Consider the following 144,179-nt stretch of genomic DNA (forward strand, 5'->3'; position numbering starts at 1 on the left):
AAAACCCACCAACCTTCCACACTCCAACCTGTGCCACACTCCAAATGTGGAATCCACTGTTTAAAACAAAACTGAGTATCTCCTTTGCTTAAATTACTGTACCAGTTTTGGTAAAAGGACCTGAAGTTTATGGCTGTGGTTTAGCAGAGTCCAGGAGTACATTTAGCTGCAAAACTTAAGTTACGTACATCATGCTTAAGTGCTCTGCAGAATTAGTTTCTTGTAATACTTTCCTCCTCCACAGCAGAGTTCATGCAATAACTTTGCTGGTTATTGACAAAACAGCATTTGGACATAAGAGACAATTCTTAAACAGCTTTTCCTCCTACAGGCTTTTGAAATTAGTACTTTATTACTTCATACAAGACAGTAAAAATAATAAAAATAATCTGACAACTTTTCATAAAAATTAAAAGGATTTTAAAACAAATCTTATTAAAAAGCCAAAACAAATTTTGCACTTAAAATGAAACTAAAGAAATACTATATATACACACAATTTTTTAATTATAGGTTCTCTATTTGATATCAACAGGCACTCTTCATTCATCATCTGCAAGAAACTAGGTTAGGTCTCCACAGGCCACAGTCAGAGTTATTAAGTAAGTAAATATGCCACTGCTCCTGTGCCCCCCTTTTATTTTCTTGCTTCTTCAGTCTCATCTGGCTCTCTCTCTTGATGCTCTCTTTCCCACCTCATTTCTTTCAACTCTTGTCTGTACTTCCGTTCAATGAACCGTTTCTGATGGGCCATCTGGGGAAAGTTATCTGACACGAGGAGAAATATTTTACATTAATAAACAAACCGGTAACACAGAAAGCCTCCGTTCTTGTTTTTTTGTTTTCTTTTCTTCTTTTAAACTTTGATGAGATTAGCGGTAGGGGGAATATTGTTATTACCATTTTTACTAATTTATTTCTAATAATCCATAGTAAACCAGGGCTGTGTGTCATAAGAGTTTGGTTTCTTTATGATTTCCACATCTGTTTCCCCTGCTACAAAGTAGTGCCAAATCTAATATACTCACAAAAATAAAATATAAAATCCTGGTATAGCATCATGGCTAGGTATTACCTGGATTTTACGTTCTGTTCCCTTAGCAACAGGTGGTCGATATTGAAAAACAAATGCGAGACTACTGTCAATGCTGTCAGGGGTTTTTGTCTTGTTCTCACTCCAACAAGTATGAGCCACTGGTTCCAAGCACTGTACAGACATTTCCATTATTATTTTTAGACCACACAGAAGCCACTACCTGCCCCACATTATGGCAGGGTTCCTAATGGGAAAGTAATAGTTTAGCAAAATGGAACGCAGTAAAATCTGTTCCGAAAAAGTTAATACTTGGCTATGTACCAGAATACAGCCTTAGCATAGACTAAGAGCATGGATGAGTGAAGGGTAAAACAGACTAGACGAGGCTCAGGTGATGGAGAAATAGCTAGGGAGATGGATGCTTCTGGTTTCAGACATTTGTCCGTTGGCTGATAGACATGTACCCGAGTTAGAACTCAGGCTGTAAAACCAGCTTATATAACTGATCAGCACTGCTCTCAATTCAGCACACAGCTGACAGAATGTGATGTTTTCTGTACGACCAAGGTGCTGACATTCATCTGTGTGTCTGTGCTGCACAGACCTGCGCTCTCCAGCTGGTCAGGAAATGAAGAGGTGGTAGAATACGTGGTAGCCTGCAGTTGGCAGTAAATCCTGCTGGGATCACACTGAGCTCTGGGATCAGCACAGCACACACCTATCTGTGTCTGAGATGAACACAAAAGGTTACTACACTGACCTTTAAAGCCATAAAGAAATTGGGGAGGTGTCTTGGCAAAGGACTGCTCTCTCTAGCTGGCTACCAAGACAGAATTCAGCTGAGGCTCCTCAGGAAGGAGGTCCCTAGGTACCAAGCGTTTTCCTCCTCTTTCTGGATCTCAGGCAGCACAGATTCATTCAGCCAGAGAACACGGTGCAGAAGCTACATAATCCACAGCAGTTTGTGGTAGAGTAGAATGACTTCCTACTGCTTTGTTTTATCGGCCGGTGAAATTTTTTGCCTTTTATTATATACTGCAGGAATAAAAGGTTTATTCTTCAGTTATTTACAACTTGGGCATAGGAGGGTATATTTATTTAAACCAGAAAGCAATCTAAACAAAAGAAAATTGTTTTTAAATTGCTGCTGTTTTAAAAAACACTGGTGCTTTGTTTAATGGGGTTCTGGGACACTTTGTTGCTCATGTGCACCATAAAATGAAAATCACATTTTCAGCCCCGTGCCTGTAACGTGATTCTTTAAGAACTCTGAAGAACTCAGCCTGGTAGCAACCTGTTTGTTTGTAATTCATTTAAGATTTTGAGAAGGAAATTTATGTAATAAACTCATCATGGCTATCATATATATAAGCAGGTACATTACTTCTACTTCAAGTTAATTACTTATGCATTAAAAAAACCACCACCACCAAAAACTGTCCTCCACAAATATATAATAGAGCAGGTGCCCATAGAGGCTGCTGAGTCTCCATCCCTAAATATGACCAAAACTCAAGTGGGAAGGCACTGAGAAACATGACCTAACTTGAAATTTGGCTCTGTTTTGAGGGGTGGTTGGAGTAGAGACCTCAGAGGTCTATGGTATTCAAACAAATAAGTACGTCAGAAAAGATCTGTGAAGTAGCCGACAGGAGATGAAGCTCACAGCTCTCTGAGCAGCGACATTGTCACAAGAAAAAATACTCAAAAAACCACCCGAGTAACATTTTGCAGATATTCAGTGGAGAAGGGAAGTTACATTTTCCTACCTGTCAAATTTATTGGTGGTGAGAAGTACATGCCTAGCAGCTGTATATAAAAAAAATTCTGAGTTACAGTCTTCTGAAAATTTTAAGCCCTGGGATTTCCAGATGCAGAGATAACAGATTAAAAACCTTTGGCATCTGAGGAACTGCATGTCTTTGCTTTGAATCAAATGCAAAAAATGTACCTCCCCACATTCTTCTGAACTGAGAGCTACCACTGCACAAAATGCTTGTAATCATTTGCTTTCAGTATGTCCACAGCTGGCACTTTAACTCAACTGACCAAAGGTATTTCGTACAAGAGATCTGCATACACTCATTCCTTTCATATCTGAGACTCCATTGCAATGAAGGACTGCTCCCTTGCTGACTACCCTGTGCATAATTTGGAGAGTGCATACACAGATCACTGGATCCCCAGCTGATATAAGCCATTCTTAACAGATAAATATTGACTTATATTGACTTACATCTGCCTATTAGGTTTTAACCTAGTCTACTGTACAATCTGAGATCAAATTTTATTTTCTAAATTGGCAACTGGGAAGTAGTTTTCCTCCTCTCCTAAATTAGAGGATGAGACAACCATAAAGTCAGAGACTAAGCAGTGTTACCCCACTGTATATTTAAGCGTGGAAAATCCCAATGAGAATTCACTGCACAGGTTTCCCTCTAAGCTGCAAACTCTGCAGCTCACCAGCTCCCTTTAAAAAATACCTGTTGGTTTCATATTAATTTCACCTGTGACAAAATTGTTTTGAAAGTACTAAAAGGAAAACCTGCTGTGTAGAAGCAGCATTTACCATACATGTTCAAATGTCATACCCCACAAAACCTGCACCTCACCTCACTAAAGACCAAGGTTGCAAACTGTAGATTTTGTTACCCAAATATCTTACATTTTTCAAGTGCATCCATTGCAGCTCCCATTTCTGCTTGCTGAATACTGTGAAAGCCAAACAAAAACATGTTACACGAGATCTAAGTTTCACAGAAACTAAATTTTCTTACAAAGCGGTTCACTAGCTACTCTTTGTAATAAAACTCTTTGGATAACCAGTAGCTAGTAATTCCCAGAGCGTCTATCTGCCTTTCCACAAATATGTGAGCAATAGCACTACAGCTCCAGTAGCACATTTTTAAAGTTTGATCAATAACACTAACAGAATATTCCAGTCCATTCTTCACTGAAGCATTTCCTTTTACTTGAGAGAAAAAAAAAAGGAACAAAATCACAGAGGTGTGAATGCTATGGAACCAACAATCTTTTTATAACCTTGACCAGATTTGGTAGCAGAAAATAAGATAAAGTCTTTGGGGTTCATGGTTGAAGACTTTGCAACTTTAGAAACCATTCTAAAATGCCCAGAAGTAATAACATCAGAAAAAAACACCCCCGAGAGCCTTGCACGCTTAACTTGCTAGCTTAAGCTGGCCAGTAATCCAGTAGCAAAGCCAAACATAAGTCGTCATTTCCTTGAAGCTGTTCTGCAGTTTCTAATCTGAGAGCCACAAATTGGTTACCACGGCTAGCCACCTTGTAGCAAGTTCACCACAAAAGCTTAAGACCCAAAACTATACAGATGTTGAACCCTTCAGGTATTCCTGAGGCAGAAACTTGGAATAGCTTGAAGAAGCCTCAATAGCTTTCCTTTTCTAAGGCCAACCACAGGCATTTCTGTCTCCATGGCTAGTCACTTTTTACTGCCATATCCAAGCTTTAACACCATGCGATTAATTTTTCACTATACCTTGGGCCTTTACCACATCCTATTCTTTCCCCTTTGAAGTAAACAGCTACTGTGTATGTCCTGGCATGAGACGGTCCCACTGTCTGCAAAGTCCTGAAAAAAGAAAGACGTGACTTATTCAAGCAGGAAGTATTAAAAAACAGAATTTTGCAGCACATAAATCACCGAGCTTTCAGTCTGGTCAACCCATACAGTGGAATTAGTGCAAAGCGCAGGACAAGGGTTGAAAGAAGCCTATATAAATCACATTAACTCAGAGGTTACCAGTATGGTACACAATAAAAAGTGGAAATTTATATAAAATGCACCTTGTTTATATTGGTTATATTTATTCATCCAAGTTCACTCAGGACCACCACATGAAAATTTACACTTTAACCTATACGCAAAAATGCAAAATATAACACAAACTGCTTAAACACTGTGAAAACACTTGCAATAAAGTCATATAAATTGTGCATAGCTATGCAGTTGCAAATGATCACACCAATATGACTAACGTGTGCACTGAAATTTTAGTCCCTGAGAGCTGTGCAGTTAGCAAGGTTTTAAAAGGACTTTATACTGGACATGGTAGCTCTCTACATACTGAATCATCACAGTACAGAGAAATCTGCCATCAGCTTTGAGAAGTTACAGTTTGTCACAAAACAAACTTTTCATTTGAACTAAAGTCTAGGATATGCATCAACAACCATCTAAAAAGGAAAAAAGATAATTCCCTAGACGTGCAACAAATTCCTTCTTCCACTGTTTCTTCCTGTTGTCCCAAATCTCTCCCCACTGTCAGCTCAAGTTCTGTCCACTACCTGGGCTTTTTCAAAGGAGCATCAATTTCACATCAATTTTTAAAGTACCTAACTACAGTATTCTGTCTCTATGTGCTATGACAAGAGCAAATAAAACCCGCCCCAAATTTAAATGCAATAGTACTGACTGCAGTGAAACAGATAACCCCAAGAAAAGGAATTTAACAAGACAACAGGAAGATAACAGCATATTACTAGCTCTAAGCTGTACTATAAAAATCAATTTATCATCACAGCAAACCAAAACAAACGTTTGGTACTTGATACTCAGTGGGTTTTACAAGAATTGGGAATTATTGTTTTTATTGTATTCATCTCCCTCACTCAAGACAAAGCTGTGAGCCCTCATTGCAGAGACACTGAGGACTCAGATTTGCAGAGCATCAGTTGCAATGTTAAAGTGGTATTTCTGAAGCGCACTGTTTGTCACTATAACTGAACTGCTACATTTCACTGAAAACTTTATTTCAGTAAATGTGACAAATGCACTTAGACTTTCATTCTTCATACCTTTTTGATATAATAATCCCAACAACACAATCCTTGAACTTTCACAGCCTTTATCTCATCTTTTGGGGGCTAACATTGCACCCTTTCCTACATTAATTGAATGGATATGGTGCAATATACAATCTTAAGTTTTTTACTGTCTCTTTGAAGAGCTAGCTATCTCTTTGAAATAGCTATCATGCTATTTTACAACTAAAAGAGAGAAGGGAGAGATCCATCCCATCCAGCTTCAGGTATCTAACTGAGGTGTACAAGTCAAGAGGTTCATTGCCCTCAGCTTCTCTATCACTAAACAGGACGACATATGTGGGCTGAACTGTGCCAAGAAAATGTCCAAAAGTTGTGCTGCCCTTCAGTGCCTGACTTTGTGGATTAGAAACAAAGCCTATAATCAGGATGTGTAACACAAGGCATTTATTATGTTTGCATAATAACATAAAGCATAGAGAAACTTCATACTATTACTGAAAATAGAATGGAGATATCTTGACTTCATACCAAAACAGCCATTGTTCCCTTTATTTAATTTGAAATACTGCCATTCCTTACATTAGAAGAAGAACAAATAAAAAATTATGCCAATGAAATGCTCCACTTGAATATAAAAAATGGTATTTTTCCCTTGCAACTGTACAAGGTAAAATGTTTACTAATTCTTCCTTATAATGGCTTAGAACACCTAAAGCTGGGAAAACATTGGTTCAGCATTTTCCATCTTCAGACAAAGAGAGACTGAAGGGCTTGGATAACTACAATAAAACCAGACTATGGGAAAAACATAGGGTGCCTGATCGCATCTTTCTCCATATACAAGAAAGACTGACAATTAGCTTGTATCCATAAGACGTCAGTTCTTACTTGTAAAGAGGAATATCTGGCTCTTTTCCTTCTGTCCGGAGAGTCAGGCAGCACTGCTGAAGCTGGGATTTAGGATCATTCCAATCTTGATTTAAAATAAACTCCTGTAAGAAGTTCACAAAGATGCTTTTATGACTGAGAGATTGTGCTACAAGTCCCAGATGCAGAAATGTGTTAAAACACAGTGGCAGGAAAGTAGGAATCTGACTGATCTTACCTTTAGCCGTGGAAAAAAGCATACATTCATGAAAGTGTGAACATACTCCAAATCTTTGTCAATGTACAGGGCAGCAATAAAGGCTGGGGGAAAAAAAAAAAATTGTCACTCATCCAAGAAGAACGTCAATGGTGTGCACTTTTAGAAGCAAGTATCTCTGAGTACTCTAAAGCCGTATTCAATTATGTTTCACAGCAGTGATGTGATGATGGTATTATTATCCTGCATACACAGGGAAAAATAAAGTTGACCAAGAGATTAAGTGACTTACTCAAATCCACTCTGTCATTTGAAGAGCTAGAAAAAACACTCAGCTCCTAATCTCATATTTTAACCAGGAGACCATGGATACTTAAAAATACATCAGCACTGGGTACCATAAAAATTTTTAGATATAAATCACTCCTATTTGTGTTCTATTTCCATTTGTTTAGAGGATCTGTCAAAAGCCAAGGGGTCTGAATAGCTCAAAAAATCTATCAAAATACAAAAGATTAACTTTTTTTGCAGAATATTTATCACTGTTTCCACTTTTTTTGGAAAGAAGGTAGCACAAACTTAGATAAATGGACTAAAATGAATTTAATTTTTATATAGGTTACCCTTTTGTGGAATGACCATTTTGAGACCTCCTAAAATGCAGTCAAATGAACCAGAGAAGTATTTATTTGCTGAGGGAACTACTTTATCTTCCAACAGTGACGAGAACATATTAATGAAACATGGAAACTGCTGTTAAATAGCTCAACTTAGATCACAAGCTTTAACTTCCTAGACATGCTTTTTACCTGGTCATCATGATCCCTCAATTTCTAAGCCTATAACTTTGTATCTGCAATTATGCCTCCTTCTTGCTTTCATACAGACTTCAAAAATCTAGCCTAGTGTTCAAAAATCTGGTTTTCAGAGGTATAGTCAAATTATTATGAAAACCTGAACATACATTTTTAATAGTGATTTGGGGGATTTTTAATGGCTTTCTTCAACAAGCCCCAAGGAAAAAGAAGTTGCATAAGTACTAAGCTATTATAACCAAATTAACTCACATTCCAAGAGATCAGCCAAAGTCTTAGTTCGAAGAGCCACAGGTCTTTTTGTCTTGTCATTAGTGATGGCGAATTCTTGCATACCCAACTCTTCTGCCACCTTGGCCTGTGTCCTGTTGTTCACCAAAGAACTTCTCAACAGCTGCAACAGAATAAAGTTCCACTCAATGGTAACAATTAGCAATACCAAAACATGAAAGGTACAGAGAGTTGGCGAGAAGCTGTTACTCTTATCCTTGTAGCCTCTCACTTCTTGGTTTATTGTGTTTCAGCACACCTCAAATGTGTGTTACATAAACACACATTCATTCTTTCTACTGCTGGTTTTTCCTTCTGGAAAATAAATTTTATTTATTCTATGGACACATCACTTGCCCAGATATATCTTGTATTTAAAATGCTTGTTTCTGAGCTTCTTTGCAATCACATACCACCTCTTCACCAGTCCTGTACTTCTTCAGCTAATCTGCATTTTTCTAGTTTGCAATACACAGTTATATACATTTTTGCACTACAATGTATAAACACACAATATTCTGGAGTGTATAGAGCAGTCTCCAGTGTCCACCAAATCAGAAATAAATAGGCAGTAATTAAAACAAATGCACATTAAAGCAAGACAGTCTAGTGTTTCAGAACAAGCAGATGAAGAAGCCACTCCATTCCCTTGGTCAGAAAAGAAAATGCATAGCTGGACAGCCTGTATGTACTGTTTGCTTTACTGAGGATAGTATAGCCGAGCCAATGCACCCCTGACAAAGACCTGGCTCTAACATTTTCAGTGTTTGACAACGTCCAGCACCCCTGGCCCTCCAACAGAGTTACCTGAAATACTTAAACCTGGCTCAAGGCAGACTGCATAAATAAACAGACCTCTGCCAAAGGTACAATATAGGTTAAAGGAATATTTTGGAATTTTAGAGTTTCATACAATTTTCTGATTCCCTGCTTAAGGTGCGCTTTTTTCCTTTGAATGAAACAGCATTAATTTAAGGACAGTATAGAAGCCAGGAGTGCGAGGGGAAGAATGTCTCTGTTTTCCACTGTTTAAGTGTAATCTACAGTTGAGAAGCTGCATATACATTTTTTTTCCCTTTGTCTTCCATATCACATTTGCTCAGCTTATTAGATCCAAGTTATATGCTACCTGGCTACAGAATGTCAGCTGAGCTTATGAAAATCAAGATTTATTTGCTGTGCTTGATACTTCATCTCTGACAACAGATAAATAAAGAACAGTATGCTCATTTGTTTGGCAATGATGTATGAAGTAGATACTCACAACTTCATAAACTAGGCAGACTGCAGATAGGATTACCTGTCTCCCTAACCTCTGCTTAAACTCATCTTCTACTTGTTCCTTTCCAAAATTCTTCCATTTTATGTCCTTAAGATAAATCAACAGTACTTTCCCCAACAAAATCCTAAGTAGGATATGCAACCTACGAGACAGAAGTGCAGTATCACATGACAAAAATCTGTTTCTTGTAACAGGAGAAGGATCTCTTGCTGTGTTTGAGGAGCGGTTTTTTTTATGGGACCCATAATCATGATTAGTAGTGCATAAACCAAAGAGCAACATACATGTACACTACACAGTGAATTAGAGATGGAAAAAAAAAACCCAAACCCAAACAGTTATCCTTCTAACACTGTGGTTATTAACTTGCTCTGTATTAGGATTCACCTTCTCTACAAGTGGAATCTAGCAAGACATGGTACCTGTGGCTTCCCAGCAACTTTCTTTAGAACTAGTTTCCACTCCAGCAACACACAGCCTGCATCACTGCAGATGCTGTAATGTGTGACAGGTGCTCAACTAGAGTTTAACTCTAATTACAAAGCATTTTTTTTTATTATTCTTCTAATCTTCATGTAGCATGCTACTACCCACAGCTGTAATGTAAGCCAGCACTGGAGAAGCTGCATCTTCCAACATCCAACAAAATGTCCTCCTCTTTTTTGGCACATCACTTGGACATCTCAAGACAGGTAGAAAAGAGTATGTTCTCCTTTCTTTTTCTTAAATATAGTTAATTTACAAATATCTCTCCACAAGTAAACACTAGACACTGGGAAGCCACTGCCAGTCAAGTAAAATCTTCCCATCTTTAACAAAAATTCTCCTTAACACCACAGAAATCATTCAGCTGATGTTCCATTATTACTTTGAATGTTAACTATGTTCCCAGATGACAGGAGAAACAGCTCAGTGTTTGCTGTTTCTCTTTGGATCCCACATCATCACACTCCTTTCTCACAAGTCTCATTTTGTCTAAGACTATTTTCATTTTCACTGCATGCACACCCCCGGAGCTGAAATTTCATTCTAGGCATTGCCTGCTTCTCCATATCTTTATGTGTTTTCAGCATCCATTCCACTCTAACGTTGTACTTTCCCCTACAAACTTGGATTGTGCAACTTGTTCTACTTACTAACTCACTAATAATTAAGCAACACTGAGACATTCTGATCATTGTTTTGAGTGTTTACACCCATTAAGAGCAACACTTCATGTCCTTCCTGCTAAACAGTTCTTGAAAGATTTACCTTACTACTACAAGACCACTGATGCCTACATTCTTGAAAGTCACCCACAAAGCAAAAAAAAAACCCAGCCACCAGTCTTGGATTTCTGCCTTATATTTTTGTTTCTCTGAAGAATTAGTTTGGCAAGATGCTTCCCCTTTTAACTTTCACTTCCAAAGTTTAGGCTTTATCTACTCTGTCTCTTGAACAGTGCAGAACAATCCATGCAAAAGTAAATGAAACTTAGGAAATGGTGAAGAAAAATTAAAACTGCTTTTAGTCCGAGAATGTCTTGTAAACAAAAGCTTTAGCTTCTTGTCTTGTAAACAGCTTTAGCCCAAAAGACTCAAAAAGTGCATTCTTGAAAACACATTGCCTGCTAGACTTAGCAATGCCATCCCTTTATTGATTTGAGGAAGTTACTCCAAGTAGCTAAGAAACTTACTGTGCTATTTCCTAATTTTAACTAGAAGATTTGATTAATATTCTTAATACATTTATCGCTTTTTATTCCAGTCAAGACTTGAAAACTAACAAAAATTTAGTAAGCCTAAGAAAACTTCTTCCTCACAAACAAAGCCACAGCTGTCTAGCTGCAGTACTAAATGAATCAATCAGGAAAAACCCTACATACCCTACCACCCTATATTTAAAGTACTGTAAATTGCAGAAAGTTCCCCAAACTGGGATGTTCAGAGTAAGGGAGGCTGAAAGGCTAAGGTAATCAACAACAGATGACTACAACAGTAGTAAAATTAAATTCAAAAGCTACTACAGGAGCTCCAGATTGAAGACAACGGGAAAACCAAAGTAAAACAGACTGTAAAAACTTCATCAGGAAACATAACCCTGCCTGGCCACAGGTTGAAGACACTAGAAGTCGTGAATAAAAAACATCATGTGATGTGCCTATTTAAAGAAATGGTTTAAGACACCCATCTTTAATCAAGAACTAGTCTTATCTCCCAATTTCATCACTGACATCCTTAAAATTATTGATCCATTTCACAGAACAAAAATTATTGCACTGGGCTCATAAATCACCATTTCCTATTCATTGCAGTGCTCATGACTTAAAATTAACAAAGCCTCATTAAGAGCAGTGGTTGCTGAGGCTTCTTTTATTAATCAAATCCAGAATAATTCACTAGCTGGTCCTATAATTTCAGTCTCCACCCCACTCTTGCTTTTCCAGAGATCATGATTGATGGCAGTCTCACCGTTAAGTGCCCTTCATGATGATCAGGGAAATGTATGAATAAATACTCTGTGGCTACCAACTGCATTATGGAGTCACCCAGGAATTCCATCCTCTGGTTGTGGCCTCTGAAAAGGAAGACATCAATGCAGCAAAATCAATAAGCACTCAGGGAGGAAAAAACAAAACCAGCATGCACACACAAATTAAAATGAAGAGCAACCTCAAAGTGAGCCTTGCTCATTTCCAAACGCATTTAAGACAATTTTCCAGTGTTAACCAGATGAGATGAAAACACAGTTCATTACTGTTTCAGGGAGAAAGCAAATCAGAGTAGCTACGTATAAACACCAATATTAGATCACAGATCTGGGACTAACTGAAGGAGCAGAGCAGTTAACAAAACTTGTAATGAGATAAGGTCTCTACCTGCAATTTCTTATAAGAAAGTGAAGTAATGAATGCAATGACTTCAATAGAGAAAAAGGTCTGTCCATTCACAAGAAATAAGAGAATCAGGGTCTAAACTCATGTGAGATCCTGGACCAGGCAACGAGTGGTAATGGCTCTACTGTTTGCTTTAAAACAGGGCCTGGCAGCTCTACACACCACAGAACACAAGGGCTGCACTTGGACCAAAGAGCACGATTTTACTTGTTTCCGCTGCCCATATGTACCTCCAAGTATGTTTTGCTACTGTCTCAGAAGTGATGTACAAATATCAGCGATGTAGGAAGCTCAGAAGAAACACCAGCATCGTGCTCTAATGCCTACAGTCTTTCCCACAGTATCCACTACTGACTACTGACAGAGATGGGACACTGAGCCACACAGGCTTGCAAATGTAGCTGCTCTACTCTCTTCTGGAGAACAGATACAGCATCTAGAGTTTGTTTTCAAATACGGCAATCTGTGATACTAACATAAGGATGAGGACTCTTGCTGTGTACTCACAGAGTCAGATGGTTAAAGCCCACTGTCCTCAGAGTGAACGCGCGTGCTAGAAGCCGAACATGAGTAAAGATGACTCCAATAGCCTCCTCAAACTCTGTAAGCTTTTGAAGAACTGGAGAGGTCTCAATGAGTTGCCTGTCAGTATTGGACTCCTGCAGCTGTAAATACAATTCAGTGCAAATAATGACAAATTGACGCCGTTTCAGAACATTTGAGAGAAAAGCAAGCCTTCTGTTAAACAAGGGCAAAGAATACAGTGAACAAGTTGTTCTGTGGGCAGCTGAACTGAGAAAACAGTTTCCTCTGGCTTTTTGTCTCAGATAATTACCACTCAAAGATGCGAGCTCTGATGTATGCTTTTTTAACAGCTGAGGCATTTATAACACATTACTTGTCTCTACATGTGGATAGCATGGGCTACTTATTTGCACAAAACATGTACAATTTTATGTGTCTGAATTTTCTAGTATTATCATATTGTCTTCAACTGAAAAACAGATTAAAAATCACTAGAATAGGGCTGGCAGACTGACAGCACATCAAGATGAGACAAAACACAAATTATTTCTCCCATTTTCCTTCACTATCAAAAATCAAGAATAAATACTTAGCATATGAAATTCGAAAGGGCACAATAACACAAGAAAATTAAAATTATCAGTTTGGGTCAGTATCTTTTCCTATCAGTTTCTTATCTGATGTCTTCGATGCGGTGACACTGTTAAATGGCTTTCTGGAGCTGGGAAATGGCTTAAGCATTTCCTCCAGCCACTCTGGGCATCTCTTTTGTACAGAAAGCCATAAGAGGAAGAATCATCCAGATGAGGATGCCTAAAGGAAAAGTAAGAATAGCAACAGATTTTCAAAATGGTATTAAGATCTCTTCTGGTTTGTTCCTTATCCCTCTTCTGTTAATTATTTACATTCAATTTGCCCCACGCTTGGATGATAACAGTCAGTTTGCAGGTGGAGCTGAGAGTGCTTTTTGCTTCTTCATGCACCATCCTTTATATTTACCTACACAACATTTCACCTGCTTTTTTATTCCACAGTTAGTCACTCTTGCATTCTCGCAATCAGACTGCAATTCTTCAGCCTGCTGTTATCCCTGCTACCCTGAATAATTTGGTATTGTCAACAAACTGCCACCTCACTGCTCATCCCCTTCTCTAAGCTGTCGATGCGAACAGCCTGTACTTCAGCAAAGATCCCTAGGGAAATCTGCCACTGATCTCCATCCCTTGTGAGATGTGGTCATTTCACTCCTGCTCTCCATTTCTTATGTTTCAGCCGTTCCTTTAAATCTTGTAAGGACTGACAGTATTCACTGGGGTTGCTTTTTTTTTTTTTTTAAAACACATTTTTAAAAGCCTTTTAGAGTGCTTTTCCAACATCCTCTTAGAAAACCCAGCAGACAGTATCATCTGCATCATCACATGCTTTTTTGTCTCCTCTGAAATCACCTATTCATTTGTGAGGCAGGACTTGTCTTTGCATGTTGACTCTTTAGAAAAAGAGACCACACATACCCAGGTGACCACTAATTAATTTTTTAATCACTATTTTTACTGACTTGACTATTGCCAAATAACAGGTTACAGGTTCCCAGTTCTCTGTATCTTACCCAGACCTTTTGCTGTTTGTTTGTTTTTTTTAATTGGTATCTCATTTGTCATATTGTTACAGCGGCTTTAAATTTTTTTTAAATACTATTTTTCAGGCTAGCTGCGCCCAAAGGCCAACCTAAGCAGCCTGTGTTTCCCCTACTGGCAAGCAGAGAGCCAGGCTGGTTTCTGGGACATGGAAGAAAATAAATTTTCATCATACAAGTTAAGGTAGTAGCAAAAAATTATAAGCTGCATACACTATCTCCAGTCTCTAAGCGGAGTCCCAGTCTTCTTTGTGAAAGCACAGATAAAAATGTTAAAATAAAGTAAGAGAAAAGAAAGAAATCCAGAGTAAAAAGAATTTTCTTGGGACCTTGTGCTACCATGCAGGACAGCTGTTGCTGAATCTCAAAAGTTCACTTTCCCATTAAGATTCTTTTCTATTTACACTCACAGTTAGTCATAAAAACACTTCATGTGCACTGATTTGTTGCTGAAAATTTTGTGTATGTACCCATTGCGAAATCCCCACAAATATACGAGACGTTTCAGATGGAGGACTCAACGTGACCTTCTGCTGGAAGGGTGCACTCATAAAAAGTTTCAAAGGAGTCAAACCGACCGCACGAAACATCAGGGATTTGGTTGGTCAAAAGACACCTCTCAGATGTTCGTATGACCCTCAAAACCTTACTGACTGACTGGATGACAATGTGAATACAGCCATTCTTGCAGCACCACGGCATGCTTGGAACATGCTACCATGTTTGCTGTGATGGCAAGAAGCTACAGTGACCATGACTTGCTCTAGGTCTCCTCCAGAATTCAGTCAGGGAACAATGCTGGGAAATCATTCTCCCAACTTTCAGCCTTGTAAACTAACAGCTTGGGAACTTGTATCCTTCAATACATGGAGGATAAATTAACCTTCAGACACCTTCATAATTTTGGTGTTTACTTGGTATAAAAAGGTACTGGAATCACTGAAACAACCACAGTATCATTGCGTGTGTCCACACGCACACAAAACGACAAAAAAATCAGAATCACACTCATTCCACTCAACTAACGTGCCCTCCTAACTACTAAGGTTTCAGTCTTAATTTCAGGTTAACAAAATATGTACATAGATTGGTTCTGCACCCTTTTTCCCTCAACTTCAAGAAGATGAACATGAAGCTACCAAAATGTTACCTCTCACTAGATTTAACATATAAGCACAATTATATATCAAACATGAGCTAAGGAAAGGTGAATGACTAATTCTCAGACAGGCAGAGACTCGTTATTTATTAAAAAAAAAAAACACAAACAACAAACAAACCCAAAACCAAACACAAAGGCAAATATATAGCCTCCTTTGGCTACTTTTTTGCACAATTTCTGAGATGTCATTACAATGGAAACCTATGGAAATGCATCCCTGAAAATAAGAGCTATGAAATTTATTACAGAAAGAGATACACTTACTTGGAGTGGGTGTAGTGGATAATTAAGCCATACATCCCGCAGGTCCTGCAAATATTGAGAGATGCCTTTAATGCTCAAGGGAGTCATTTAACAAATTCCACAGTACTAAATAAAATGTCATTACTTGAAATACTGAACTATTTCAGATGCTGACTCTGCTTATTGCAAATTCAATAGTGCTGGCAAACTAATTTTTAAAATCATGTATTTGCTGTTCAAACTGCCTGTAGTTCTCCCAATTAGCTTGTCTCAAAGAGGTGGAAAAATCCTCAAACCAAATAAAAAGTGGTTAAAGGAAGGAAAAGATTTGTTTGAGCCTCAGGACTAACTTTATTTGCAAGTACTTCTCAGTAGCAAGTTTGACTTCACCAAAGGCAAGGACTAAAAAAACAGAAAAAAAACCCCAACCACGTTTTCTTCTATTTCATATTGGCTTCTTTCACTACAGGCACCGAGCAGCAAATAAACAGAGTTACAATAGGCTTCAGAATATTTCTAATAAGCTTTATAATTTCACAAAGTCAGAGATTTTCAAGAAAGAAAACACAGTATAATTCATCCCCTCACCACAGCCACTTGTATTGTCCCAGAAGTACGTACTTGTTACTTTCCTTAGCCACTCTATGGGATAAATTCCAGCTAACAGTGATCTAAGATACAGCATGGAAGAATGGATCAGGCTTTATTTATGCAATTGGGTAAACACTGGATGAAATCCCTGTATTTTATTTGAAGATATGTTTTAAAACTTTTAGGGGTGGGACAATTTAACTGATGAAACAAGAACAGTCACTCTACATGTGCATCATTTCCCCAAAAGCGTGCCGCCTGGATCCACAGCACCCATCTCTGTTATTAAAATAGCACTCTGAATGGAAGTCTGCAGGTTTCCCATGCCACCCGCCGCTCCCTGCCTAAGCCAGCCAACCAACAGCACACCTGAGGAAACACCTGAGGAGCCTGCTGTCCTAAAAACACTGCTACGTTCAGTTTCCAGGAACCACATACAACAGGTGTACTCCTATTCATTTGTGACTCTCAGCTAAAACAATGGACAAGAGAGAATGTCTTCAGTTATTTTGAAAATGGAAATCAAATCATACAAATATATAAATACCTTGTCATTGAAGAGTAAACGTCCAAACAATTGTTTTGCTTCTTCTAGGCTCCCCTCTAGATAAACAGCTCCTGCATGAGGGGACCAACACGTCAAAGGTCAATAATGCATTAATACTTGGAAAATTACTAAGCACAGGAAAGTCAAAGATCTCTGCCTTCTTCATTTCCAATAAAATTATTTTTTAAAAGCATGCTTTCTGTAGTACTACCTAATCTCTTGAGAAATTTAAAGCATGTTAAACACCAACATAAATCAATGGTCATAAAATGCACAGAAAAACCTGACATGGTTAAATCAGTGATAAAAAATGATACCGTCAAAGAGCAAAGTTTACACAAATTAGGTTAGAAGCAATCTATTTCTAAAATTTCTAAAAGCAGTTTCCAGTAATCAGCTAACTGTACCACATACATAGATAGTGCAAGCCATGAAATACATTTCAATAGCTAGTGAATAACTTTCATTTATTCTGTACTTTCAACAACATTACATTCTGCATATAAATGATGTGTCAGGACTATTCCAAAACTCATCTTCCCAATATCCCAATAATACACTATCTGAACTGGTAAGTGCACCTCTGCATCTCTCAGTTTCTGAAGATTATGGTACTTTTTAACTGCATGTACAGCCCTCGCTAGTCTTCCATTAGCCCCTTTAGTAACAAGCTCTGCAAAACTTGTCAAAGTTGCTATATTTTGCATGCTATATTTTTTGAGTGTACCATAAACACTCTGTATCTGTGCAGGCACTTTATAAATGTAGTATCAACATTTTTTCCTTTGAAACTCTTTACAGGTAGACTTCTGAAAACCTCAAACTAGTTCTTGTAAGCACATCTGTAGAAAAGCAAAGGGAATACACAGCTACATGAGGAAGACAAAGAAAGGGAGTCGATGTTCCCACATACAGGAAGAACAAAGAACTTGGTTTGCTTTGCTGTGTCTTTCCCCCTCACGTTTTCCTTTTAATTCCTCATTAGGTCAACCACTTTCTCTGGACTCTTTGGAGAACAGTTTGGGGGATGATAAGACCATGATGCCAGAGGCACACAGGTCCTTGGCAGCCTACATATACTTCTGGCTATTATTTTTATCACAGGGAAGTACCACCAGACTTTTACAAAGGTTCTCAAGTAGGAGCTCCAGACCCCACATTTACTTTTATAGTCCCTTAACTAGCTCCCAGATTTTAGCTATGGCCCTGGCAAAACCTTATTACTCAATTAACTTTGTGAACAACTTTGTATTGGAGGTTAAACAGCAAGACGCTCTCTTAGCAAATCTCAATGCTTGCCAAATAGTCCTCAACATTACATCCTAGACAAGCTGAAATATATGAACAAAGCCACAAATACCTATCTGGTGTTCCTTTGCTGTTTGTTTTTTATTTTTAAATTAAAGATCCAAGTACTCATGGAAAGCAAAATAGTTAAAAAGAAAACACTTATTTCTTGGTAAGATGAAATGCAATTTGGTCCAAGGCAGAACGCATAGAACTATTAACATCTAAGCCAACTATGATCTGTTTTTCAAAACAGACAAAATGCCTCAGGAGCCTGTGCAGCATGTAAAGACCTGGATCGGGGCTAAACCATCCCCACAGCTAGTATCACGTACAGAATGTTTAGATGAATATGAAACCAAATCAGTGAGATTTATCTTGCTTTGTGTATTCAAACAAGTGATGTATTATAAAAACATGCTGTTTAAAATACAGCTTGTGTGGATGTAACAGATCGGATTTCTTCCTTACTGCTTACTTATCTGGTAAATGTGGCCAGGCAGCCTTGATTTCTTCTCCAGCATAAATTTACCAGCTAGCACAGCCAGTCACTACTCAGCATCTTAGTGCCCAACAGTAAGTTTGACACAACTCCCCTTCATCCTCAGCTAAAGGGTTTTGGTAGCTTTATTATACCAGCCATGGCATATTGCCATGATTTTTATTTGTAAGGAAAAGACAAACACTTATTTGTCAAATTTCGTTTTAATTCATAGGAGAAGTTTAGCAGGGCACAGAAGAAGTAGACCGCTGTCTGGGCTGGGAGTGCCGGGTGCATTCAGAAAGCAAGCTCCAGAGTTTAAAATGCAGGGCTGAAGTGTGAATCTATAATTTGCAGGTCTGTGCAAGTACTATTGGAAGCAGTGAACCTGCACTTTTCCTGCCAGACCATGGTGACTGAACTGCTCCCGTCGGGTGACTGCAGGCGGCAGGCCATGGTGGCACATGAGAGATGGTGTTCTGCGGTGATGGACAGAAGTGCCACGCCACAACGGCATGAAATGGGTGTGCCTTCAGTGCGTGCCAGGCAGATTATGGAAGATGAGATTTTTCATTCTAATACGCATCTTGCTATACATGTGGCATATATGCAGCAGATGGGAAGAGATAAGGAAAATTTAAACTTTACTATTGGCTACCTTTACTAACACTACTCAAACCAGAACCACGTCTCCTCCATCACAGTCAACATAGCATAAAGACATATTAAAACATAACTGTCTGCATACAGAAATACTCATGCTTTACCTATTAGGGCTTCAAAGCAGTTGGCCATGGCATGGCGGAGATCCGATTCTCTGCAAAGGTCTGGACCATGAGCGTAAAGCATAAATCGATCTAGTTCTAGCTTCTGCAGAATATACGGAAAGAGTCAAAACTATGGTTTTAGAAGTACAAGAGTACAAGTTCTAGTCACTAGAATTTAGAATTCAATTACACTATTTTTATACATCAGCTGTGTTTGGGAGAACTTTAAAGCCTTTCTTCATAGTTTCAGTTCAGACATAGGCCAAAATTAGAGGACTTCATATATGTTTATCAAAGGCACGTAACTAGAGTGGGATAGCATGGGAAAGCTAGGAATTACGAAACCAAATTGTCAAGGGAAGCCACATCAAAACATGTTACTAGTGAGACTTAGGGATGTGTTCAAGAGGAGGGCTGAAGGTGCGACAGAAAAATAGCCTGATACCGGCTGGATGGTACAACATGCTGTTTCTTGCTGGTAGTTTGCCCTCATGTGATTTGCCTTCAGAAATGCTAAAGGGACATTCAAAGGGAGGGGAGTTAACACCGAGGAAAAAGATTTTGCCTACAAGAAGATAAAGTAGAACAGTGAGGAACAAGAACTCTGGTAGACACAATCCACTGAACATCTGGCTTTTCCTCTAGGAATGTCAACAGGTGGCAGCAACAAAAGCCTCTGGGCACTGCAAGCAGAAGAGCGATATTTTAATCCGCAGTGCCACCTAGCCTTCGCTTTCCTTTCAAATGTGCACCATTGACATTCATCTGTTGTTTAAACTACAGTTCTGCTTGCCAGCCAGAAACTCAGGTAGCAAGTCAGATATATAACATAATTTTGCTATACAAATGCAGGCAAGAACTACTAGGTTCTCTTTACATATTCATCTTTTTGACACAAAACTGTTATTGAGATGTTTAAAGAGGAGGTTTGTGCATCTTGAAAAGTTTGTATTAGAATAGGTTCTTCCTAACTGGGTGTAAGTTTCCACTGACTGACTAATTTCTCATTAACTTTCTACTTTATCCTCCTGGTGTATATGTAAGAAGTAAAAGTAGAGATGAAGTGGTTTGAGGTTCATGGTATAGACACATTCCAACTGGAAAAACAAAGTCTTCCATTTTCAGTGAATGAGAGCCTGTTCACTGCTCCAGAACACAGGGAATAACCACTTTCAATGTTCCATTGTGCTTTATAAAGTGCAGGGAGCACTCACTCAAGCCAACATAAAAGTGGAACATTAGTTGTTTAATAATGAATTTAATCTTCTTACAGATTATTGTCATTTGTTCAAGTTAACAGGTGTTGGGGTGTCTCACTGACCTCCAACGGCTTATCACCATTTTGGGGGCTGGCATTCAGCTTTTTTTTCCAACTGTTTCACTTCTCATTTTTTGACCACAACACATTCCAGATTATTTTTAAAATTTCTGCTACAAGGCCCCTTAGAAGCTACATAAATTTATAGTTTGATCTTCAATTAAAATAGCATTCCACATGCACAAGAGAAGTTGAGGAGCTGAGAATATTAAGTAAACTGAATGCAACATGACACTGCAGGGGATAATTAAAGGGGATGAAACCATGAACATCATATAAGATATAGTAGAGGAAAAAAGTGTAAGTTGGGAAATCAGGAATGTACATATTTCTAATATTTACAGTTGTATCTAATACAAATAAATACAATTTAAAAAATGTTGAAATAAATTTTTTAAAGATTGTCCATGTACAATGATAAGGGCTGTGAACTGACTTTAAGAAAATATGAGCTTTTCTGATGCTGTTTTTAAAATAGTAACATCAATTCATGCTTATCTAAATCATTAAAGAAAGCTTTGGACAAAAATGATTTGTGTTCACTCCCTGCCCTATGCCTCTCCTGATAGCTGGGAAAAAGATGGCATGTTAGAAATCACGCAGGTTTTGCCAAAATCTCAGAACTGGATACACTTATTTAAATTACTGCATGAACACAAACAGAGAAGATTAAAAGAACACTTGAAAACTATCAGCAGTACACAGTGGACATGTGTGCATGCATGCGTGGGTGCACAGCTTAATACATTACATCAGTAAGTATCAGACTTTTTAAAAAAACACTCTAACAAAATTAAGTATGAATAACAGAGTAACAAATTACCTATGGAGACTTAATCAACTTTCTATATCATATTCCCACCCTCCAGTGTCATGTAGAAATGTAAAAAGTTCTTCATTCACATAATTAAACAAAATAAGATTCAGAGGCATCTCAGTTTTCCCCAGGAGATAACACAACTTTTTACCAAAAGCCTTTCTAACATATTTCTCTTTCACAGTACATATTGAATCTGAAAATGACTGTGTAGCTTAGGGAGCAGACAAAATGATTTTTTCCCCACTTCCTCTACCACGTGCTGCCATGTTCTCCCTACATATTCTATCAGGAAGTCCTTTTATAAACCACCAGTTTGTTTCTCTCTCTTCACTGAATTTCTACTATCAGCTTCATTACTTGTGCAATTTGAAGGTAAATACAGGCACACCTTCAACAGAAGCATCCCGAAAACTTATCCTTCTGCTTGCAAAAACTACTCCTTCTGAAAACATGCTTTGGGGAAAACACTATGTCCTACTTAATCTTTAAAATCTACTTTCAAACTGAAAAGAGTTCCTGTATCTTAAATCTTGTATACAAAACATTATAAAGACACTGATGTTCAAAGCAGGCAGATCCCTCAAGAAGCAATCCATGCACAAAGACTATCCTACCTATGGGTGTCAAATACAGAGATGTGTAAAACTGTACCTTAGCCAACATGGCAAGGTGTTGGTTCTGTACTATGGCAGTGCGGTACGTAGCTAATCCTCCTTCCTCCAGAGTGGGAAACAAGTAGTACAAGTGGACACTGGCAAAACAAAAATCAAATCAGAATCTGTCAGCATATGGTTAAAGACGAACCATGTGTGCCCTCCAGGGAGCCATGCCCTTCCTTCAGCTAGGACCTGAAGGTCTTCATCCCTTGCCAAGGTGGCAACTCAGCTTGAAGTAAGGTAAAGAAAGAAACATTAAAACAATGCTCAATAATATTTGACTGGGTAGCACTAGCAGCAGAGGAGGAAGAGTGCTCTTTCTCTACCGGGCAGCACATGATCTCTAAATCCCTGCAGTGACATGCAGTTCCCTCTTCTGAAGGTTTGTGTCTATCAGCAGCAGTGGGTTCAGCAAGGTTGACACCTAGAGGATGCTGAGAAATAAAGCACAAGAGAACTCTCAGCCCTGAGAAACTCCATGCTACAGGTAGTCAGTGCTTTAAGGTGGTACTACCGATTCAGGCCAGACCACTGCTCAGAATACTTGTTTTACAAGTTTCTTACAGGACTTTAACAGATGCTAATGGAGCCGAAGAACGAACTCAACAATCTGTATTTATCAAATGTGTGAAGTCATTAATACCACAGAAAAAAAAAAATGTGTAAAAATCACAGGCTTTCAACTGCCTTTAATTATATATGTCATCAGTCAAGTAAGATGCTTCGCAAAACAGAAACAAAAAAAAAAAGTAAATTCAGTGATCCAACCAACATGAGTAACAGATAAATGTTCTTCATATTTGACTATCTAACCCACATCGGAAAAAAGTTAATACAGTACAGAGAGGACTTTCAACATCCCACAAGTACGCCAGTGGATGGCACTAATTATTAAAATATTTTAACCCAGCACACAGGAAGGAAAGTGCAGATGGATGCAATATTACTTAAGGAAAAAAAATCCTGCTATAAAACTTAGAGGCAATCTAATCAAGCACCACAATTCACAAAAGCAGAGACCTGAAGTCGAGTCAGAAAAAATCCTTCAGACTTAAATAGGTGCTAACATGCTCTATTGAACAGAAATGTAGCTCAGTTTTTTTCTGAATTCAGACAAAAGTTAGCTCCGAAAGTCAACTGAAGGTTGATGAACAATGACAATGAAAAATGCAAGACATTTTAATCAGCAAGTCTTCCATCTTATTAGACTGTACGTTTGTATGACAGAAAAGGCCATGGGTTTTAAGGGCAGTGGAGACCTCTATATAGACTAACAGCTTTTAATGCCGAGTAGCTAATGCTAGTAGAGGCCAGCAGAGAATGGAGATACAAGGGCAGTTCTGTAATTCATACAATGAACTTGCCTACAGAGAAGCTTTACAGTAAACACTACTCCCCTTTTCAAAACAGCAGAACAAAGCAGCTGAAAATGGATTCTAGTCTTTATTTTGTGCAAAATGCCTGCCTCTAGTACTCAGGTAAGAAAAACCAATGGAGGTAAAACATCTGTGCTCAGCTCTTTATTTACATACAGACATTATGGAAGCTACATCCCTAATAACTGGAAATATACAAACTGCAGCACATTCAATATTACTAATAAATGCCTTTCACTTGCAGCTAGAGAAAAAGAACACATGGAAACAAAATGGCATGCTAAGAAAAATATCTTTCCTTTAAAAAATGGGTACAAAGATCAAATTGTCAGTAGCTGAATAGTCTCTAATCCCAATCAATTTAAAATTGCACTCCATGAAACAGAAACTCTAGCTTTTCATTTTGTAATCTTTCTTGTTGTACATCAGCACTGAAGGAATTTTCAATGGAGCTCTGTACACGTGTAGCTCTAAATATTAGGCCGGACTGCAAACACACAGTCATAAAGCAGACACTGCAACGTTTAGTAAGCCCAACAGTACGACAATAACATACAAAGGTGAGGGCAGCTGAAGAATTCCTCATTTACCTCGTTAAGAACTCCACCACAGCATCTCCCAGAAATTCTAAACGCTCGTTGTGGTTAATCCTGAAAAAGGCATTTTATGATTTATCATCAACTAAGTAACACATGCTGGTTATTTACACAATACAATTGAAATAGAACAAATCAGAGTTGACTGCTGATCAGCCATGACAGACATTCTTGCAGCCTCCCCTACCCTCTCTGGGTTACAAACCTTTCCAAAATAGAATAACAATTACATGAATCTTGAAACTCAGGACTTTGAAATTTTCATACGTTCCATTCTGACCTATTGTCAGAGCTTAACAAATAGAGAAAGGAGGCACAGCACTGCTGACTGGCACTGAGGTCAGGTTTCTTTGTCCATCAGAGGGCACCAGGCGATTGAAAAAAACCAGCCTGTCTTCAGTCTTGTGCATGCAACCAGGGAAGTGTACATCATTAACATCAACACCTGCAGGGTATGATAACTGCAACAGATTCATTGGTATGGCAGAGCTACAAGGGAGTAAAGTCCTTCCATTTTTCACAGCAGCATTAAATGCCCTGTTTTCTGTAACTTCCTTTGAGCTCAAAAGAAAAAACGGCTGTACAAGAAGATGTATTCAAAGATGCCATTAAGCTAGCAGAATCTTCTGTTTCCTGTGTTTTCCATCTCTTCTATCACTGCTCCTAATTTTCCTTTGTTTTGCATAAAGTTTTGTTTCCTTCAAGCTCTTTGCCTGCTTATATAACACAGGACTAACAGGACACAGCAAGTGAAAAAAAATGACAGTTTGTCTTCGAATATGTACAAATTTCTGCTCTACACATCAAAGCACGTAAGCAGCACCGTTTTGCCTTCCAATATGATTGTAACAGAATCAAGGCCATTGCCACAGGATTTTCTTTTTTTATTTAACCCAAAAGATCTTTCTCAAGTGTTTGACAGCTTTTACCGTCATCTGCACTCCCCCAACAATCATATAGTTAGTCTAGTTTCTGAAATAGCAGGCCTTTGTTATGGGCTGAAAGAATTCAAGTACCTCTGCTGCGTGCAAAACAAAGCATGAGCAACACTACGATTCCTCTGTGTAGCAACATAGCAGAAAACACAGCTCTCAGAAGTGAACTTTATATTTGTGTTATTTTGTGAGAATTAATGCAATTTAGCCTTATTTCACATTATCTTAAGAGAGCTTAAATAAGCTTGTGGCTCACTCTTGAAGAAAAGGGCACGATCTAGCTGGAACAGCATTTGAGGAAGGCTGCAACAATAACTTACTCAGAATTCAGCTTCTCCCATTCCCGAGCTTCCTCCAAAATGATGACTCTTAAAAGGCCCAGTAACACTAGTTAACTAAAATACATACACTCTGCCCTCTAGAAAATGCATTTAGGAGATTCCACGTGCAACTGTTTCTTGCATTAGCCCTATGAGATTTGTTTATTCTCTTTGGCTAAATATGGTGCCTGTGGCTATAAAATGCATCTTAAACATTATTTATGTGCACAGAATTCTTAGCGGTCACTTAAGGATTATTACATTACAACATTAATGTTTTTTGCATATGTCTTTACATTGGACCAGTAAATCAGCAAAGCCCACGTAAAGTATCACAGTCAAGTTAACAAGCTGTCATGCCAGGAAGGTACTACTGTGAGGAAACATGATGGAGAATCCAATTTATAGCAAAGACAACAACAAATCTTATTTTTTATTTTGCAGAAAGTAAGAATTTAACTTTTTAGTCCTCCTCATTTCAAGGATAAACAAAATTATAGAATTATCTGTTAAAACCTTCCTCAGGAGTTTTCTGCAGGCATGACCAAACATTTACTATGTCACTGCTAATGGAGGCTCAGCACATCTTCATAATATAAAAGTCAATTTAAAATTACTTTTCATTTCAATTATTTGCCAAAGCTGTTGCTGACAGTAAAGTGGGCTGTTTCCATTAAACATCTCCTTCTGCCAACATCTTCCCTACTTGCAAATAATAACTTTGATTACCTGGAAGGAGCTGGATCATCCTGTCCCAAACGGGACATAATATTTATCAGCGTGTTTATCCCTAGAAATATAAACAACACACTATGAAACAAACCATCACTAATTCAGTTTGAATAGGCTTAGAAAATAATTACCAAAAATGTTACTTTGTAATTACTGTAGACAACTTCATCCTGTTATTCAGAGGGTTTACTTACAAGTATAAACCTTACACATGCTCTCAGCCTAACTGCAGTCCTGTTACAGTACTATTGTACAGATAAAAATACCACCTTTGTGTGAAAAAGACATTCAAAATAATACACAAACAATAAACAACTTACTTCATTACAGCTGAGTATACTTTTAAGGGGTAAGGAATATTCTGCAGCAGACAAACCACATATTTTCATATTAATAAGACGTTTTTACAAAATACCCTCCAGTTTGCTCACCATGCTCAGCAGCAATTTAAGAAAACAATACTTGCCAAAAATCAAAGAAAATGCATCCTCCCATTTATTACCCTTGGCTTTTCTCAGCTCTTTACTTGTTGATTAATTTGCAATATCCAGTCTTTTAGAAACATCTCACTGATGTCTCTGGATAATCACAGAAGTCCTTCACTGAAGGGATCTCTCAGAAGAACAACGGCCAACAAAATAATAATGGACAAAAGGTTTGCTTACTAAGTGTGACGTAAGAGAAAAATGGTAGTGGTGTAACAGCATACCTTTTTTTCTCATGTGCATATGGTGAACTTTTCTATCTCCATACTTTGGTTGTCGGATCCCACAGTTGGATAAGGAATTTCTAGCATGATCCGGATTCATTCCGAAGTTCAAGTGATGGCTTGGATGAGTCATGGCAAGCTATAATGTAGCACACACAGGGGAAAAAAAGTCTTAGATGCATTTTTGCAAATAAAAGAAAAAAATATATCTTGGACTGAAAGCTAATAATTATTTTTTAGTTTGAAGAAAGGCTACAAAGTGATGTCGTCAATCAATCCAGCAATTTAAATGTAGGATGTACTATTTCAGATGTCAGAAAGCAATATTTATACCCAATCATTGGTTTAACTAATTAACTTTCAATAGTTTTTTTTAAATGAAAAATTAGTTTAGAAATGAAAAAGCATGAACTGCCAACTTGCCTTAAGAGTTTTGCTTACCAGCTTTGCTGACCTGATTTCAATACATTTGCTTATTTAAACATATATTCACTCTAACATTGCAGCGTAAATATTCGTATTAAAAATATGAACAACCAAAAGAGCTTCTCAACCATTCATATATTTTAATTAGTTTATTTAAATATCTATAAAACTTTCCTACTTCAAAAAAACCCTCAAAAAGCAACAAACAAGTGTATTATCTCTGCCATCGTTATTCATATAAGAGCTCCTTCTCTCCTGACTACACAGGGCCACTCTTCAAGTGGAAGTGAAGAGCAATGGCAAGATTGTTTTTTTGTTTGTTTTACCTTTGTACCATCTAGCATTATCAAAAGCTTACTCTGCTGCTGACACCAACACTACAAAAATGGCATAGTACATAGAACTACAGCTAGCTCTTATGACTCCATCCTGGAAATTCTTGCATTTTGTTTCTTTACTCATACACACCTAAAAATATTATATATGTATAAACATACGTGTACACACACCTTGTACATAAAACAAGATATACACTGGCAAATTCAAGCTGCAGAAAGTTACTTCTGAAAACCTGTAGGACTAGTTCTGCAGCTGTGAGCAAAGGACATTCCAGTAGTTCATTCAAACACTGTCTGTGGCTTTCCAAACATAAGACTTAGAGCAACTTATTTTCATTATTTTTGAGAGTAAAATTATATTTCATCAATAAGAACATTCTCCAAGTCCTTTTCAATTCCTCGCTAATATTAGTAACTTTGTCATAATTGCAAATTCCCAACTTCTGTTCCATCTGCACTGGATGACAAATTACAACTTCCCTGAATAATTAAATTAGCTTAGTCTTTCTTGCCCAGTCTGTACTTTAAAAAGAATACCTCATGATGAAACAGGTAAAAATCATTGCAACATTATACATCTAATATCGCCTATATTTAAGTAGGTGACTCGTGCCATATAAATTTTTAAAAAGCTCTTTCTCTTCTAGAACAAGTCTGTAAGCTTTAAATACATTTGCATAGGGATCAAGCATTAAAAAAGCCCACTTGTTATAACTAAACATTATTTTGAGTAATGCTGACATACTTCATTTTATGCTTTCTCCCCTTTTCCACTGCAATTTGCTTTTTGGTTGGTGTATTTGGTCTCAATATTTTGAAGATTTCCACCACTGCATTATTGTCTTTCATATTAAAACCAAGGCAGCCTGCAAACAACCAAATCCTACAAGGTGCTCAATGTTTATAACTTTCAGTGGGACATGCCCTGGAAACCAACTTGTAGAAAACAGAAAAGTCAAGAGAAAAATATTTCTCCATAAGCCTCTGCTTAAAGTAGTTTGGGAGTCCATTCTCCACACACACACACACAGAAACTGCATGTTTGAACTCAAAAAAATTCACCTTTCTCAGCCCCAGTGGGTGGAGAAATAACACTTATTTCAAGGGGTAATTCTGAATAGAAGTCTCCATTTCCCTTCAGTAACTTCAGAAAAAACTTAAGGAGAAAGGGGCCACCATGCAGAGTCAGCCTTTGGAACCCATCAGTTCCAAATATGCACTTACATAAATGACTGGTTATGCAACATAGATGCATTTAAAACAAGAAATTGCCCTCTCCAGATCCTGCCCTTTTTGTATGTGCAAAAATTTCATCATGTACTTGTAGAAATCAAGAGCTAAACAGAAGTTTGCAAATTCCTTTTCACTAGCTATAAATGCAAAAAACAAAGGCAATGCTTAAGTTATTTTATTCTTTTTTGGAACAACAGACTATAAAAGGAAGAAGCAAGGTGTGTACATTCGTCTGCAGAATAACATCATATTCTTCACATGAAAATAATGAATAATGTACCTGGTATTCTTTTCAGTAAGCATATTTTTGTCTTTCTACAGGTTAGAAGCAAATCCAGACCTACCACTGGAGCAAAGGTAGGTATATGCCTACATGCACAATAAATGTCTCTAGAAGTCTCTTGGGATAACTGAAATTTTTGTAAGACCTGCAGTGCAAGTGATCAAGTACATCCAAGCTGTGGCAACGCAGTGCATTTCTCAAGTTTGTACAACTGGCAGTATTATGGATAAAGTCAGTAACGTTAGGAAGACAAACCAGCCAGTAGTTTATTTTTTTCTTATCTTACCTGTAGTAAGCATCTATCTCGAAAAGTGTAGCCTATCAATTTGTCCAAATGCATCAGGCACTGATGGTAGCGGACATGGTGGGTGAGGACAGGAAGCATCATCGCATGCTGAAAACCAACAGCAACATGGAAAAGCATTTAACTTCAGTGTGCAGAGTTCTCAGCTGACTAAGCTATAAATACAAACATTTCCCATTTGTCACAACACTGAGTTTTACTGTTTTGGTTTAAATGAGGAACAACAACAACAACAAGATAATCATAGTTTCTCAACTTTTATCATCAGAGCACTTAATTAAATCCGATTTGTCCACCTGCGTAACCACCGTCAGGACACAGCCCCACACAGACTAAATAAATAAATAAATAAACCCAGTATTCTAGTTAAGTATTCTGAATGAGGTAAAAAATGTCTGTCTCCAGTAACACCAAATTTCAGTAACCTGGGACTGAATATGATGCTATATGTTTGTATATTCTCATTTAACACCCTGCAGCCTTAAGTTAGTACCAAAGATGAAGAAAGACCATTTCCCTCTGCCTCATAACATTAGGGAAGAAACACTTCATACCACTTCAACCAGCTTTCACCCAACAACAGCAGCTACTTCATTTTCGAGCACAGTTATTAGTACCTTGCTTCATTTCCTTCCAAGGAAAATTAAGGGCCTTTTGAAATGCTGTAGCCTGGCATTTCCTTGCTTAATATGCTAAAAAATATCAGGAAGGTTGTTTTGATTATCTAGGAAACCGATACTGTTTTTCTGTTGGGGAAAATGTCGATAAAAAATTTCAATAAAACTATGTTGCACCAATGAAAATCTTCCTGTTTTAGTGTTTTACAGCAGGAATTCTACACTAATACGGGCTTTGGATGGATATGGGTTGAAATAAGCAAATAGTACAGTTTATTACTACAGTGGTACAGCAAGTACATCAACATCTAAAATCTTGCATAAGTGTGAAAAGTAAGTGCTACAGGAGAACTGTCATTATTGCATGTAATCATTTTTATAACACTGATCTCAAACGTCAGTTCTTCTAATCATTCCTATTAGTGACATGGCATGAATATATTCAAAAGAATGACATGTTTTTAACAGAATCAAAATGTGAGGGCTATCACTATTAATTTCAGGAAGGGGAAGGTGCATAATTACAGAATATGAGCGTACGGTGTGGAGGGATACAAGAAAGTCAAGCATATAAAGCAGATTATGTATAATTCGCAGAATAAACGATGTTATGGATTTCTGCATGTCTGTTAAAGAAAGAACAGCAAAAAACACAAACCGGTGAAAGTTACAAGACTGAAAAGTTAAACAGAAAGTATTGCCATTGGTTATTCTTAAGTAAAAGACTGAAATTTTTGAGAACTGAACACACAGATGGAAGGTTGTCCTGCTTTCAGCTAGGATAGAGTTAATTTTCTTCTTAGTAGCTGGTGCAGTGCTGTGTTTTGGCTCTGATGTGAGAACAATGTTGATAGCACACTCATGGTTTTAGTTGTTGCTGGGTGATGTTCACACTAAGTCAAGGACTTTCCAGCTTCTCAGGCCCTGCCAGTGAGAGGGCTGGAGTGGCACGGGAAACTGGGAGGGGACACAGCCAGGACATCTAGCCAAACTAGCCCAGTGGATATTCCATACCATAGAACATCATGCTGGTATATAAACTGAGGGGGTTGGCCAGGGCCTGGGAATCATTGCCCAGGGACTGGCTGGGCATCGGTCAGCAGGTGGTGAGCAGTTGTGCATCACTTAATTTTCTTTCCTCCTTTACCTTTGGATTTCTTCCTTTCCCCCCACCCCTTTTCATTGTACCTGTTATTATTATTATTATTGCGGTTTTTTTAATTTTTCTTTCAACTATTAAATTGTTCTTATCTCAACCCTAGAGTTTACATTCCTTTCCGATTCTCTAAGCAGCTGCATGGTACTTAATTACTAGCCAAGATTAAACCACAAAGGTAATCACAGAGTCATAGAATTGTTTTGGTTGTAAAAGATCTTTAAGATCATCAAGTCCAACCGTTAACTCAGCACTGCCAAGTCCATCACTAAACCATGTCCTTAAGCACCATGTCTACACATCTTTTAAATACCTCCAAGGAAGGTGACTCCACCACTTCCCTGGGCAGCCTGTTCCAGTGCTTGACAATTCTTTCAGTGAATAAACTTTTCCTAATATCCAGTCTAAAAATCCCCTGGCACAGCTTGAGGCCATTTTCTTGTCTTATCGCTTGCTATCTGGGAGAAGAGACCAACAAACACCTTGCTACAACCTCCGTTCAGGTAGTTGTAACCAGTGATAAGGTCCCCCCGAGCCTCCTTTTCTCCACGCTTAACTGCAGTTCCTTCAGCTGCTCCTCAGAGGACTTGTGGACCCTTCTCTAGACACACTCCAGCACCTTAAAGTCTTCTAGTGCGGGTCCCAAAACTGAGCACAGGATTCCAGGTGCAGCCTCACCAGTGCTGAGTACAGGGGGTCGAACACTGCCCTGATCCTGCTGGCCGTGCTATTTCTGACCAGGACGCTACTGGCCTTTTTGGCCATCTGGGCACACTGCCTGCTCACAGGACAGGCTGTCGACCAACAGCCAGTCCTCTTCCACCGGATGGGAGTAATTAGTTAAGAGCAAGACAAAGATGCCTGTATCACTGAATGGCAGAAAAATGCAAAACTACACCAAGCAAAATGATTAAGTGAAATTTTATTTTGTTACCATGTCACTCTATTTAGAGTTTCCTTAAGGTAATTTACAAATTTTCCAGGGGAACATCCCTCTTACCTCCATATAAACTGTACAGGTGTGCTTCCTATACCTTCCTTCATAGAAGGAATTATTTTTAAAAACAACCAAACAAACCCCCCCCCCCAAAACAACCCCAGATCTGTTTCATAGGACAACTCTGCTTTCCTGCCTGCATGTTCCAGTGCCTTAGGCATAAAGAGTCCCTGAAGCAAGGTTTAATATCCTTTATAGCAATACATGTGGCCCTAAGTTTGAAGACTGAAATATAAAGTTTTAGATTATTATCAGCTGTGGTGCAGTGAATGAAGAATTGACATCTCCCTGGGAGCACGCAGGTCTTTGAGTCTTGCAGTTATATTGACAAAGTGCTGCTTTCATGGCACTAAATACTTGATTGATTCAATTAATGTGCATCATGTTGGATTATAGCTATTTGATGCTTCTGATGTTTTATGTATTTATCTCTTTACGAGAAAATAAAATATGCTTGAAAAATTGTATTAGGCTAAAGAACAGCTAATGATTAAAAAAAAGTGTCCTGAAACCATATGGCCACAGGAGTTTTCACAACCTTGAAACTTGCATCTGGTTACAAACAAGTAAACCCTTTTCTTTGTTTAAATATATATGATTTTAACAATGCTGCATGTTCTTTTTCCTGCTGCAGCTGGCATGGCAAGGCAGGGACTCTCTCAGGTGCCCACAGCTACTGCCACCATCCCCCAGGCTAGCAGCCTGTTCCTCACCTGAAGCTGCAAAGATGAACCAAGTGAGCTGAAGTATTTTGAAATGTGTAATTTCTCTCCTTACCCTGAACACTTAACACTGCTGTTGAGGGCAGACCATCAACAATACAGGCAACAATGAAGGGGGTTGTGTGGGGGTACCTTCTCAGCATGGCCTCATCCCGCCAGACTGCATAGTAAGTGCTGTCCAGCTCTGTGGGCAAGCAGTGCACTTCAACTACTGGGTAACTTCAAGTAAGCCTGGCACAACACAGCCATTTGACATTTCTGGAACACTTCACTCACCCTTTTACCTCCTGCTCCAAGTGGTTCATTTGCGAGACTGCAAAGACCAGTGTCATTACTGCTACGTGGAACTTAGAACAACTCTAAGCTATCCGAGTGACTTAAAAGAGATTCAAACTTTTAAACTGTAACGCTTTTAAAAGCATTAATTTTAAATCACTGCACTTTAGCTCTGCCCACAGAGTAGACTGATGTGTGTTTGGTTTTAGTCTTCTTTAATCTGGGAAAACGATGTAGCTACAGCAGTAATCTTAAATTTTACAAACATACAGTTTGCCTACTCTTGGACTCTCAAAGAAATCAAATCAAAGGACCTTCATACAAGAACTGGCTGACTTGCATGTTATGGCTGCAGCTGGGCACAAAACCATGAAATAACTTTACTTTCATCATTCCTTGGTGTTTTGCTGTCCTTCAACAACGAAATTAAACAGCAATATCCAAGAAGACATTAAGGGATGAATCACAGCAGATATTATGAGTAACACAGAACTGTTTCAAAGCTCCTAAATTAGAAATTTACACTCTTTACTTAACCTGTAAAAAGAGATACAGTTCACAACAAAAAATTAGAAAAGGGCTGTAATTTTTCTTGGCTTGAGAGAAGACACTGTTCCACTGTTCTCTTTCTTTTACTTCAGAAACAATAGTGGAATGACAATAAATGTTTCAGACAGATGAAAAGCAATTTTAGTTATTAGCATTTCCTCTCCTGTTAGAATTTCCCCTTTGGCCTTACCAGATTTCTAAAGTAACAATGGGATTTCTACCTATAACTTTGCCTAGCAACCCTCAAAGTCTATATTTCATACTGTTAAGTTAATTTTAAGCATTTAATGCTTAAATAACATCTCCAAAACAACAGTTAAAAAAACGATGCAAATATACCTCCAGTATATTTATTTGGCTGTTATAACTACTTGAATTTTACTAATACGTTATTATATAAAAATTGCACTTATTTTTATCATATCACAAATCTGGTGGCTGTCAACTGCTCCAGGACAGATCTGGCAGAGATCTGTACCTTGGGGGTGTCAGGCACATAAAACAGAGTATCTGAAAGACATCTCCCTACTGATGGTCACCTGTTTTAATCCCGAAGTTTGGTGTGGGTTTTTGTTTGTTTCTTTCTTTCTTTATTCCAGGTTAAAAGATACTTCTTCATGCTTCACTGTAAAATTTGGGTTTTGAAAAAATATCTAAATAGAAAAATGTATTAAAATAAGAACATCTAAAGCCAACTCAATTGATGGATGAAGAAGTCGTTGGAATTCCATGCTAGACTCAACATTTGGGTAACCTCCAGCCTCAAGCTGGCCATTCCTAACCCCTCTCCTTGTGCTAATCAACCCAGTGGCAAGAAAACTAAAATTCTGAGATAACTTTTTCTGTGTGTGGAGGGGGGACAAGACACTAGAATAGTTCTCTAAATCAACAGATCTTATTGAGGTATTCACTTTACTTTGGTTCTTCAGCCTAGAATCACAACAAACCCTCGTACGAGGTAACTGGCAACTATCAAGAAAGAAAATATGTCAGTCATTTTTTCAGTTTAGTCACCTGGCAGACATCAGAGCGTATCCCTGTCTTCCAGAATCCCTGGCTACTCAACTCAACAGTCACTTCACGTCTCATCGTGTTCTTCTGACGAATTTTCTGCAGCGCTTCCTAAACAGGGAGAGAATGGAAGTCCTGTGAAGAATTTCTACGACAAAGCACTACCAATGCACACATGCGTGTGTTCACAATACCCTTTAAGGTTTGCTTTTGGTGAGCAGTTTCTAAGACAATCCAAGTCTTATAACTGCTAGCCATAGACTGGCAGATGTGCTGAAGTACAGTGTAGATAGAGGGTTTTGGTAAACCAAGAAGAGAACACAGGTGAACACATTTTTTATTGAAAATGACAGAACAAACCAGTCTGACTCATACATCCAAGATGATACATAAGCAAGTTAAGATCCTTAGAATGAAAGCACCTTCTTTACCCCTCTGTGCAAAACAACCTCTTCATTCTAGGCTGTCACCACGAGTACTCCTGGTTTGAAGCATTCAGTAGGAGTAAAACAAACTAAGTAAAAGAAAGGCTTTGTTTTGTGATCTCAGCTACTTCATAATAGCTCCTGTTCAACATTGTCAGTGCTCCCAGTCTGGGTAAAGGGTAAGCATTCACTAGTCTTGGAGCCTATTATGATGAAATCTGCTGATATTTTTTCAATTAAAGATTAAAAAAATAAAACCTGTTTTGCCTTGACCACTGGCTGTTTAGTGTCGTGTAAACAGTTTATTTGCCTCTAGAAACTATGGAAGGGACAGATTCATTAAAAGCAAGTATTTTTCTGTAAAAATGGAATGAAAGAAAACCAGCTAAAATAAATCATTCCTGGATCAGGATCTCCTGGTTCAAATACTACAAAGCCCCCAGGGTATGCAATCTCCCCACATGGCATGTGCTACTGGTAAAGATTCCCTCAACACTCTTCCTTCTTCAAAACACAAAACTTTTCAAAGCTGCAACCCATCCTCCCTCTCCTCTTTTTCACTACAGGGCACTTGCTCAAAGCTGTCTCTTCCCTGCTGCCAGTCTAAAGCCTGTAAGCATCTCTGGGCAGGACTGAGCTCTGTCTTCTGTTCTGCAGAGACTCAGAGTGGTTCCAAGAGGCACATCTATCCAGACACAGATTCATCAAACCTCAGACATCTCAATACTGAGGTGTCTAAGGTAGGAGGCTAGTTAGCCCTGGCGCCTTTTATATTCAATGAAGGGGGATAAATGGCTTCCAAAAATGTATTTTATTTCTCTCTCCACTGACTTCAAAGTGAGTCTTCAGGTCCCAATTTATGCACCTGCTGCAAATGCTCAAAGCTAGGTTAGAGGAACCTTGTCACAAATAACAACATCATACAATCTCATAGTAGTGAATGACTGATGGCAAAGGGAACAGAGATGCTTGCAGCATTGCACCCCTTATGCATTGCCCAAAATTTGCATTTTGAGGCTGTGTCATTGGGCATTTTCTGAGACAGCTGCTACAGTGTTTGCTAGATTTAACTGTACTTTTAGGCTAACTGGCTCAGGAGCACTCCACTGTTACTCATAATACATGACTGATAATCTTTAAAAGCCCATGTACCAGTCAGGTGCAGCCCTGCTGTTCCTTCTAAGTTACTATCACTTCCACTGGCAAAATGCATAGGTTATCCTCACATAAAGCTTCTGCTTCAGCCCCATACGCGCCTCTGATGGCAAACTACTTGTGATAAACCCATTATCCTAGATAATATGGTCTAGCAACAAAAATCAGCACACCACACATTAAGTGATAAATAAACAAGGAGCATTTTATCTTTTGAAGCAAAACGTAATCACCCACCTGCATCCAATCCACTACAATTTTACAAATAAGTCATCCATTAGCCCTTAATGAAAAGATGCCCATAAAACAATAGTTGTCCCTTCTACTTGCTCAGAGTGTAGAAAGCTGTAGCAAACAAAATTATCTCCTATAGGGACAAAATATTTTTTTCTGTTAAGTCACAACATTGTTGTTTTTTCCCATTTACAAGTAAGCAAGCTAAGGGCTTATTTAACATCAGCGTAAATAAAACATTAACTAAGACTCTTGCTCCTGCAACAGCATACTATGCTTTGCAGTAATAATAAAAATCAGATGCAATGTCAAATGTATCAAACATTTACTGCAACCAAAGCTACACAATTAGCAAACTGGGGAAGACTCAGGAACTGGATGCAGTGATCCTCATGGGTTCTTTCCAGCTGAGGTTATTCTATGACTCTATGAAACATCAGTTTTTCTAATCAATAAATAAAAATACAACACCACTTAATTAAATTCCATCCGGTACAAAAGATGTTAATTTCTCCTCTAGGTATTCTTTACATCAGCTGTCCAATTAAGAGTGCCTGGTAGACATGCACCAGACAAGTTCAAAGCTTTAGTCCAATATCTTAAAAAATAGATACCTGAGAGCAGGCTGCTTTAGACTATATTTAGGTGACTTTAGTTTTCTGATTTTAATTCCCAGTTGGCTGAGCATCTGCACTTAGGAAATGCTTATAGCTCATCACTTCAGGGGAAAAAAAAAAGTGAGAAAAGACAAAAATTCAACAAATACCTCATTTATCATTGCAGATTACTGAAAATAACAACAACCAGATGACTTCAGCTCAAAGATCTTAAAGAACATCACTAAGACTGCCTAAAAATTACAATTTAAAATCATGCACAAGTGTGGCAGTTTTCATCTTAGAAGAGAAATGTTTAAAATTATGAGCCAGTTAAAAGTGCACTCTGAAATAAAAAATCCTTCTCTATGCTAATTCTTGAAATCATTAATGGCAATGGCTATAAAAAAGTTATGGTTCTATAACAATCATTTCTAGACTTGGGTAAAAAAACTTGCAGTAGTTTGACAGCTGAAAAAAAGAAAAACGCATCCATTCACTAACAAGCAAAGATAAAAATAAAATCAGTGTTAACAGCCTGAAATGAAAATCTGTTGTAAAGGATTTCTATTGTTTCCATAAACAGGGTGGTCATATGGCTTTATTTCATCCAGAATTAACCATGCTTATTTATCTGTTATAGGACAGCCCAGCATACCTCTCTTTGTGATAATTTCTGTTTATCAGCCTGTTTGACTTTGGGACTATTAGCCAACAGGTGACGCAGCTTCACATAACTCTTCCACAGCTTTTGGTACCTGAAGGACATAATCAGAAAACAAACATTTTGGTCAATAGAACAGAAGTCTCACTGTTTCTCCTTATGAATGCACCAGCTGCTAATAATGTACCCATATACACACAGATTGTCTACAAGCATCTTCTTGCTGCAGAAAAAAATCTCAGAGCATCTTCCAAGAGAGTCAACAGTGTCTCTGCAGTCGTTCCAGCTGGGTGGACACAGCAGCAGACAGGAGGCATTAGTGTGCACTGAGGTGAACAGAAAAGCTCAGAGTAGAATCCAGGACTCCCAAATACCCACCCATCCTCTCCAAAGGGCCACCTCTGCAGGCTGAGAAGACTTGCCCACAGCAATGACAACTCAATTCAGGCAAGTGAGAACTCCCTCTTCTCCACAGGGTTTACTTATCACTAACTGAAAAGCAGTTGTAACTTTTCCCAAGAAGTGTCTGTTCTTACACTGGCCGAAACATTTTAGTGAAGCACCCGAGAAAGAGCATAAGTCATGTGCAACACAAAGTCATTCTGTGAACAGTGGAATAAAGTGTCATTCCCTACGGGTTTGTGATGAATGGAAACAGCAAGTCAAGTTTTCTCTGTGGTTACCATACACTTAAGGTTTCTGGTTCTCTCCAACTGTCAAGCCTTTTCCTATTCTGGGGCTGTTGAATTACACATGAACCTCAATAACAGAACTTTTTCTTCAGTGGGAGTCCCTCTGCAGCCTAGCACAGATTTTCACAAAACCTGTGAAGAACTTAATCCATTTGCAGACAACATCCCACCATTCCGTTCAGCTGCAATTCACCAATGGGTTCAAAAGTTACTATGGCAGGACAGCAACCAACAGAATCGTGACACAGACCTTGTGTCCTTAGGAAATGATACTATCTTCAAAATAGTATCACCTCTGTAGAGATTTTTCAAGAAAACCCATAAACCCAGGCTTTTTAATAGGAAACAAGGAATTAGAGGACTGTGGGAGGAAGTTTACCCAAGTGGTTTATTTTCTTCTATATATTTACATTATAAAAGAAGATCCTCTTCAGCACCAGCTTAGAACAGTGGTTTTAGTAGGAAGCTACCACATTAGTAGCAAAGCTGTAAACAAAGCAGCAGCTCTTTTACTATTTCATAATCGTCCCAGCATCCTGGGTTCACAGGCACACATTTTTTTATTGGCATTTTCTCCATAGCTATTGCTCTGCAGCATTCTTAAATATATACTCTGTCTCTAGAGATGCTGGTATCTTTTGAGTCTATAAACACATCTGAAAGGGTCAATCCATAGATTTTTTTATGCTCTGTTCTCCGCATTTCTGCAGTCTGCAGAATAGCACATCTATTTCTGACAAATCCCCATCCAAAGAAGAAAAACAAGTTAATGAACAAATCAACCAACCAGAAAACAAACAAATGGCACAAGGAGGTTTCAACCCAAAAAGAACCACCTGAAACTATGATCTACAATGTATGTTTTACTACTAGTATTAATATGGGTAGAACAAGCTCTGTTACTGCGTTTAAGTTTGAAAATTATTAAACAAATTACAATAACAAAAATTCTGTATTAGAACACCATAAAGAAAAGCCACATCTTTTCTGGGCATTGCTTATCTCACACATACCAGAGTTAAGCCAGAGTTAAGGCACAACAGAGGTCTTCCACACAAACTGCTTTGTTACTTTGATAAAAAGAACCACCCCTAAATTCTGGAAGCATCTCTGGAAAAACAAATAAACAAAAAACCCCAACAACAACAACATGAAAATTTTAGAGTTAAAATCAAAAAAAAATATGTGAGAAGAATATGTTTTGTATCTTTATACTGGTTTTGATACCCGGTACTAGAACTTTACAAACATTAAGAAATTCAGCATCAAAATAAAGGTAGTTCTTAAATATTCTTTCTATGGATGAGAAAACTAAAAGATTCACATGGCACCAAGGCCCACCAGCAACAGATGGGAATGACCTGTCTTAGAGGGGGAAAAGGACACTAGGTCTGGAGTTAGCAGGGCTCACAGAGAGCTTTAAACTAGATTTGAAGGGTGAAGGGAATAAAACCAGGCTTGTTAGAGGCTGGGGGCAGCACACCAGTGTTGGATGTGAGATCAATAGCACTGCTGACGTGCACCTATGCCAATACCCAAAGCATGGGCAACAAACAGGAGCAGCTGGAAGCCATCATGCAGCAGAAAGACAATGACATAGTCACTGTCACAGAAACATGGTAAGATAACTCGCATGACTGGAGTGCTGCAATGGACGGCTATAAACTCTTCAGAAGGGATAGGCAAGGAAGGAGAGGCGATGGCATAGCTCTGTGTGTCAGGGAGTGTTTTGACTGCCTAGAGCTGAATGGTGGTGACAGTAGGGTTGAGTGTTTATGGCTAAGAGATGGTGACAGTAGGGTTGAGTGTTTATGGCTAAGACTATTTATGGGAGGGTCAACAAGGCAGATATTCTGGTGGGAGTCTGTTATAGACTACCCAACTGGGATGATGAGACAGATGAAATATTTTACAAGCAGCTGGGAAAAGTCTCAAGATTGCTAGCCCTTGTTCTCATGGGGGAATTCAACTTACTGGAGGGCCACTGAAAATATAACACAGCAGAGAGGAAACAGCCTAGAAGGTTCCTTGAGTGTGTGTAAGATATCTTCCTGACACAGCTGGTAAGTGAGCCAACCAGTGGAGGTGCCCCACTGGACCGGCTGTTTACAAGCAAAGAAGGACTGGTGGGTGATGCAGTCTGAGGACATCTTGGGCATAGCAATCATAAGATAAGAGTTTTTTGATTCTCAGAGAAGTAAGGAGGTGGGTCAGCAGAACTGCTGTCTTGGAGTTCTGGAGGCCTAACTTTGGCCTGTTTAAGAGCCTGGTTGACAGAGTCCCTTGGGAGACAGTCCTGAAGGGCCAAGGAGCCCAGGAAGGTTGCACACTCCAAGGAGGAAGTCTTAAAGGAGCAGGAGCATGAGCAGGTCATCCCCATGTGCTTAAGACAAGCCGACAGGGGAGAAGACCAGCCTGGCTGAACAGAGTGCTTTGGCTGGAACTCAGGCAGAAAACGTGAGTTCACCACCTTTGGAAGAAGGGGCAGACAATCCTGGAGGACTATAAAGATGTCACAAGGTTATGCAAAGCAAAGATTAAAGAGGCGAAAGCCCAACTAGAACTCAAGCTGGCCACTACCATAAAAGATAACAACAAATGTTTTTATAAATACATTAGAAACACAAGAAGGGCCAAAGATAATCTGCAACCTTTATTGGATGCAGCAGGTAACACTGCAACAAAGGATGAGGAAAAGGCTGAGGTACTTAATGCTTTCTTTACTTCAGTTTTCAATAGCAAGACCAGCTCCTCTCTGGGTACTCAGCCCCCCGAGCTGGAAGACAGGGATGAGGAAGAGCAGAATGAAGTCCCCACAGTCCAGGAGGAAACTGTTAGTGACCTAGTGCTCCACTTAGACATGCACAAGTCTATGGGGCTGGACTGGATCCACTCACAGGTACTGAGGGAGCTGGTGGAGGAGCTCACCAAGCCACTCTCCATCATTTTTCAACAGTCCTGGCAAACTGGAGAGGTCTCCGAAACTGGAGGTTAGCCAATGTAACGACCATCTTCAAGGGGCAGGAAGGAGAATATGGGAAACTACAGGCTTGTCAGCCTGACCTCGGTGCCATGGAAGGTTATGGAGCAGATCACCCTGGAGGTATTTAAAAAATATGCATAGATACAGTGCTTAGTGACATGGTTTAGTGATGGACTTGGCAGTCCTGGGTTAACGGATGGACCTGATGATCTCAAAGGTCTTTTCCAACCTAAATGATTCTATGATTCTATCAAGATGAGAAGGATTAAAAGTCATGCTCAAAGCCAGAAGAAAATATGTTATTAATTGGATAAGCATGGACTCTTCCCTCTTCCCACCATACGACATTCAAAATTCTCAGCACCTAGTTCTAGAAGAATATGTTCTAGAAGAATATGAGTGTTTGGGCCTCAAAACTGCAGGTGAAATTCAATGTCCTTAAAAGACACTGGAGGAAAATGCATGAGGAAAAAGACAATGTTAACTAGATATGCACAAGAGATGAGCTCTATACTGTCTGGCATCATTCAGAAAACAGATCTCCAACTCACTGGAAGAGTTCCCTGGAATTGTGAGAAATGAAAAATTGTGAACAAAATCCAGCAATCATTATTATGCTACTACACCAGTCCACAGTGAAACAGTATTTCTTGTTCTGCCTGAAGTTCTGATTTCCTCTCCACTCCTTCACTACATTCCTCCCAATACCTATAATGATATAAAAGGTACAGAGAAAATCAGCTTGGACACTGCTGTGTAGACTTGATCCTTCAAGGCATAGAAAGGGACAACTAAGTAGGATATGGCAGAGTGCAAGAAAGTAAATGTCATGAAGAAAGCAAGCAGAAAATGGCTATATTCTTCATCATTAGATGTAAGACCTGAAAAGCATTTAATTAAACGATCAAGCAGCAGCTCTGAAGCAAAAGTCAGTCCTTTTTCATATGATGCACAACAGTACTGTCAGTAGTTTTATGCTACAACTACGGTCAGTAGCATAAAAAGATTCAAACAGTGATTTGAGAAATTTAGAGAAGGAAAGTCCATTCAGGGCTGTTAAAACAAAATGATCTACACACATCCTATAGCTCAGAAGTCCATATGCTACAGACCTTTGGAAGCATGGATAAGTATTTCTTCCCCTCTGCCTTCCTGTTAGGCTATTCTCTCTCCAAAAACCCCGCAACTGACCTCTCAGAGAAATAACACTGAGCTTGAGGAACCTTTGGTCTGACCTAGAAGAGCTGTTCTCAGGTTGAGAAATTTCATGCTGCACATGCACGTTTACTTCAGCAGATCCTGAATTATGCCAGAGAAAAGAAGTTATACCTTATATCCTCTGATTTACAAGAGCTTGTGTCCATTGTCATAAGCACTAAGCTTCCTAGCAGACTCAATTAAGCACATGAACAAGCCCTATTTAAGCCACAAATTACAACAGTAATGAGATTCTGAATGAAAGATGGAATGAAAGTATCTTACTGAGGATCTCCAGCATAACTGAGTTGAGCAGGTCGTATCCCAAAGTGGACAATAATGGGGAAAGTAATTACATCAGGATTGAACTGTTCCCGGTCCAGTTGATCAATACGAACTGAGCTGGGTTTCTAGGAGAAAAAACAAAATACACCTAATTGATAACAGCTCCATGAAAAATTTATTGCCTCTAGCTTATACTGTCCAGGAACTACGAAGCAGCTCTATTTCAAGCTCATACTGTCCAGGAACTACGAAGCAGCTCTATTCCAAGCTTATTAAAATACACATAAAACTAAACACTAATATGATAAAAAAAATATTTGAAGTGACTGAAACAAAGTTAATTGACTTAGCTCTTAGTGAAAAAGGGAAATATTTTTATTTTCATTTTACAAGTCGGGAAATTTAGTTTGATTATTTTCATGAAAAGTGGCTTTCTTTGGTTGAACATCACACTGGAAATAAAATCAGGATTAGCATTCTGGCATCCAAGCTCCCACACACCCGAGTAGTTTGCTAGGATCAGGTAACCTCTCTAATTTTAGCTCTGCTTCTGATTTCCCAAAGCAAGTGAAGCCATTATTATATCCATTCAATCACACCAACCAAACAGCATTAAAAAAATCTGTCATGCTACTCTTGCAAAAGGCTCCTAGGCTGATGTGTACAATGAGGAATACAGTCTCATATAATGAGGAAATTTCTGTCTTTTTTACACTTCAAAACAGAAGTTCTTTTTCCAGTTAAAAAGGACAGCACAGAAGGAGGCAACTTTTGCTTCACTCTAAAAACACCGAAAATGAGTAATTCCACATCACTGCAGAATACATGCTGCTTACAGAGCTCTCGATCACTTATCTAACATATTTAAAGACTCAGCTGAAGATGCACAGTTTGTCTTCAAGTAAACACTTTCTCCATTACCTGGCAAGCTGCTTTGTAATGTGCCTGCTTACTCCCTGCTTTGCAATCAGCTGGATGAAGCCAATATTTTGTTTGTCTAAGGTTTCAGAAATAGGGCATTACTTCTAGTTACCTGCATCTCAGAACTTCTAATTTAGCATTGTGAATTTCTCAAAGATGAGTTTCATAGACAGAGAAACAGCTTCCACCATTCTCTTCACAAAACAATAAAAACTGTGTCAAGAACAAAGCTTTCAGCCTTCAAATCACCTTGGTAGAACTGCTCACAAGAATCATTTTCTGCATGGATAAGCAAAGCCCATTCTATAAATCAAGGTAAGCCTCACCAGGTGGTCACATTTCCAATCTATTCTAGAAAAAAACAAAAATTTACTTAAAACTTTGACATTCAGATAGAGAAACATTTTCCAAGGGAAAAATGCTCATCAGTTTCCCTTTGAACATGATGACTGAACATAAAGTTACATCTCCCCAGCCAAAAAAACCAAAGAAAAATGAAAAAATTAAAAGTTAGTTAGGTCATGCTTCTAGGCTTTAAAAAAAAAAAAAGAGAGAAAAACACTCACCCACAGCACTTCCAACAAAAAGGGATTAGGACGACAAAAACTAATGAAAAAATGGGGAGGGATTTGTAGCAGGCAGAATGATGCTCCCAAATTTCAGGACTTTAAGCTCTGGTTTAAAGTTTATCTGGTTTTGTGAGGTTTGCACAAAGCCAAGTCGAAAAGCTTTTATTTTCACAGTTTTTCATTGGTTCTCCCCTTCCATAACATGAAAAATTAGGAACTTCTCCCGTCCCCACTCCCCTCAAAAAAGCAGCCTTGCTATGCAACAAGTCCTCTGAAAACCAAGGTGGCAAAATGTGATAACAGAATATGAAACAATAATTATACTCAATACGCCAATTATAATCAATATATATTTAAAAATTACAGATAATATTTTCTTATTAAAATGTTCCATACTTTAGACACTGAAATGGAAGAAATCTGATCCTTACAAGTGCGAAAGGGAGAAAAGCTTTCAACACACCTATAGCGGGGCCTGTGTAAAATGCGTGGCCTCAGGATCACTCAAAATCAGACTCTTCCTCTTTATTTACATGACACTGCCTTTGAGTTTTGTCACTGTTACACAGATGTTCACAGATGTCTGAAAACAACCAGGACAAAAGAACTCCTTCTTTAAGACTCAGTCACCATTGTTCCTTCACTGACAGTTATGAGAGGGGTGTAGCTAGGCCATGCTTTTTTCCTTCAGCACAGTGAACAATAGCTTCCCCTCTGGTGCCGCTTCTGAAGGTTAAATGAACAAACAGCACCATACAGAAACGTACAGTACAAACTGCACACCAGCAGACAGGACACAATCAAATTAGATGTTATTCTTCCAGATTTTTATCCCTGTATTCTTCTAAAAGTGCTGTGAGTGACCATGTAATAATCACAATCTCGCTTTTAAAAATCTCATCAACACTAAAGAAATTCTAACAGAACAGAGGCCCATTATCTTTGTTTTCTACTCCAAAACCCATCAATCAAGGCTTTGCTGATATTAGAAGACATGATGACACTGTTTGCAGATGTAGTGCAAAAATATGTTAAAATACATATATATTTAAGTGGGATTTATACGCCTATCAAAGTTTTTTCCCTTCTCCAGCAAGCATATATACACCTAACTTAAAATTAAAATACATATAAAAAACCTAGATCTGCTCACAAAAGGAATTATTTCTGAAGGGATGTTGTGGAGGAAAGCAGCAAAATAAAATTTAGTGGTTTTACTTTGTAGTGTCAAGTGGATAAAATTGAAGAACTGTCATTTTCTAAAACAGTTTCACATTGTAACAGAACTGTTTTATCTCCTAATGTTACAAAATGCACAGAAAAATACTTTCATACTGGTTTTCACTTACTTTCATACTCAATAGAATATGCTGCAATGAACAGAAAAAATCCTCAAACTAAGAAGAAAGTCATTGCAATCTTGAGAGAAAAAACATGTTCTAGTTATGGCATTATAACACGACATTTCAAAGTGTTGCAGATTTCTTTTATGCTTACATATTTTGATGTCCACATGCATCTCTAAAAACGTTGTCTTGTAGCATGCAAAGCTTGTCTAGTAAAAATCACACAAAACCTCAAAATTAACACTACCACTCACAAAATGCACCCCCCTGTGCATACATTTACAGTTTAGTGACACAAGGAAGGAGCATATATGCGTTTGTTCATGCTAATCAAAAAATCAAGTTTTCAGCTAGCTGAAATCAGCTTATCTTCAGCGACGCCACTGAAGTTACCTCAACGTATACCATTCAGATGCTGAAGACTGTTGCACTAGCATGTACCTTGTATCACAGAAACCACAGGCGACAAAGTTACACAGTTAAGGCTGTCTAACGATTTCTATTATGAGATTCTGGTTTAGCACTGTTTTAACTGTCTCAATTTTTCATAGTGAGAGTTCATGTATTCTGTATTTCAGGTTCCCAAAGATGATCTTATTTTCCTTTTGGTTTAGAAAGTTTTAGCCAGAACTAAAACACTTAGAATGAAATCAAGGGAAAAATAAATTACCCTGTCCAAGTTATGATTAGCTTATAATGCAGTTTACTAAATTTAATGCTGTCATACTTAAAAGTATGAACTTGAAAAATATATTTAGGAAGTCATCCTAGCTGCAGTTTGGTAACAAGTTTTTTAGTTAGCAAACAATCTCCCCTTAGGCATGATACCTAGGCACATTTTTTCTGCAGAAGCTGAGAAGTTGAGCTATAAGCAAAGGAGGAAAAGCAAAGAAGGAAAATGAAGTCAGAGATAGAGAGGTATTACAACTGAGAAAGCTGCATGGCAGTCTAAAATATTAAGTCCAAAACATTCCTATACTACTGAGATACCACCATGCAATATTGACCAAACCATGCAAGCAGAACTCTGCAGCTTTTAGTGGACATTTACTTGTATGACCCACATTTTGTAAGTGCAAAAGTTAAAAAAAGAAGTGGGCTAAAATCACATAAATACTGGAGTTGAAAGGAGCTGTGTTCAGAGAACATATGCCTTAAAATACTAATTGTTCCAAAATAATAAGGCCATAGGGGTTTCAAGCACACCACTGAAAATTAATGGATGCATTCATTAACATACACAAGATTCCTCAGTGTGAGTGAGAGCAACAGAGAAACAGTGTGGGAAAACCCCACAGAGGCAGAAAACACCTTTTCCGTATTCAGGGCAGAATCTGCATGGAAGACACTAAGTAGAGCTAGGGGGTAAAAAGAGGAAGATGAAAGAAAATAACAAATAGTTACTAATTCTCTGGTTCTGTGTCAGGGAAAAGAGAATGAGATCACACAACACAAAGACTGCCTAAGAAAATAAGCAAGCAGAGGAGCAAACTATGGTTTCACATACATAAAATATAGCCATTCCTTTTACACACACATTGAAACAGTGCTCATCTGGAAACATGCCCTCCAGTAGAGCGGCGGAGGGTGTAGTTCTTCCCAGGGTTGGAAGAAGTCAATGAACTGTTCCTATGGCAATCTGCAAATGTTACTGGTCATCTGTTCCCTTTCCAATTCAGCCTGGAGCAAACTCCCTGAAGCAAGACATATTTGTGTCATTGGGTTGTTGATAATCAGAATTATTTGCTCTACCATGCCAGGGCTGGTAACGATCATCCCTTTGCATTCTTCTGCGTATTTCTGCCATTCCAGCTCTTCCCACTGAAGCATGTTGGCAATCTCCTCTTCAGGCACCAGGGCTTTATTGCATCGTAACAAGTAGAGAAGAATCTGATGCATTGAGAGTACTTCTTTTCCTCCATCTTAAAAGAATAAATAAATAAAATGCATTTCAGATATTCACTCCTAAAGCATGAGCAAGACAGAAAATATGCAGAACACATGAAATATATGGATAAGCAAAATAAAATGCAAAATGCTTAAGCGACTTGACAAATATGAAGGCAAATATTTTATTGATGAATACTGCACTTGCATAAACACTTTGCTAAACTGGAAGCAATAACAGTTATGGTAGCAAGTGTAACAGTTTCATCATACTGTAAAGTTGAAGTTTCTAACTTGCCTGAAAAAACTTTAAAATGAGTAGGCAGAACAATCAGTTACACTGTCCAGTTATATCTTCCTTTTCACACTTCTATAATTCTTTTTTACAACAGTAGTTAAAAAGCCTTTAGGCATTCTCACAGCTTTTTTTTTTTTAAAGAGCACTCAAAATTTTATGGGATACTTCTGGATGAATGTAGCAAGTTATCCTTGCATTTCAAACTCATCTGCATGCTTACATGCTGTACCTGCAGACTAAAGAGTCTCATGCTGTTTTCTATCACTAAAATCAAGGACACGTGAAAACAGCTAAATACTTCAAAGACCCCAGGAAACATGCATAGCAAAGGCTGCTTGTAACAAAGGAAGGCAGTATAATAAATATCTGACTGGCTTCAGTTAGCCAGTTACAGGTGTGAAGACACAAACAGGAAATATGAGTGACAGTCCTGACAGACCACCACTCACAGACACTGACTATTCAAACTAAGTACGTCCATTTATACAAGTAAAAAGATAAGACAGATTACTATAGTGCTTTAATTTTGAAACACATCTCTCTGACTCCTTCCAACAACAGGGTATTAATCTGTAGGTATAGAGGCATCCAAGTTTCATCCCTACAGAGCAAAAGTGTTGATTTCCCTTCCCCAGGGAGCAGGGCCAAACTGGTCCTGCTCCCGAGTACGTTCTCTCTCATTACACATACAATAAAAAGGAATGGAATAAAAAAACCAGAAGTAAAGCCTTAGAGCAGCATGGGGGATGATGCCACACCACAAGAAATGTGATCCCAGGCACACAGGAATAGCCTCACAGAACTGCTCTGTTAACAGTAGTGCCGCATAAGATGATGCTGTCTACAAAACACACGAGGGAACAAGCACCTCTCTTACTTCAGCTGCGATTACAGCTTTATGGTACAGAAAAAATGAAAGGGAATGACATAACTTGGCCTCTTAGAACAATTAACCTCATTCAAACTCCAAGAGGGAATCTTAAATAGGGAAAATACACCCTAAACCTCACTGGAAACGGAAATTACTTCTAAATAGCTACAGGGGCAGATTTTTAAAAGTGAAAAGTTTTCCTTCAAATTAAAGGGTTTAATTTGAAGTTTACAAAACTTGTGTCTTTGTCAACACCCAGATTATGCTGTTACGGAAGAGGTAGCCCATGTCCAACGATCACTAAAAGAAATACCACAGTGCAGCCATACTGTCATGGTTTAACCCCAGCCGGCAACTAAGTACCATGCAGCCCCGCACTCACTCCTCCCCTGGGTGGGACGGGGAGAGGAATTAGAAACAAGTAAAACTTACAGGTTGAGATAAAAACAATTTAACAATTGAAATAAAGTAAAAGATAATTATAATAATAACAACAACAACTGTAATGAAAAGGGGGGGGAAGAGAAAGGACTAAAGCCCAAGACAAGTTATGCACAATACAACTGCTCATCACCAGTTGACTGATGACCCCCAGTTTATGTACTGACCATGACATTCTATGGTATGGAATATCCCTTTGGCCAGTTTGGATGAGCTGTCCTGGCTGTGCTCCCTCCCAGCTTCTTGTGCATCTCCTCACTAGCAGAACATGGGTAACTTGAGAAGTCCTTGACTTCAGGCAAGCATTACTTAGCAACAACTAAAACATTAGTGTGTTATCAAGTTACTCATATCCTAAAACAAAAACATAGCACTGTACCAGCTACTAGGAAGAAAATTAACTCTATCCTAGCTGAAACTTACTGAAGACCATGTGCAGGAAGGGTACAGCTTGCTAAAAATAGCATTTTTTTTCCTGACCTTTCCTGGGTCAGAACAGGCAATACTTGGGACCTCATATATTGGGGGTTTTTTTGTAGTCTTTTACTTTCTTGCATTTATAATCATAAAAATCCTTGACAATGAATACAATACAGCAACTACTCCACATGCTATGCATCTCTGGCACTCAGTAAACCCAGTATAATTAGCTCAAAGCTCAGAGCTACACCAAGGCCTGTCCCTAAGTAATCCTGACATCCCAACCCCCACATTTTTAGACCATGTTAGAAAAATAAGAAAGAAAAATAGAGGGGATGGAAAAATCAGTAATTCATTTATATCTTTAAAGAGACAGCTGATGGATGTGTGGAGATCTGTTGCACCAATATGTCTTCTTTGATTAGACATATAGAAACACTGTTCTGCAAACATACCTGAAGGAAATAGATTCCTACTCTCTGGAAATTAAATATCTCCAAGGATATCTCAAAAAAATAATCAATACAAAATGTAAACTTGATTAAAAAAAGTATCTGTCAAAGACATTAAAAGGCAACTATATATCCAGAAATATCAGGAAAAAGACATTTTTTATAAAGAGTTAGAAGGCTGGGGACCTTAAAGAGGAAGCACACAGGAATACAGAGACTTATCTCTCCCTATCAGTAAACAAGCCAACAGTACAGAAACGACTGACTTCTAAAACAAAATAAAACAAAACAGAACATAAAACCCCCGAACTAACAGAAAAACAGCCTCAAGCTACAAAAACCAAGCAGGTCAAACTTGTTCTCATTTTGTGCTGAGGTCAAGTTAATCAGCCACATGTGGCTTGATGGCTTATTTTGTAAATTGCTTCTGTAAAACCAAATCAATGTTTGCTAGCAAGCCTCAGAGCTCTGCTTCTGATTGAACAGTGTTGTGTATCCAGGAAGGAACAAAAATTACAAATATAGTCATCTAGCCATCAGTACTCTCCACAGTAGCGAGCCAAACCTCATTTAGCTACAGCTGTAATTAATATCCCAACTAAGTTTCAAAGCCCAGAGCACAGTGTACCTCCAGGCCACAGCCCTCTTGATGAAGATTGTTCCATGTCTCATCTGTAACCTCAATACAGCAGCTGAAATGGATCCTTCTGTCCACACAACCCTTCTGGAACAATCACTGGCAGGATCTCAGCAGGAGACGTTTTCAACAGAGCCATGACATTTTTATCAACTGAAAGTCTGTCCTAGTATCTTAGGATGTGTTAAATGCCTACGTAAGCTGTTCATTCAAAATGAGTGTAATGTTTCACACTGAAGCTCGTCCTTGGCTAGCAGGCTAGGGTTGAACTGCATTGGAACGGTGCTTTTTGACTTTCACTGTTTGCTGCAAGGTCTAAGCTTGCATTAAGATAAAGAAAAACAATCAGAACAACATGTGCTCAGGGGTGCCAATCATGCTGACCCTCAAAACTGTACATCAAGAATTTTAATATAATGACACAGTATCCTGAAGAGCAGAGGGGGCAGGAAGTTCAGTTTCACGTGTGAGGTTAGGTAATAACACTCCTCAAATGCTACAGCTCCATCACAGGGCAGGACAAGGATGACCCAGCACTGCCTGAAGTCACCACGAAAGATACAAAAGCTGGACATGAGACTTGGCCTGCCCATCTGAATCCCAGTGCTGAGTAAACCATCCACACTGCCAGCAAGCACCAAAGACTTCAGGTGGAAGCACCAGATCTCTACGCTGACTGAACTACTTGACTTGCAGTAAGTTTTCGGGGGGTGGGCATTTTTTGGGGGGTTGGGGTTTTTCAAATGTTATTTCCATAAAGCTACACAATACAAACATTACCTGGAAGAAATCTCACAAATCGTGGCATAAAGTGAAATCTGGGGCAGCAAATAGAATCATTTTCAATCGAAGGACCTTAAATATGAACAAAAAAAAAAAGGGAGTAAATTTATGAACAGCAACATATTGGCAAAAGAAGAAAAAAGGTAACCCTGCTGCAGAGAAAATCAATATACAGTGATTACATTTGATAGGGCTTAAATTTCAATCAGAAAAGTAACAAAACGCACAGCAGAGAGGAACAGAATAACCTTCTAGTGAAAGCTTCATGGACAATTTTAAAGCAAGCTACAATAACTTAAAAAGAATCTAACAAAGACACAGCAGTTGTATTTAGAACATTGATACAAAAAAATTGGGTTTATATAATTAATTTAAGTCTTAAGATACAAGTACTAATTGATTGGTCCCTCCCAATTAGTGGGGTGTTTTTTGATTACAATAACAAAGACAACAAGGAAATTTCCATTATACTATCTTGTGGCATTTTTGTTTCCTATTCCATCATACATAGCTTTGCATGAAAATCAAAGCAAAACCAGTAAGTACCTGGTGTTAAAAAAAGAACAATCAGAACCAATGATATGAAAAACAACAATACTAGAATACATTTATTATCAAACCAAAGAGGGCTACACAAAAATGTATGAAACCTGTATGCTCCTCTGCTTAACTGCAATAAGTAGAGTGCATCTCCATAGAGAAAGTCAAGACACCAAGAGACACCTACAGATTCTGAAATAATATTCCTTTTATGTTCTCGGTCTTCTTTTAGACCAAGGGAAGGATCATCCCCAAAATTATCCTCTGTCACAGTCTTCACAGAAATATATATTTTCATCTTGTCAAGTCAAAACCATTCATCTATAATGACATGTTACCCCTCTATGGCTGTCTGTATGACAGTACTTTGGTAAGTTGACTGTAGAGAAATCCTGTATGAGTGACTTGTTTGTTAGCTTGTAAAAATAACAACAGTAGTTTACCCGACACCTTGGCTTTCAAAATACCTCGCACCAAATACTGTGCAATATTTACTGTTCGATTAAAAAGAATAGATTTGAATTAAGGAGAAAATTTACAAATTTAGTGCCAAGTTTGTGCATTTTAATTGCTACAGCCCACACTAATGAACTCTAATATATTTCATCTTCCTGAAAAACAAAGTGGAAGTTTATCCCTGCCATGTAAAACAGCATTTGACTTTGTTCTTTTGAGGCCCTCTCCATTATATTTTTTAAACCAAAGAACATAATAGAACAGAATCCTATTTACAAAAGCTGAAATTAATTTGGTTTTGTGTATGGGGTTTTTTCCCCCTAAATAAAAATTACCTTTAAGATTCCAGTCATAGAGCTCCAAAATATCTTTAAATAGATATGAAGAGAACAGCTCAAGACCTCTCACACAAAAATTCTAGGGGAAGAAAAAAAAAAGGCAGAATTATAATGATGTAATAATTATTATGATAATTTATATATATGTTATGAATAATACTGTAATACAAATAATGCCACTTATTTGTAGTTGAATAAAACAATAAAAAAACCCAGTGTCTTCATATTTGCCAACTGCTAGACACTGGGCTTTGGAAACAGTATTGATATATCTGTAATCATCTACTGTAACATAGCACAGTGGTCTCTTCAGAAAGCATTGTAATGAAGACTCCTTATTCAATGTCCAAATCAACACTATAGGCAAAAATCATGAATCTGCGATAAACTGCCATGCACTATAACCCTCTCGCCTGAGTAAGCTAAGCAGATGACATATTTCTGAGAAGGATCCCTTCTGTAATTCACTTTTTCCTACATGCTGATATTGAAAGTTTATATATCACCATCTGTGGTATCATTATCACTTCCACAGCAACATATCAGCACAACACAAATTGAGGATTATGACCTCAAGAGCCAACAGGAGAGGAAAGAAAAAAACCCAACAACCAAAAACACAACAGAAAAAAAAAGAAAAAAAAAGAATGAGATTCTTCTCATCAAGTGGGGAAGCAGCTCCTCCAAAGCAAAGAGCTCTCATTCAGAAATAAAAGAACATAAAAAGCTTTCCTGAACAAAATCAGGCCAGGCCAGGCTGATGTAAATTGTATGTGTATCATACCGGCCATAAATTCCAAACCCAACACCACAATCTCTTTCACAAGAAAGCATTAGTAAAGATGGCCTGCAAATTAATCTGTAGCCATTTGACCAGGAGTCCAAAATACGGCCAATTCCCTCTTTTGCTTGGTGGCCATTTATTGTTTTAGAACAAGATCTGGAGACAACACAGCAGATTCAGTAACAAGAAATAAATTCCTTTGATCATATTTATCTTGCTGAGGAATTTCAGGGCTCTTGCATATATTTAGATACTGTTGAGCAAAAAAGAGATAACTAGAAAGAAAATGTAAATATATGTGACTACATTAAACACTGATCCTATCTTCGTAGTTAATATGCAGGGGTGTTTCTGTACCTACACATGCTGTTCCACTGCAGCAATTTACTTCACAAACTGACTTCACCAGGGATTAATTTGTAATAAAAAAATAAAACAGATTATGGACTGAATGTTCTTTCTTTGTATCCACAGGAAATTTGTTTTGGCAACAGCTTATATTAAGTACTGATAAGCAATCTTCAGAGCTTCAAACTTATGATTAAGTTTCAGCTCTGCCATTACTTATGTGGTCCTGGCAAACAAATATCTACATATGCCTTATTTTTGTTATCCGTGAAGGACGGATCTAACTCAGCTTACAGATAAGAGTACCTGACATTATATAATATATAACTTAAAATGAAAAGAAGCTATGGATATAAGCATTTCCTACTATTTGATTTTAATATACGATAGCCCAGGTAGATGGATTTATGCTAGTACCTGTGGGTGAAAGTTCCTTTTCAGCCATTCATTCAGAACACAGCCGGTCTCTTACGAGACTTCACAAGATGGGATTCTGAAGAGTTTAATCCATTAAGCATATCAACAATTCATAACCCACTCTGACTTTTTGACTAATTATCCTTCTTACCTCAGGCATCATCTCCTCAATGAAATGAATTGTATAGTCTATGTTAAATCTGATTACTTTACATAGAGGAATCTGGAAGGAAAATAGAAATTCAGCATGAAAAACTATACAGCAGCAAATGTATAGTTAACACAATTTTGTAAGCTAAGGTATTACTGTCCACTGAAAAGGGTACTTCTAAAACAGCTGTTCTGGGGGATCATGCAAAGACAGAAACACAAGCATGTGCAAGAGAAGTAACAGTTCTAACCTCCACCTCCGTAATAACACGGAGCTGACAGAAGGGATAGTGAAAGATTAAATAATGCCATCTACTGGAGATGAAATGTTGTTTAGAAGAAAAAGCAAAGGTCAGTAAACTCCCATCTTCTCTCACTTGTATATTTGGAAGTGAATTTATTACTGGTGATGCAACATGTCAGATTGAAACAGTGACCTGAAGGCAAGGTGTTTGTAGCACACTGCCAATTCCGCTAGTTATACTGTCTTAAAATATAGCTTTAAGTCATAGCAACACAACATAAGAACTTCAGGATAAATTTATAGGTTTATACCCACTTCATCCAATAAATATTCTCAGTTCACTCAACTAGTTAATAAGAAAAACATCTAATTCCTTTTTTCCACCTTTGAGAAAAGATTCTTTTGTTTGCAAAGTCCATAGACTGCTGAAGGTGTGCATTTGTATTTCTAAATGGGATTTTTTTAAAGCAAAAAAGCTGCATTTCTAAAAGACTACAGGAATGCCAAATCCTGCCCTACATATGTACAGCTCTTAGCAAATTTTACTGGCCTTCCAAGCATAAAAGAATCTTAGAACAATTCAATGGCCTGTGAAAGTGAGGTAATGCAAAGTTATTTTGCACTGATAAGCACACAAATATCTGAAAGGTGCTGGGGTTGCACTGAAATCAATGGACTTGGAGGTGCAATATTCTGCTTACACGGTCTTGCAGCCCACTGTCAAACATCTTACTATTCTGCCTACAAAAATCTGCTGATATCTGCATGATAAACAAAGGAATTACACCAAACAAACAAGAAGTTGCATTGCCTACAATTTGGCACTATTAAATGTAAATACAAAAATAAAAAGCCTTGGAAATCAAATGTCCCATTTAGAACCTGCAGAGATGACAACCTGTCACACTGAAATCGGTAGGACTTTTATAAAAATAAAAAATAAAAAAATATAGAGAGTGTTTTCTTATTGTCTAAACTGCAAGTTCAACAAGGAGAAGATATTCTGATTCAGAAAATCAATAGTCTGGGATATTTTTCTTTGTATTGAACAGAAAATTAATGCTTTACCGAAGTGACCATGACCAAAATCTCCATGAATTTGAGTTTCACAAACACAAGTAAATACATTGCAAAGAACACGTAGTTAGTACTGTAAAATTGTTTTGGTAGTTATATAAAAAAAAATTATAATTCCTCTTATGACTGTACTAACCATTTTCCCTAATATCTGACCTGCTCAACTATTACTGAGTAATAGTAATCACAGCAGTAAGACTTCTAAAGTGTGCAAAGCTAAAACTTCAAATTACAGAAATCTGGTTCGAAGACTGTTTTCAGATCTCTATTTTTGCCACCCTTTGACACCTTCCTTTTATCAAATATACTCCAAAGTGTCTCTCAAACAGCAGCTTTTATGCTGCCAAAACCCATCTCAAGACAGCAAGAGACTTCTGCCAAAGGGCTTTATATCTATTATAACATGAACTGACAATACAGCGTTTTGTATTCAACTCTGAAAAAAGCAATCATTTGCTGCTGATCACTTCCCCTATTTGGAATGAGAAAAAACACATATGCACTTTACAGTAAGAGTAAGCTCAATGTCTTCACTAGCTACTCATGGCAGACAAGAATTTTCCTTCTTCTATATTAAAAATTTCCGTAAATCTGCTTTCCTGTCATACAACAGACACAAAAATTTTAAAGGTAAGGTGGTCTCTTAATCCTTTTAATGGCAATGAAACAAAACTGTCCCTTTTTGCTCATTTACAAAGTAAAAATGTAAAGCCCTGGGACAAATCTGCTTTGAATCCCAAGGCTGAGTTAATGCTCCTGGGCACAAGTGCTTCACACTGCCACGCCACAGGCTGAACTCCACTCTCTCACTGACTTATTGTCAGCAAGAGTCCCTTTCTCCTGCTCACTTGAAGTGTTGTGATATACACATAATGTAAACGAACTGTCAAGGAAAAAAGTATTTTCTTCTCAGTGCCTCTCCGTTCCAGTATTCTTGCATCTCAGTCCTGTACTGATAACCATTCTTATACTGGGTTTTGGCATTGGTGTTTTAGCTAGTAATAGGTATAAACCCAAGGAAACAAATACCACAGCATTTGAAAAAATAATTATTGAAACATCAAGATAAAAAAAATCTTCAAGAGTACAGAAATTAAGTATTTGCATATTTTTTATTCAGATATGGCTAAATCAGCTTACATTGGAAAACCAGGACAGTCAGGTACCAATCATGTCCTTTTCTTGTTACATTTGCTTTCAAAACATAAAATTAATTGTGTTTAAATACCTACAACTTTTAATAAAATTCATAGCTTGTCTAGCTCCTGAAGAAGCTAAAGAGATGTTAGAAAGTAGTAGGTATGTCTAGAAGAGTATGTCTAGGTAGGTTTTTACAGGACAGAAACCCCTTTAGAGCAGATGTCTGAAAAAAGTTCATTTGTCACTTAAAGTGAAAACCTTGTTTTGTTGTTGGTGCTGGTTATTTTTTTTTATTATTTTTAACTTAATAAAGCTCCTCACCCCACTTACATCCAATTAACAGCTTTAACAACTTATTCCATGGTTTATTTCACTTTCAAACTGTGAAACATGTAAAAACATCACACTGATACACATCACAGTCTCAGTCGCATTTTGAAGACAATGCTCATCACAATTAGTCAAGACAAAACCTGAGACTCATTAGCACAAAAAGTCTTTCCCCTGTCACCAATGGTGGCAAGATGTTTGTAACATACAAGTATCACTGTTTTATGGGAAGTTCTACTTCAGAGCAAAAACATCTTAACTTCCAAATAAATCCGATGTATATAGTAACGAACATACTTACATTTGTTAGTGGGGCATGTGCAAACATTGAGAACCCTTCAAAGATATATTCATGGTCATCATATTCAATCACAGTAGGTCTGTCTGTCTTAAAAAAGGAAAAAACACCACCAAGTAGTAAGCAAGAAGCAGTACTACTTCCATCAATGAAAACAAAATTAGAGTCCTAGTTAGAATTATTTATAAATACTTACTAAGAAGTTTGTGGGAGGTGACACAGTAATTCGATAGTGGTATAGTCTTCCAGCATTGTTGGTCATGGGGCGACATGGTTTAATGGGCTTAAAGAAAGAGATAAACAGAATTCTGTGTAAAGTCAAGGCAAATTTAGATTAAAAGAGAGAATAAAGCATTTCTAATAGCCATGAAATATGTACTAGGAAAAATTAAATAAAAGCAGGTAGTCATAATTAAGCATTCTGGGAAGAGGGAAAGTGCAGCCTTATCTACATTTTCACTTTCAGAAATACTTTTAAAGCTATTCAAAAGGAAAAAAGGTGAAAAAAAATTCCTGTAGTTTTTTTTTTCATTTGATTCTCCATTTTTCTTACACACAGCAGTTAGTTGTTCACGTACAAGACTAATTTTCTCTTTCATATAAATTTTTTTCAGGAAACTGATTTTAAAAGCTTACTAAAAGAAACCTGTACCTCACGTGAGAAGGTCTCAAAGTATGTTATCAAGATAGACAGGTATCAGTTCATCTGCTTGGAGCAGATCTGGGGCCTGAAAAGAAAGCATTAGTCTATCACCACAGAGGCAGCTCTGGTGACCCTGTTCTGTCTGCCAAGTTGCCACGTGTGTAGGTGAGGTCCAAAGGCAGCCAGGCCTCCATGCACTCGGATGGACCACCAAACACCTGGGACTCGTGTATTTTCTTCCTTCTTGTTCTGAAGCAGTCCAGTTTAAAGACCTAAAAATCCCCAGTCAGATAAAACCTGTTTCTCATATGCCCTACATCCAATTTGCTGCAGTTCAGAGGCTGCCACCAGCCTTTTTGGAATACACATGTCTGCATGGGGTGGGGTGCGGGGTGGTGAAATCACTGCAGCAAGTGGGCTACTGCTCTAAACAGTGTTAGAAAAGTTGGCCTGATTGCGATGACAAGACAGCTACACCACTACATAGCTCTGTGCACTTTGCAAAACCCATCCTGTAAGCAGGGACATTACTCTGGCTGTTCTGCCCCAAATTAAGCTTCTCACTGCTGCGATGAGCCAGTTACAAACCAATTAGTTTAAAGCTACACAGTTTTGTCTACAGGACCAGTAAAAACTAGTGTATCCTAGGAGATGCTCTGAAACCTCAGATTCCCAGCTGGCCTTGCTCCAGGGAACAGATGCCTTTGTGCAGCAAGTTTTATGTATTAGTTTTCTCCTCCTAAATTTTCTCCCTCCTTCTCTGAAAGATTAACACTAGGGACGATGTGGGGCAGAACTGATCCTGAACTGGAGCCATTTATAGTAAGCTTCAGACCAAAGCCATTTTTCTGAACTGGAGTAATTAACAGAAATATTCGTAAATCCTTAACTACAGAGAAATAAAATATTTTTTCAGTAAATATATGTAAAAAGGCATATTAAAAAAATTCAAGAAAAATTACAAAGGTAAATTGTAAAACCTACATATTAATATTCTCCAATTCTTTTTACAAGAACAAAGCCTTTTTAGAATAAAAAAGTTTGAGGTCATCCAAGCACTGTGTTTATTTCCAGAAACAATACTGATCACAAAGCATGCTCTGTACATGTACAACTAAGTTATTTAAAGTCGCACAGGAGTTGTTACTCAGCCTGTAAATTATGTGAAAAAAACTCAAATCAACGCCAAAAAAAAAGTAATGAGTTTACAGCAGCAAGTCTGTATTCATAATTCTTAGAATTACTTACCTCTTCACCAGGATAAATGCCATGTCTTATTCCTGTTCGTCGGGCTTTAGCACTGCACTTGCACAAAGGTCCATCATTCATCTGTCAAAAACAAAATAGGATTCATGTTTTTACTGAAAAATGGTTTTGGAAAAGTATGTTGGTTTTAAGGCCTGGAGTGCTGATGCTTCTAAAAGCCTGTCATGCTTAGATTAAGTGGATGTTCTTAAGCCAACAAAACTGAAAACAGTAAAGACCAATGCAAGAAAACTGCACAATAGCATTAGAACCTCATCACTGTTTCAGAAGCACAAGATGCAGAAACACTTCCAGCAGAATTCTACCACTCTACGATGACATATGTCTTTTCCATTTCTTATACATACAAACAGCACACTGTCTGCCCAAAATGAAATTCAGGCTCCTAACACACACATGCAAATATTGACGTGCCAAAATCTCCATGTTTAATCAGTTCCACTAAGTTCACCAACTGAAATCCTGTCCCTGACTAACCCCTCTGTCACATGGCAAGGCTATAACCTGAAATATGCAAAGCAGACCATTTAAAGGTTTTACTTGGCACTTTAAAGAACCAGTGGGAACACTTCAAATCCATCCTGTGAAAATATCAGTAAGAAAAGAGGAAAGGAGAAAAAACATCCACTTCAGTGGATATTGTGTATGGGTGCATCAAGCAGCTACACCAAAAAGAGACAGTGCATCTGGTATAAAGCTAGTCTTTTCATTTTTATGACCAAGTTCAATGCAGACTATCAATTACTGCAATACCCTAAAGCTTTCTGATCTTAACATCATGCCCTTTGCAGAAATCTAACCAAAAACTACTCAGAGTCAAACCAGAGACACAAATTAGGTTCCCAACCCCAGGCTTTAATGGAGCTTTTCAAAGTTTGAATCTAAGAACTGAAACATTTTTTTAAGACTTAAAAATCCCAACCACCTTGTAATGCAATACAAAAACCAACAAAACTTTCCATGCTATTATAAGCAGCCTAAACATGTAAACAGCAGCCGTGATAGGACTAAATAGCACCATCACACAAAATATATAATGTGAAGATACCTCAGGAAGAGCCACCAAACTGCTGTTAATGTAGTCTTTAGCTGGGAGAGGGACCCAATTTTTTTTGTTCTGATGTCAATTCTCTGAGTATTCATCTCAGTTTAATTTCTTCAGACTGGCACAATGCATATGTGCAAATGAACCTAAGTAGGGGACTTCCCCTTTTGGAAATTAGCCGTGCAATCTTCAACAGAATGACAAGACAGCTTTTTCCCCACACATTTTTGTTCCACACTCCGAGACCCTTGTGGAAAGTACAGGCTCAATGAAACTGAATCATGCTTACAGGTAAAAGCACAGTTCCTTGCCAGCTTATACAGCCACAAAACAGAACAGAGCTTAAAAATGCATCAATACAAATTACCCATCTGTCCTCCCAAAATAAAGGCCTACTAAGGCTATTAAAATAATAATCACTTATTTTTTAAAATCTCATCGTTCATTCTTAGAACTGTTCAGCACTAACACTGCCTCTGTTACATTAAATGCACAGATCGAAACTGAGAGAGATGTGAAGTACCTGTAAAGCCCAGGACTTGAGAAACAAGTCAGACAGATATGTATCTTTTCCCTAATGACACCACTCATGGAAAAAAATGCAGAAGAGCAGTCAAAATGATGCTGAAAGATCACAATTTTACACAGGCAACGCCTTTAACTTTCTCTGACAGGCAACACAAGCGGATAACACCTGTAAAGAGAAGGCCTCTGTGGTGGCATCAGGTTTTATTCTCTGGCAACTGCCAGCACTGCTGGAGATTATCCAAAGAAAGAAACACACTGCGCAGATTCAAAGGTTGGGAAGATCCATCCTAAAAATCTAGTTCCATGTCAGACAATGTACATGTACATACCAGTGTGCACAGCAATCATTCCTGTTTTATGTAGTGATAGAATGCATTTTGGCATACCAGATAAATACCTTGGGAAACTTGACATGTTTTCAAATTAAAATCTACTCAACACTGACAAGCTCACCACGATCTGATTTCAGCCCCTTGAAGAAAGACAAAGAGTCAGACTCAAGAAAGCCTTTTGGGAAAGGAAGTTTTTCAGGCAAGTTTTTCAGCAGGAAACTCATAAGCCACACATTCCTGAATCTATTCATCCTACAGTTACTTACTTCTTTTTATTTAGCTAATATGCTGGCCTAGAACATTACTTTGAAGTGTGCCCAAGAGCGACACAATTTTTTCCGTTAAATATCTAAACAGCTTGCTAATTTTGTTTTCCATACAAATAAAAGCAGCTGGCTATGCTCAGTCAAATTATTTTATTCTTTTTTAAACTAGAAGCATAAATATGAGTTTGTAGTAGAATATTCAACAGACCTTTGAATTACCACAGTGGCAGTAAGCTTTGCAGTATCTCTTCACATTATGATTTGTTGCATGCTGAACTCATGTATCACACAAAGTCCCAGAAAAATAAATTTACTGAGGTGCCATTTGATAATGAGTTAGACTAGACTGTAAAACATTTAAGTAAGAAAATGAAGATGGCAAATTTGCAAACAAAAACTAGTCTTCTGTGCAATGTATACATTCAAAACAACACTTCACGAGCTTAGCAATTATGTTTAATGGGAACTATAATCTCCATGCAATTACAAAAGAACCATTAGACAAGAAATTAGGAGCATTAACTGCATATTTAAAAATTATTTATCATTATGAGCTGAGACCATTTAGGTGAAAAATTTGTAAAGGAGGTAAACATGTTACCTTTCCTCCATCCCAGAATTGATCTGTGTACCTTTATCTCAGGGCTAAGACGACAGCATTAGTACACTGTCAGCAAATCAGGTTTTATTAATGCTGTCAGACAAAATTCCAGCTGAATAATCCCCAGGGTTCACGAGCTGGAACCACACTCTTGAAATCAAAAGTTAAGATGAGAAAGGAAAGGGAAAGGTGGGTAAAAAAAATCCACATTGAAATAGATGTCACTCGGCGTGTTTGACAACAATGCAGAATTTTTGGTCTACCGGGGAGAGTGACTTTCAGACACCCAGTATTTTTTCCTCTCACCGTACCTACCTGTCCTGGATCATTGTACCAGAGTTCTTCATGGAGACGATCAGGGTGTGCTTTTTTACGCTTGATTTCTGCAATGACGTCAAAAACGTCTGAATCTGAACTGCTAGAGCAGCTGCTGTCATCTTCAGAGTCACAGTCTGAGTCACTGGAGCTCTCTGATTCACAAAGGAAAAATAAATTCAGCTGAAAAACACTTCCATACACTCTCTTCTCCAATAGCAATCCATTCTCTAACATGACATAGTTAACTGTGGCATACTGAAAGTTACTGAAGTTGTGCATGACATTCACAATAACAAAAAGAGGGACAGAAACTGTATTTTTAATTAAAAATGACAGGAAATGCTATGGATATTAAATGCCTATAACAGCTGCATCCGTTAGCATGCAAGAGAGATTGCTGTTTGGCTGTCCAGGAGCACCGCTAATCAGTTGTAGAACAATTTGAGTTATCTGGCATCAAAGATTTCCTGTCTGCAGCAGGACATTGTTTATTTAAGAGTTTTGAAGCAGCACATATCTGTAAAATTATAGAACATGTACTGTTAGAAATTGATTTTTAAAAATGAGTCAAATAAATACATTAGCACATATTAGAAACCACAGACAAGAAGAAAACCAGGCACTACTAGCTGAATTAATCCAGTCCTATGTTTTTTAGAAGACTTGTTCTTTGAGTTTTACTCCTTACTTTTTTTTAAAAAATCAGTTTTCTTTGTATTACATGAAACAGTTTTTCTGATATGTCAGAGGGGAGAGCAATGCTAAAGGAAAAAAAAGAACTGAACATGGTCTTAGACTTATTAAAATGTCTCCTTTGTGGTGTTGTCAAAGAAATGTTAGTAAGTGTCTGGACTTCATTAAAAAAAAACAACCAACCCAAACACACACAAAAACCACAGGGCCTAATCTCACATATCTCTAACCTCCTGTGGTACTTTACAAGGGACTCCCTATCTTATGCATGTAATATCATTCATTTTCACTGACCCCCTCAGCTACAATTTAAATAAATGTCTTCATAGCCAAAACATACACCACGATGCAAGTAAGGTTTATTGCTCTTGGAAGGGCAGATGTAACATTTCTTCCATTTCTAAATTTTTACTTAAGAGAAAACATATTACTACACTGCCAGTGCTTTGAACCTGTGAAACTATGGTTTAAAATATGTGGTTTTATTGGTGATTCTCCTTAGTTAAAAGAGAAGGAGAGATAAAATGAGTATTACTAGCAAAACTTCTCCTTTATTTTTTTGATGAAGATGTATTTTTATACAGTCCATAACTCAGCATTAGGTACTACTAAAATACATCTTGGGACATAAGGTTTACACAGGTCATATATGTCCAGCTGAAGTAAAGTTTTGTCTAGATGTGCATATACATATTCCTACAAATATTCAAACACCCAAGTTTTAAAAGTTCTAATAAACTTGAACCAATTGTGTAAGTCTAATTGCAGGTGCAAAATGTCTGGGACCTGTGAAAATAAGCTGGAGTTCCAAAAGTTCTGCGATGACTTTTCAGACTTCATGTATTCAAACCAACCTTTCATGATCTAGAAGTGCTCTTGGAATGCATTGCTATCTCACTACAATACACGATTACTGCTAACACAAGGCAGAACAGAGACAGCATTAACTTAAATACAAAATAAGACAAACTATTAAGACACTACATGAGCACGGCTGTAGGAGAAGCTGGCACATGCACCGTATCAGCCCAGGGGACTGATGCAGACACAGAGCCTTCAGGTCCTCCAGAACAAGCAACAAAAGAAACAAAGAGAAGTTGCTCTAGGCCCTATCATATTTTAGCCTGGAGCAGCAAAAGAACTCTTTCTGCAGAGATCTGAGGAAGTAAAGCTTTACACAGGTATGTTGAATGTAGTTTTGTCCTTGCTTCACCCACATGAAAAAATACCTCCTGAAAAACCCTACAGTTGACTTCGCTAGCGATTCTTGAGTGAATTTAAATATGTGCAAATCTGCTGTTCAAAAACCATGAAGTGTTTCCTTTACAAAAGTGAATTCACATTTTATTTAATCTGTTTGTTTTTTCTTTCATCTTTATTGTATCTTGTTATACTACCAGCATGTAGCTGATATGTCATCATATACCTGTATTTCAACTTCAGAATTTTTGATAGATGATTTTTAAAAAGCTACTAAGCTCAGACATGAGTCTGAAGCAGTTCAACAGGCAAACATGAAATGCCAGTTAAAAAGCAAGCCCAATAGGGTATCTAAATTAATGTGATATGCCTAAGAATTTCAAGAACTAATGCAGCTGACTGAAAAACATACTCTGAAACACTGAAATGCTTGAGTATGAAATGAACGCTAAAAATTCTCACAACGCAAAATAAAGTCAGTGAAAGGAATGTTTCTTAAGTAGACAAACTGCTATCAAAAAGTATGCCGTTAATTCAACCAGTATTTCCCCAATAACCGATACAGCTAGCAGACTTCCTTCACTGCAAGAAGATACATGTATGGTGCATGACAATGCAGATAAACTATGTTTTGAAAACTGATGCTTCTGCATAAGATCATAGTAAGCAGAGTCACACAGCCGAAATACAGAAGAAAGTCCAGAAGAAAGATGAACTCTGTGCCATAAAAAGCCATGTGAGTTTATCACTACTACTCTTGCTTCGTTTTTAGAAATATAGGCCAAGGAGCTCCTCAAAGCCTACTGTGTGCCATGCTTTGGCCATCTGATCACGCCTAGGGTGTTTTCAAGCCATGGAAAAGACTTTAGCATAAGGCAGTGCTGGATACTCTCCATTTTCCCTTAGACATTCTGAGTAAAGAATCTAGCTCTACTTCAGTCAAAAGCAACAGCTGAACTCCCATGGATATGCAACACGAAGGATGTAAAAAACACAGATTAACCTACCAACATTATTAAATACACACAGCTGCCAAAACCAGGTTAATTACAGATTATTCCAATTCAGAGCTTTGTCATCATTTCTGCCTACCTAAATCTTCATCCAGCTTGGTCTTTGGTGGCTCCCACGGTGGCCTGGCTGCTTTGGCCTTTGCCTGTCGCTTTCCTAACTCCTCGTCAAACTTTTCATATAGATCTCGGAGCTTGCTTGTTCCTACCACAGTAGAGTCCCCCTGTTAATTAAAAAACAGAACAACAGAAGACAGTGTTGAAATAGGACATGAACACAACATGTACCAGTGTTTCACAATGAAAAGCAAGAGGAAGGAAAAACAGATCTGTATAGCATGGAAATACTTGTTAAGGCTTTGGGATACCATTACATTGCTCCACCAGGTGCACCAGCAGAGAAATTACTTCATTTGCTGGTGCGCTATCCTCAAACCTTTAGCCTAATGAAGCAGAACTATGGCTAAGCATTGATTTTTAACAGGTTTAGATGAAAAAGGAAACCTGTGAAAGTATTTTGCAATTAAAAAGAATTTTATCACATGCAAACACATAACCCAGCTCATTCTGTCATTCTCCAAAAAAATCCCACAACTAACCACGACCACAAAACCCCCACAAAAACAGCCAGAAACCTTCCAGGTCTTCTATCACTACTCCACCAGCAAGCGCTATTGTCAAGCACAAAGAAACCTGACATCCTGCTTCTGTACAAAATTTCTCCAAGGTTGTGGGAACGTATGGTGCTTGAGGCATCTTTGCTTTAACAGAGCTATAATGGAAGAAAACCCACCCTTCCCTCCTGGAGACAAAAAAAAAAAAAAAAAAAAGTACCCCTCTTCCATGCACCACTAATCTGAATGCAAAGAGTCAGAATAAACTGGTGAAAATAACAGAATACCACCAACAAATAATGCACTTAAGAGTGAAAAGACGGAGATGTTGGGAGAAGGATTAAATGACACAGAACATGATCCTGCTGAAGAGTTCACATTAATCAAGTAATCAAATAAAGGACAGTGTACAGCGATTTAGTAATGCAACAGTACAGTAACACAGAGTTCTCTCACAAACATACCACTTGATCCATAGGGTCATTTGAATAATAGCTTTCAGAATGGGTACAGCGAACCCAGACTGGCTTAAGTAATTCCTCATCTTCCTCTTCATTTTTTTCAGATGCATTCTCCTCTGATTCTTTGTCTTTGATAACAGTATAATTTTTCTCTTTGCTGGAGCCCTGGTTCTCAGACCACCTTTCTCTGTCCTCCTCCCATCGAGGTCTCTTTCTCTCCCTGCTTGGAGACCGGCTTAGAGGGAGAAAGCAAACAAAAGCAATTCTCTATTATTTTAACAATGGCAGTTTTATAATGAAAAACAAATAGTTTTCTTCAGATCAGGACATCATTCTACTATACATTACAGCAAAAATAAATTGCCTCTTCCTGCTTTTAACTTGCACCATAAAGAGTAAGTGCATGCATCACTGTGTAAGTGTGACCTACTAGAAAAAACTACTTAAGATTGAAAGTGCGTTTTTATTTTAAACTTTATTCAAGAATAAAAAAATACATGCTATTTTAGGATAAAATTCCTGCTTGTATTCTAGGTGATTTTAGTTTTAGATGTGCCAAAGTTGGAAACATCACTAAAACCTAAAAGTCATGTCACTCACAACTACAAGTTACAATATGAAGAAGTTTTAATACATAGATAATAAAAACTATTTGCATGAGAAAATAATTAGGGGTTCATTAAAAGGATTATACAGAAGCCAAACTGCTTGTGTTGCTCTAACTCTGGCACACCTTTGAACACCACAACCTGTGATATTCCCTATGTATTTCAAGAGCAATGCCTTCAAAAGCTTAATGCAGGAAAACTACTTTTTCTTTTTTTTTTTTTTTGATCTCATCTGCCTACAAAGCCAATAATGTTGCATTGATTTCAACTATCCAAGATTCAGAAGGAAAGGGGCATCAATATAAAAAAGCCTCCTAAAAGATGACCTAAACATAGAATGACTTTAAATAATCTTGGCACTTTACAGACTGGAAGCAGATGTAGGAGGAAGTCTTTAGAACACAACAGTGAAGCCCTCTCTCCAGAGATTAATCCTATGTCTAACTCTACAAGGTCTTGAGATAGCTGATGTTTGCATGTATAAACAGATTGTTATAAATTTAAGACACATTTTCTCTGTGTTTCAAACCAGGCATATATGCAGATCTCCGTACATAAAACTCGCGTGGATGCACAGAGCCTCAAACACACAAGAGGCTGAAGGTGACTTTCCTTACCTTCCTGCTCTCTTGTAATCTTTTTTGTAGGATCTGTCGGGTGATGGTGATCTTCTGCTGTCACGGTGCCTATGCCTCTCCCTCTCCCGCTCCCTTGGAGAGTTCAAAAGATAAGTTAAATGAGAAATCTGGCATTTCATATGTTCCACACCTGAAAGGAGCACAGAAGCAAGCTAAAATCATGTTATGCAAAACAACATACATGTGCTGACTGCTAAGAACCCTGATATTCTCAACGCAGACCTTCAAGAAATTTGTAAGAGGGAGTTCACCTATCTCCTCCACCTTTGTCATATCAATCTCAATATAATGGTTAATTCATACCATACAGAGGTAACTTCTATAAACTCACCACAGGACTTGTTACCATTCTTCCTCTTCTCCTGTTACAAATGGCAAAGGGTAATATTACCGTATCTTTAACCACTCGTAATGCCTCAAGGATAGGAAAGAAAACCTACTGCACGCACAATAGCTTTGTAAGCACAGCAGTCATTCAAGTATTTCAGGCAATCCCTCTCTTCCTGACAGCCACTTCAAGCATGCACAAAAAACCGACAGACACAGAAAACCTGCATCATGCTGAAACTATGAATCTCATCTACAATACTCAACTTGCATACATACATAAAGAACTTGACCAGCCAAACATATTTCTGGGGCAAAATAACTTTAAATTAACTGAAGGCTTAGAGAAGAGTGGCTGGAAAGCTGCCCAGCAGAGGACCTAGCAGTGGTGGTTGACATCCAGCTGAACATGAGCCAACAGCGTACCCAGGTGGCCAAAAAGGCCAACAGCATCCTGGCTTGTATCAGAAACAGCCTGGCCAGCAGGACCATGGAAGTGACCATCCCTACATACACAGCTGCATGGTTTAACAGCCAGCAACTAAGCACCACGCAGCCACTTGCTAACTCCCTCTCAGTAGGACAGGCGAGAGAATCAGTAGAGTAGAAGTAAGAAAATCCACGAATTGAGATAAAAACAATTTAATCAGAAAAGGATGAAAATAATAATGATTATACAAATAATGCTGATAATCATAACAGAATTAAAATCTACAAGTGACGCACAATGCAACTTTCCACTGCTTGCCGACCGATGCCCAGCCAGTTCCTAAGCTGCAGCCCCCAACCAGTTTATATACAGAGCGTGATGTCCTATGGCATGGAATATCCCTTTGGCCAGTTTGGGTCAGCTGCCTTGGCTGCGTCCTCCCAACTTCTTATGCCCCTTCAGCCTTCTCACTAGTAGGGCCTAAGAAACTGAAAAGTCCTTGACTTGGTATAAACGCTACTTAACACACTGATGTTTTTATTCATTGCTATCAAAGTTATTCCCATACTAAATCCAAAATACAGCACTGTACCAGTCGCTAGGCAGAAAGTTAACTCTATCCCTGCTAAAACCAGGACATCGACACTGGTGAAGTTGCACCTCAAATACTGTGTTCAGTTTTGGGTCCCTCACTATACAAAAGACACTAAGCTGCTGGAGGGCATCCAAAGAACAAAGCCGGTGAAGGGTGTAGAGACCAAGTCTTAGGAGGAATGGCTGAGGGAACTGGGGCTGTTTGATCTGGAGAAAAGGAGGCTCAGGGGACACCTTATTGCTCTCTACAACTACCTGAAAGGAGGTTGTAGCAAAGTGGGTGTTGGTCTGTTCTCCCAAGTAACAAGTGACAGGACAAGAGAAACAGCCTCAAGTTGTGCCAGGCAATGTTTAGATTGGACATTAGGAAAAGTTTATTCACTGAAACATTATCGAGCACTGGAATCAGCTGCCCAGGGAAGTGATTAAGGCACCATCCCTGAAGGTACTTAAAAGACATGTAGATGTAGTGCTTAGGGATGCGGTTTAATGGTGGAGTTGGTAGTGCTAAGTTAACAGTGGGACTCAATCTTAAGGGTCTTTTCCAATCTAAATGATTCTCTGAAATTACTGTATACCTGAGGCAGCAAAGATCACACAGGCAGCTTTCATATTCTGCTAACAGGTGACCACACATTAGTCCACATATCATTTGTGTATCTGTCAAGTCTCCTAGTAAATGAGTCTGCTAGTACACAGGGAATTATAAATACATGCCTCAGGTGGTTTGGTGGGCTAAAAGAATGAATCAAGATTATTTATGAACATATATAGGTATGTTTCCACGTGCATAACTATAAACAGAATGCAAATTTACAAAACATAGAATTCATATAAATTATCTATTGTTCTTCCCCATACCTGTTCGTCTTTCTCTGTGCCTTGCTCAAGCATGGATTTCTGTCTTTGGAGAGAACATATTCTACACCATCTGATCTGCTTGAGATGGATGCTGTGCAAAAAACACACTAAGGCCAGCAAACAGTTCTCTTTAAAATAAGCAGCTACACTGTCAAGTAGACCTGGAAGCTGTCGGACTCAGACAGTAATGCACAAATGTTTAAGAAGCTGCTTAAAATATACATTTTCAAAACTTGAAACTGAACTTTAAAATATAAAGAATAAATTATTAAATTATGTGGCAACTATTTGAGTCACCTACAAAGGGCAGAAAATTCTACAAGCGCTCATCATACAGAAAAGGCCAGTGTATTAATGCCAGCTGCATTCAGTTTCAGCAAAATTCTTTTATGGAAATCAAAGTAAACTGACTGAATGTGAGGTCTGGGTTGTTGTGGTGTTTTTCTTTTTTTAAATACAGCTGCCTGACATTCTGCAATTAAATCTCTGCATATCTAAATCAAAGTGGCTTCATTTCCACAGGCACTACATGTAAATTCATGTCCCACACATGACATGAGAAAGCTCAGAGCTTCTAAAATTAAGAGCACATGATCCAGGCACCCTGATAAATCCTTAAGTATTTAACTTTCCAGTATCTCTTTGAATATTGACCTAGGCATAAAAAAAGCCACCAAGAAAGCAAAACTAAGACATCTGAAAGATTTAACTGATGATGGTTTGCTCTAGAACACCATGTAGCAAATCGCATCAGGTCAGCTCGTAACTTGCAAACTGTTTGTGCCTATGAAGCAGACGGACAGAAACTTCACGATGCACCCAAAAATAAGCAGTCCACGCTCATCCATCTGAATTATGTCAACACAGCCTACAACTTGCCTATTTCTTTTAACTGGTGTATGCTAATTTTCACCTCAGTCCTCTTGACATTACAGGCTGGCTTGCCAAGGTTTTCATCCTGGAGAGGATCACACAGGCAGTTCTAAGCACCCACTGGGAGGTCTCTCAAAGCCTGCACATCTGCACTGGTCTCCCATGAGGATGGAAACACAGCAGTACAAAGAACTAGTGAAAAGCACATTGCAGAGTGAACACCTCACTGCGGCTATTAGATATATGCACCTATAAAAGTATAAGCCCTGCCCCCCCCCCAAGTGCTGGTTCTCTACAGAATACAAAGGTTACTCAAAGTAAGACTGAATTCAAGTAACGCCTAGAACCCTAATTCTGGTAACTAAATCTTGAAATTTGAAGTGTTGGGACTTAACTGTTTGCAAGGCTCAACTCTGAGCAGTCCTTTGCACAAAGTTGTGCCAACTCTACTTTCATGCCACATGTGCCTAAGTTTTACAGTAAACACCCATGACAGTAGAGCACTACTCAGCAATCCACTGTTTTTAAAGAGCTTCTTTGCTTCTGGCTATGTCCATGGACAAGGGCAAAAAGTCTGACAGCTCACAAAGGTGAGGCAAAAGCAGTGTACCTGAAAGATGTCAAAACAGTAGCTCTTTCCAGACCTCAGTATTAGCTACCTCCCAGGCTAGAGGGGAAAAAAACAAGGATGAGGAAAGAACATTGATGCAAACAAATACTATGGGATAATGATGACAGCTCTCCCTCTGCAGGCAGAAAAAACCTCAAGTTACCTGTTACGCTCATAACTTCTGTGGTGAGGTGATATCCTTCCTCTGTCATAATCTGTCCGGTGCCGACTGCTTTCCTGCCTCCTCCTATCTGGGCTCCGGCCTCGATCCCGACGATCCCCATGGTTAGTGGACCGATGCCTGTCACTGTGGATGTGACTGTGTTCACGATGTCGGTGCTCGTCATAGTGCTTGCTCCTGTCCGGAGATCGTCGGTCACTTTGCGACTTCTCTCCCTGGTACTGACTGGTGTGGCGAAAATGGCTGCTGCCACCACTGCTGTTGGTAGCGCTGCTCTGAAAGGAGCCAGAGTTGTGCTGATAGCTATTGAAGTTAGGCGGTGGGAACGACTGCTGGGAATACCCTGCGGAGTACACAGGCTGGTAGTTGACTTGCTGTGGTATGACTGGTGGTGGGGGAGGATGTGGTACTGTGGGAGGAGGCATCATGTAAGGAAAGGTGCTTTGTCCAGCAGGAGCTCCTGGCACAGGAGTGTTGCTAGGATTTGGTACTGGTGGAGGAGCGGGAGGGAAGCATGGAGGCACTGGGAAGCTCTGCCTCATCTGGTGGTTTGGAAATGGTGGCCTCATGGGACACTGGCTGATGGGATTTTGCGTGGAAGGGGGCACTGGAGGAGGATAGGGCACAAAGTCTGGCCTGGGAGGCATGTAGCCAGTGGCTGGAGGATTTGAATATGTTGTTGGAGGGGCAGTTTGCTGGTCATACTGGTATTGTACAGAGGGCTGTTGTGGGTGAAGCTGCCGTAGGTTCTGAGGGCGGTAAGCCTGTGTTGAAGTTCTTGCTCCTGGTCCTCCCTGACCACGGGGACATCCTCGCCCAGAATGGAAAGACATGGCTCACCTTTAATGAGGAAAATAAAAGTCCATTGTAGGATGTCCAAAATGCATTTGCAGGTACTCCCAAAGCTCCGAAAGTACAGTTTCTGCAGAAAGGGTAAAGGATGTCCACTGACTTTCACTGGGAGCTTTGTGCTCCTCGGGCCCTAGAACCCAAACTAGACCATGCTCTCTGACTTAGGGCAATGTTAATTTCAACAACTAGCCAACGACAACTAGCCAAGGATATAAGCACCTCTACCTGTACTCACCAGACACTTTGATACAGAGCTTTCACATACCCCACACCAAAGAAACCACTCATTTTAACAACTGCAGTTGTCATCCAAAGTCCCACAATGAGGAGTCCTTTCTAGAAGATTATTCTAAACATCAAGTTACCTGGTCCAACAACTTATGTAAGTTTCAAATTATATAGTAGCCATTTACACTCACAACTGAGACCTCAATTTAGCGAAGGACTGAATTCACCAGATACTTCAAAGTAATTTAAGTTAGTGTATTTTTGTGGAATTAGTCTTACAGGTCACAGAAAAAAAATATTATGTAGACTGTGCTGTTACTCCAATTTCATTGAAATAAATGGTCGTTGCTGTGTTCTGTCCCCTCCAAAAAAAATATCCCTCTGCTGCCTGCTTGGCCCTGTTACCTTTCCAGCAATTGCCACTGCCTCAAGCAGGCTTACACCTCGCTCAAAACTATTCACATATTTAATGTATTACATTAATCTTTATAAATGAAAAACACTATGTTTCATTAAAGTTAATTCTTTAATTACAATGTTAAGTTTCAAAAACCAGAAGAAAGGAAGAAACCATTTAAAATAAAATAAAAAAATAATTTTGATGTCTTGGCTGGAATGGATGGAGAGAAAAAAGTAAATATTTAAGCAGTCAAAGTAGTAAAATACATAGTCTTCCATAAGGGGGAGGGAGAAAGACACATGCATAATTGGAAAGATCACCAGATAAAGAAAACAAAGCCCCTCATTTACTGAGGCTTTGCTGATGCTGAAGTGCACACACAGAATATTCTCCCAGCTGCAACCAACACAACATGGCCAGCCTAGACTGCTCAGAGCACTACTTTCAGCTGCATTCTGGTGCCAGCGCTGCAAAAGACATAGCTTGCCAAGAGATAGTTGACAACTTCTGGTGAATGAGAGGGAGAAAGGAAAAGACATGAAGAGGGAAAGGACTGACATCAAGGAGGAGGAACCAAGGGGACCCCAAAGTCTCTACTTGTGCACTCAAGGCTTAGTGGAAGCCACAGGAATCTGTGACAGTGGCATTCATTCCCTCTCCAAAACAACCAACAGACCAAGTGAGAATCCCGCATTTTTAGGAGATCTACTTGTTCCTTCCTGTCAGCCTGTGCCTGCTCATTACCCTCCAACCTCATAAAAGCCCTCAAAAAGAAAAGGATCTGGGGGGGGGCGGGAGACGACGGACAGAATGGGACAACACGGCCCCATTATTTTGGCTAGCAATAGTGCAACATTTTGTCATTATAATTCTAATCCACTGGATGGATTTCAGCTGAATCAATTCTGCTTTGGTTCTCCAGTCATGATCATACACAGCTCAGGCTTGTAACAGAAATCTGTTCTATACTGTGCTGTGCTGACATTTACATACGCATTTTATTTAAACTGGCTGCGCTAAACTCTTATTAGCTTAAATTAAAAGTACAGGCCACTGTACCAGGGTGCCTTGCCTTAAAGCACTTTTCCTTTTAACTTGTCACAGCATTCAAACAAAAGGTTTTGTTTATCAGCTCTCTCAAACAGAATCCCAAGACTTCCCCAACGACAGAGCACTGCTCTGGTTCTACGCCCTCAACTTCACTGCTTCCGAATACACAGAATCACAGCTGAAAAAAATACCAAAAGAAATACATGAAGTTATTTTGTACACCCAAATTATTTGAAAGCCCCCTCTGCTGCAAAGTTTGGTCCGATTAAATTTTCATTTAAATTTAAGTTCAAAAACACTGGAAAGGGCAAACTTTTCCCGTCACCCAGAAGACACCCAGAATTTATCGCGCTGACGGAAGCTGTGGCACGCAGAAGTACCAGAGGCTCCTTGGAAAACCACCGAGGAAACTTCTCTCCCTGCAGACACACAGCCGAGAGCAAGGGGGCACCGAGGCCCGGCCTCCTCCCACCGCCCCGTGCCGCCTCCCGCGGCCGCCGAGGGGCCGGCAGAGAACACAGCGAGGACAAACCCGGCCATGAGCGGCCCCCGCCGCACGGCCCCTCTCCCCACCCGCAGGGTCTCCCCAGCCGCAGCCCGGCGGCCGCGGGAGGAGCTGCCGGCAGGGGCCGCCTGGGCCCCGCCACCCCCCAGCACCGCGGAGCTCGTCAGCACCGGCGCCGCCGCGCCCGCCCCCCCCCCCCCAACACACCCCCTCCCCGTGGACCTGCCCCGCTGCCCGCCCTGGCCACAAGCCCCCCGCAGAGAGCCGCGGCACCGCGGGCGGGGCGGAGCGGCCCAAGCGGAGCCCCCGCCCGCTCCGCGCCCCCCAGCAGGCAGCCGGGCACGCCGAGCCCACCTGGCGCCCCGCCGCCGCGGTTAGCCCGGCCCGCAGCGCGCCGGCTCCGGAAGAGGAAAGCGGTGGGAGGGCGCGCGGCCGGAAGCGCCGCCCGCCGGGAGGGAGGGGCGGGGGCGGGGAGGCCGGGCCGCGCTGCCCTGCTGGGCCTCGCCGCGCCGGGCCCGGAGCCGCCACGGCATGAACGGCGGGGGCCCGGTGGCGGGCAGCGGGGAGCGGCCCCGCCGGGGCTGCCTGCGGGCCTACCCCGCGCTGCCTGTGTGGGTGGTGGAGGACCACCAGGACGTGAGTGTCGGCGCTGGGCGGTGGGGCCGCGCCGCGCGGTGGAACGGGGGGTCCCTCGGGGGCTGCACGGGGAGTAGCTTCGTGGTGCGGGGCTCAGGCCGGTAGGGGGGAGCGGAGGGAGATGCCCGGTGGGTCGCCGGCGGCCCCGCAGGAGGCAGCGCCCGCCCGCCCCGTAGCCGGGTTCTCCCCGCTCCGGGCGCTCGCTGGGAGCAGCCCTTGTCCCCGCAGCCATGCCCGGACCTTAAACCGCCTCGTCTGGCACTGCTGGAACTTAAATGAAAGCCACTGCCCAGGTGACCTGGATTTCCTTCCCGATTCACTGATTGATTAATGCCATGATCGGATTTTGGCATCTGTTCAAGAAATCATTGCTGACTCTGTTGGTTTGGTTTGGTTTGGTTTTGGCTTCTTTGGGTCGTGATGCTGTAGTAGTTAAAAGGAAGTAACACCTACGCACCTACATTACACTGGTTTTGGAATTAGCTGGGCATTGCTGCAGGACTTGGGAACTCAACCCCACACGGTGTGTGACATGTCGACAGTAAATTTGTAAATGTAAACACATCCTAACAAGCAGATTGACTGTCACTTGATGGAATGTGTTAAATTTGGAACTTGCATTTTTACTTACGTAATTGGAAAAGGGAGCGAGGCAGGAATTGCTTTCGAACTGCTATTTCTGGTTTCTCATGTGGTTTATAGTAGCATAAGCTGAGGCCTTAGTGCCAAGTAAGCAGATTCTTTACTTACAGATTCTTTGCAAACAGAACATTTTAGTGTAATAAAGTTTATTAAAGAAAATAATGCTCAGGATTTTTAAATTACTAGTTTAATGCAGATCGTTTTTTCTTAGATTCACTGAAATATATGATGCTGTGGTAGCTGGCATTTCATGGTAACCAAGGACTTCGAGTGCCTATGTGCCAGGAATACTGAGATAACGACTTCTGATGATTCCTCTTTGTTTTACTCCCTATATTTCTGTTTTCGGTTAGCTTGAAGTCTATTCATATTAAATGTACACACTGTGTTTTCAGCATATGTGTGTATATGCATTGGTCTATCTTGCGTAAAGCTTAAAGGGCTTTTCATCCCAAAGTGTAAGGACTTCACAGAAACTTTATATAGTTCTTTGCTGACACTGGTGTTCCTCTGGGGCAAGTTGTCACTAGATATGTCATGCATTGATTAATAGTAACAGCTGGTATAAAGGAAATCTTTTTCTTAATCCAAAACGGGAGAACTTGCAAAGGTAGAGATCTTAGTCTTTTGTGTTTTCTCCCATCCTCTCCTAGTCTCACAATTTGTAGTAACATTTACCTGAGATGAAACTGTAATTTTAATTGCAAAGGCTGTAGGTTTTTCAGGCAGGCCAGATACTTCCTTTTCCAAAGAAGTAGAAGTCATGGATCAAGGAACCCTCATTATTTTTAATCTTGTTTTATCTAGTGTTTAAGTAGTATAACGTATTACTGCATATGTAGCTGGTAAGCTGAGCAGTGTATTCCTAGGCAGATGGAATACAGTCCAAATTTCAGCTGTCAGACATATTTTATGGTTATGCCCATGCAATATGCAGGATTTGTCATTCTTAATCAGTTTTATGCCAAAAAAGTAGCTCAGTTTCTGTTGTATTGTAGAGATGACATGTAATTTTTCTTGCCCAGTCTTTAAATTCCTCGTATAATAGGGCTAGTATAATTCACGAACCTTGTTGGATTTGTTCTGTCAGCTAAGGCAGTTACTGTCCCATAACTGTGAGAGACTTGCAGGTACTGCAGTTCAGTGTAAAAGGTATGAATCAGCCATCAATTTTCTCATTTTAGTACCCTATGTTACTGCATTTTGGGAGTTTGCTACGTGAAAAATTGATGAGTTGCCTTATCTCCTGTTTTGCTCACGTTTGAGTAAAGACCTTCGGTGGGGGATAAGGTTGGAGAGCTGAGAAAGGTAGTCTACTGCAGCCACTAAGTCCTGTAGAGATTAGGAATTAAGCCCTTTTTTCAAGGGGGATAGGTTTAAAGATCAGCTAAAGTTTAAATCATGGTGGCGTGTCAATTTTCACTTTGTATCATTTAACTTACAAAGCACAATTAATGAAATGTTTTTATCTCCATGCATCGTGAGGAAGCTTTGTAGCATGGAAAAGGCAATGCAGGGACAATGTTCTGCAGAAGAGGAAAGGCATTTCTGGGGTTCAGTTGTAAATTAAAAAATAAGGATTGAGTTGAATGGTTAGTGAGAAGAGCTACTGCAAACAAAACTGCCTATAAAGAAAGAAGGGAGCAAAGCTGTGATTCTTCAGCAGCTCCTTGGGTGGAACACTTGGACTCAAATGATTACGGTACAGTCTTGCCACAAGTTGTTTCTCCTCTCTTGTTTTCTGTCTTGTCCTCTCAAACCCAAATTCTAAAGGAATAGGAGTGGGACTAGTGTTTTTGGCTGTTAAAGCCATTGCATTTTTCAGCCCACTAGTTATAATCAAAATGTTTCTATTCATGTTGGTTTAGGTGCTGCCTTTCATCTATCGTGCCATTGGTTCAAAGCACCTTCCTGCCAGTAATATCAGCTTTGTTCATCTTGATTCCCACCCAGACCTTCTTATTCCTGTGAATATGCCTGCAGACACCGTATTTGACAAAGAGGCTCTTTTCAGGTAAGTCCTGGGTACTGCATCAGAATACTTTCACGTCCACTTCTTGTTGCCTGTGATTTACAGTGAGTATTGGTATGACTGCGCAGGCAGCGTGAACAAAAGTGTCAGGTTCAAGTTGTATCTTGAAGTGAAAACAATTTTGATGAAAACTTTATTTTTTTGAATGGAAAAAGTTATGTGTGTGTTTTATGTGGCATAAACATTTGTCCATTCATATTAAGCAATTTAAGATCTATGAGTTTCCTTTAGTTGTTCAGTAGTATATAATGGTATTAGCCCAAGTAGTTTCTCAGGGTAACAGGAGAGCGCTCTGAGTGTATGCTTTGTCTGAAGAGTTGTAGTTTTGAAACAGCCTTTCTCTCCTCACACTGCAAAATTGACTTTGAAATTGAAATAACATGTCCTGTGCTGACATGGTAAATATGTGAAGTTGAACAAGATTTTCTTATTAAGATCATTAAGACCAGTATTTTCCCCCAACTACTTTGGTAACCAGCCACAACGTGATCTCTGCTATTGTTTTGTTCTTCCTGTTTTAAAATAAATATTGATTGCTTCAGTATTATGGTGATTTACAGCAGTGACAAGCTGATGCAATTGTTTTGTAAGTACTTGAGTCGTCATACCCATAGTCAATATTTTGTTCTCTTTGTTGGGTGAATAAGAAGTTTTGTGGGCTATATTGTACACCTACAAAAAATAGCGTGTTGAAAGATGCTAGTCAGCAGATGCTGATTGACTCAGCTTAATTACTGAGATTCTATTTAAAATCTGCTTAGAACAGTTTACAGTAAAATACCCTCATGTGGTCAGTCTGAAGTGATTTAGAGTAGTGTTCATGCTCCTTGCATTTTCCTTTGATGTATCAAGAGAAAAAGGACAACAAATCCATGGAGTTTGTAATCAAAGTGCTGTGCTAAGACTCTATAATCTTAACTTTTAAAAATCTACTGTAAACATATTTGATCTCTCTTATGAATAAAGATCTCCCTCTTTTTCTTTCTTTGATGGTGTGACCCTTACACAGAGTATAATTTCAGATGATTTGTGTGGGAGCTTTCAAGATATCAAAGATATTTGTGGTGTTCTTGACCATGTTTTTCTTACGGAGAAAGTAACAGTGTTATCTCCTGCGTTATCTCCTGCCATTCTCCATTCGTTACAGTGAATTAAGTATTGAGAACTGGATTATGCCTGCTGTTTATGCTGGTCATATTTCTCAAGTAGTATGGCTTCACCCACCCTGGGCTCAACAGATCTCGGAAGGAAAACATAATTTTTTAATTGGGAAAGACATGTCAACAACTACAATCAGGTAAATTGTCTGATCTCTAATACTAGTAATATAAAAGCTATCTCTGTAGCTTTTCATAGTCCTTTTTTTGTATTCTTGGATAAGATGAAAATGTAATTTGTATTTGTGATTTCCTTAGGACCTAATGTGGCTATTTGTATGAATGGGCACAGTGGAAACTGTGCCTTTTTTTTTTTTTTTTTTTCCCAGACAATTCTAGCTATTCACATTTCACTTCAATTACCCAGGTTTTAAACTAGTTCTCCTCATTAAAGTAAAAAAAAAAATATCTCAGAAAGCAGTCTTTTTAACAGAGGATTTGGGTAACGGAGGGCAGCAATTAGATCCTCCTCAGCCTTCCCTTACCGGGACGGAACAAGCCAAGTTACCTCAGCTTCCCCTTGTTCATCATGTGCTCCAGCCCTCTAATCACCTTAGTGGCCCTCTGTTAGATCTTCAGTTTATTGACATCTGTCTTGTACTGGGGGCCCAGGCCTGGGCAAATTATTTCAAATGTGACCTCACTGGTGCTGAATAAGAGAAGAAATCTTTCCTTGACATTTTGGCTATGCTTTTGCTAACACAGTGACATTTTTTGATTAGTCTTCATCACTGCAGGGGTGCACTGCTCAGCTGCTTTCTGCTGGAACTACCAGTTCCTGCTCTACAGGTCCTTGCTTGTCTGGGCTAACCCTGTACCGCTGCATGGGGTTAGTCTGTCCCAAGTGCAGGACCTTGTATTCATCTTAATTTAACTTAACGATTCCTGTAGGCTGTTCCTCTAGTCTGCCTGGGTCATTCATGAGGCCAACCCTGCCTTCTAGTATATCAGCAACTCCCCTAGCTTCAGTGCTGCCTGTAAACTTTATAAGAGTGCATTGCTGAAGGTATTAACGAAGATGTCAAAACAGTAAGAGTCCCTGAGGAATGCTGCCTATAACTGGCTGTCAGTGAGACTTCAAACTATTGATCGCCACCACGGTACTGTTGGTACAGCCAGTTTTTCACCCACCTTGTGCTGCACCCAGTGAATACATATCAAAGATTATATACATATGATCATATGATAATAGATAGTAGATATTTTTAACGTCAGGGAAGCCTAATTTTTCAACTTTATCAGTAGTGCATCCATTATTTTCTCTACCAGTTAAAATGGAATTATTGATGGAATATCCTTCTTGCTTTACCATTCGATTGTAGAATGCCAAATTCTAACCTAACTCATAGTACAGTCTAAAAAATATATATAATTAAGTAAATGAGGTAACTTTGATAAAACTGGCCTGAAATAAAAGGAGATACTATTTAGCAAATGTTACAAAATTCATAATTACTTTTTGCAGAATTCTATTTTGTAGTAACATACTTCAGAAAACTATGTGTTTTAAGGCAGATATTTTTTACTGTTCCCTGTTGAAAGAGAGAGAGGAGTCATGTTTGGGCTACATGGCAAAAAATCACTTGTTCTGCTTTGATTCTGTACTCATATTCAGCTATTTTCAGCTAGTTCCTTTGATAAGTTTCCCTTCAGGGTGAGCTTACATGGTTAAATGCAGTATGACTGACTGACCCATGAAGTTCAGAGGCTGCGTGTTCAGTAGAGTTAAAACAAAACAAAACTGGACAGAAAGAGATGGGCAGCTTTTATTTTATTTTCTAAATGGTACCTAGGCGTACAAATCAGGACAAAGTTTGTCACTTTTACTGTGAGTAAACTGGGCATTTAATGCACATAAAGCTTTGCCTTTTTTGTTGGTTTATTTGTTTTTCTTAAACTGTGGATGGGAGAAAGCAGTTCAACTTCTATCTGTTTAGTCTTTGGTCTTGCTAGTAAAATTTTTGTTTGGTAGCAGCCATGATTCAGTTTTTCTGGTATGGGGTTTTTTTGTTTGTTTTGCGGGGGTGGTGGTGGTGGTGTTGAAGTTAATCTACTAGTTAAGCACTGAAACAGCTGCACAGACAGGTGGTGAATTCTCCATCCTTTGATAAAAGTCAAAACTCCATTGGACAAGGCCCTGGGCAGTCTCATCAAGCTTTGAAGTTAGTTCTGTTTCAATCAGATGATTGACTAGAGACTTCCAGATGTCTCTTCCGATCTGAATCGTTCTGCAATTCAGGTTCTGATTAGACCCTTCCTCATCATGCAGTCCATGACAGTTTTGCTTTCACCATGTTCACTGCATTGTGACTTCTTACAGCTAGAATAGACACTTAAAAATCATGTCTCTTGCCAGCATGTCAGAATAAATCTTTTGAAGCAAGTTTAACAGAAGACAGCAGAGAACCACTTTATTTTACTCGATTAAATAAAACACTGAAGCTGTACAATTCTGAATCTGAAGCCTGAAGTAAACCTAAATAGTAAGACAAAACCAGTGCTTTCAGTTACATTTCACCATGAGAACTGGCACACATACAGAAATACTTCATGATGACTGAATAGCTCCCCCACAGATCCTCTGGTCACCTTAGCATCCTTGAAAACAGCATTTTGGGCTACTTTTTGAAGACAGTCGGGTACCTTTTTTTCAGGTTGTAGGCTTACAAAAATCATGAGGGAAGAAAGAGTCCTCAGAAATACAAACTTCCTAAAAGTTTTATTGACAACAGGTGGCTGGATAGGTAATGAATACCCTAGCTGGTGTCCCACTAAGGGAAAGGCTGTAGCATAAGCTCCTGTTGAACCCTGGAGAATTTCTGAGAAGAGGCCTTGTGAATGCCCTGTCAAATGAAGTTGAGATCCAGGCTGTCATCTTAGCAAGCTCAGGATAATCCAGCCACAAGTCACTGAGGAGCTAAGCTTCAGATTTCTGCTGCTTATGAAATTATTTGTCTTTGTGGTTGGTTGATGGTGATACCCTGTAATCAGATGAGGCCTTAACAGAAGTGAGCAGAAGTTCACATTTCTTAAACTTTTTTTTTTTTTAATCTGAATTTATGATGCTTAAGGCTTAATGTACTGAAATATGACTTTAAAATTATTTTCTTTGAATTTCTACTGTAAGTGGAGTTTTTAGCGTTAATGCTTTTGTTTCTTTGGGATTTTTTAATTAAGTGGATTGCATTGGTATGTAAGTGTTCATCCTTGAGTTACTAGTTCTCCCCCACTTAGAATAGGAAATCTATAACAGTGGTTAAAAAAAGTTAAATGCTACCTATTAATTCAGAATATTTTGCTTTTATTAAATCAATATCCATGGGTTTCGGGGCACTTCTGAAACACAACTACCAGAATTTTCCATAAAAGTTAAGCAATCCAAGAAAAAATACCCATAGCTTTGCAGTCTTATATGCCGTAATATTGACTAAATCTTGTTAAATTCTGGATGTTGTCTTTAAAATGCAAATCAATAGCAAATTAATCTTAGGAGCACATAATATGCTTTTCTTATCTATTAAAACTTTGTAGGCCTATCATAAAAAATAGAGAGTGAATATTAATATATTTGTTTGGCCATAAAGAATTTGAAAAAACTTCAATGTAAAAACCTGCAGATTAAAATAAATAATTTTGTGTATACAGTTTTATTGTTTTTGTTACCCATCAAACATCTATTCATTCTTCTTAGGATCCTTACAGTGTACATGCTCTTTCCTAAGCTCTTTGCAAAGATGTATATTAACTGTGAGTTATTGTCAATTGCAGGGTTACAGGTACAGACCATTACTTTTTAAGTGATGGTCTGTATGTCCCTGCTGATCAGCTAGAAAACCAGAAGCCTTTAAATTTACACGTCATTCTCATCAATCCTACTGAAGCATCAAACAGCCAGGAAGAAAATGGCAAAGTAGTATCTGCTAAGAGACTGAAGCTAAATACAGATGACCCAGCAAGCACTGCTTCTGCCTCTTCGTCAGTGGCTCCTGGTGACCTTGATCACAGCACCCCAAGTGTGGAGAAGAAGGAAATACAAAATACAAGTGCCCTGAACAGGACAGAAACCTTGTCAGAGTGCTCAGCGGCAAGCTCTCTCAGAAACAGTGAATGCCCGATAAGGGCAGTTGCTAAAGATGTCTGCCAAGTACTGCAGAAAGGGGATACATATGTTTTAGACATTGACTTAGATTTTTTTTCAGTTAAAAATCCATTCAAAGAAATGTATACACAGGTAAGCATAACAATGGAGAGGCCTGTTACCATTCACAGAAGGTATCACTCCTAGCATTTATGTCTATGGAGAAACTAAATTAGCAGAGAAGCTGATTGTGATTAATCATTCATGGTAAGATTTGAAGGAGAGACCTTCTAAGGGAGTGTACGCTCCAAAGAATTACAACAGCGTAATAGGGGGTAGATACTTAGATTTGAAATCAGTATTGAGCGCACATTCAAGCTGAGAGGTATATGGCTCACTTCTGCTTATTGCTTGGGACAGAAAAGTTATGCTTGGATTTCCAACGGTAACGTTCCAGATACCCACAGAAAGGTTCCTCAGGGAGCGATGAGGGATTGTATCCTTTTTTACCCGCTGTAACATACTGTTGGAAAGCCACAGTGGTATCGGGAGACCCTGCCTTTCAAAAGGTATGGTGGCGTTGTTTATTCAGAGTGGTAACTTGCCCTGATGAGAGGCTCAGGCTCATTTCCTTTGTCTGGAGCGCTGAGTACAAGAGTGAGCAAGCAGCTGTTGTCTCTGATGCCATGGGTTTGAGCTTAAGACTCAGTGTTCCATTTATAATTTGGTGCACAGAAAAGGTACCTCACCTGTATAGAGTCATAAATATGTAGATCCTCAAAAGTGCAAAGCATTTAGCAGCTTTTCTTGATGTGAACAGGATTTTTAGGAACTAATCTGCCCTGAAAATTGGGTGTGGCATTTAGGTTTACAAATTCTTCTGCAATACCCTGGCTGCTTTTAGCATTCAAATCTCTCTTTTTAACACTGTTTTAACTTCAGCCTGTGGTGGTGAACATCTGACATCTTTGACTTACAGCTAGACTACTGGTTCCTGTTAACTGTAAGGAAGTGAATATAGTGTCCCTGACCTCTCTTAGCTTCTGACATGTAGTATTGATGATCATATCTTCAGACAATGTGCAATGCCAGTTGTTCTGAATCACAAAGCAAAGTATACAGCAAAGGGAAAGCACTGTGGGGGTCTTGCCATATAAGAATAAAATTCAGTACCCCCCTTAACACTTGAAATGTTCTGAATAAAATAATGGAGGAGGGTTTGGGGCAGGGGGGGCATTGGTCAGCTGGTGGGAGTTTTTTTGGAAGGGGGAGGATTGGTTTTTTTCTTACGTTTTTTTGTTTGTTTTGTGCTATGATAGGTTCTCGGTTCTAGGAACCATTTTTGGAAGTGGGCTTGCACAGAGCACCTGGTGTACCTTTTTTTATACAGTGATTTCATTTTCAATTAATATTCTTAACTACATTCCCTTTATTGTAAACTATGATAATTCCATCAAAAAATGTTTCCCAATTAACATTTGATATGTAAGAATCCAAAGAAAAGGTAAAAAAAAAAAAAAAGTTCACTAATCCAGAAGAGTATTGTCTTCCCACCAAAGAAGTCAAAAGGCCAAAACATTGCCCCAAAAATGCTCTGTATTTCTGTAAAAATTGAATAATATACCCTACCGTTCTCCCTCTGCTCTGAAAAATGCATAAGTGTTCACCTTTTTAGTCCTGTTAAGTAAAAAATTAGATCTGTTTATCCTTGATTAATTAAACCTGAATATTATCAAGGAGTAGGGCCGACAAGCCCCTGTAATAGTTTATTTGTGAACTTGTTGGCCAGCCACCCTGAAGCCTTTACTTGTCCTATTTTCTTTTACAATCATACTCTCCTGTTGGTTTTGTCTGCCTAAATCTGCCATCTCAGTTTTACACAGCATCTCATTGGGACCTTAGTTCAGTAACATGCATGTTTAATTGCAGAGAATCTTAACAGGCTGTAAATAGTTAGCTTTTTAAGCTGTATTCTTGAAGTCAGCTTTAGAATTAAGCAATTGCAAAAAGTTTGGCTGAGGCCATGAAGTATTGCTTTCTCATGCCTTACAGCCTCTTCCTCACCTGCATTTGTAGAGAGTTGTCTCAATACTAGAGCATAGGAATGGTCATGGTGGTCAGATTCTTCTTTTGAAGAAGGAAGGCTTTAAAGATTTTGTTTCTCATTTGAAGAGTCTTAATTTTTTGTCTCTTTTCTTTTTCAAAGACAGAATATGAACTTCTGCAAGAGTTGTACAGTTTCAAGAAGCCTCATAGAAATGCAACAGAGGTATGATGTGTCCTTGTGGGCTGTATGAAGGAATGATTCTTTTGATTTACCCAATAAAAATGAGTTATGACAAGGAAGCAACCTATGAAAGGTGCTTAATGAAGTGGGTTCCAATTAAGCTGTGCAGCATGCTGAATGCTAATCAGCAGTGTCTTAGGAATTCTTTCCTATTAAATGTTTTGGCTAAACATGTGAATTGCATAAATATTTAACATGAGTGTGAAAATTAATTTCTGTAAACAAGTGGTAATTGACAAGGAAGAAATGAAAACAGTAAGTAATCTGCAATCTTGTTCTTTTTATGGCTCAACAGGGCTTTGGTTTGGGTTGGGGTTTTTTGTTTTGTTCTTTTTTTTTTTTTGGTGGTTTGTACTTTTTTTTTTTTTTCTTTCCCCTCCAGGCTCTCCCCTTCCTTACCATAATTGCTGTTCTTGATAGAGCTGTGCTGAATGCCTAACTGGTATTTTACCTATTTATTTAAATGTGGAAAGGACGTATTATACCACTGTGATGTACTTTTCATTTTATGCATTGTGCGCTTCTGAATCATGGAAATAGAAGCCTGCTGTAGCTGCCAAAATAGTCATTCAGCCCTGAGCTGAAACCATGGAGACAGCCATACTAGTGGTCATTACACCAAGTAATTTCTAAACAAGATCTTGTCTATGCTTTTGTAATCTCATCTGAACACTATTACAAAGAGGTTTGACACATGCAATTATCACAGATTAATGATACCTATTTAGTATGTGTGTATAAAGAAATACAGTTATGGGGAAGATTGTCAAATCAATTTTTGTATTTCTTAGTCAACCAGCAATAAAAACAGGTACCTGTGTAAAAGGGGTAAATACTTGTGATTTAAGTGCCCAGTATGATTTCAGGACATAAGTTATTTATATAAGCCAACAAATTCATAGGAGGCAAATGAAATGGTTAGCTGACACTGAGTAACAGATAGTTATAGAAATGAATAAGGCAAGATAAGATCCGTGAATGGTTTTATAGTGAGACAGTCAATTTGAAGGCAGAAAGCTGGTGAACTTAGCATTTTTTTGAAGTTCCAGGAAATAGCCTGTAAGTCTAGTTTCTTAAAATCTATTTTCCTAGTTCTAGATATGCAGAAATGTACAATTAGATGTACATTTCTATCATACTGCAAACTATTAGTGTGGTGTTGTCTGGGATTTTTTTGGTTAGTTGGTTTTGTTTTTCACATAGTATGGAGGGGGATCAGATGTGTCTTTAAGGTTAGTTGCTGGTGCTGCCTAGAAAAGTATCTTATGCATACCCCAGGATAAGATCATAAAGCTGTACTTCATGAATGACTGATAACCCTCAGCTTCTCTTAAAAATTATCCCAAAGTTGACGTCACTGACTAAAAGAAGCATTATCTGTTACATGATACAGCCAGCAGAATGCTAAGAGGGAATTGTTACGTTCTTAATTGTTACCCATCTATTCCAATATGCTTTTTAATAATTTTCCTTTGTACACTGTTGCATTTTTAGTACCAAATATGCCAAGATTACTTTTCATTTCATATGTTATGTAGGATGTCTTTCTGCAAATATTTGCATGTACAACTGTATTCATCATGTAGCCTTACTCCAAGAAATCTGCCTCTTTATGTGTTCTGAACTTTTTAAGAAAGGGCATAAACCTTTGCAGGATCAGAGCAATAATGGACATTTTACATTATTTCTGTGTTTTTTTCAGGCAGACAGAGTTGAAACAGCCTCAAAAAGCATCAAGTAGCCCATTTTGTTTTCTTTTTCTGAAAATGCGTTTGATTTGATAATATCTTTTTAACCTAAAAAATTGAATTATCGTTTCATTATAAAAATGTAAAGCTTGTACTCATCTGAACATTTCAGTGATATAGAAACAAATCCAAGAATTAGTCATATACAGTTACTTAGCACTTCCTAGTATATTCTGCCAAAATGTGGATCTGGATTGGTTTTATTTGTTGGGGAGAAGACAAAGCAGAGAAGTGATTTATTCTGAAGGTGTAACAGCTTCTGCAGGCATTCATTCTGATCCTTTTGAAAAGATGTTCTGTAATAAGGAATCAGTTGTTTCTGATTCCCTACTTCCAGTAGATCAGTTATTTCAGAATTTAAATCATAGTTAGGCATTACATTCTTACCTCTTTTTTTCCTAATTACTTTTATATGTGCTTATTTAAAGGAGGGCTTGCTGGATTGTGTTGAGAACCGTGTTCATCAGCTGGAAGATCTGGAAGCAGCATTTGCAGATTTGTGTGACGATGATGATGAAGAGACCCTGCAGAAGTGGGCTTCATATCCTGGGTAGGAGATTTCTAAATGCTTGAAATGCAAACAGTAGTTTGGGAACTGATTAGCTCAGCACTTTGCTAACAGCAAAGGGGAGAGGCAAATTAGGATCTATGCAAGGCTACTATTTTTTCTGTAGTTCTAGAGGAGAAAGAGTCAGTTGAAACAAAGGAAAGACAGTCTGCTGTCCTCAGTGCCGTGGTAGGCCTTTCAAGGTGAGCCCTGTACAGCTTCATGCGAATTCTGTTGTCTGGAGGGACACATATTTGATGACTAAAAATTTAAGTGATCTGTGTGAAGTAGAGCTCTCGAAAAAGCAACAAACTATGGAGGATATGGAGAAGAAATTCTTTGATGCTCCTGAAGGTTCTGCTTTGTGTGGAAAAATGTTAAGTGAATGAAAGGCTGTACCTAAGCAACAGCCTCCACAAAACATCTCAGCAGCATCTGCTGTGCTTTTAAACTAAATGTGTTCAGCTGAAAAACAGCAGTCCAAGCTTCACATTGATGGGAGTATCACTCATTTTCCCCATCAAATCAGCAGTTACTGTCAAACCTGTGTAACACTGACCACAAGCATTTCCTATCGAGTTCATATGACTTTGAGCTACAACTACGTCTCTCCAGGCCTGCCCTAAAAGAAGTGCCAAGAGGTCTTGCCAGAGGCAGGTGTGAATATAGGGGCTTTCTAAGAACGAACTGGTGAGACAGTACAATAATACTGACAATTTCCATTTTTCTTGGGTGCAAGATTACACAGAGGTGTAAGTTTCATTTTCAAATCCTAGGCCATGATGACTTCTACTTTCTTCTTTTATTTCTCTCTTTTTTTTTTTTTTTTTTTTAACAACTTAATTAAAGACGTGTTTCCAACTGTTCATGTAACAAATCTTGGTTTTGGTTTAACTCCAGAATGAAGCCACTTGTTCAACTAGTTCACAGTTTGAAAACCAGGATGGAAAGCCCAGACTACGAAATGGTAGGTGGCTACGTAAAAGAGCAGAAAGTAGGCAGATTTCAAAAGCACAGCCTCAACAGGAAGGCAAAAGATCATGATTCATTTCAGACTTGCTTCTTGATACAGTGCTTTGAGATTTTGGTAGGTTTTCTTGCTTTTTTTTGAACGACTTGATTACTTAGGCCAGCTTTTCTTTTTAGAGCTTCTAAAATTCTACTCTGCTAGTCTATATTTAGGCAACATTAATGTGATCTTTCAGGACTGTGACATCTCAGGCTGCTTCCTGTGAAGGGAGGTTTCATTTCACCAGGGTCTGTTGATAGACTTTATAGAACTTAAGGTACCTATTTGTAAAAGATCAAACCTATGTCTTCAAGGGCTGCAGCATACTTTTGAGTTCATAGAGGTACAGTGTACTGGAGATAATGAAGCAATCCATAAAACCTCTGGAATATTATTCTTTTTGTTTAAAGAACAAGTTGGGGGGCAGGGGGAACAACAACTCTTGCTGCCTGGAGAGGTGTAAGTTACCTACTGGGCTAGGTATGGTATCTTAGAAACTTTTTACACAGATAAGCTATATCAGTAATTCGTCAATACAAATTAAATCTTTGTTTAATTTACATGTAGGTCCATCAGGCTGGTCTGACCTGTGATTATGTGGAGCTTCCCCACCATGTTAGCACTGAAGAGGAGATCGAAGGCCTCATACAATCCATTAAAATTCTACTAAAAGATATGCCTAAGCCCACACTTGTGACGGTTGCTCGGTAAGACACCAGATACTTTTATTTTAAAAGTTCTCAGACTGTGCTTACAAAGCTAAATTACTCTTATCAATATAGCACTGGTCAGCACATCTTAAATTCTGTCCTAAAGTGGAAGCCTTGATTGCAGTGAAAATCGACATTTGAAAATGTTGGTCATAAAGCAGTGTCAGTATCTGCACGGATGAGGGAAGGTTCTGCGCTGATGGCCAGTTTTACCAGGCGTTAGAGTAGATAGCACAGATCTCAAAAGAAGTGAAAGCATAGAATCATTGAATTGTTTAGGTTGGAAAAGACCTTTAAGATCATGAAGTCCAACCATTAACCCAGCACTGCCAAGTCCACCACTAAACCATATCCCTAAGCACCACATGACACATCTTTTAAATACCTCCAGGGGTGGTGACTCCACCACTTCCCTGGGCAGCCTGTTCCAATGCTTGACAACCCTTTTGGAGAAGAAACTTTTCCTAATATCCCATCTAAACCTCCCCTGGCGCAACTTCAGGCCGTTTCCTCTTGTCCTATTGCTTGTTACTTGGGAGAAGAGACTAACATCCACCTTGCTACAGCCTCCTTTCAGGTAGTTATAGAGAGCATGATGATTTTATCAGCTTCAGCACAGGCTATATAAAGCCTGTGGTAAGGCTTTGTGTGTGTTGTGATTGATAGCCGTCTCTGGGGTTCATACTGCACTACTTTTATTGCTTGTGCTAGTTAGAGCAAAGCTAGGTTGGATAAGCCTGCATGGGCTCAAATTGCACATTCCTTACTCTCTTGCTCCAGGGTTTACTGTACTACAGATAGGTTTTATGTTTTCACTGAAACTTCTGATGGAAGTGGTTTTCATGTAATAGGCTGAAAGGGATTTATATTCTAGAAAGCTCTTGCAAAGCTTTGTATGGGGTAAAAGCTATGCTTCCAGGACTGTAAGGGAGAACAGGATGGAGTTTGACGCCAGAGACCTGGGAGAACTAGGGATCTGTCCTGGAAAAACTCAATTTTAAGACCACAGTGTATCTGTTGAGAAATTGTTGTAATTTAATCACTTGAAAAATACTAAGTGTGCCCTTAAAGGGCAGACAAAAATAGGAGAAGCTGACAGGAAATTGGTTTTGTCCACAAGAAATAATATGGCTAATACCTACAATAAAAGGAAACTGTCTTTCCTGGGCCAACTGCAGGGTTATTATCTGTTGCTGAGAAAACAGAATCATTTATGTAGATCTTGACAGATAGAAAATCCAAGAAGTGTCAGCTCTGCTTTTTCGCTAGTATCTGTTTGCAGTTCATTAATAGATACTGTTAATAATATCCTGTCCCAGGTGTTGTGAAGATTTGTTTTTCAAGTTTTCCTACCTATTTTACTAGTAGCATTTGAATTTTTCAATCTTAACTTTCTACCAGTGCTTTAATTAGATCATGTGCTTGAACTTTGCCTGCCAACATGTGCTGTGTCAGAGTCAGGAAGAGAGTAGTATTGGAAGGATGGATAGGTTACATTCCTGATCAGCTGAGACTTTCTATTCAACTTCAGGCAAACTGTTACCATTGAGATAAGTGAGGGGAAACACAGCACTACACTTTAAAGGGATGGCGGAAGGCAGATCTCACTACAGTTTGAAAGTAACTTCAGCCTAGACACAGAGCGTGACAAGAATACAAAACGTGGTCATGGTGGTGATATCTTTACTCTCTCATGCTTTTTTCAACTCCTCATTACAGATCAAGTTTAGATGACTACTGCCCTTCAGAGCAGGTTGACATCATTCAAGAGAAGGTTCTCAGTTTACTAGGTTTGGTGTATGGCACTCTGGATGTGCACTTGAATTACTCAAGCACCTCATCTTCTTTGTGACCTTTATGTATTGCCCTGTAATGTACTGAATTAATTAAAATTGTGTATTAGCTATGGTTGCATGGGGAAAAATACTGTTATTTCAGCAGGTGGCACTAGAACCCAAGCTGACCCAAAGCTAGTTTTGAGTTGCATTGCTTTCTCCAAGTCAGCTGCATCTGAACTGTTACCCGTTTGGCTTTGTTCAGAGTAGTTTTGTGATTATTGTTTTTACTGTCTTGTTTCTTCAAATCGGTGCAAGAGAAACTATTTCTCGACCATAGAATGTATTTTTTCACCTTATTTCTATAAGTGTCTGTAAAAAAATAAATAATATATATAACTTCTTGAAATAAATGGATTTCTTTTATGTAATTAAACTTTTTTTGATAGAGTTTTGTGAGTAATAGACATGTCCCTGAATTGCGTTATACTATTTACAAAATTATCTCAAAAATGCCATTGAGACATGAGGTTTACATAGTGATGTTTCTTAACTGCTGTACTGAGATGACCAGGCATCCCCCTCTCTTTTCTTTAGAGCAGCTTATGGCTTCTTCCCCATCCACAGAATATCATTTGTATTTATACTCTCTTGCATTAGTACTCTCCTATTTTGCCTTAGTGTATTTCATTGGTGACTCAGATAATATCCCTAATGTATGGACATTGTCTTGGTATTTTCATTTTTACATATTTTTGAGGATAAAAAGTACGCATGCATGTGCATGCTTTTATCTGTTGAATCTTGTAAGGAGTGGAATTGTTGTTTTCTTCGGAAACAAAGATTTAACTTCACTGAACTCAGCAGCAAAACCTTCTGTACCAGGTTTTTGCTCACTTCAGTATTGCTGTTTCAAAAATAACAGGTTTAGAACCGTTTAATTTAGACAGCAATCTAGTTCTAGCAAAAACCGCCACTTCCAGAGGGAAAAATCCCCACAGGCTTTATTTGGGAATGTAACTGAAATGGGAAACAGGAAATAGCACCTAGAATATTGTTTTTTATTGTGAATAAATTTTGCTTGTAATTTTTTCTGAAATTGTTTGTTAACATCAGTATTTGCTCTCCAGAGACTTTGTACACTTTTACAGTACTACTGCTGTTGATATGACTTATGTTACAGATTGTAAATATGTAATTATTCTAAAATACTTCTTCCATGTTACAGATTGTAAATATGTAATTATTCTAAAATACTTCTTCCATCAGAATCTATTCCGTGACCGCAGACCCATTTTCTTCGTGTTTATGTATTTTGTCACAAAGATGTGGCTTGCCTTGGATCCGAGATCCTTAATCCTTCATGAAGAGCCATGCATTGCATACAGAAACTGAGTGGAATCCAATCATGTACTGCTCGTGTCATGTTTGGGTTTTTTAAAGTAAGAGATGCTCTTTGCAGGACTTTGAATAAGGTAGAAAAAAAAAACAAAACAAAACAAAAAAAAACCCAACAACCAAAACCGTTGTATCAAAGGTGGTGCTGGGGCTGCCTGGTGCCAGGCACAGCCGGCTCCACGGGCCCCAGCGCAGGGCACAGCTGAGCCCCGCAGCCACGGGCGGGCGCCTCGGGGAAAGCCGGGCTGAGAAAGGGCAAAACGGTGCCCGGCAGCCAGGGCTGAGGGGTCCTCTAGCATGGACTGAGCTCAGCAGTGCCTGCGTCACTGCTTGGGTGTATCTGCCTGGTTGCTGCTTCAGGGATCCCCCGGCTGGTGAGGTAATGAAAGTAAATGTACTGTTTGCATTTCATCTGTGGTTTTGTGGTTGTTCTGCACCCTGCCAGTGCTGACTCACACACGTTCGTTATGGTTCTGCAGAATGAAAGTAACATCATGAATTGTCTCAGTGTTAGCCAAGTTATTCAAGAAATCTTCCTTTCAGGCATAGCTTTTGTTCATGAGTGTCAAATTAGTATCATATTAAGTCTATGAGTAACACTGTGCAATACATTCCAGAAAATATCAGTCTTGCATAATTACAAAGCCATTAATTTCTGCATTAAAAAGACATATGCAAGGTTGTTTTCTACTTTGGCAAAAATAATCAAAGCCAGAAGCGGGTGTCTGTTTCTCACATCTGCTGGATATGACTTATTTATTGACCACATGTACAAATCTCCCAATACCTGTGTCTGCCTCAATTTCCTCTCCACTTATTTTAATATCTATTACGCAGAGCAAGGCAATTAAATTGTAACGCATAACACCTCTAATCAGTGCTGTAAAGATGGGGCATGAAGGTCCATTAGAAATAAACTCACTCGGGGATATCGGCATAGCAGTGCCACGTCAGACAGCAGCTCCACATTGTCTCTTGTGGAGGCAGTGCCCCTGCCCGCCCTGCTGCTCCCTTTGGCACCACTGAGGGGTGAGGATGCCCGCTTTGCAGTGCACTTACAGAGACTCCTCAGCTGCAGAGGTATGCAGAGGTAGCTCTATCTTAATTGTGGCTCCAGCTTCCAGGATGGACGGACCATCCACCGTTTGGGTACAAACAATCACGCATTTGTGTGCAATACAACATAGGGTACTAAAACCAGATACACTTGAGCGGCAACTGTCTTCCCTGTGCATCAGCAGGACTCCACCCCAGCTACACTGCGGTTGCTCAGCTTGTCACTTGGAACAAAATGAGATTTTTCAGGAAGAACGGACAGGAGGTGAGTCAGATGGCCGAGGTTGCCATGCCTTGTTAACATTTCTTCCCTTCATTGCAGGGTTTGTGTCTATGGGAGCTCTGGTCTATGCCTTCCCCTGATGACTGCCAATGTCCCTAGTCACAGTCAGAGCTGGACTGGGGGGGTCAAAGAGTCGCTGCATAAACATGTTATGCTGCTGCTGCTGTTGAGGAAGAAATCACTCTCCAGCAACATCAGTCTTGGGGGAAGAGACCCATTTCTAGGAGACCCAGGGTAACGGTCCTGTCTTGTGCCTCCAGTGGGCAGCACCTGGAAGGGCCTCTCCTGGCCTCCTCAATGCCACAAACCCTTTGCGAGTCCCGTCGGCTCTCGGGAGGGAAGATGAAAGGCATCAGTTTTCTACCTTCAGCTTTCAGTCTCTCTTGCAGGTGGACCCCCTCTGTCCCTGCAGCAAAGGTGAGCTCCCACACCCCAGTGCAGATGGGAAGGCAGGTACACCGCCAACCCAGGCCCACCTGCTTTGGCACAGACCTCCCTCACCTCCATCAGCTTCAGCTGCAGAGCCATCTCTGGAGAGGCGGCCTGCCTAGGTCCACAGTGACCACAGGGGAGTACTTTGACACTCCAGAAGCGGCAGGTTAATTCCTTGCCTTTCTCTCAGTCTGTGGGCCCCTGGATGCCCCACTTCTCTGTCAGAAGAACAGCTCGCAAAGGTGCTGCATCCTTTTGCTGGCACTTGCCTCCCTGCAACCTTACAGAACTCCCACCTCCCTCCTCTCTCGGATAAGGGAACTCTTCTCCAAGGAAAAGCTGCTGCTCACCATATCCCCAAACATTCAAGAAATGGATCTGGTCTGAATTTTTGTCTGGTCCTGTTTTGTGGTTGGTTTTCTTCACAGTTTACTTACAGTTCACTTTGGACATACGTCATTTCAAATAGGGATATTTAGCGTTCTCCAAAAAGGAGCCACCTCACTGGAGATAGAAATCATTCCAGCCCTCTTTGTCTACAAGCTAGTTGTGGATAACTGGCTAGCTGAAAAAGGTCACATAGACATAGTCCAGCTGGCTGGACAAAAATGCACATCGCTCTCAGCTTATCTGAAGTAAAGCAAAAGTTACAAAATAACAGGAAGACTGCGGTGGGAAAAGAATGTTGCAGGTGGGAACAGATAACTACAGAAGAGAAACTAGGGGCGGGCTTGGTATTTAGGCAACTAACCGATAATGAGCTTAACTTTTGTAATATGTATGAGCTAATTATAACAAGGCATAAAAGGTGACTGTAAGGGACAATAAATGAAGTCTGCTGATCACTCATATTGAGCGACTGTGTCTTCCCTCCGTCGCGACAAATGGCGCCCGAACAGGGACCCTAGAGAGGGCTGAACCTGCGAGCCACGGTTCGACGGAGATTCGGGTATCGGTCCTGAAAGCAGCGCAGGAGGCGGAAGGGCACAGTCCCCGCGCCCGGGAGCACCTACAGAGGGTCCCGCCGGCCAACGCGTCGCCGAAGTCTCGCAAAGGCTGCAACAGCGCTGACGAAGGTATGGAGAGACAAGCGACGTATGATTCGCTCATATGCTTTTTAGAAAAGCGGAGCGTTCGGGACATAGATTGTAAAAAGGAATTACTCGGGTTATTAGCGTATGGGATAGCATCCGGGACCCCCGCGGCAGCGGCGAGCGGCGGCGTGCGGCCCGGCAGGCCCCGTCCTGGCCGCGGTTTCTCTCCGAGGCGGCACCCCCCCACACCCCCCCCCCTCCGATCGGCGCCATGGCGATGCAAGCGGCCAAGCGAGCTAACATCTGGCTGCTCCCAGAGGTCAATCGGATCCTTTATATTCGGAACCTGCCGTATAAAATCACAGCGGAGGAAATGTATGATATTTTTGGGAAATACGGACCTATTCGACAAATCAGAGTTGGAAACACTCCTGAAACAAGAGGAACAGCTTAAGCTCCTCAAGGAAAAATACGGACTTGATTACAAACCCACAAAAAAAAAAAAAAAAAAAAAAAAAGTGCTTCAGATGTCCCCTACAAGAAATGGGTTTCTGCCTTGAACTAGCAAACATCTCTGTGTTTAACGAGAAGCCTTTTTGCCTTGATGGAGATAATTTATTCTGTATTCTGTATTTATGCTGTATTCTGAATGTGGAAATTGGTTGGGACTAGGAGGCTGGCTTAAAGGCATTTTGCAAACGGGATTATTATTTTTGATCATTATTGTAATAATAGTTTTTTGATCAAAACCAGCCAAAATTATTTGTAAGCATTAGGCATATCTGAAGAGAATGCCTTTGTTTGAATCAGCAGTTAAGGTGTAGTTTAGTCTGATGCTGTGGTTTTATCTGCTTCTGGTGAATTTTTGAAGTGATGAAATCAGAGATACAAGGTATACTAAGAGTTATGAGGTAATAAGGTAATAATCTAAGTAAGGGTGCTGTCTTTTATGTCTACAAGTGCAATATGCTTTTATGTAGCAGAGAGAAACTTTGACAATAATGTTGCTTGAGCGAGATGTGCATGTGACAACTTGGGAAAAGGGATATCACAACTGGAGTGCAACAGTGTTTCTATGTCTGGCAGAGTGAAATCTTTCAAGACCTGAGTTAGACAGTCTAAAATAGTTAGTATTCAGAAAACCCATCTTAAGCCTCTTTTGCTTACATAGTGTTATGGAAGTCAACTGCTATTGTAGAGAATTAATGATTTTTTTTAATACATATTAACAAATACTACTATTTTAACTTGAGGCAGTTGAGTGAGAAATACTCACATGTAGCATTTGAGGGAATGTCAGCATAAATCGCACTTACAGTAAGACTGCATTTTTAATTACTGTACTCGTTAAGATTCGATGATGCCATAAGGCTAAGGCCTTATATCACAGATTGGTTCTGAACTAAAAGGTGTGTGCACATGTAGATATGCACATTTGTGTTATTTTCCTTAATTGGCTACAAAATAATATAATTAGGTTGGGGTCTAGATCTTGGGAATTTGTCTATTATACTTCTGTTTGTTAAGGAACGTGCATAACACACAGCACCCATGTAGGCTTGGCTTGTGGCACAGTTGTCAAATTTAGCATAGACATTCAGACAGATAAGCAACGTACTCTTCTTGTGTGTATCACCTACAAGCCATTATGGCTTAGTGTGTAAATCTGTACGTAACTATTGAAAAATCCACTTATGAATGTATATAGCTTAGAACTAATTTTTCCCCTTTGTTAATTCTTTGATATCAATGAGGTATTCTTCAGAAAATGTAGGGACTGCTTGGTTGCATAAGGGCAGTTGTTATTTGGACAGAAAATTGTTAATGGTCAGGGATTTTCCACTAAAATATTTGCAAATATTCCTAGTCAAACATCAGTTTGGTTTCTTTTGGGGTTTTGAGCTTGCATTAGTCCATGTTCAGAACTTTAAAATTACCTTTGAATTTTTTTAAACTTTTTATATCACTGGAACAGAAAGAGCATCTAAATTAAAGCTTCAAGCTAACTTTATTTTTCAAGTATTTCAGGAATTATACTTCTGAACTGAGATTTTATAAGTTGGCTGTGTATTTTCCTGTGTTAAAACGCTGTTATTGAAAATGGTCAACCAAGCCTGTGTCGCCCAAAATAAAAACGGGGGAATTGTGGATAACTGGCTAGCTGAAAAAGGTCTCATAGACATAGTCCAGCTGGCTGGACAAAAATGCACATCGCTCTCAGCTTATCTGAAGTAAAGCAAAAGTTACAAAATAACAGGAAGACTGCGGTGGGAAAAGAATGTTGCAGGTGGGAACAGATAAGTACAGAAGAGAAACTAGGGGCGGGCTTGGTATTTAGGCAACTAACCAATAATGAGCTTAACTTTTGTAATATGTATGAGCTAATTATAACAAGGCATAAAAGGTGACTGTAAGGGACAATAAATGAAGTCTGCTGATCACTCATATTGAGCGACTGTGTCTTCCCTCCGTCGCGACAGCTAGTTATGTATTTCCAGCAGTTTCCATAAATGTCCTAATGGTTTTGCACATCTACCCAGGGGACTGAATTGTCTGCTAGGGAGCTTTCTTATGGGATTGCTTACCTTTAGCAGAATCATTGGTGTATAAATTTACTCAAGGCCCTTGGCAAAACAAAAATAGTATTACATTTGTGTTTGTCTTTCACTGCGTTACAGAATGAGGTCCGTTATGTGCAAACTTAGGGCTAAACCTCCTAAAGTAGGTCTAACACATGCCTGTCCCTCACCTGCCCTAAGTGATACTAAATCTTAGATTCAGTGTAGTGTCAGTCAAGAAACATCTCGCAGCAGTATTATTAATATAAAGCTAAGATAATCTGCTGAATCTCACTGTACTATGTTCTGTTCTAATGGTTATGTCCTTTGTATGTCTTCCAGCCATTCTTGTCACTGCCATAAATGTTTTAGAAAACACAAATTTAGTAAGTATGAAAGCCTTCTGGAACGCTCTGCCCCACACAAGGTGGTCCCTCCCTGGCACTTCATTTCGCTTAGCTCTGAACGCCAATGTCCATGCCAAGGCAAAGCCTGCCTTGAGGCTTTCTTCTCTTTACTTCAGCTTTATTAATTTTTTTTATTTAAAGGTAGTACAGGTCACCAGCTACCCAATTTCCATTAACATTGAATTTCTGCTGTCATCTGTGTAATACCACTTACCTGAACTGGAACACCCCTTTGTTTCAGGTAACCTACTGCTTCCCCAAGTCCCTCCCTACCTTGGCTCTAGGCTGGTCATTAAACTGGGAGGTGGCTGGTTCTCATCCGTCAGCACACAGGGTTAATACCTCTCAACAAGCAACTGTGATGTGATAAATCTCAGTCCTTCCTCACACCTTGAACACTGAAAAACAACTCTCTCTCGCTTTTAGTGTGGCATTTTGTAAATTCCTGTAACTAAAACCAGATCTGGGATTCTGCTATGGATTGTGTTTCCATACCTGTAAGTGCTTTAATTTTATTTCAAGTAAATATGGAACTGCTCCCAGATAAATCACATCTCACTTGCCAAGGAGTGCAAAACTAAAACCTGATGCATTAGCGGTTTTCATTTCCCAGATAGTCCAAAACTTTAAATGCAGGCAACAATATCATGTCAGACAGAAATACTTCATTAATAGGGTTTTTTGTTTTCTTGTTTCTAAATTGCAAGAATAGAAATATGTTTATAAAACATAAAAGATATGATTCACTACAATTTTCATAGGGTCCTTGAAGCAAAAAAAGAAAATTGCTCAGTCCTTCAGTCTTTAGGAAAAAAGATACTGTTCTTAGAGGTCTGACAGAATAAATTTGTGGATCGGAGTACCTGCCTTTGGTGAGGTTGTGAATGCTGCTCCTTCTTTTCTGACAAGTCACTTCATGTATTATTAGATAGTACAGAAGAATGGAAGTAGTTCCCTTTTTTTTTTCCTTTGTTTCTCAGATTTCAAGGAGGCAAGCAATCCCAGAAACAAAACCTCTGCTTCTTCCCCTCCCACATGCTCATCCTTTTGGATTTTTGATCCTTCCTCTTGGTCCTCTTCTTTTTGCTTCTAAGCCTTTAATTCAGTTAATATTTTCTGACTTTAAACTACGGTCTTTCATGCCTCATACACTCTGAAAAACACAATTCTTATTAATTTGCCTTTGTATTAATTACACAGCATCTTTCATTCAATTCAGGCAAGAGGAAAACAGAAAGTTGCTCTTACTGCCTTGGGCTTTCAGGCTCTTTCTTTTGCCCTTGCTGATCCTGGGTTCTGTTACAGCAGGTAAGGCAGGTGTGCTGCCGCTGTGAGCCATGTCCAACATTCAGCCTTCAAAACACATAAGGCAGAAGACACCTCTAGAGCCAGAATGCTGTAGTATTAAATATCCTACTTTGTCACAACCCTGTGCACAATGCAGAGTAAGTGACACTAAAATCATCAAAATAGACCTCTTATTAAAGAGAGGGTAGCTAGTTACACAGTGGTGCTGCTTAAGCCCTTTGCCAAAACACCCTCATAATTAGGTCCAACAGCTGAAAAGGTTAGTGAACAAAATGCCTAGCACTGGACCCCTGGAGGAGAAACACCTTTAAAGCACTTAATGCTGTTGGGGATGACTTCCCACTAATGTGTTTATTTTTGGTGCTGCTTGTGATTCTTCAGGTTTCTGAGGAAACCCTAGTAAATACCTGACACAGGTCAATAACCTTTTAAAAAGTGGCTGGAGACAGAAGAGAAGCTGCTCCCTTAAAGGTATTTCAGGAGAAATTTCTGAATATAAATGTGCTGTATTATCCCTGTGGGAAAATCTCCTTGAGGGGGGGAATTAGAGAAAATTGAGACCTAATAGAAGCATAGTATTACAGAAAGCTTTTTTAGGGTAAAATACACCTATTGCCTTCAGGATGGTTGGCATGCATGGAATCTACATCACCACAGTTCCTTAAGCAACACATCCTGCCAGCTGAGCACCTGCTGATAGGAGTGACGGAGGATGGAGCAGAGTGGAGACACCATGGCCAGGCTTTTGTGCTCCCTGCAGGAGTGGGAACTTGCTGGCACCACACAGCTGGTAAACTGCATAGCAGTTGTCACATGAAGAATCTGTGAGATGTCCATGGCTGAGCCAACCATTGTGGCAAAATTACTTTCCTCAGGTGAAATAATCTCATTGTAATACTAACACATACCTCCTTCTCAGTTACCTGCCTCCAGGGTACTACTACAACTCACTGGGCACACGATACTGGTCAGTAACAACAATATGTATGACTAGAGTCACTCAAGCTCCACCTAAATGTGATGGAAATGGACTACTCCTGGACTGAAATAAGTCCAGACAGGGGTGGGATTGTTGTCTAAACTCCCAGATTACCCAACTCTCATTCAGTGTTCACAAAGCTAGGTCAATCTGACTCGCTCTAAAGTTGTTATGAATGGACTTCTAATCAAGGCAGTCAGCCTTGGAGAGCATGAGAACACAGTGAAAAGAACATCATTATCTAAGTTACACAGAAAGAAGCTTTCAAGTGAGGAAAGTTCTGGCTATCAGAGAAACAGGGTCATAAGGTGCTGCAGTCCACTGACATCAACAGAAAATTGCCTGAAAATAAGGCAGAGATAATTGTGGTAGTGGGAGATAATGATGTCCAGCGCAAATAGCCCCCCCTAAAGAGGGCAAAGCCCTGCTTGAGGAGCATGCGTAGTTAGCAGAGAACTTCAGTAGTGCTATCTGAGGATGGGTACTAATTTGCATTAGAAGCGAGAAACTTGTAACCAATCCTGTGTCTGATGAATGAATATGCAATGTACTATGAAGTGTAAAAAGTGAACAGATGGAGAAGAGAGGGGAAGATTCCATTGTAATTTCTGGGATCAGTCAACGGGCTGAACGTGTCTTCTCCCCCCATAGGGATGCTTATTGGTTAAGAACTTTGACTTATGCATGATAAATAACAAATTAATTCTAGCTGTCATTAGTAATTAAGGTTTTGGTTGTATATAGTTTGGTAGTGTATCATTTCAAGCTTGTTTTTGCAGACAGTCCCTATCACCAGCAACCACGAATCTTAACTTGCCATGATTTTGTAATAAAGAGCGTTATTCTGCAAACTGTTAGTGTGAGTCCTCTGTGGGCACTAACAGTTGCTGACAGCGGGTAACACAGTCACACAAAGTGGGAAGACCCACCGAGGGGTCTCCTTGATGCTGTTGACACGTTTCCCTGAACAAGGCAGTTGAATTGCCATCTGATCCAGTGGGATTGTTCGGTGAAGGGTCCCTGTAACAGGACACTGACAGACTGGTTGGGCACGAGGGTCTCAGTGGCTTTCCTGAGGCTCTAATAGATGGATCAAACACCTGGGGTTGAGAGGATTCCCTCCCCACCACCCCGCTTTTCGCTTGACAGACCCCCAGGTGTTTTTTTTCAGTTTTCACCAACTCAGTGTAACTAGTTATAGCTCTTTTTATAGATTTTTACACTTCATCAAAGTGCTTATATTTCAATTTGAATATTCTTCAGATAAAAATGAGATAGAAAGAATGTTAAGAATGGTGACAGACCTTTAAAAGGAGATGCCACAAGCTGTACTTCTATTGGGAAAGTCATAAAATTGAAGTACCAGGGAGTTCAGAGGGCAATCAGTAGCTGCAGTGAGGCAGAAGTGGTGTTCAGTGGATGTAGCAGATGTTAGCTGGTAAAGACAGTGTGTAACATCATGAGAATGTAAAAGTAGAGGAGGGTGAAGAAGCTGTGGGGTGGGTCTGAAGAGCTGCTTGAAAGTCAGACACTGTTGGAAAGTGCTCTGTGATGTGTGTATATATAACGAATAATGGTGTATAACAAGTGGGAATAAACAACTGGATTTATTCTCATTGATCAAAAAGTGAGTGGGAGAAGGCTGTTGAAACTAGAGAGAGTAACTGGAGCATGGGTTTAGGGAGCATGTCTGGGGTTGTGTGCACATGGTGAACCGTGCTTCCTGGAAACTTGGATCATTCAAAACACTAGTGTTGTTGAGTGAGATATGGAGTTAGCTCTCTGCTTATGAAAGAAAACTATTCTATCGATTATATTATCTGCCCCGGTCCCACCTCTTTGCTGGATTATATAGGTGAAACTAGGAAGGGCTGCCAAAATAACCTGGAGCAGTGCATACCATTTAGTCTCAGTACCCTTAGGTAAAGACCATTGGTTCACCAAATGCATTTAGGCTGATACCTTATTTCTTGGAGTGCCCCCATAATGAAAAAGTCACCCAGGGATTTCTCTTATTGCTGAGGGTGGGAACTGTGTAATATTGTAATGTATGTAGCCAGGGGCTATATGCATTATAGCCTTTTTTTTTTTTTTTTTCCTCAGAATGAGAAAGCATGAAATAAAATGGCAGGAATTATGACTTTTCTAAAAACATGTTGGATTTGTAAGATAGTGGAATACTAGAGATGAAGGAGAAATAACTAGAAAAATGGGGAAACTAATTGTTATTGAAGAATATCACATAATGTGGTGGTCAACTGAAGTAAGGGGAGAGGCTGGGGGATGAAGTGATCAAGAGCAGCCCCATGGAGAAGGACTTGGGGGTACTGGTGGAGGAGAAGCTTGGCATGAGCCAGCAATGTGTGCTTGCAGCCCAGAAAGCCAATCATACCTTGGCTTGCATAAAAAGAAGTGTGGCCAGCAGAGCAAGGGAGGTGATTCTGCCCCTCTACTCTGCTTTGGTAAAACCCCACCTGGAGTACTGCATCCACCTCTGGAGTCCTCAGTAGAGGAAAGACACAGATCTGATGGAGCGGGTCCAGAGGAGGGCCACAAAAACAATCAGAGGAACGGAACACCTCTCCTGTGAGTAAACACTGAGAGAGCTGGGGTTGTTCTGGAGCCTGGAGAAGAGAAGGCTCCAGGAGACCTTATTGCATCCTTTCAATACTTAAAGGGGGCTTATAAGAAAGACGGGGACAGACTTTTTAGTAGGGCCTGTTGGGACAGGACAAGGGGTAATGGTTTTAAATTAAAAGAGGGTAGATTTTGACTAGATGTAAGGAAGACATTCTTTACAATGAGGGTGGTGAAACACTAGAACAAGTTGCCCGGACAGATGGTTGTCATGGTTTAGCCCCAGCCAGCAATTGTTAAAAGCGTTTTTGTGCATTGACCTCAGAGGATCCTCTGGGTCCCTTCAGTCCTGCTGCTCTTCCAATATCACGCAATGACTAAAAGAACATCTAGAATTTGTTTTGGCTCTTGTAAGAGAATACTTCTTGCAGAAAGCAAGCAAATCTGATTTTGTTTCCTTCCATATTAAAGTGGGAAAGTAAGCTGTCCCTGCCTTCCTCCACCCCCCAGCACAACTGCTGCAACAGTGTAATGTTTTCATCTTGTATCTTTACTTGATCACTTCAAAGTGGTGTCCTACAACAACAAAAAACACAGCTTGCATCCTCATCAATCCTATGCTTGGAAGTACTTTAGGGTTTGGAAAGTTTCAGCATTAACAAACCTCAGGTCTCTCTTGTATGAAGCCCAAGAAAGTACTGTCCTGTTAGCAGTCATCCTTGATCTGTGAGCTCCTGACTGATGGTATTCCCTTTCTTAGGGGATGTACTCAGTTATTGAGAAAGGGGTGCAGTGAATGAGATATACTAAGTAATGTTCATGAACTGGATTTCATAATAAATACAAATAAAGTTTTAATTACAATAAAATTGGCTTCACATTGATCTATTATGCATATTTTGTGTAATAAGGATGCCTATTGAAAAGATGTCAGTATAAGTTAAAATAACGTCTTATTCTGATGCTTCTACGTAAGTGCCCATAAGAGGAGGCATAAATATGGTGAATTTTTTCACAGTTACTGAATAATGTTTCATCCTTATTTTGTACTTGGAATAATTGTTTCTCTGAAAACATTATTTCTTGCAGACTAACCTATAAGTATTTACCAGAAATGTGCTGAGCTGTTGTAACCTAAACACATTCACTTCTATGAAGGTAGGCCTGTCTATGTGTGTACTGTCAAGTGGAAGTATATGCTGCTGATGCTACTTTTTTTTTTTTTAGGATGCATCCTCCTCCCTCCACCTGAGCTATTGAGAAAGTTGGTCTTCAGCTGAAGAAACCTCTTCCTTCAGGCTACTTGTCTCTGTAGTTGTGCTGCCTTCTCTTGCACCTCAGCCTTGACAGAGGACCCCAGCTAGATATGGAGATTAATGTTTCCTTGCATCTGATGCATAAGGTCCTGAGCTTTTCTTAGAATAAGCAAGTACTGATGCTGCCTTAAACATCTTGATCCATGCTTTATATTGGCTGACCATGGAAATGGGTCTTAGTCACTTTTCTGTCTCATGTTTTACAGCCAAAAGTGCCTTACTGGGAGAAGTACTTCAGCCTTCACATGAGTAATTTTTCTGGTTTCAGCTGGGATAGAGTTAATTTTCTTCCTAGTAGCTGGTACAGTGCTGTGGTTTGGATTTAGTATGAGAATAATGCTGATAGCACACTGATGTTTTAGTTGTTGCTAAGTAGTGCTTGCCTGAAGTCAGAATTAAGCGTCCCATGCTCTGCCAGCGAGCACGTTCACAAGAAGCTGGGAGGGAGCAGAGCCAGGACAGCTGACCCAAACTAGCTAAAAGGATATTCCATACCACAGAATGTCATGGTCAGTACATAAACTGGGGGAAATTGGCAAGAGAGGGACGATTGCTGCTTGGGGACTGGCTGGGCATCAGTCAGCAGGTGGTGAGCAATTGTATTGTGCATCACTTGTTTCTCTTGGGTTTTAGTCCTCTCTCTCTCTCTGTAACCTCCCTTTTCATTGCTACTACTACTACTACTACGTAGTATTTTTACTTTATTTCCATTATTAAACTGTTCTTATCTCAGCCCAAAGGTTTTACCTTGTTTCCCAATTCTCTTTCCCATCCCACTGGGGGAGGCAGGGGACTGAGCAAGCAGCTACATGGTACTTACTTGCCAGCTGGGATTAAACCGTACCAGTAATAAAAAGGCTCAGGGAAGTACATTTTCAAGATGCCACAGGTATTACATGAAAGTAGTGACAGCAAAATTGCTGAAAGAGTTGGTGACGTTTTATTCTAATGAAGCTGCTTACCTGGGATCTTTACTCCTTTTGAACAGTGAGACTCAAAGGAGAGTCAGAAGGCCTGACTGCTTGAATATTCAGCCTGTGCACTTCACAAACCTGAAAGCACTCAAGTCCTATGCCTTGTGAAGTGTTGACTGATTCAGGCTTCTACAGGAAGACATTAGCAAACCATCATTATAAAAGTTCAGACCTAGGAAATTGTGACCTTGCAGAAGAATAGCTCAACAGAAGTTATTTGCTCCAGCCAGATCCTTTGGAAATGAATGGTGCATTAAAATTTCTCTTGCTACCTACAAAGCCTTTAGGATTTGAGCCAGACTTTTACATGAAAATGAGTATTTATTCTTCTGTGCCCTGAACCCTGGGGTTTGGAAGTGCTCAGCCTGAAAAATTATAGGCTCCATAAAGGCTTACATCTTCTGCATAAAATTTAAGGATCTGGCGGTGCAAGACAGTTTCTCTCCAGGTACATTCCTGGCACAGGACCTTCCCCAAAAATCGTAAAAGCAGAAATACAGAATGGCTGAGGTTGGAAGGGACCTCTGAAGGTCACCTGGTCTGACACCCTTCCTGAAGCAGGGCCAACTACAGCCAGTTGACCAGGACCACGTCTATATGGCTTTTGAATATCTCCGAGTATGGAGACTCTACCACCCTGCTGGGCAGCCTGTGCAGTGCTTGGTCACTCTCACAGTCAAAAAGTGTTTCCTGATGTTTAGAGAGAATCTCCTGTGTTTCAATTTGCACCCATTGTAGCTTGTCCTGTCAAAAACACCTCTCTGGGGACTTGGAAGAAGTGCACGTAGACTGATAACACTGTGTAAAACAACCTGGTCTTTTTCCTTAGCAGGGCCTAAGCTTTCTCTGGGGCTTTTGCTAATATTAGCCTTTAACAGACTGTGCAATGCTCTGTTAAGGGAACATCCCAAGTAAATCCTGTGTCTTACTTCCCTCTGCTGACAGCTGTCCAGGAGGTGCTCCTAAGCTGTGGATGGAAATGCCAGTTAAGTGGTGGTGGTGGAGTTAAGAATACATATTTCAAAGGAGACATCTCTACAGATTTTCAAAGATATGTTATATTGCTCTGGTAAGTCTTCACTTACTAGGTCTTATATTCTAGCTTTTTAACTGGGTTAGGAATTTCCTGAAATTCTTGAACATTAAGACTCTTTCCTTGCAACAATATAAATTCCTTCTAATTTCTCACGTTGCTCAAGTTTCCCTTTGGATGTCAACAGCAATGTAATGCATTCAAGGGAGATTATTGTGAGCGAAACTTCAAGATGTTCTTAGAAAGCATTTTCTCTGATAATGTAGACCAGAGATCTTTATGAGAACCCAGGAGATGCTTAATTGTCTTAATGAAATTTTATCTTGTATTAATCCATCCTGGTCCACCTTGTATAAAACGATGAAAGTTTGAGAGCTTCAAACCCACCAAAGCAGACAAGGAAGCTCGCTAGGAAAGATGTTAGCATTCTTATTTTTCTAAGTACATGTAAGTACTGTTCAGACTTTGTTCAGCTGGAATAGGTCAAGAATTTGGAAGGAACTGTCATGATGTAAAAACTCTTTGCTAGGAAACATTTTGCTAGGAAATATTTCTTATGGTACCTATTTATTGAGGCAGTTGTCTCCTCAGAGGGTAATGGCTTTAGATATAATTTTAACATTCCAGGTTAAACAGCTCTTGTTATCTTTATTCACTGCTCAAGAGGTTGAGATTTCAGTTCTTAAGACAATTGAATTATGCTAGAATAATAGTAGCAAATTGCATTCAGATAGGAATGCAAGGAGTGTAGTAGCTTGAGATTGCACATAGGAGCTGAATTGCTCTTTAAGATTCATTTCATTTTCACTGTTGTTTTGAAATCCATCTGTACTGAATCTCTCCTGTGGAGACAGGTTGAATGAAACTGATATTTCTCAGTACTACAGTTATTACACCATCTTATTCACTTCTCTGAGATAAATCATTCTTCAGGATGAAGATGCAGTGGCCTTTAATACTCACTGATTCTTATTCAGTTTCAAGAAAAGGGAATTTAAAACTATCTTTACATTCTGATTTTCTGAAATAGAAAAGTTATGAAAGTGCCAGTGTAATCTATAAACTTTACAGAGTAGGATTAGACTTTCACAAGAGAAACAGAAATGCAGGCCAGTATTACTTTCTTGAAGGGACACAGGATCCAGCAAAAGGCTATAGGCATTAAATATTTGAATAAAAAAAGAGTTTTTTTCAGAAAGAGATACAGAAGGGAATGACATTTTGACAATTTGCTCTTACTCTGTAGAAGCAGAGAGGAGTGTACTGCAGAGAAAAATAAAATATGGGATATTGCCTTTCCCTCCCCTTTCTTTCTTTTCATAAAAGTTAGTGGTGTAAGTAAATTGTCAAGCTCTTGGCGTTAGATTCAATGGTGGACATTGATTTCTCCAAGGCACAGATTAGCATGGCTGTAGTCCTGGACAAAATATCTTCATGGATTCTGTTCTCTCTGTATTTGGTTGTGCACGCTGTCTCAAAATGTGATATGCTTTCTTGAGGTGTGGGGCAGGACAGTGAGTAGGAGCAACGTTGCTTAAATCAGAATTCACTACCATGTGGCTAGAAGTTGACTGTATGCATAATGTAACTAGCTTTATAGGAAAAGCCTTCAAACATACTGGAGCTGGAAGGTATTTCTCAGGCTAGATCAGGGGTCCTCAAACTATGGCCCACTGGCCGGATACGGCCCCCCAGGATCCTCAGTCTGGCCCCCAGTATTTACAGACACACACACCCCCCCTTCCACCCCCCAGGGGTTGGGGGGGAAACCAAGCAGCTGCAGATGGCTGCCTGCCACTTCATCCGCGCTGGACCCCTGTTTAAACAGTTTGAGGACCCCTGGGCTAGATGCAGCTCCTAAGCATCATGCTTTTAAATCCTCAGGGTGGTCCTGATCTGGATCCTTGCACCTCAAGTACGGTTGGGGATTTCTGTTCTGGGGCTTCTTGTTTCATGACACTGTAATTCTTGAGAATTCAGTTACACACAAGTCAAACTTCTCTAAGAACAGAAAAAATTAAACTAAGGAGGGTGAAAAGATCTTTTGAAGTTGGTTCATTCTGCTTGTGCCTGAGGAAAGCTGTTCAACAGAATCTCTGTTCAGGCTCAGATCTGCCAGGCTCCCACCTCTCAGGAGGGTTACAATAACTAACTGCAGTTATCTTTGATGAACAGGGTTTTCTTCATTACTTTCTGCTTAAGAAGTTTTTCTCCAAAATATATCTGTCTCCTGCTGCATATCTGTGGAACACCTGTGATAAACATTATCTTGCTCCCAGCAATAAGCGGTAGCTCTTGCTCTTGAAGATAACATGGTGTATATATCTGGAATCTGAACATTTCTGTGTAAACCTTTCCTTAATGCAAATATCTTCCTCCCTCAAATCTATGGAGTTTCTCTCTTCAGTATGTCTTGTTAATTAACATTAATATTCCTTCTTTTATAATTAAGGAGTTATAATGGAATGCAGAAAACTCTCTGTCTCCAGACAACTTCTGAGCTTGGTTTTTTAGGTCTTTAGTATAGGGTTAGATACAGTGTCACATCAATTAATCTAATTTTATCCCATGTCATCAAGGAGCTACTCCCTGCTTTGTAGTGGTTTACCTAAGCTGAAACTCCACCCATGGTACCTTTCTGTTTAAAAGCTTCTTTGCAAATGGTCATCTCCCTACTCCAGCTTCTGGGAATTTATTTATTATTTTTTCTGCATAATTTCTAGAAAATTTTTCTTCCATCTGTAATGCTACTCCTTACAATGAAGCACAGGGTTCGGCAGAGTAAAAAACATTCTGTACTTCCAGCTGCAGCTCAATCTGCAGTTCTTTTCCCCGAGTGCATTTTTTTAATATATGGACACTGTGCATGGGAAGATGTCCTTAAGAACATCAAAAATCAAGACAAACAGACATGTACAACCACATACAAAGAGCCACCAGCTGCGATATGCATGACTGAAAGCAGTAAGCAATGTATAAAAGTGGTGAAATAGTAAAATTGCTTATATGAAAGTGAAGGGAAATGTAGCCTCAGCTGTCTGTAACCATTCTCTCACTATTGCAACATAATCATTGTTTTGGTTACTGCACAGAACTTAAATCTCAAAGCCAGCAATGCAGACAGTACATGTGCTGAACTTAGAAATGCAATACATGTGGCATTAAAGGTGGCCTATAATTGGGCTCATTTAAGCAATTACTAGATATGAAATGGATTCTTTGTTCTCTCTTGGGTATAATGTTCAATTAACAGACTTCTATTAACATTCAGGTTGGAGAACAAGACCGGACTCAAAAGTTAATTGAGTTTAGTAGCCTGTTGCATTTGAAGATCTGAAATCAACCTTCCTTCACACTTAATGAGCTAGAGCTTTTTAATTTGGAAAAATATTTGTTATAGTGCTCTAGCTGTTATCATTATAAATGCCTAGGGACTTCTCTAGTTTAATTTGTTGTGCTTTCATTTGAAGTTCACTACAGTACAATTTAAATGGTAGAATGTGAACCAGAGGGAAAAATTGATCACCTCTTACAGAACATTCTTTGAAGACTGAATAAAACCATGCTGCAAGCCCTGACAAAGCTATAAAACAGACATTAAGAGCAGATGATTGTTTATGGTGGGTGACAGGATTCATGTCAGAGTCAAACAGCACAGTTTGGAAAAGGTTATTTATGCCCTACACAATCCATCTGGAGAGGGTTCTTCTTACAACAGAAAACATAGCTTTGGGATGCTGTGGTTTTTATTAGATTAGAAGGGCTAGACGAAAAAGAAGTCAATGTATTTCAGTTATAATTCTAAAAATTTGTCCTTGTTTCTGTTGTTACTGTAAAGTAAAAATATCTGCAAGGTTTCTTTTTGCATTATCTTAACTTAGCAGATTTTCAGTCTGGGTTTAAACCTGAGGATAGCTAAAATATATGTGAAACAATGCTGGGAGCAATTGATTGTTGCCACTTAACTTCCAGTTCTTTCCATGCATCAGGAAATTAGGTATAAGCATACCTCAAAAGTTCTCTTGCCTAGGACAGGTGCCTATGATTGAAAGTTGCTTCACATCTTTGTCTCTGTGTAAAAAGTAGTGGTATAACTAGAGAAATGATCAAAGTTGTCAAAACTTTGTTCATCTCAATTTACAAATAGTGTATTAGAATTCTGCTTCATAACTAGAAATGACAAAGCAGAATTTCTTAATATCATCAGGGATTTATTTGATCACAAAGAACATAAAAAATGCATGGTGTTATCTAAATATTAATGTTATACTTAAACTTGCATGCTTACAGCAGTTGAGAAAGCATCTAAATCTTTAAGATTGTTTGTCTTGTTTTATGTCTACATGTGCTTTTAAGGGAAAGAAAAGTATTAGTCATGATGTACATAGAGGAGTGACAGTGTTAGTCTCTTGAGAAGAACTCCCAAGCCATGTAATTCCAGGATTGCTATAGGAGTGTTGATCCTATAACTGTGGTCTTCTGGAGGTTGGGCTAGCCCATTATCTTCATAAAGCAGCTTCCAGAGAAAAGGCTGTGGACTGCAGTTCTGCTACGGCAACACCACCTCCTCCAGAGAAAGTCATAGGAAAATATTGACTAAAAGGCTAATCCATGTATTTGCTTTTTCTGTCAACAGCACAGTAACATTGTGTATACATCCATGGGTCTGATAACATTATAAACTTTCTAACAAAGTTGGTATGTGCAGTGAAGAGACTGCATAACCCCTTTCCTTTGACTGCATTAATCTGCCCTAACACGGAGCTGTCTGAACAGCAAACGTGGATGTGATCTTGGTGGGCTGGGGTATGGGCTACTCAGCACACATTTAAATGCAGAAGATCAGATACCTAATTTCATTTAACAAGACTCTTAAGTTACAAAGCATCTCTTACAAGATATGCATTCCCTTTAAAATGGCTTTTAATTACCTTTTAAATCCCTACGTAATGCTTTGCTTTAAGTGGTGCAGTTGTGGATGCAGCATTATTAGTTGCTTTGGAAGGACTAGGACTCCTGCCTCCCAAGTCTGCCTGAGGCTGATTTAATTAAGTGACATTTCAAACCTCCAGGCAGAAGAAATGACTCCATTTTGTAGTCAGTGTGTTCCCTTGAAATGTACATGTCATCCTCCATTTGTCAGGCAGTACTGTCACTTGATTTATAGAAGGAAAACCGCGTATACCCATCATAAACAAAATTAGCAATAATCCTCCTCAAAGGTAGCTGAGTACCAGCTTGTCCTTTTTTTTTTTTTTTTTTTTTTTTTCCAAGAGGGTGGTAGCATAGGTTCAAGAGCTTGATTTTAGAAAATAATACATTGGTTGAGCTACTCACACATAATAGAACATAATTTTTTACCCATTGTCCTTGACAGGAAGAGTTTTGTTGCCTTTACTGGGTCAGATGTCACAAACCTAAAGCAAGAGATTCTCATCTACATCAGTACAATTGATTCATTCAGAAGTAAGACTCTATGTTACAGTACTTCAGTGTGAAGAGACTGAGACAGGTCATGTCATCGATTTTTTTTTTTTAAATGGAGAAGTAATAACTGTGGGTCAGTATATTTGGGCAACAGATGAGCTGACTTCTTACTGAAAGAAACTACTTAGGAATAAAAACCTTAGGCTTACTAGGTTGATGAATCTGCAACCTGTTTATTATTTCTGTGGGAAAATATGGGCTCCCAGCAGCTGCATTAAATGTTCTGCTGTAGGGTGATTTGTCAGTGCTGTGACAATTGCTTAACTGTTTAGGGATCATCAGATGCAATATATGTTTCATCATCGTACACAATCTACACCTGAAAAGAAATTGTGTTATTACAATGCATCGAGCATGTCCAATTTCAGACAAAGCAAATTATTCTGAACATACTTCCTTCCACTTCTAATGTATTTTTACAACTACCTCTGGGTATATTCTGGAACATGTCATTAAGAGAAAAGGGAAAAAACTGTTCAGTTCTAACCAAACTCTCACATTTCAAATTGTCTGTTCCAAGAACAGAGGGATGGGTTGTAATACATTGTTGAACTGAAAAAATATTCATCTTGCCAAGATTCCTTAAATAAATGATAAAGTGTAAATATATTCAGACATATACTGCTTGGCATAAACCCAAAGAAAACTGCAGCACAGAATACATATAAGCCAAAACTATGAACAGATGCAAAACAGCAGAAATCAAAGCTGATATCTAAAATACAGATTACCAGAGATAATATTTAGGTATGTTAGGGTTTCTTTTTTTCAATGTCATGTGGTACTTGGAGTGGACAGTATCCCTCACTGGTCTTCGGAAATCTGACATATTAATGAAAACAGGCATGCTACAGGTCCTGTGGCAGTAGTGTAAATTCTGCAAATCCCATGGCATGTTAACAGCAAGAAATTATTATAATTGTCAAAGAGTCGTAATGGAGTTTAAAATTCATTGCCTGTAATCGGAGGTACATCAGGCTTGAAAAGGTAAGGTTTGTTTGGGCTGAGAGCTTAACAGCTCAGTTACATATTTTAAATGTTACAAGATTGTTACAACTTTTTCTAAATGTATTCACATAGCAGACTCTGGTAAGCAAGGAACAAAAGCACACCCCAAAAGTTCCTGAAGTACCTCAAATTTTCTGAGGCAAGGGATCTTAACTGTTGTTCCTAACTTCCTGCTTGAACTCCCGAGCTATGTGCCACTCTGTCAAATGACTGAACAAATGCTACGGTTTGGCTCATGTTGTCACCGTAACATCCAAAAGCACTTGGAATTTTTAGAGCCTCGTGGAATGGAAAAATCCTGTGTTGATACCTCCTTGTTAAACACTTCCATCTAGTGATCCTTCTCCCTGAGCTGAAACTCCCCTCCAAAGCTGGTGAACAAGAGTATGACTGAAAATTCACCCTATCAGGTCAGTCATCCTGTCCTTTGTATTCACCAGTTTCTGAGCAGAAGTGATAGAAATGAAGCCAGACTTTCATTTCTTCTGTCTTACCAACAGCTTCAAAGCAAAGCCTTTAAGAGCAAATATTGACATTTCAAACATAAGTCTTACTGTTACCATCTTTGGTGACTAGTCCTTCTCTTACATTGTAGCTGTCTATACCATACTTCTAAAGGTTCAACGTTGAAACCTGATTGCAGTGGGGTTTTGCAGTGAGGGAGGAGGTTATGTCTCTGCACTTCAAGGGCTAACCTCTGAGGGGCTGAAAGGAGAAGACAGCTGCTTCTCATACATCCAGACAACTCTTCACAAGTAGTGTCCAGTCTGCTTTTCTGTAGGGTTGTGAAAGAAGGACACGTACCTTCCACCACTAGAAGAGAGTAGTGCTGCTCTTCATGGTTTTGCACTTTTGAAAAGACTGGGATTTTTCCACTATGAGAAAGAATCACAAACTTCTGATAAATCAAGGCTAAATAGGGGCATAAGAGCCTAGTGACTAGACTTCTCTCAAACTGATATCTGAAGAAAAGCATCACGATATGATTAAACTATCTGAGGCATGAATTGCTGTAAAAGGCAGCCTTTGGCAAGTCATCAAATCTGTTCCTCTGCTTTCTTTGCATGCCTAAGGTTGTAGCTGTAATGATGAGGAATGGACATTCTGAAGGCTTGCTTTCCCTCTGCATATTCCCCTTGCAGCTCTGAAAGCTGACAGTAAAATACTCTCTGTTAACATCTCACTCTTCATCAGTTCCACTAATGAACAGACTGTCTACTTCGCAAATAATGGCCACTTAAGAATCAATTGATTATGCTTCATAGTGAAGCGTTGTGCTACTGCAAATTCTACCAGCCAGGAGACTTTTGGCAGCTCTAGTCTGCAAATCTAGGTATCTTTGCAGATCTTTCTTGACAGTTCAGAGCACCTTAGTGAAAGGTATCAAGCTCTTAAGTAATGTTTAAATGTCACACCTCTGTACAGGAAAATAGAAGCCCAATGAACCTGAATGTAGATCTGTCAGTTTACCACAAGAAATAGCTTCTGTTAAGATTTATGTTCATTGTTAAGACGTTGTTAAGGCTATAAACTACAATATTTCTTAACCAAAAATTAACAAAATAGGTTCAAATTCAGATTAATCTGTGTGCTGATACATTTAAATACATCTTCTATACAGCTGTAAGAATCTATTTTCCTGTTTTTAGTATAAATAAAATCAGGTTATCATGTTTCAATTTTGTGTACAGATTTGCCTTTATATGTATATGATAGGTAGATTTTAAAAAGCTCTTCTAAATTGACTTCACTGACAAAAGATGAATGCATAATGATCCTATCAAACCAGTAAATGCTACACAGTTAATGTTCTGTAATTGTGAGCCCCCATGTCTTCAGTTCAAAAAGAGTATGTATTAACACATGAAGCTAACCCATACTGAGAAGACAATGCAAAGACGGATAGATTAGTGACCTAGCATATCTAACATCAATTAAAGGAACTGTTACTGTTAATTTTAATGAAAACACATTTTTGAGTGCTGAAGGATATGGTAACAAGGAAAGTCATGGACCTTCTAGTTTAATATTAAATACCACTTTAGTTAAATGCTCAAGTGATAGCAATAATGCAGAAGATAAGAGTTGACAAAAGAAGATGAGCAATGGCATATAGCACAAACTACATTAAACTATATTAGAAGATTTATGACTTCCGTTAAATATTATTTCTCAAGGATAGAGGTATTCAGTCACAGGGTAACAGAGGAACCAATGACTTTCAGGAATCTGATACAAGCTGTGCATGTGTCAACACTGTCATGGTTTTAAACTAAAAGGGCTAGTGGTTTCAAACTAAAAGAGGGTAGATTTTGACTAGATATAAGGAAAAAAATTCTTTATGATGAGATTTGTGAAACACTGGAACAGGCTGCTCGGACAGGTGGTTGTCATGGTTTAACCCCAGCCAGCAACTAAGCACCACATAGACGCTTGCTCCCCCCTGCAGTGGGATTGGGGAGAGAACTGGAAGAATAAAAGTGAGAAAACACAAAGGTTAAGATTAAGACAGTTTAATAAGTAAAGCAAAAGCCATCATGCAAGCAAAGCGAAACAAGGAATTCATTCACCGCTTCCATCAGCAGGCAAGTGTTCAGCCATGTCCAGGAAAGCAGGGCTCCAACACATGTAATGGTTGTGTGGGAAGTCAAATGCTGTCACTCCACATGTCCCCATCTTCTTCTTCCCCCAGCTTTATATGCCGAGCATGACATCTTATGGTATAGAATATCCCTTCGGTCAGCTGGGGTCAGCTGTCCTCTGTGTTCCCTCCTGATTTCTTGTGCACCCCCAGCCTACTCACCTACTCACTGGTGGGGTGGGGTGAGAAGCAGAAAAGGCTTTCACTCTGTGTAAGCCCTGCTCAGCAGTAGCTAAAACATCCTTGTACTATCAACACTGTTTCCAGACCAAACCTAGAACATAACCCCATACTAGTTACTATGTAGAAAATTAACTTCCCAGCAAAAAACAGTACAAACACACTGGTTAAATGGTTTCTCTAAGGTCTTCCACTGGATGTACATCTCTCAGATTAATTCAGGTAATCTGTATCATAAACCCATGTCCTGGTTTCAGCTGGGATAGGGTTAATAAATTTTAACAGATACTAACAGAAAGTTATGATGTTCCTTGTCACTCTCAGCTTCTAGCTCTCTGCCTGCTCAGGCTCCAAAGGCACAGACATATGGATCAAAAAAATATTCTGTAGGAAACCTCATTGTGTGATAGCTGAAGCTAAAATCACTTAAAGTCTTTAAATCATAATCCTTCAGCACTCTGAATCACAGTCATAGCCAACAGGTGTAATATTTGGCCTACTTTATAACTTCAATGATCTGTAAATTTACTCTGGCTTGCTTGTATGTCCATGCCCCACGCAGACCTCAGCATTTGACAATGTCTGTCAACTGTTGATCCAAATGTTTAATCTCAGCCTATTACCTCTTTTTGTTTTTTTAAAGCTAAAGCTTAAGAACATGTAATTAAATGTAGCTTATAAATGTCAGACACAGCTAGGAATGCCAGGTAGTCAGTTTTTGGTTTTGTTTTTGTTTTTTTTTTTTTCCATTTTAAAAGACCTTGCATTGTTCAGGGAAAGCTCTGTATCGGATCTTCCAGAAACAGAATTTTCATTATTATTCTTTCCTGTATGTTCTTACTTGTGGAGCTTGATGACAGGTAGCACAAGACAGAGGAAAATACTTCCCAATCAAACTTCAAACACTACTCTGAACACTAAATAATGAGCATTTTCTTCAAATGTCTACAAAGTTTGGGCTAGCCACTTATCTAATAGTTTCAAAAGAATTGCCTGGCTATGGCTTATACTTCTAAGCTAAGACACCAAGCATCCTGTCCCTCTCAGAATGGATAAGGAATATATTTGGGAATTTTTCAAGCAGATTTTGTCATATCAGACAAACACAAAACTTCTCTCACAATGGATAAAGATTAAACTGGATAGTCACAGAGTAGTTCTGGAAATGCAGCTGTTGTGAGGGAAGGAAATGATGTGCAGTGAGATGGATAAAACTGTAAAATCTGGGTGATCAAAGGTAAAAATGGTATTGGTTCTCCAAGTTAGTGCTACATGTTTACCTCATACAGATGTTCTAGGAGAACCTCAGTAAATTCAGGTTAGGGATTAGTCTAAATAGAGAACTGCAGACCCAGCCTGTAGTTCACCTTTCAGTCTCTGCAAAAGGTATGTTATATCTTGGGTGCATTGTAATGACCTGTTAGTAACCATGATGCTCTAGGAGCAAAAGCTGCCTTTACTAACCATGGATGTTGTCATCAGCTGTGTTACTGTACATCCTCATTGCACTGCAACATGGGTGATTCCAAGCACTTCTTTTCTCTCTGGCAGTCACAATTAACGTGGCTGCTGTTTAAAAACTGTGGTGATGGTTGTGAATTCTCAGAGACCAACATTTGCCGGAGTTTAGCTCTACTAGCTAAATCCTCTTGCCTGCATTATGGTTTGAATCTGTGTACCTGTTGACATGGCTGCATAGGTCAGTTCAAAAAAGCTAATTATTTCAGGTTCAGTAGCTGCAAGGTGTCAATTGTCATTCAGAGCTACAGATGATTTAGTCCTTATCACATAGGTCACCAAAGCAGGTGTGGAGAGTAAAATGAATCCATTAGCAACTGAATTGATATGTTCTTCTGAAGTGGCACCCAGAAGCTACAATTAAATTTATGAAATTTTAATCTTACTGTGAGACTCCTATCCTTTGTATGTTCTTACTGCACCAAAGGCATCACTGCAGTTGCAACAGCCTTCACACAAGCTTCTGAGGCTCAGCGCAGGCTGCCCAAACTGATGGACTTTGTGTCAACAAGCTGGTCAACAAAGCTGGCAGCTCAAGTGCCCACATTTCCTAAACCAGCTATATTAAAATCATCTCAGCAAACAGAAATAGAGGCTTCTCTTAAAAAAGCGGGGGTGATCTTGTATATATTTATTTTGGTTTTGGGGGGAAGGGGTTGGAGGGTTTGTTGGGTGTTTTTTTTGGCAACAGCTTAAATTAACAGGCCTTATTTTGAAAGGGATACAAGCTCTGTGTTCTATGTTCCCAGGGATCACAGTTGCACTGCTGGCCACAGCCGTAACTGTGAAATGCAAGGCCATAGCTGCAGCATACTGGTGTTTTACTTCCTGACTGCCACTCCAGCCCGTGATTCAGACCCACAGCACATCCCAGGGGATGGCAGAGCACGCACAGCCAGGCAGGGCCCACTTCTCTCCACCTGGCGTTGTTCTGGATTTGCCAGCCTCGCCTTGCACCTGTTACAGGCTGGCAAATACAGGTCTAGCTAACACGCCACAAACTGCAATGCTTGAAGACACCTGCTAAACAGCTTTTTCAAGCCTGTTTTCTTTAGGTTCTCAGTTAAATCTGAAATGTTTCCTTCTTTATCTCAGTCCCTCAGAGCAGTTGTTTAATGTTCTAGCTCTAAGCAGACATAAGGCACGGAGTTATACATTGCACACTCTTGTCACTCTCTTTTCCCTAGCCGAGCTACACACCAGGAACTCCCAAGGCACCCATCCAGTAGGGACCAGCGGCAGCACGGAGGTGACCATGCTGCTGGCTGGACTTCCCGAGGCTGGGAAGGGCCCTGCAGGCAGCCGTGGGCTCTGCCTCCCGCTGGTGGGACCCGGGCTGCGGCCGCTGGGCAGGAGCCAGGGGAGGAACAGCTGGGAAGGGCCTCACTGGGGCCTCACCTCATGCTTGGGAGCTGCTCTGGGGCCTCAGCCCTGTCCCGGCCATCGCCCCCCCTGACCGCCCAGCCTGCCCTGGCACCCAGGCACTGCCAGCCCACGGCCCCCTGGCCCCCTCATACAGCAAAGGCCAATGTGGGAGAGGTGTGAGAAGATGTGCTGAACGGCATCCAGCTGGGGAGGATTTTAAGGAGAAAGAAGCTCCCCTTCTACCCGGTGCCTGTCACTCTCAGCAGTTGGAAGCCTGGTGGATCTTTCCAGGCAAGCCCGCTGTCCTAGCTCTCCGTCCTTCGTATTCTGCCTGGGCAGCACTCAGAAGGCCCACGACACGCAGCTCATTCCACTGGCAAACACTTACACTCGGGCGGCAGCGGTCAGCTGCTTGGTTTCCCCACTTTCTCAGAGTATTTTCACCTTACGTATCAGAGAGAAACCAGCCAGAATCAGGGGGGAAATGCCATCCCAACTTCTTTCCATGCCCACTTGGAGAGGTAGTGGGGACTCGCCTCCAGCATGTCTGGGCTGCTGATCTGACTTCCCATGCGGGAAGCACAGGAGTGACTTGCTCTGGCAGACGTGTCTGACACACGAATTTGTGGCTGCAATTTTAAAATAAGGATGGGAGAACTGGTTCTTGTTGTGTTTACTTATCAATGATTTCAGTGAGTGACCATTGTCTGTACATGTGAGTTACCTTTTCAAATTATATTTGATAACTTTAAATAATTAAAATATTTTAAATAATTTTTAAGGCCTTATTTTTCAATTATTTCTGAACAATCAGAAGTAGACAACTGGAAAAAAAAAAAATTTTTCCATGGCTGGGCACTGGAGTATGGAAATACAGTGGCTGATGCATGCTGACACAAGCTGAAAAAACAGACTGTTTCCCTGCGGTGGAGGAAAAAGGCCAGTAATTGAACTTCCTAAATGAAGTGCTGTCAGCCCAAATTACAACTTTGCAGCTCTTCCTAAAGTTTCAGACTCAAATTTCCAGATACGATTGCCCCTTTTGACACTATGAGCCTGCACTTCAGAACACCCAAACCACTGGAAATAATTGTTCTGCTTTTGAACTGTATCACCTCTGAACTGGCTGTGAACAAAAGTACTGTATTTGCTGCTAGTATTTGATATCATCAGGTAGCTCAAATGAGTAAACAACTAGAGGATGGTTATTAAACAGCTACTACTTTGCTGGGCAATATTAAGAAATACTCTGAGATTAGATTCTATCTGTTTTATGTTCCACTATGAAAATAAGATGCCTGATTGAGTAACTTTTGTCTTGCTTACCTCCTGGAAAGTTTCAGGATCTCTTAAAAGACTGATTTTTCAAGCCCAGTGATCAGAAAACTGAAGTGATCAGCAAGCTGAAGTGATCAGCATCATTTCCCATAGCAACTAAATAGAAAACTGATGGATCATGTCTCTGATGTTCCAGTACGTATTCTTGAGAAAACCTTGTGGGTTTTTTCCCCCAAGTGTCCTGAAAACATGTTAGGAGCCACTTGAAGAGACAGATCTGTTGGAGTTGTTCCTTAAAGGAGTATTGCACATTGAAAGTTGACTTTATAAATAGCATTATGAATACTTGTAACACTTCAGTCTGGCTGTACAAAATGAACCTCTGCAAAGTGTTTACAAGTGTGCATGAATGTTATTTTTGTCATTTATAGAATCATAGAATGGTTTTGTTGACATGTTCCTTTTGCTTTCAAAACTGTAGACATAATTATGACCATTGCACCACCACAATGACATTGTCTATGCGACAATTATAGAACTTTCAACTCCTATTACTGATAAGACTACAGGCTTCTGCTATGACACTTTGCTGGTCAGATCTGCATTAAATTGCATGCTTCTCTTCTTATTGCATCCACTTTTGCTTATTACACCAAATGGTTCCAGAAACTACGATATCTTCTCTTGGGCCTGAAATGTATTTTGGAGTACGGCTGCTGCTGAAAAAGGCTGAGAAGAAGGAAAGAAGGAAGCAAAAGGGGAGAAAATGAAATTTTATTTTTTTTTTCCTTACAGGAATTCATGACTTCATAGGATTATATTGCTTTCCTTTATTAAGCACTTTTACACAGCTGACACAGATTTAACTACAGTAAATGGATATATCCTTTTTTTTTTACATAAACATACAATTTTAAGTGACCAAATAAATGGAGAGGCAGGGAGAAGGCTTAATCAAAGCTGTAAAAATGTTAAAAAGTGTGTGTGTAATGCATTTTTGTTCATTTTTAGGTAGTTATTCTTTGATAAGGTTATTGTAATCCCAAATTGCACTGGAAAATTCAATTACTTCTACTTAAGAACATGAAAATCCATTAGTAGTGTAATGTACCAAGAGCCTAAAAAATTGCTTTTCTGCTTAGCTATTAAATATGGTTGAAATGAATTACCTTTGTAATCATAATGCTCAATCTCAGATTGTCCAAGAAGGCAATATATACTAAACTTAAGTGAGGGGATGGGAGGAGACTGATTCTTTAAATAAATGGACTTCAACTTTTACTAGTGGTTTGTATGGCTATACGTAGAAAAACTGTTGACTGTACAACCCCTGTTAACATCATATAGTTACTACTACTACCATGTGTAATGTGTTGTTATTCTACAGCCTTTTTTTTTTTATGATGCTGAAATATGAAAAGCTAAAGAAAGATCACTTGTGGATAAAAACACAGGTCCCATTTACTGAAACTTTGGGAAAAGAATGTCCCATCTCCTTCATTACCATCTTTACTGGATTGCATATAACAGAACTTCTAAAGGTACAGATGCTTCTGTCAACCAACCTGGAGTCTTTCATAATCTTCTTCCCTCATTTTCTGTCCTTTTTCAGTTACATTTTGAAAAGAAAGGAATAAGCTACCATATCAATTTACAAGGGTTGTAAATACCTGTTTCTAACAGTTTTAAGCTGAAGCTAGCTCAGGAAAACCTTTATATACTCCTATATGCTAGGTCAGGAATAAAATACTATTTTTTATGTAATCCTTTTACCATCTAAAGTTAAACTGACCCTGCATGGTACTACAAGTCTTACATTTCAGTCTGATTTGTTTCATTACTTTCACTCATGAAAATGTGTCTTTAATAAATGTCTGTATCATACTGAAGGCTATCCCATCAATTTACACTGTTTACAAAGCATCTTCAATAGCAAATGTAATGGTGAGGGATAACTGCAGGCTGAATATATCAACATTTTACTACGAAGTCTCTCAAAGGTCTCTACAATTCTGCTTTCCATGTCATGGGAACAGAGCACAGTCCCTTTAAGCATTTGCAGAGAACTAAGGGCATGAACAGCAGCATGAATGGCAATAACTTAATTTACAACTGATTCCAGCCACTGCCAATGGGAAGCTGGGCATGATAAAGTATTAGCAATTTTCATCTGTTGGTATACTCAGTGTTTCATTCAGAGTCTCTATTTGGGGAGGGGAAAAGGGATGGAAATTTTCTAGCTTTTGCTCATTTGGCTTGCTACACATGCAACTGTCTGATTCACACTCAGATTGCCTGCAAACAGAAGTGGTCATTTAAGTGTATGTCTCATCTGTTTGCAAATGTGACCCTTAGCTATGACTTCACTTGCAGGTTAATGCCACAGTGATGTAATGGAAAACATTCATGCAGCCCAAAGCTAAGCTTTTCAGCCTAAGACAAAATAGAAAACGTTCATGTTTGGAAGGTTGTGTTTGCAACCAGAACAGACGAGCAGGTTTCTCTTTCCTACTTACATATTAAAAAGTGATAATATTTATAGAACATAAGGCATTTATAAGAATAGCAGAAAAAAATTGTCCAGTCAAATTCAGTTCATCCTTACTTATAGTTTTTAAATCAAACTGGTCGTATCCTACTTTCAGCAGGACCACAGGCTCATTGTGCACTTGTTTGGAATATGAAAAAGGGAGTTGCAGTGAAAAAAATCTCTCAGTTGCAGTTCCTATCTGATGCTTATCTTGGAATCCATCTACAGTAGGGCAAGAAGGAAGAAACTTTCTTGTTTAAAAAGGCTGCTAAATGCCCCTCTGGAGATTCTGATTCTATAGCAGAGTTCCTATAACATGCTGGGAAATTTCCTTAAGAATAAGATTTTCATGAATATTCACTAACAGCATGTTCCTTATATTATACATGATTAAACTTATCTAACTAAATTAATGTTAACCTGAGATTCTCCAGAATTAGGAAACTTGAACAAACCAAAATCACATTTTACATTGTTCATACTATATGAACCTTATGAGTATAGTTCCTTAACTGGGAAGTGGTTGCAATAGATCATAGACTCCACCTACAAGGTCTGTCAAATAAAGAAAATGTGCAAATAGTCTAACAAATCAGATTTTTCACTCATAGTTATAAAACACCTCCACTGTTTTTAGTAACTATTATTCCATCCAGTTATTTCTGGATGACCTGCATCAAGACTGATGGATGTTGAAGGAGAGACCTCACAGAATATTCTGTTTTCAGTGGTAAAATCATTACCACAGCTATTCGACAAAGAACTTGTGGGTGTCCTCCCAGCAAAAAGGAATGACCCTGATATGAGCAACAAGATGTTAGTTGAAATTTTCTATAAATACTGATATCAGAACATGCTTTAAAATCTGATTGTGCACAGCATTGAGGATACCAAGAGTTTATTTTTCCAAGGTACTATCCACCTAGTATAACTTCTCCCCTGGAATATTTATTAAATTTCTGTGGTGCATTAGCTATAAAGTATGTTTTTTTGTAATTTTCCTTAGAGTATTTATCTTTTCTATATTAATTAGAAATCTGTATTTATCTTAATACTAGTCTCTTTTGTACAGAAGTCTTTTTAAAAATACTACTTGAAACCGAGGATAATTGGGAATAGATCAGAAAGTAAAAATAACAAAAAGACTGCCAAATATTATTTCTGTCATGTGCTACTAGGATCTCAACTAAGATTTTGTGCAGAACATTAGCAACTGGAAAGCTAAATTTCCGAGATTAACTTTACCATTGCAGTAGCTGTGTGTATGTTACCATGGAAGCATACTTGAGAGGGAAAACTCAGCTGCAGGGAGGGAATTAATTTTCTCAATAGAGCAGGAAATAACTTTTACAATGCTAACTTCCTTCTTACATAAAACTCTTTGCAGGACTGTAAATCCAGACCAATAACCATTTCATGATTAGCCCCAGTAGAAGAATAAAGTGCCAATAATCTATGAGCTGTCTATAGAATTGAGTTGATTCTATAAAATGGATCCCAGGCAAAGGCTCACATTTAGGCCAAATAGGAATAATCACTCTAGCAGAAAAGTGTGATACCTAGTCACACAGAAAAAACAACACGAAATGTCAATATAATTAGCCAAGTATTCAGGGTGGGTGTGGGTGGAAAACATATGTATGAAAGTGGAGGAAAAGGTGGGTTTGTCATTTGATTCTGTCTCTTCATGATTTCAGTAGGCTTTGATTTTGGAAGCCTACAATACAGTAGTGTATTACCATTCTGGGGACCTAATCGTTGACTTAAACTAAATTTAAGCTGAAAATGACTGGAGTGTTATATGGCTACACATACAGAAGTACACTTGGCATATTTTCTTCAAAACCACAGTAAGAGTTAGGCTTTTAGGGGCTTTAAAATAACTTTACTGCCAGTCTAAGGGAACTTTGAAAATGGTTAGGACACTCTTAAAATACTACTCTGCAAAAATGTTGCTGAAAAAGGCAGTTTTGATTGGTGCTGGTGTATCACATTTCTCTTGTCATTTAGAAGATTTATTCATATTTGCTTATCTTTGGAAGGTGTTGACTATCTCTCCTTCAGTATTGCTATTACTAGCTGGTAGACCGGACCACTGCTAATCTCTCAGTGTATAATCCATTCTTGTAGCACTTAGTCGTGGGGCTTGGAAATGACCCTTACTTATTGCAAACAATTTACTCTTTTACAGTATTCTCCAATACAGCCCTGTTGTTAGCAGGGTGCAAAGGCAGTCTGTTTGTGATTTACTATATGTATTAACCTAAAGAACGTGTTGAACATGTTTTAATTCTATCTACTCTTTAAGTGTTGATCTAGCTTCTTGTATTCTCCTCCTTTGTCTTCAGCTTCTGACTGGTGACTAAATTCCCTATGGCATCAGTGAGATGAAGGTTAAGACTGCATGTCAGGGATGAAAGCCAACTAAAAGCTGAAAAAAATATGGTGAAGGATTGAAGTGTAATACTTTATTTACATCAAATAATCCAGATTATATGTTGTATCAGCCTATGCTAATGGAGACAGAGCTACATTCCCCAGTAAATCCAGCCACATGCAGTTTTTATTTTGTCTATAACTTAAACTACAATGAGTTTGCTTCCCTGATCCAAAAACAAAACAGAGCATAAATCACTACAAAGAAGTATTTAAATAGCCTAATATGGTCATCAAGAGGAACTGATCTTGGCAGCCTGTTGACAAAGACAAACAAATCACAGGACAAAAAAGAATTGTAACAAGGAATTTAAACCCCAAAAAACAACCAAAACATAGCTGACAAAGTGTTGAGCTGTTTGGTAACTTCGTGAATATTTTTTTACCTCAGTTCCCTCTGTTCTGTTTCATTCCATTGACTGAATCTATCACTAAAGCTGAGCTGGGGGTCCTTGTGGTTCCCAGCATTATCTGCTCACTAGGAATTGAAAATTAACTTTCTAGCTGACTGATGGCTGAGACTGGCATAGCTTAATGAAATCACAGGTCACCAATAGATGTATTGGAGGCCATCTAGAGCAACCTCCTACTCAAAGCCAGGACTACAGCTGACTCTGGGTCAGCTGTGGCTATGTCTAGCCAGGTGTTCAAAACCTTCAACAACAGAGATGCAACAGCGTCTCTGTACAACCTATTCTTGTGCTGTGCTGCTTTTATTAGTGAAAAAGTTTTTCCAGATATGGAAACTCTGAAGGAATAATTTGTGACTGCTGCTTCCTCTTCCTCCTTCCTGGCATTACGAGGAGGTGCTTGGCCCCATGATCTTGGTACTGCTCTTTAACTAGCTGTACATGCCCCTTAGTCTGCTCTCAGTAAATGTAATGAGTCCAACTCCCTCCACCTGTCCCTATAGTGTACCTGCTGGTAGAGGAATTACAGAGGAATGAAGGCAGGTTAATTAACATTGATAATATACAGCTGTGGGCTGGCTTCAGGGGCGGTGAGTTGGCTGACATGGATAATGTGCAGCTGTGGCTTATTCTTGCTAAGTAGTTAAATAGCCAAGGGGTATGGAAGAGGAAAACCAGGTGAAGAGAGACCTGGAAGAAGCAGAGGGAGGAGAGAGCCTGCCCTGGATGTAGGGGAGACAAGCAGAGGCCCCAGGAGAAGCAGGGGGCCCTGATGGGGAGCCTGGAAAAGGAAAAATCTGGATGCAGCAGAGGCAAGAAGCAGGGTGGACTGGCCTGAAGAGGATGAAGAAACAGCATGGACAGTAGATGGGCTGTTGAATCCTTGTGGGGGATTGGTGGCTGTGCCAGAGCAAGGCATGGGAACTACTTTATTGAAGTTAGCGTGGTGTGGGGTGGTAAAAGCCTTGTTGCAGCTGGCTAGTTTGGATAGTGCTGTGTGTGATACATGCTCACAGCCTCTATCTATCACAGTTGTTCTCTGCAGGACCTTTTCCTGTTTCACAACAGCCTTTTCCAACTGGGAGGTGCAGGACTGGACAGTATCCCAGGGCAGACTTACCAGTGCTGAGCAGAGCAGGGATAAGAGCTTCCTAAACTAAATTACCTGAGTCTGCTGGTCATCTTTCTCATAATGCAGCCCAATGTCTGGTTTGCCTAATTTGCAATGAGAGCTTTATTTAATAAATAGTTTATTCGATAAATTCAGAAGAAATTGGGTATGGATAACAAGAAAAGAACTCTAAGCAGCTGAGTGAACAATAACCAGGGTTTCAGTCTGGGGACAAGAGGTGGGTTTGGCAGGAGTTTCAGCTAGATGGAGGAAGACTGGCAACTGTGGTCAGAAGGCGACAGGGAAGGTATGAAACAAGAGGAATTCCCTAAGATAGGTGCTCCTTCAGTCAAAGTTTGCACAAGGCTGCTATTTAACTTCAAAGACCTGTTCATATCATGAAAGTGCAAACAACAGAAACTAGATTAGCCAAAGCATTCTTACATTTGACAAGTCAGTACAGGACGTTCAGGGTTTTTTTACCTGAAGACAAATCACTGGAATAAATGCCTTTAATATTACTCTGTTCTCTGAGGCCACCAGCTGCATACACTGGTTTTACGTAGGTCTCCATTTTGATGTGTTCTGGTTCTGCATTCTCCTGTGAAATGTTTTTGGAAATGTAGTGAAATCAAATTGTAATCAGATAGTGTAAATCTGTAGGAAGAGCAGTGTGTGAACAGCAGACAGCTAAGGTCCTGGTGTAGGATTGTGTGATGTCATAGTTGTGGTCCTGGTGACGTCTCCGCCTGTCATTTGTTGTACCAGGAAGTTTTGACATTTGTGATGAAACATTTAAGATGTAAAATCACATATCTGAATGAGAAATCTCCAGGGTTTTGGTGGTTTGTGTTTGTTTGTTTTTTCTTTTAGTTAGTATTGAGAGATTTGGTTCTCACTGGTAGTGACAGATGAGAAATGACAGAGGAAACTCTGTTTCTTGCAAGCTGAAGACTTGGAAGTTTTCAGGAAGGAAGAGTGAGGCATAACGTGTTGGTTTATATGTGTTGGGGGTTGACCCTGGCTGGATGCCATGTGCCCACCAGGGTGCATATGCCACCAAAGCATAGGGGTGCTCTGTCACTCCCCTTCTCATCTGGACAGGGGAGTGAAAATATAACAAAGGCTCATGGCCTGAGGCAAGGACAGGGAGATCACGCAACAATTGCCATCATGGGCAGAAGAGACTCAACTGAGGGAAATTAATTTATTACCAATTAAATCAGAGTAGGAAATAAAAAGTAAATCTTAAAACACTTTCCCCCCACCCCTCCCTTCTTCACAGGCTTAACTTCACTCCTGATTTTCACTACCTCATTCTCCTCCAGCAGTGCAGGGGGACAGAGAATGAGGGTTGTGGTCAGTTCATCACGTTGTCTCTGCTGCTTCTTCCTCCTCGGGAGGAGGCTCCTCACACTTTTCCCCTGCTCCAGCGTGGGGTTCCCTCCTAATGGCAGACAGTCCTCCAAAAACTTCTCTAACATGAGTCCTTCCCATAGGCCACAGTTCTTCACAAACTGTTCCAGTATGGGTCTCCCATGGTGTGACAAGCCCTGCCAGTAAACCTGATTTGATGTGGGTTCCCATCTCCATGGGTCACAGATCCTGCCAGGAGCCTGCCCCAGTCTGGACTACTCTGTCTTTCTCTGGGATCCACAAGTCCTGCCAGCAAACCTGCTCCTGTGCAGGCTTCCCACAGGTTCACAGCCTCCCTCAGGCATCCACCTGCTCCAGTTGGATATCTGCTCCACTGTGGACCTACATGGGCTGCAAAAGGACAACCTGCCTCCTCATGGTCTTCACCACAGGCTGCAGGGCAATCTCTGCTCCAGCACCTGGATCATCTCCTGCCTCCTTCTGCACTGACCTGGGTGTCTGCAGAGCTGTTTCTCTCACATGTTCTCACTCAACTCTCCAGCTGCAGTAGCCCTTGACACCATGAGTAGCCTGGTCCCACTGAGTGCTGGGACCAGTGAGGGAGTTGCTAACAAAGCATTCATTTTTGCTTTGCTGATGTTATTGTAGTAGTCTCTTCACCCACCTGAATCTTCCTGAACATTAATCAGGTGCTTCTGCTTGATAAACCAGTGTGTTGAGCTGTTTGAGCTGGGTGTACAGAGCATGATTAATCTCAATTCCCATCTACCCAATGGCTGCAGCTAATAGTGACTGTGGCACTGAGCTTATGAATTCATGGTTACAAAATGTGACCCAAATAGCTAGATTTTTCTTCCAAGTCTCATCCTTTGGAGTTAAAGAGTTATCCTATACTGACAACATCTGGAGTCACTCTGGTAGAGATACTTTTATTTTACTTCCTCTTATTGAGATATTTTTTTCTTTTGGTACTGACTGAATCTTCTCATCATAGCCAAGGCCTCTGTATGCAACATGCCATCCAAATAAACAAGAAACAGTTGAAAATTCATGTATAGAGACTAAGGCAAGATAACAAATAAACACTCTGAAAAAGGTTACTCAGGAGAAATAAGACAATAGTAGAGATAATCCCCACTTGCATATGGAGGGGCCATTGCTTCCAAGCAGAAAAATGAGGAAGGATTCGAGTAAGGCCTGTAAGGTGGGACTGGAGGCTTAGAGAGGTCATGCTCCTCCATGGAGCCAGTGCAGAGAACCAAGAGACAGAAGATTGAAAATGAAGCAAATTTGGTGACAACAACATTCTTGCTGGAAAGAAGACTGGATGATTTTTAATCTTTTTCTGTCCAGCAAGACTATATAGTATTGTATCCACTTAAGGTAGCCTGCTTCTTTGGGCTGTTATATGAAGTATAACAGAGTATTTATCTGAGCCAGATCTTATGAAGCTCAATAGCTCCTTTTCAATAGAAGAACATAGAAGTGGATACTAATGTATTGTTGCTGAAAATGAAGCCAAAGCAAGAATAAAGTTGGATATATATAACAGGCATAGCAAGTGGGTTTCATCTAAATGGCACAGACTGTAGGTATGTTGTAATGAGTTGTAATTCAGCAGCTTTCTGCCAGTGAAACAGCACTCAGTCCTTTACAGTCTCATATTCTCCTCTTTACCAGAGAGTAAGATGGATGGTAGTGTTCCAGGACAGGATCTCATCTGTACTTTCGCAAGGATTATGTTCTGGGTGCAGAGGCATGGAAATACATGTCTGAGCATTGCTGACAAACTACACACCGTATCTAATACTGTAAATGTTGTATAAAGTCCAAATTGATTTTGGTTCTTCCAGTTTTCAGGAGTTTGTGCTAACTCAATTAATTTGAAAGGGAAACTCCTTTTTGCCTCGATACAGCTTGCTGAGGGATAAGGGTTGGGAAAAGAGGGAAAGCCTATTAAAAATCATTAAAATGAATGGTCTTGATGAGGGACATATTGTTTCTGTGAGTTGATGTGAATTCACTGTGTGGGCAGAAGCCTGCAATAAAGCAGGTTCTTAAATAAGAGAACAATAAAATTGTTCTTAAATGGGAGATCAGGAGTCTGCCTAGTGGAACAGGCAATCAGCAAAAGTCAGCTATTAATCTTTGAAACTTCTTATTTGGAGAACAATCTTCCATATGTGAAAATGCTCCTCTACATACCCTGTCAAGGTAGAAGTTAAACCCTTCACTCCTCCCTGTTACAGGGAACACTGTAAGTTTCTCACCTTGCTTAAGTGAGAGCTCAATCGGGGGTGAGAATTTACCAGGCAGGAGCAGAGTTGGGCAAAAGTAATCCATTCTGTAATGGATCCTGCTGCACAGCAGTCCTCTTGCCCCCTGCTTACTTATCAGAGTGCTCTAACAAGGAAAATATATGTCTCTCTACAGCTGTATCTGCTTGGGAAGGAAGGTCAGGTTAGCTCAAGACCTGGGATTTGATCCCAGTCAGTTCTCGTTGCAGCTATTCCAGCAGTAAAAGCTGCTTGCTCTGCTGCCTGCCCGCAGCCCTTCCCGATGCTCTGTTGCGGTGTGCCTGTGCCCTGCCTTTGCATTCCTGACCCCGACTTTGTCTTGCCCGCTCAGTTTCCTGGCCTGCCTCGAGAACTCTCATGGCTGCAGCTTTGCCTGTGGATTGCTGGACTGTGGCCAGCCCTGGGGCTCAGCTGCGGTACCAACCCTGCTTAAGCTTGGCTTACTGGGGTGTCGGGGGGCTGCACCTCGTGGGAGAGGAGAGAGGAGGGTACAGCCCTGCTGGCTTGTGGGCACCCGCTGCCCCACCTGGCCTGTGCCCCGTGGGAGGCACTGACTCCTGACACCTACCTGCTAGCAGTTGTTTGCACGAGCCTGTCCTAACCCATCTAAGCAAAAGCGTTGGTTCAAATGGGAGGTCTCTGGTGATTCCGTTCTTCCTGACTGGGCTAGTTTAGGGGAGGAATGATCTCAGCTTGTGGGGGAAGAGCAATGGTGCCTCTGGTGAGGAAACTGGTGAGCGGCTGGTGGCACCCTAGAGTCAAAGCTGTCTTCACTGGCACATCCGTTTCAAGAAGAGGATGTATCTACGCCCTTACCCCCAAACTGGCAGAAAGTGTCTTCTCAGCTGCAGGCTAACCCAGAGAACCCAAAGGCAGCCGGATGGGGGTGTTTCCCAGGTACCAAAGTCCTTGCAAGCCTGTAAAGAGCTACCCCACTGGAAGCTGCTTGATGGTCTCAAGATTTAGTCCCAGGCATACAGGTCATAGTACAAATCCTGGGTGTTTCTCTGCATCTTTCCTGAGCACCCCTGTCTGGACATTATTTTTACTGTGTCTAAGATACCAACTAGAATACACAGGTCATAAAATGCAGCTGTGGCCAGTTCCTTTTAAAATCACAGGCACTAATACCTTTGTTAAGTTTAACACAGACATTAAAGCATCAGGTCATGGGGCTGAAATTTGCCTGTATCTCAGGGATAAATTTCCATTCCTGACACTCCAAAAACGTGATATGCAAAGAGTGGGTAACTGTGGCCTTTTGTATTACTTACCTTTGAGTATTAACTTTTTTGCTGCCACTTTACTACACCAAATAACACTTGTTCTTCCGTCTTGCAGATCTGAAACTGGGCTGTGTTTCCCAGTATTGTGAAAAAGTTTCAGAGGCTTTCAAACAGAGTAGACAGAATGCTTATTCTTACTGATGGAAACAAGATATGAAGTATGAGAACTGGGTCTATATCCCCAAAGGAGTGTGAGTGAAGTAACCTTCTCTGCAAATATCCTGCAGCAGAGTTTGTGATCTATCATTTAACTGTGAGCAGCAAAAATAACTATTTTCATTTAAGCTCCTCACCATAGAGAAGTAACAGTGCTCCAGTGTATATTCTGAAAGAAACATGCCGAGGAATTTTATTTTTTCAAGGGTGAGACTCAGGTTCTAGTTTATTTTTAATATCTGATCAAAATAGCCTCCTCTCACTTTATTCCATTTTACTTTCTCTCAAATAATTTGCATTGTTTCTTTTTCTGCCACTGACTTTCCAGCCAAGTTTCACAATAAAATTCAAGCCAGAACAAAATATTTCCCTAGATAAGTAGTAGGAATTGAAAACAAGTCTGCTTTGTCACACCAGTATTGCACTCTGTTATAGGTGCAACTACTATGTTTAGCTATTCTTCAGTAACATGAGAAGTCTAAAGGGAGTAAAGTAATTTCCATTACTAATCATTTTCAGCTGTCTGCAGAACTGCATGCCGTTTTGCAGCTGTCCCATCCACTAACACATCAGCTATCAACAGAGCTACTTCAGTGGAGATAAAACATAACAAAACTATACTGAACAGAAGACAGTCAGGTTTGTGGAAACTCTGTGCATACACAGTTGGAAGTTTCTGCATTATTAACTCCTCCTGCCTTTCATTCTTTGAACTACAATTTTTGTAACTAAAGTACAAACAAATGATCTTTTATTGACATTCATCATGGGCTGTTTTCAGCTGCTGTATACAAAGGAACACTATAACAAACATATTAGCCGCCTTTAGCTTTTTCTAAGGTGTCCTTACCTCTTCAAGTAGTAAACAAGGTTATTTTCTTTACAGTCCAGTGGATGAGATATTGCTTTGTGATGGCTGGCCGATGTACAAGGGGATAAACAACAGAACAGAGTTTCCTTCAGCTCATTGGTGTAAATGTGGAGTGCATTGCTATAGCAACAACCCAAAATGAAGCATTCAGTAGTTCCTCCCACTGGCATCTCTTAAATTACTTGGTGTTTCAGAGGGGATAGAGATCAATTTGGTTGTTCTTGTTCAGCAGCAGGCTCAAAATAATTCGCCCCTCTGATATGATTCACATGGGTTTGGGCATGTTAGTGCTACCAGACTTCAAACTCAGACACCTGCAAAAGCAATTGAGAGCCCTGTGATTCTGCTGAGCCACCACCTAATCCCAGAGAAACCTAAGGTCTGATAAAGCCTGTATTTTGTAAATGTTTAAATAGATGAAGATTTACAGCCCTGCAGAGAAGGATGTAGCTTCCCCATTGGCACGGCCCAGGGTGGTGGAGGAGCTCTGGGTCACAGGAGCTTTTTATGCAACAGCATTGATGCAAATCCACTTTTTCCTCTTGCCTAGCACAGCAGCCCCTCCTGCTATTGACTATGCCCCAGATGCCTTTATGCAGAAGCACTGTGCTGTGGCAAATTGACCACTGCTCTCTAGGGAGCTCATCTGCCTGGCTCACTGGAAAAAATAAACGTTTAACGTGGTTTGACTGTAGTCCTGAACACAAGTTTCTTGGTCTAGCATACTCCCTGTGTGATGTTTGGAGATCTCCACCAAAATGAGAATTGGAAAACACAAGTGTCTGCTGATTAACAAATCACATCTATTTCCTCACCTCTACTTAAAATACCCACCAGCACCTAATGTGGAAAGGGGGAGGTCAGAATTTTTAATGAAGAAATAAGACCTCTCCAGCTCAGAATTAATGTTAAAAGTCACTACTTCTGATTGACTTGTGTCATACCTCTGCTCTTGTATCAGGCACTCAGATGCTAGGCTTTTGAACAAATCTTGACTTTGCAGATGCCTTTGCTAGCTGAAGATGTTATCCTCTTTCATCATCTGTGATTTCAAGGTGAAATCTCAATCAACAGAGGTAATAGCTAGACCAGAAATTTTGTGTTTCCATTGTTATTAAAGAAAAGATTTTTTTTTTTTAAATTCCATGCAAAAGCTTTTTTTTAACAGCACCTGATTAATTGGGTTCAAACCTGGACACCAGGTTTTGAAAGAAATATATTCTTCCAGTTTTACTTTAGTGTGGAAGCACTGACTCCACAAGCATGATAGCAGCAGGAAAGCAGAAATCCATGTTTGACTAAGCCTTGGAGAGTAGCAGACTGTTAAGCGCAAGACTGCTAAGAGTTAAATGAAACTGTTGCAGACATATGTAGTGTCTGCAGTTGATTTGTAAGGACTCAGTGGCAGCAGGAGCAAGGTTTTCAATTTCTAACTATGAGGCTTCGTACTTCAGGGGACACCAGGGCCAGACTGTATTTCTTGTTCTGTTAGTTGCCTAATGTTTAGATCAAATGAGGTACACGTTAGATCTGAGCTTTCTGCACTTTCTCTTGCACTCCCTCTGAAATAATAGCAGTTCTTGTACTGGCAGAGCCATTGGTGCTTTAACCTGTGTCAGGATTCTTCCACCAGTGGAGAGATAAGAAATGTTATCAGCATGTTCAATGATGCTGTGGTAACAGGGTTGCAGCAGAGCAGCTAAAAGAAGGGACCAGAAAGTGCTTCATCTGGTTTTTGTTTTTTGTTTGTTTTGGATGGGGTGTTTTGTTTGGGGTTTTTTTGGTTGGGTTTTTTGTTTTTTTGTTTTTTGTTTTTTTTTAAATGGGAAAAATAAGTGGTTTATTTGAGCAATTCAAAATGTATAAACCATACCATTTCTGGAGTAAAACTGAATGAAGGGGCATCATCTTGATGGGGCAGTTGATGAAGTACCCTTCATACTTACTTTGCAACTCAGTTATTAGGATGTTTCCTACTGCATCCAGTAAAAGCCTCAGTCTCTAAATCCTGGTGTTACTTGCCTACGCTCATCACCTGTTAAAATGCATGAGGAAAGTTAGATGCTTCTGGAAAATCTGAGTAGCAAATCCAATAACCTTTATTGTATGATAAAATATTCCCAAATAAGCCTGTTAAATGTATCTATGTAAACAAAGGTGAAACAGATTTTCAGAAAACACTGTTCTCTATGCAGAACGCTCTTCCCCTCTTTCACACAATAAATATTCTAGAATTATATTCTTTCCCATTTATCAGCATCTTCTCCAGATATAGGCTATGTTTAATAACAGATGCTTTTTCCCCTCTACAGAAGCTCCAGTTAACATCAGTTTAAAGCAGAAATGGAAACACTTCTTTAGGATTAATTGTATTTGTATGAATTTAATTGCTTGCTCAGATTTTAATCCATGGTAGAAGCAATACTGAAATGCACACGTAGGCCCAACAGCTCAGCTTCGGGAATGATTGACTGATAAGGGCACATTTGCTACTTTCTCTGATATCCTTGACTCACGTTATTCACTTAGCATTTACGTAACTCCTCCTTGCTCCACTGGAACACTGGTTTCATTCTAGATTCAGAAGAACTATCGTGACACCCTGGTTGAGGAGAAAAAAGCTGCAGTTCAGTTTTCTATTTGTTTCAATATATCTCTATAGCATAAATGCTATAACCTTTTCTCTTACCCTAGGCAATCGCCTTGTGTAGGGAGGGGGAAGGAATCATGTTTTCACTTGACAATTTCCATAGAGTAAGTTTTATTAGGTTATCACATACTTCAAGATAATACATATGTTGTCCATGTGACTGCTTTATCTGCAGTAAGGTGTGAGGAAAAACACTTTATATGCTGTTGTTTGTATAGAGAACTTCTCTTGTGTTTGTAAGGGTTTTAGAACCAGGACACACTGATTTTCAGCAGTGTAACTGTAGTATGTAGGTATTTTCAAGCTAGCTCTAATCTTGCTAACATGAGTTAACAGCAAATCTTTCAGTAGCTGCTACACAAATCCACCAGCAACCTGTCAACAAGCCTTGCTGATTGGCTTGTGTAGAACTCAGTACCTCTATGGTTTATGTGCTGCATAAAGTAACCACCCAAACCTGCTGGTGGAGATGTCTATTTTGCTCTCAACAGCACCTTTAAATTGAGGTGAAGATACACTCTAGGTAGAGGTGGGCACAGAGTGTGCAACAAGGTGCCCTGGTATATCCACCAGAGGTTGTGGGTTTTTTTCCTAATAGCTTGAATTCCAGTTTCACTTATTGTTTTACAGCTTTTGCAGGTTCATGACTGGTGAAAGAGTCTCAGTGGATTACAGAAGATCAGAAGAAACAGTATGTCCTAACTTCACTGTGTATTCAGACTACAGTTATCCAGTTGAATCACTGTCACACTCATTTCTTTTGAGAGCGACAAATTTCATTTCAGATTTTTTTTTCTTAAAGACTAATGTGGATGCATAAATTAGAAATTGGTCTAACAGTGTTGGTTCACTTCTGAGACTGACTACCAGAGCTACAAAAATCACAAATTTATAAGCCTACTGATAGCTTTTTTGTATCTTTGCTGTGAATCTACATCTAATATTGGTCATCTTCTTGTTTCCAGAGGGTGGTTTTGCATTGCAACGACTGTTGCTTCCTCTTGTCTGCCAGGCATTTTCTCTCCATGACACTCTTTCTCAATGAAAACAAAGTGGTTTTTCAAAGTGAGCAAGCATTATAGGAAAGACTCTTACTGAGTACTTTCTTTTCATTTTGAAAATATCTTTTATGTAAAGCAACTAAAGTCTTGATACATCCTGTCTGAATTGACAGTGTTTGTCACAAACAGTAAAACTCTTGTCTGTGCTCTTGTATCATGTCTTCACTACTGCAACACCATCTGCTTTAGTGTCAAAAATAAAAAGCCTTAAAAAAAATAGTCTTCATGAATACCTAACTGTAACACTTTTGCAAAGATATTTTCCCAGACACTTACTCAGCACATTTCAAGATGTCTGAAAATGCTTCTTCAGAAGAATAGTCTATTTCACTTTGAACTTCCATCTGACTGTACCTACTTGAGTTCTAATGTAATAGTTGAAGGTTCTTATGGGTACTGAAAAGCTTTCCAAGTTGCCTACTTCTCTTCATCTTTTGCTGGTGTAGGAGAGTCCTAGCATAGAGAAAGGGTGCAAAAGAAGAGGTTTTTTGACATCAGCAAATTCATTATCCCCAGAGCAACAGGCTAAGAGTATTGTTATTCAATGTACTTTTTGAGACTACCTTTCTGTTTTGGGGAAACGTTGGTTTGGTACAATCCCTTATTGGTATCTCTTTCCATTCCATCTGCAACGCTTTTGCAGACATTTATAATAACCTTTAGTCAGTCAGGATCCGACTAAGTTTTTAGCTGCGAGAAGTTGCTGTGGGCCAAACCAGCACTGGAAATAAAGAGGAGACCTTGGAAGATGTGTTGAAGAACTCCTGAATGTTCTCCATTCATATGGGTCAGCATCATTCTCCTAAGCAGCCACCTATCTGACAGAAAGGGCATCATGTTCCTCTCCCATAGTTAGGAAAGTTAAAGCCCTTAGTGGGTTACATGCAAATATACCAATGCGCTATAATCATCACTCTCCACACACCTTTAGAGGGTTAGCCATGACCTGCCCTCATGTTTCACCTCTGGTCTCATAAACTGCTTTTACCAGCTTTTGATGTTCTTTCCATATTCGTTCTAGTCTGCAAGTAACTCCCTGAGTACAAGCAGCCAAGAATGAAACCTACAAGAAGATGCCTACTCAGTCTTGGAAGAGCCGTCTAGAAAGACACCTGCTCATTTTAAGGGCACTAGGCTTTATTTTTATATGTCTTGGTCTATTACATTTTTAATGTGGTGCAGTGATGTAAGTCTGATTATTTTTTAACTTTGCTTTTATTGCCTGGCTTGACCTACAAATACGCTTTCCAGGAATACAGTTAATTGGCACTAATGCTTTAAACCATTTTGTAAGTTCTTCTAGCTATCCTGATTTATGCCTGCTAGCATTTTGGCTATCACATGTTGAAGCACAGCTTCTCCAAGCTTAGAAAAGTTCTATTTCTCTAGCATCTCATTAATTAGCTCTGCAGGTCATTAATAAAAATGTCAAGGAAAGGTATCATGGCAGACTACTCCTGCACTTCACACTATTTATATGAGCTGCCCTCAGTTTCTTAGTCTTTTAGCTACATTTCTATCCATGTATAGCATTTTTTGCTACAGCAAAACAATATTTTTGTCCAAACTCATTTGAATTCTCTTTCAACCTACTTTTTTAAACCTAAGTGTTTCAATTTTTGAGATGTTTGATATTGCCTTTGTTTTTCCTTTAACTTACTAATTTAAATACCAGGGAGCCAGTGGATTGTTTTGTGCTTTCCTTAAAATGAATGTGTTCTATCAAATTCCATCTCAGCATATTTTACTCATCCACAGAGGTTCAAAGACTGGAGTTTGACTGTAAAATAACTTTTCTTTGTACATATTCTACCCACTTTTAGTAGCATCTTCCTCAGCATACCATGAAAATACACTCTTCAATGAAGGGACCTAGAACTGTATGAGGAAATGAAAGACTTATGCAGAAGAGATATAGAATACTGAAACTACATAGGTGCTTTACCAATATTAACAAAAGATTATGATTGATTTAGCAGCAGAAGAAAAAGGTAATATTTCACAGAGACTGAAGGACAGGGTTTTAGTTAAAAGGGAAAACTTATTTATTGGTCTAGGGTAACACTCTCATGGGGAAATCAAGTCTCCCAAATAGGGGGTGATCATTTACTATCCAATACTGATGAGAAATCCCCTAGCAAGGGACTTTGTAGCATCTTTCTCAACTAGATCAGAAGGGACTCCCTGAAGTACTATTCTGCTCAATTTTGATAATCCAGCTGGCAGCAGCCCCACACAACCAACCCAGCATATGTATAATTCATCACTGTTTCTGTATCTTAACTACTAAATGCAAAACATCTTAAATATCATACCTATTTACAAAACTGTCCTATGTGATCATTTCTGCAGGAACAGTTTCCATTGACTGTTTTAAAATGTCTTATCTATGTATAATTTGATTAACATTTCAACAGAAACCATGTAGGGGAATCTTTGGGACATTCTACCTGGGTGGTTAATCAACACATTTAAACATACAAACCAGACTAGGTGCAGCAGGAGCTGCTAGGGAAGCTCCTACTACTATCTGAAATTTCCAGCTGGGAGCTCCTGCAACAGCTGGTCAAATACTTGATGGTGAAGGTTCGGTCTATGACCCAGTTTGGAGTCTGTCCATTGCCTCAAGACAGCCCAGTATTCCATCAATGCAGAGAAGTGGTTGGGGAGTCACTGAATGACCCAGGGAATTAAAAGCTGAAGTATACTGGGTCTGCATACTGCCACAACTGTGATACTCAGCTACATTGCAAGTATTAACTAAGGAAAAAGCCTGATTGTCATACTTACTGCACACTTAAGTTAAGCTCCATAGTTCTTTACACAACATTTTAAACTGAAGCACAAAGGGTGCATCTACTCTGCAATCACAAAAATATAATCAAAACACACTTGAGCTAGCTGAAACACTAGTAAATGTTGGGCACCTGGTGGAGCTAATTACACAGCTACTACCCTGCTGCTTGAAGAAGTTTTGCAACCACTTCTAAGCTATATGCTGTGATAGCAAAACTGCTGCTGGAGGAGATAGTTGTTGCAATAAGAGTCTAGTGACCATGATAACAATTACACTAATTATTTCACAGGTTAATGATAGACTCAAATACCAAACTTTTCCAGAGATACCAGTCAATAGTACAGCCATGGACAGGCCCAGAAGGCCTCCAACTCGTTGCACAGCGCCAATGATTGAGGGGCGTGTGTGTGTGTTGTCTTCTGTGTCTCAGAGATGTAATGTCATTATTTAACATTTTGAAATACAGGTTTTATGCTCAGAGCATCTTTTAAGTCATTTATTCAGAGAAAAATGCTGAAGAGAGGGAAAGGCATAAAATTTTACTGTGTATTTGAACTTTGGAGACAAGTAGTATTGTTAGCAGACAGATTCATTACTCTGGAAATTAAGAAAATATTAGTGGAGAAAGAGAACTAAACAACAAAATGGCAGCAAAAGAAGGAATTAAAGAAGTTCTAAATTAGTTACGAGGCCTTTTGACTTCAGGTTAGTGACTGTGATCCAGGCTAGCTCTGTATTGATAAGAAAGTAATTACCCTTTGACACATCTGAGGGGTCTGGGGTGATACAAATTAAAGATCTGGGCCAAAACTTAATGAAAAACTCTACATGTTACAAAAAACAAATACAATCAATTTTTTTAAAAAAGCTGAGAATACCTATTAAAATGTGCAAAATTGATTTTATGTAGAGAAAATAACAGATTTGGTACATGTTCTGGTCCTGTCAGGAACCCGGGTGTTTCTGTCACTGTCTGCTATAATGAATTCTGTAGATCAAATATTTTATCCCCTCCCCCTCACACCTTAACTCTTGTGACACAAACTCCTACTCAGAAGGACTTGGTTCAAAACCTCCAAAAAGGCAACAGGATGAAAAACAACTTAATAATCACCGATTTCATTGAGTGTAGTTATTTGACTGTAGAACTGCCCATTTGACTTAGCGCTTTTAATCACTAAGGTACTAATGGAGAGCCACGGAAGCATGACTGCCGAATATGCCCTTTGTATGTCCCACTCCTTTTTGGTTTCTTCCCCTTAGCCTTTATGGATTGTCTTCCAACAGAGGCTCTCCCACCAGCCTCTGATTAATAGCACAGAGCCTGAAGCACTATCCTTTGTGTTTTGCTTAAAGATGACTATTTCCGCTCATACTTTAATAGAAAGATTGAGAAAACATCCGATAGCAAAAAAAGCTAGAGTTACAGAAATCAATGAACCGTGAGATAATTGACTGCCTTTTACAATCAGTGGTTTAGACCAGTCAATAAATATTTAATGGTATTTTTTTAGGTCAAAATGCTAGGGAGCAGCAGATGGAAGGAAAACTAATGCTCTTGATATTTATGTACTGCATGATTATACCTTTACATCAAATGGAAAGAAATTTTCAAAGAAAAATGTGTTTCTTTATCACCTGTCAGGTTGGTTAGTAATAACACTTTGAAATATTGTACAAAGGTATAAGCAGAATTTTAAGGCTGGATGCACTCATTCTTGAGGTATGGAGCAGATTTCTTCCTCTTTGTCAAGAAAGTAATAACTACCTGCCCAAAACCTGGAGGTAAATTGCCATCCTGATTCTGCAGTGTAAGCCTGTGTTGCAAGTTAAAGAGATTTACTATGACGGAAGAAGCAAAGAGATCTAAGGTAAAAAAACCTGCTCCTGAGTTTATATCCTGTTCACTAGTCTTCCTAACCAGTATCCCGTTTGGTACAGTTAAAGTCTGTTTGTATGTTTTGACAGAGCATATACCTAAGAATTTTAAGTCATTTGCGGCAGGGCTGAATGAGCCACTGGAATCACTGAGCTGGAGAGTTGCTGAGCTGATTGAGTGAAATCACTGAGCTAGAAAGCCCAACATCTTGTCTCTTGTAATCATGCTGCAAAAGTGTGCTTTGGTTTGTGATTTGGTTGGTGGTGGGGGTTTTTTTGTTTGTTTGTTTGTTTTTTGTAAACGCAAATTAAGTCTTTTCATGTGAATTATTAAATCTGAAACTCTTGCAGTTCAGTCTAATTTGAAGGGAATTGTTTCAGCTTTCTAAGGTACAGATGCCAGTAAGTAACGTGAATACCAAATATGTAGCATTAAATCTATGGCACTAGGTATATATTGTTAGCTGAGCGACCGATTAAGAGGAAAATGTAGCTACGTAAACTGTAATTTGGCAGGAATGCATCCAGTCCTTTAGCAGTTACTTTACTGAGGTGTCTCATCTGAGATGAAAGGAAGCAGTTGTTTTCCTGAGGCTGCAGAATTTTGTACTTTTGCACTATGAGAACTAAGTCGGCAGGAAGTACTGTATTTCAGTTACTTGTCCTAAAGGATACCTTACAGTCAGAAGAAAAGCTTATAAAAATTTTTTTGAGTAGGCAAAGGAGAAATGAAGAGGATGGGGGAAATTGTTTTCTAAGCCCAGCTTCCCAGGAAGAACAGAAAAGGCTGAAAATGTTGGTAGGCTTAGTGAGTGGGACAGGATTAGAAGTTGTAAAGAGCTTCCCATCAACTCCATTGTCCTTTGGGCATGTTTGGGCAATGACTCATTAAAAATCAGCTCCTTCCAATAAGGAATTGCTTTCTACTCACTCACAGAGCTGTTATTTGCCTTTGCAAAAGTTGATGTCACTAATGAGCACACCAATATTTTACAATGGAAGATAGTCCCCTAAGCTTCAGTCCCCTTGTTTAAATACTATTGCCTAGAACCCATATTTAAGTCATGTGATGAGCAGAATCTAACTGAAAATGCTTATGTATATATATATATATACCCACCTGTTAAAGAATCTTAGCTTGTGTATGGCTTCCCCAGCAAGCCTATGGAGGGTTCCATGGGAAGCCTATGGAGGGTTCTATGGACACTTTGCATTTTGTTCTCCAGGCAGATCCCCTCCCTTCCCTTTGCAATCACATGAAGTCCCTGGCATAACCTAGTACAAGTGGATCTGGAGCTCTTTAGATACTCACGGACCATAGTGGGAGTCACGCTGGGTCACATGGTCCACTTTAAGGCAAACTGGAACACATCAGAAATGTGCTCTTTCCAGAACTGCAAACACAAAGCAGATACTGTGATTAATTAGCCACGCAGAGACCACCAGCAGCCAATATAGGAGACAAAAATGTAATTCCATTATAAATCAGGATTTAAAAACCAAAACCCCTCCAACACTGTGCAGGAACTGCAAAACATAGGGAAGTCTGAACAGAAAGTAGGGAGAGGAGCAACAGAGCCTCCCCCACAATGCAAGCTATCACGCTTGCCTGACTCTCCAACAGTCTACCTAGAAAGCAGTAGGGAAACCTGCAGGTCAGCAACATCCCTCAGCTCCTCAGAGTCTTCCTAAGTTAGTGACTTAAAGCTTTTCAGGAGCTGCAGCTGTGGGCTAAGCACTGGGTCTTCCTCAGCTGAACATTATTGGAATCACCTCTCCCTGTTCAGTTCTGTGTTCACCAGAACTGGTATGCCGTTTAATGCTGGAGTTAAAGAGAAAGTAGTTTACTAGTTCCAGCCTAGGATAGAAAGCAAATACAGAGAGATCTGTATTTAAATCATATCAGACTTTAGATTAACGGTTTTGCTCAGTCTTTGTGAGTTCAATATGAATACTTTTTTCCTCCTGAAATTACGGCAGGCTATCATATAAAAGATGCCCCTTTAGTGGAAAATTACAGCATTGGCATAATTTGCTTCTGATTAGTTACTTACTGCATTTAGTAAAATGAATGCAAGGACATAACCTGAGTCTTCAGTAAACCAGCTAGGTGCAATCTAGCTCTATCAGGACTAATAAAACCACTAGCTATTTCTTGTCTTCCTCTTCCCAGCTCACTTTCTACTTTATAATTAATCAATTTCTTGCTTACCTGTATCTGTAAATTAGAAGCAGTGCACTAAACAAAGGAGGTAAAGAAAAGAATAATCATTCCTAATCTAGTCACAGCTGCATTCAAATTAAAGAACAATCATGCAGATTAGCTCCTCAAGAGACAGATAGAGATTAATGGGTAGGTTTGTAACAGTACAAGGCCATATATTTACATTGAAATCTCAGCAGCAGCTTAAAACAGATGCAAGTTTCAATTTACATTGTTGAAATTTTTTTTAAGTGGTAAGTTTTTCTAGTATTGTTTTTTATCTTTTTGTACTTTTCTTAGCTTAAATATAAAAAAGACATTGTACGTTGTGTTCTGAATCTTTTTTTAAATGATCACTGTATTTATTTTTTTCCCCTAAAAGACAAGGAGCACAGAATCAGTGACATCAGTCTCCTAGATAGTCCAGGTAATATCAAGAAGCACAACTGTTTTTACTACATCCACACAATGATACAGAATTGTCTCTTATAATTCTGAACAGAAATTAAGATGAAAGATTTCTTTGTGCACCTATGAAAGAAAAAAATAACCTGAAGGATTAGATGCCAATTGATCATTTGCTGGTTCACATCCTAATTTTCATTGTCAATAGCTTCTACCAGCAAGCAAATAGGGAAGGGATGTACTAATTTTTGTTCTCCTATGTATTGTTACAGGTGCTCTGTGATTGCTCCTATCCCGTATAAATGAAGTAAGTTTGTATTTAAAATATATTCTCTGTTAAGTCTGGTAGATTGTCAATATATGGACCT

The 144,179-nt window shown here is 39.5% G+C and overlaps 2 protein-coding genes across 5 annotated transcripts; one reads left to right on the forward strand and one right to left on the reverse strand.

Annotated features, from left to right (window-relative positions):
- Positions 1 to 330: 330 nt before the first annotated feature.
- DROSHA (drosha ribonuclease III) lies at positions 331 to 75,299 on the reverse strand. Of its 2 annotated transcripts, XM_055799561.1 has the most exons (32): positions 75,245 to 75,299; positions 71,838 to 72,695; positions 67,959 to 68,051; positions 66,737 to 66,968; positions 65,741 to 65,882; positions 62,753 to 62,907; positions 59,648 to 59,728; positions 57,953 to 58,039; positions 57,760 to 57,846; positions 54,669 to 54,740; positions 52,966 to 53,047; positions 51,632 to 51,706; positions 47,598 to 47,767; positions 43,010 to 43,134; positions 37,847 to 37,946; positions 34,782 to 34,889; positions 29,433 to 29,540; positions 26,867 to 27,005; positions 26,155 to 26,215; positions 24,165 to 24,224; positions 22,194 to 22,293; positions 19,405 to 19,507; positions 16,870 to 16,940; positions 15,753 to 15,797; positions 12,676 to 12,833; positions 11,744 to 11,849; positions 7,994 to 8,135; positions 6,948 to 7,030; positions 6,731 to 6,834; positions 4,554 to 4,646; positions 3,702 to 3,748; positions 331 to 768 (listed from the first exon to the last, which is right to left on the reverse strand). In XM_055799561.1, the coding sequence occupies exons 2-32, from the start codon at positions 72,686 to 72,688 to the stop codon at positions 638 to 640; spliced, it is 4,011 nt and encodes a 1,336-aa protein (XP_055655536.1). In that variant the 5' UTR covers positions 72,689 to 72,695; positions 75,245 to 75,299; the 3' UTR covers positions 331 to 637. The 2 variants fall into 2 exon arrangements, with proteins under 2 accessions (XP_055655536.1, XP_027651531.2); XM_027795730.2 differs by lacking the exon at positions 75,245 to 75,299 and having other exon boundaries at positions 67,959 to 68,109; positions 71,838 to 72,610.
- Positions 75,300 to 75,358: 59 nt separating this feature from the next.
- On the forward strand, positions 75,359 to 91,961 carry C3H5orf22 (chromosome 3 C5orf22 homolog). 3 transcript variants are annotated; one of them, XM_005243711.4, is made up of 9 exons: positions 75,359 to 75,526; positions 78,037 to 78,182; positions 79,348 to 79,497; positions 83,126 to 83,588; positions 85,642 to 85,704; positions 87,899 to 88,020; positions 88,918 to 88,984; positions 89,594 to 89,733; positions 91,456 to 91,961. In XM_005243711.4, exons 1-9 carry the CDS (start codon positions 75,422 to 75,424, stop codon positions 91,586 to 91,588), a joined length of 1,389 nt encoding a protein of 462 aa, XP_005243768.3. In that variant the 5' UTR covers positions 75,359 to 75,421; the 3' UTR covers positions 91,589 to 91,961. The 3 variants fall into 3 exon arrangements, with proteins under 3 accessions (XP_005243768.3, XP_055656185.1, XP_055656186.1); XM_055800210.1 differs by lacking the exon at positions 75,359 to 75,526 and adding an exon at positions 75,667 to 75,819; XM_055800211.1 differs by lacking the exon at positions 75,359 to 75,526 and adding an exon at positions 76,397 to 76,516.
- Positions 91,962 to 144,179: the final 52,218 nt, after the last annotated feature.

The sequence above is a fragment of the Falco peregrinus genome, chromosome 3, assembly GCF_023634155.1.
Source record: "Falco peregrinus isolate bFalPer1 chromosome 3, bFalPer1.pri, whole genome shotgun sequence".
NCBI classification, from domain to species: Eukaryota; Metazoa; Chordata; class Aves; order Falconiformes; family Falconidae; genus Falco; species Falco peregrinus.

Excerpts from the sequence above, each read along its gene's own strand:
- C3H5orf22 (XM_005243711.4), top strand. The coding sequence starts at position 75,422 with ATGAACGGCGGGGGCCCGGTGGCGGGCAGCGGGGAGCGGCCCCGCCGG. Across the intron at positions 75,527-78,036 it reads TGGTGGAGGACCACCAGGAC|GTGCTGCCTTTCATCTATCG; the intron begins GTGAGTGTCGGC and ends ATGTTGGTTTAG. Across the intron at positions 88,985-89,593 it reads AAAGCCCAGACTACGAAATG|GTCCATCAGGCTGGTCTGAC; the intron begins GTAGGTGGCTAC and ends ATTTACATGTAG.
- DROSHA (XM_055799561.1), bottom strand. The coding sequence starts at position 72,688 with ATGTCTTTCCATTCTGGGCGAGGATGTCCCCGTGGTCAGGGAGGACCA. Across the intron at positions 43,135-47,597 it reads TCGTTACCAGCCCTGGCATG|AAACCCAGCTCAGTTCGTAT; the intron begins GTAGAGCAAATA and ends TTTTTCTCCTAG. Across the intron at positions 24,225-26,154 it reads GATGATCCAGCTCCTTCCAG|GATTAACCACAACGAGCGTT; the intron begins GTAATCAAAGTT and ends TGCCTTTTTCAG.